The 144,179-nt window shown below is 45.3% G+C and overlaps 9 protein-coding genes, 2 non-coding genes and 1 pseudogene across 11 annotated transcripts; 7 read left to right on the top strand and 5 right to left on the bottom strand.

The window, feature by feature from the left end:
* Nucleotides 1–9,093: 9,093 nt before the first annotated feature.
* Nucleotides 9,094–9,495, top strand: LOC137332725 (histone H2B 1/2-like). The gene has a single exon (XM_067996671.1). It carries the CDS (start codon nt 9,103–9,105, stop codon nt 9,475–9,477), a length of 375 nt encoding a protein of 124 aa, XP_067852772.1. The 5' UTR covers nt 9,094–9,102; the 3' UTR covers nt 9,478–9,495.
* Nucleotides 9,496–24,918: 15,423 nt separating this feature from the next.
* Nucleotides 24,919–26,256, top strand: LOC137332735 (histone H2B 1/2-like). Its single transcript, XM_067996678.1, has one exon. The coding sequence runs from the start codon at nt 24,976–24,978 to the stop codon at nt 25,348–25,350; it is 375 nt and encodes a 124-aa protein (XP_067852779.1). The 5' UTR covers nt 24,919–24,975; the 3' UTR covers nt 25,351–26,256.
* A 5,182-nt stretch (nt 26,257–31,438) lies between these two features.
* LOC137332743 (histone H4 type VIII-like) lies at nt 31,439–31,749 on the bottom strand. The gene is given in 2 exon segments (XM_067996683.1): nt 31,439–31,722; nt 31,725–31,749. Coding segments are annotated over 2 exon segments (309 nt in total).
* Nucleotides 31,750–40,313: 8,564 nt separating this feature from the next.
* Nucleotides 40,314–41,857, bottom strand: LOC137334772 (histone H2A-like). Its single transcript, XM_067999743.1, has one exon. It carries the CDS (start codon nt 40,807–40,809, stop codon nt 40,420–40,422), a length of 390 nt encoding a protein of 129 aa, XP_067855844.1. The 5' UTR covers nt 40,810–41,857; the 3' UTR covers nt 40,314–40,419.
* Nucleotides 41,855–42,521, bottom strand: LOC137334775 (histone H2B 1/2-like). Its single transcript, XM_067999744.1, has one exon. It carries the CDS (start codon nt 42,227–42,229, stop codon nt 41,855–41,857), a length of 375 nt encoding a protein of 124 aa, XP_067855845.1. The 5' UTR covers nt 42,230–42,521.
* Nucleotides 42,522–52,289: 9,768 nt separating this feature from the next.
* Nucleotides 52,290–53,430, top strand: LOC137334791 (histone H1-like). The gene has a single exon (XM_067999768.1). It carries the CDS (start codon nt 52,322–52,324, stop codon nt 53,000–53,002), a length of 681 nt encoding a protein of 226 aa, XP_067855869.1. The 5' UTR covers nt 52,290–52,321; the 3' UTR covers nt 53,003–53,430.
* A 1,657-nt stretch (nt 53,431–55,087) lies between these two features.
* LOC137300255 (histone H3-like) lies at nt 55,088–104,414 on the top strand. The gene is made up of 6 exons (XM_067969384.1): nt 55,088–55,156; nt 55,228–55,386; nt 57,563–57,647; nt 58,193–64,016; nt 93,641–94,173; nt 104,169–104,414. The coding sequence occupies exons 1-4, from the start codon at nt 55,088–55,090 to the stop codon at nt 58,597–58,599; spliced, it is 720 nt and encodes a 239-aa protein (XP_067825485.1). The 3' UTR covers nt 58,600–64,016; nt 93,641–94,173; nt 104,169–104,414.
* On the bottom strand, nt 61,424–62,286 carry LOC137334805 (histone H2A-like; annotated as a pseudogene).
* LOC137334796 (histone H2B 1/2-like) lies at nt 61,748–63,743 on the bottom strand. Its single transcript, XM_067999781.1, has one exon. It carries the CDS (start codon nt 63,726–63,728, stop codon nt 63,282–63,284), a length of 447 nt encoding a protein of 148 aa, XP_067855882.1. The 5' UTR covers nt 63,729–63,743; the 3' UTR covers nt 61,748–63,281.
* Nucleotides 81,194–81,265, top strand: trnag-ucc (transfer RNA glycine (anticodon UCC)). Its single transcript has one exon. It is a non-coding gene; the product is annotated as a tRNA-Gly (tRNA).
* Nucleotides 104,415–104,447: 33 nt separating the features above from the next.
* Nucleotides 104,448–105,620, top strand: LOC137334785 (zinc finger protein 551-like). The gene has a single exon (XM_067999756.1). It carries the CDS (start codon nt 104,529–104,531, stop codon nt 105,453–105,455), a length of 927 nt encoding a protein of 308 aa, XP_067855857.1. The 5' UTR covers nt 104,448–104,528; the 3' UTR covers nt 105,456–105,620.
* A 28,593-nt stretch (nt 105,621–134,213) lies between these two features.
* On the top strand, nt 134,214–134,286 carry trnah-aug (transfer RNA histidin (anticodon AUG)). Its single transcript has one exon. It is a non-coding gene; the product is annotated as a tRNA-His (tRNA).
* The last annotated feature ends 9,893 nt before the right edge of the window (nt 134,287–144,179 follow it).

Below are 144,179 nucleotides of genomic sequence, written 5' to 3' on the forward strand. Positions count from 1 at the left end.
AATTTTAAATTGTGGCTCTTTTGTTTCAGTTGAGCAGTTAGTCCCATGGGAGAGAGGATTACAAACCTGACCTGTACAAAGGTCCCTGCCCCATCGGGCAGTCCCATTCATGGATCAGTGCAGGGATTGGGTTGTGTCTGGATGTCACTAAATTGTTGTAAAACTGCCCAACACACCTGGTATACAGAAGTTGAGTGCTGCAGTACTGCAGTGGAGTCAGACACTGACACTGTTTGTATCACTGGTTTTCATATGTGGTTATTTCAAAATGATTATTAACAGAGATATTAAATTGATTACTTTTGTATTTTCTACCTCATAATTTCTTGAGTTACTAGAGATAATTTTCACCCTACAGGCAAATACTTGAAGGAGCCAGAATAAATGTGATGTTTCCTCCACCCGAGGCACAAGGAACAGCGCAGCCAGCTCCTTGTCACAAACAGTAGGTACATTATCACTCACAAAGTGCAAAGACACAGACAGGTCATCAGTTCCACAGTCTCAGACAGCAGAAGTATTCAGTCCCACACTGATCCCATTTTCCACGGACACATTTTCAATCCAACAGTCAAACAGAGCAGGTGAGGCAGACACTGTTTCCATTTCACCCGAACTCAGTACCGCTGACAGGTGGATACAAAAATCCCAGTCCAAAATCACACTATCAGATTGAAAGACACTGTGTCAATCTCATAATAGGGCAACTTTAGCAACCAATTAAATACAGATTGAAATGACACATGGTACTCGATTGAAAGGTACAGAATGAACCCCAATAATGTACCCCGATATTCCAATTGAATACTGGCCCAGAATGGGCAAAACGAGTTTAATACATGCAGTATCCATCCGAAGAGCGTACCATGAGATACAAATTGAATTCAAGTCCAAAACTCATGTACAGTATCAGATTGAGAAATGCTGAAATAGAGTATAACCTGAGAAACAAATTAGATACCAATTCAAAACACACTCATAGGATGAGATTTAAAGAAACAGTATCAATTCTATTATTGCAGACTGAGATACACATTACATACCAGAAAAAAATGTCACCATTTCAGTTTGAAAGATACATTGTCATTCACAGTTGTACTCACAGAGATACAGATTTAAGAGTAGTCCAAAAAGTGCACACATTATCTTATTAAAACCTACAGCATCAAATCCTAAAGTGTATCAATATTTTCCAATTAAATAAGGTTTTTTATTATATTCATTCATGGGACGTGGGCATCGCTGGCGAGACTGGCATGTATTGCCCATCCCTAATTGCCCTTGAGAAGGTGGTGGTGAGCCGCCTTCTTGAACTGCTGCAGTCCGTGTGGTGAAGGTTCTCCCACAATGCTGTTAGGAAGGGAGTTCCAGGATTTTGAACAGCAAACACCCTGTGTGGAATGATTCCAATTGGAGCTTCTTAGAAGGGCAAACAATTTAAACATTAAGATATTGCAACTACAGTTTTGAACGCCATAATGCAATCTGGAAGAAAAATTACATACAGATACAGAATAAATCTCACAGACAGAAACAGTACCAGAGACAGACAGAAACAGCATAAATCCCACACTCACAAACAGTACCAGGTACTGACAAATACTGAGTTAATCCCTCACTCACATAAAGTACCAGGGACGGAAAAATGAGAATGAATCCCACACTCACACATAGTCAGAGACTGCATATTGGATGATTCCCACACTCTCATAAAGTACCAGAATCTGACAGGTAATTTAAGAATCAGACACAGACACCACACACACACACACAATGACTCTCACACTCACATACAATATCAGAAACTGAAAGGTACAGAATGAATCTCACACTCAGATACAGTACCAGAGACGGACAGTTATACAATGAATCCTACATTAACACACAGTACCAGAGACGGACAGATGCAGAATTAATCCCGCACTGACACAGTACCAGAGATTGACAGCTACAGAATAAATCACACTCTCACATATAGTATGACTGATTACATATAAAGAAAGAATCTCACACTCACAGACAGTGCCAGAGACTTACAGATACACAATGAATCTCATGTGGACACGATAACAGTGACTGCATATATAGATTGAGTCCCATAATCATATATAATACCAGAGACTGACAGATGCAGTATGAATCCTTCACTCATACAATGCTGGAGACTGCATATATAGAATGAATAGCACAATCACACACAGTACTGAAAAGATATAGAATGAGTCCCACACTCACACACAGTACCAACGACTGACAGGCACAGAATGAATCCCATATTCACATAGATTACCAGAGACAGACATATACGGAATGAATCACACACTCATACTGTGCCAGAGACTGAGAGATACAGAATGAATCACACACTCACACACAGTATCAGGTACTGACAGGTACAGAATCAATCCCTCACTCACACAATACCGGGGACTGACAGCTACAGAATGAATTTCACGCTCACAGACAGTATCAAAGGCTGACAGGTACAGAATGAATCTCACACACAGTATTACAGATTGAACGAACCTCGCTCACATACATTAGCAGAGACAGTCTGCACTAACATTATTCAATATTGATTGAAATCATAATATCTGAATTAGTCCGATTTTGCTGTACAAAATTGTGTAACAAGAGAGACAGAGAGGAAAATACTGAAAATTAGGGAGAGGAATTTAATACAACATGACAACCGTTGTTTGGTCTCACAAAATGTACTTCGAGCTCGTCTCCATTCCTAGTGTTTCTAGATCCCACAGTCCAATATAATGTGAACATTATTGTCTGCTGTGTCCATCTGTGATCGTTAAATTTGAATACACTGGAGTCTGGTGACATCTGTTGGCCGGAAGCGACAACTGCAACAGGGCGGAACAAATTCACGTTATCTGTCAGAGTTACAGAAACAGGACACTGAGCAATGTGAGGAAATAGTTTCTGTCTGTAAGTTCCACTCTCGTATTGTTTCACGTTTGGAGAGTGAAAAATAAAAATAATCGCTTCATAATAATGCTTGTTTTTTACTCATTCTATCTTGTAAATATTCCCATTGATATTTCACTGTACATTGAGCAGTATTTATGCCTGATTTCTAAGGACACTATTTACATTACTTCAAATAAACCAAACAAAAATACGGATAAAAACTGAGCGCAATGCTGAAAGTTTCACAGGAAATAGCCGAAAGGGAAAGGGATGAAATACAGAAAGAATTAGGAGCAGGAGTAGGATGTCCGTCTCCTCCAGCCTCCGTTCGATAAAATCATGCCTGACCTTCGACCTCAAATCCACTTTCCTGACTGATCCCCATATCCCTTCATTCGCCACAGTTCAAAAATCTATTGATCTCAGCCTTGAACATACTCAACCTCTCAGCATCCTCTGCCCACTAGGTTAGAGAATTCCAATGATTCACAACGTCTGAGTGAAGAAATTTCTCCTCATCACAGTCTTAAACGGCCGACCCCTTTCTTGAGACCATGGACCAACTATCGACTCTCCAGCCAGGGGAAACAACCTCTCGACGCCTACCCTGTCAAGCCCCGTCAGAATCATGTGTTTCAATGAGATCACCTGTCATTCTTCTGAACACCAGCGAGTATAGGCCCATTCTTGTCAATCTACGGAAGCAAAAATAAAACCCGAAAATATTGGAAACATTCAGCACATCCGGCAGCATCTGTGGAGAAGGGAAGCTCGGGTTAACGGTTCAGGTCAATGACTCTACTATACACCTGAAAGGTTAATCCTACCTCCCTCTCTCCACAGATGAAGACTGACCTTTGAGGCTTTCCAGCATTTTCTCTTTATATTTCCGATTTCCAGCATCTACAGTATTTTCCTCTTTGAAGAATAAATCAATTTCCGGAAGGGAATTGAAATTTAAAAAAGGAACTGAAAGCATTGGAGGGAAGAGCTTCAGCAAGGTAATGAATTTCATTGAATTAAAGACCGATACAGCACGGTGGAAGCCATTCGGCCCATCATGTCTGTGCTGGATCTTTGAAAGAGATATAAAATTAGATTCACTCCCCCCATAGCCCTGCAATTTATTCTCCTTCAAGTATTTATCCAATTCCCTTTTGAAAGTTATTATTAAATCTGCCTCCACCACCAATCCCGCTCATGACAACTCGCTGCGTAAAAAAGTTCTCCTCATTTCACATCTTGTTATTTTGCCAATTATCTTAAATCGATGCCCTCTCGAGAACAATTTCTCATTGTCCACTCTAAAAAAAAACCTTCCTGATTTTGAACATCCCTATTAAATCTTCCCATTACCTTCTCTGATCTAAGGGGAAACATCCCAGCTTCTCTAGTCTCTCCACCGAACTGAAGCCCCTCATCCCTGGTTCTATTCTCGTAAATCTGGAGCAAAATATTCAGGGTTATTTAACATTTCGGAAGGATAGGAAAACAAGGTAAAGGTGGTGGGGTAGCTCTGTTAATAAAGAATAAAATTGGTATAATAGTGAGAAATTATCTTGGCTCAGAAGATCAAGATGTCGAATCAATTTGGGTGGAGGTAAGAAATAGCAAGGGAAAGAAATCATTGGTGGGAGTAGTATATGGGCCCCCTAACAGTAGCTACATTGTAGGGCAAAATATTAATCAAGAAATAAGGGGGCTTGTAAAAAAGGTAATGCAATAATCATGGGCGATTTTAACTTTCACATAGATTGGACAAATCAAATTGGCAAAAATAGCACTGAGGAGTAGTTCATCGAGTGTACTAGGGACTGTTTCTTACACCAAAACGTCGGGGAACCAACCAGGGAACAGGCCATTTTGGATCTGGTAATGGGTAACGAAACAGAATTAATTAATGATCTCAAAGTAAAAAATCCCTTGGCAAGCAGTGAACATAACATGAATGAATTTCACATCAAGTTTGAGAGCGAGGATCTTGGGTCCGAAACTATTGTAGTAAACTCAAATAAGGGCAATTATAAAGGAATGAGGGCAGAATTGGCTAAAGTGGACTGGATAAACAGATTAGATGGTATGATGGTGGATAAGCAGTGGCAAACATTTAAAAAGATATTTTAAGACTGTGAGGAGGAAAGACGCCACAAAAAGGGTGAACAAACCATGGTTAACTGAGGAAGTCAAGGATGGTATCAGGTTAAAAGAAAAATCATACAACATGGCAAAGATTACTGGTAAGACCGAAGATTGGGAAAACTTTTTAAAAACCAGCAAAGGATGATTAAAGAATAATAAAGAGGGAGAAAATACATTATGAGAGTAAACTAGCAAGAAATATATAAACTGACAGTAAAAGCTTCTACAAGTATATAAAAAGGAAGAGGGTAGCTAAAATAAACATTGGTGCCTTCGAGGGCGAGACTGGGGAAATAATAATGAAAAACAAGGAAATGGCAGAGGAATTGAACAGATATTTTGTATCTGTCTTCACAGTAGAAGACACTAATAATGTACCAATAATAGTAGGAAATCAAGGGGCAAAGGGGAGGGAGGAACTAAAAATAATCACTACCAGTAAAGAAAAAGTACTAGGTACACTAATGGGTCTAAAGGATGACAAGTCTCCTGAACTTGATGGCTTGCATCTGAGGGTCTTAAAGGAAGTGGCTACAGAGACAGTGGATGCATTGGTTGTAATCTTCCAGAATTCAACAGATTCTGGAAAGGTCCCAGCGGATTGGAAAACCACAAACGTAACACCCCTATTCAAGAAGGGAGTGAGACAGAAAGCAGGTAACTATAGACCAGTTAGATTAACATCTGTCATTGGGAAAATGCTGGAATCCATTATTAAGGAAGTAGTAGCAGGACATTTGGAGACTAATAATACAATCAATGAAAGTCAACATGGTTTTATGAAGTGGGAATCGTGCTTGACAAAATTATTAGAGTGATTTGAGGAAGTAACGGGCAGGGTAGATAAAGGGGAACCAATGGTTGCAGTATATTTGGATTTCCAAAAGGCATTCGATCAGGTGCCACATAAAAGATTACTGCACAAGATAAGAGCTCGTGGTGTTTGGGGCAATATAATGGCATGGATAGAGGATTGGCTAACTAACAGAAAACAAAGAGATGTGATAAAAGGGTCATTTTCAAAATGGCAATCTGTAACTAGTGGGGTGCATGGAGGGCTCAGTGCTGGGGCCTCAACTATTTACAATATATATCAATGACTTGGATGAAGGAACAGAGTGTCTTGTGGCCAGATTTGCTGATGATGCAAAGATAGGTGTAAAAGCAAGTTGCGATGAGGACGCAAAGTGTCTGCAAATGGGCAAAAATTTGGCAGATGGAAAAATAAAAAAGCAAAATATTATTTGAATGGAGAAATACTACAAAATGCTGCGGTACAGAGCGGTCTGGATGTCCTCGAACATGAAACACAAAAAGTCAACATACAGGTGCAGCAGGTAATCCGGAAGGCAAACGGAATATTGGCCTCTATTTCTAGGGGGATTGAATATAAACGCAGGGAAGTCATGCTACAACTGTACAGGATGCTGGTGAGACCACACCTGGAGTCCTGCATACAGTTCCGGTGCCCGTTTCAAGGAAGGACATACTTGCATTGGAGGCATTTCAGGGAAGTTTCACTGGTTTGATTCCGGGTATGGAAGGGTTGTCTTCCGAGGAAAGGTTGAACGGGTTGGGTCTAAATTCATTGGAGTTTAGAAGAATGAGAGGAGATCTTATTGAAGCATACAAGATTCTGAGGGGACTCGATAGGGTAGATGCCGAGAGGATGTTACCCCTCATGGGGGAATCTAAAACTAGGGGTCAGAGTTTCAGAATAAGGGGTCGCCCGTTTAAGATGGAAATTAGGAGGAATTTCTTCTCCCATAGGGTCGAGAATCTTTGGAATACTTTACCCCAAATAGCTGTGGAGGCTGAGTCATTGAATACATTCAAGGCTGAGTTAGTCAAATTTTTGATCAGCAAGGGAATCAAATGATATGGGGAAAAGGCGGGAAAGTGGATTTGAGATAAAAATCAGATCAGCCATGATCTCATTGAATGGTGGAGCAGGCTCGAGGGGCCGATTGGCCTACCCCTGCTCCTATCTCTTATGGTCTTATGGTCTAAATCTCCTCTGCATTCTCTCTAAGGTCTTGACTTATTTCTAAAGTGTTATGCCCAGAATTGGACACAATACTCCAGCTGGGACCTAACCAGTTATTTATTTAACCAGTCCTTGCTAACTAATTCACTCTATACCTCTGTTTATAAAGCCAAGGATCCCGTCTGCTTTTTAACCACTTGTCTTGCCACTTTCAAACATTTGACTATGTAAACTCCCAGGTCTCTATGTTCCTGCATTCCCATTCTGTCCCGGATCCACTGCAGTTCAGGGCAAATAATAATTATCAGAAAAAGGAACAAAATCAGAGTTAAACTCACCATGATAGGGAAAAATAAATACATTTGGAAGTATTTTTATATAAATTATATCCCTTTTCTTTTGGAATCGAAATACCCCTGACCTTCAAATTGGGTTTTCAATCGTGATGATGTTGAAGTAAATAGATTAGGATTAAAAGCACCAAACTGCGATGGCCAGGAATCAAAGTCAGCTCTGCTAACCAATTTACCACCATCGCTCATTACAGGAGAGAAATGGAGTGTTTCTGTGGCGTTGGGGACTGAACCGCTTTAATCACACACAATAAAATCGTTCCCAAACATCAGCCTCTGAATAGACACAGCAGGCTGTTGGACTTTGTCCTTTATTTAAACGGGTCTCTGATGGGCTTTTTCTCGATTCTCGTCACATAACTGAAGTCCCTCATCCATGGTACCATTCTAGTAAATCTCCCCTACATCCTTCTTAAAGTGTGGAGCTCAGAATGGGACACAATACTGCAGCTTGGGCTTAATCGGTAATTTATAAAGATTGAGCATAACTTCCTTGCTTTTGTACTCTATGCCTCTATTTATAAAGCCAGTGATTCGGAAAGCTTTATCATATTGTCCTGTCACAATTGTATATATGTCTCCCCAAATCTCTGTTCCTGCACCATCGTTAAAATTGTGCCATTTACTTTATATTGCCTCTCCTCGTTCTATCTTCCAAATTGCATCACTTTACAATTTTCTGCATTAATATGAGGGATGGGCGAAGGCAATGATTGTGATTGGGTCATTAGGAGTGATGTCACAATGTTTCTTAACTCTAACCTCAAACAGACCATCGTTCGCAGCAAATTACCTAGCTTTCAAGAGAACAGCGTCCACGACACACACAACCCTGCCACGGTAACCTCTGCAAGACATGCCAGATCATCGACACAGATACCACCATCACACGAGAGGACACCACCCACCAGGTGCATGGTTCATACTCCTGTGACTCGGCCAACGTTGTCTACCTCATACGTTGCAGGAAAGGATGCCCCAGAGCATGGTACATTGGCGAGACCATGCAGACACTGCGACAACGGATGAACGGACACCGCACAACAATCGCCAAACAGGAGGGTTCCCTCCCAGTCGGGGAACACTTCAGCAGTCAAGGACATTCATCCACCGACTTTCGGGTAAGCGTACTCCAAGGCGGCCTTCGAGACACACGACAATGCAAAATCGTCGAGCAGAAATTGATAGCCAAGTTCCGCACCCATGAGGACGGCCTCAACCGGGATCTTGGGTTCATGTCACGCTACACGTTACCCCACCAGCGAACAAATGTTATCTGTTTTTAATATAACGGGTCAGTTGCTGTCTTTTCTATGTTTCTACCTCTCTATCTCTGTTTTTTTTTGTTTGTTGTTTTTTTTTGGTGATTTGTATATTCTGCGAGACCTGGCAGGTAACACCTGTCTGTCTGCACACTGATTGCCTTGGCAACGGGCAGTTGAAAACACTGTCTGTACTCACCAAGCATTGTTCTGTGAATTATAAATGCGATTTCATTTCGAGGATTTCATTTTCACATCGTTCACCTGAGGAAGGAGGTAGCCTCCGAAAGCTTGTGAATTTAAAATAAAATTGCTGGACTATAACTTGGTGTTGTAAAATTGTTTACACTCATTAATATGGGCCGATGACGTTAACCTATTTAATCCGAGCACGGAGCGGATTTAGGTCATTTTTCGGTCTGAAATTGAGTTGAAAATGCCTGAAGACAAGAAAGCAGCTCCCAAGAAGGGCGCCAAGAAAACCTTGAGTAAAGCACCAGCAAAGGGCGGCAAGAAGCGGAGAAGTACGAGGAAGGAGAGTTACTCCATCTACATCTACAAAGTGATGAGGCAGGTTCACCCCGACACCGGCATCTCCTCCAAGGCGATGGGCATCATGAACTCCTTTGTGAACGATATTTTCGAGCGCATCGCGGGTGAGGCTTCCCGCCTGGCCCATTATAATAAACGGGCGACCATCAGCTCCCGAGAGATCCAGACCGCTGTGCGCCTCCTACTGCCCGGTGAACTGGCCAAGCACGCCGTGTCGGAAGGGACAAAGGCGGTGACCAAGTACACCAGCTCCAAGTAAAACTCCACAATGAGCTGAAAGAAACGTAAACACAAAGGCTCTTTTAAGAGCCACCCACAGTCTCTCTGAAGTCGCTGTACCGACATCGCTGCCCAGTTTACTGTAAATATTCTGTAATTCTAGTTCTTCTGTAATTTAATTTGCAACCAGGAAGATTCCTATAATCACGGCCCGGTATAAACCTTTGGTCGCTGCACAGTTTCTTCCCAATACACTAAGTATGGGACCCCTCTTAGACCAATTCATAGTCCATCTCTTCCCTCGCATGTGCCCCTAAAGAGCCGATTTAAGGGTGGTGAATCAGACTTAAATTATTTATTTCTCTCCTTTTCTCGTTTGTTTAATTACTATTCGAGAATATCAGTATATGAACCTTATCCCTTTGTAATGTAGCAACCATAAATGGAACTTCACACCGAGGACAGAATAGTTTAAAGGCTCTGTCACTGTTCGACTTCATAAACTAGGAGTCTCGGCTCCGGTTTAGATCCCACAGCAACTCCTGTGAACAGGCATCAATCCACAATCTGTGGTTTGTTACTTTTATGTAGATTGAGCTGGAATCTGTCGCGTTCCTATTGTGAACGGGGCTTTATACCCGCCCGGTTAAAAGCGAAAGGAGAATGATGCGGAATTTAAGGGTCTCGAATTTGTGACGGGAAATGTGGAATAATAGAATATAAGGAGAGGAATTTTAAAATCTTTGTCTTAAGACGACAATATTTGCTTCTTGTGTTACAAGTATATTGGCGGGCTTTTCAAATTTCAAAAAACGATTCCGTTCTGATAATTGGGGCCGGGATTTCCGCGCTTTTCTCATTGTCGTCTGTTCATTGGTGAATAAAACCGCTCTCTGATTAGTTCAATGAAGAACCCAATGAGATTAAGAACAGATGGACCAATCACAATTGCCCCAGTGTAATCCTCCAGAAGGTATAAGAAGGGCGAGTGCGGGAAGATTTCTTCATTCTTTGTGAAAGTGTTGGTGAGATTGTGGAAATGTCTGGAAGAGGAAAAACCGGCGGTAAAGCTCGGTCCAAGGCCAAGTCTCGCTCATCCCGGGCCGGACTGCAGTTCCCTGTGGGCCGTGTTCACAGGCTCCTGCGAAAGGGGAACTATGCTGAACGTGTGGGTGCCGGAGCCCCGGTCTATCTGGCCGCTGTGCTCGAGTATCTGACGGCTGAAATCCTCGAGCTGGCCGGCAACGCGGCCCGCGACAACAAGAAGTCCCGCATCATCCCCAGACACCTGCAGCTGGCCGTCCGCAACGACGAGGAGCTCAACAAGCTGCTGGGAGGGGTGACCATCGCTCAGGGCGGGGTGCTGCCTAATATCCAGGCTGTGCTGCTGCCGAAGAAAACCAGCACTGAGCGCTCCAGGAGCAAGTAAATCGACTAAGATTTAATCTGATAATCCAAAGGCTCTTTTCAGAGCCACCCACTGTATCTATGAAAGGGCTGGTCACTGTCTGTAGAGAGTCAGAGTGATTGATTTAATAATAAAGCGACCTGTTTCAGATCTGGACATTTCACTCTCCTTGTCTTGATTTCATGCCCCCGTGACGCTGAACACAATTCCGATTCTCGAAATAACTGCCTCCCGTTAGTTAGAAACTAACAACATCTTGTTAAATACAAATAATCCATATCGGCCTGTTACAGTACTCGCTTCCGGACAGTAGATGTCGCCAACCTTGAGATTTGCAGATTGTACAGGAAATGAGGCACAAACTAATCATAATTATCATTTAAATTTGGCGGGTGGGATACAGAAATACCAGGGACGTTTGATCATCGCAACAAGAGGCACTCTTTTGTGTCCCGGCCATTATTATTTACAGTCTCATCCTCCGACAACACTTACACGGTTTTTCTTCTGTTACCCAGAGTTGTACGCCAGAAGGTGACTGATGTGTTGATTATTGTATGAGCGATTGCTGAATCAGTGAATTAAATTGTCTGTTATTGGATCTGAGTGAGGGATTTTTCTGTCCCTGTTAGTCTGTCCCTATATCAGTCATAAATGGCGCGGTGAATGTGACACTAATGTTTTACACTGCTTCTGATTCTAATGCTGAGAGAGCAAGACACACTTTGTCTTTGGGTCTATTAGTGCGAGTGGGATCGAAATTAGATCTTTCTGTATCTGTTTGCCAGTACTTCTTCTGTCCGAACGTGGCATTGGATGTGATGATGGGACTCAGTCTGCGCAGTATGAGTGGAATTCACCTCCCGCCAATCGTGGGTGTGTGTGGAAATTAAACTGCCTCCGTTTCAAATACGTTATGTTGGTTTGTCTGGAATTGACACCTTTGTTAGTCTGTCTGTGGTGAGTATAAAATTAACATTGCTACTATATCTCCCCAAAACTTCACAGATCAGCTTTACTCCCATCACCCTGGTATTATGATGAGCTATGAGATGGGCAGTTTATAAATATTAGCCCTGCCCCGGCTCACATCCACTCACTCCCCTTTGTGAATTTCCCGTTTAAGTAAATTTCTTTGAACTGCACGGCACCGCGATTTCAACAGGAGACCACAGGTCTTTCCAGCGCCGATTTGGTGGCTCTGAAAAGAGCAAATGTTGCACTTGGTGCTGAAGCCGGGTCGGGTTTAAGCGCGCTCCCCGCGGATGCGGCGGGCCAGCTGGATATCTTTGGGCATGATGGTGACCCGCTTGGCGTGGATGGCGCACAGGTTGGTGTCCTCAAACAGCCCCACCAGGTAAGTCTCGCTGGCCTCCTGCAGGGCCATGACGGCCGAGCTCTGGAAGCGCAGGTCCGTCTTGAAGTCCTGAGCGATCTCTCGCACCAGGCGCTGGAAGGGCAGTTTGCGGATGAGCAGCTCGGTGGATTTCTGGTAGCGGCGGATCTTTCTCAGAGCCACAGTGCCGGGTCTGGGGTCGCCTTTCAAAAGCTGTGTGAGGGACCGCCCGGGGACTGTGATTCGCTGCAGACCGACCCCGGCAGGTTTGAACCGAGCTCTGACAGGCAGAAGAAAACGGCGAGAATTATTGGGCCCCGATTCTCTTAGCTTAAATTAAACATTAAATTCGAAAAGCCCGCCAATTTCAGTGCATCAAATTTCAAGAAAAACGCATTTCATGTCAATAATTTAAAAAATTTTAATTTAAAAAAATTACAATCTTGATTATTCTTTTATGGTCAACTCATATTCCCGGCTGTTCTACATTCCGGTTCAACTCGGGTTCATTGTTTGAGCGGGCTGTAAACGGGTGGGAAGAAAAGCTCGGCCGCTGTTTCTGATCTCTGACGATTTTTATTGAATCTCCTCATATTAATGAAATATCTGACGTTAATACCCCCACTATTATCAGCCTGTTCCCAGGTCAGTGCCCTCTCTCGGTGAGGTGGCGGGTGGCTCTTAGAAGAGCCTTTGTTTTGTGTTTGGTTAGAATGGGTCGAGTTGTCCAGCCGCCGAATCCAGAGAGAGTGCGGCCCTGCCGTTTCAGTGTATACACCACATCCATGGCAGTGACCGTCTTGCGCTTGGCGTGTTCAGTGTAGGTGACCGCGTCCCTGATCACATTCTCCAGAAAAACCTTCAGAACCCCGCGGGTTCCTCACAGATCAGACCCGAGATCCGCTTGACACCGCCACGGCGAGCCAAGCGGCCGATGGCTGGTTTGATGATGCCATGGATGTTATCACGAAGAACTTAGTGGTGCCGCTTGGCTCCGCCTTTACCCAATCCTGTGCCTCCTTTACCTCTGCCAGACTTGAAAATTCTTCACTCAAATCGCTGCTGAATGAGAAACAAAGTGGTTCTGCAATCGTTTTTATGCAGCCCGCCCTGACCTGACTGAGAAAGACACAGGGTGAGAGAGGGAGTGGAGGAGAGAGAGTGAGATATTAAACAGAGAGGGGAGGAGAGAGAGTGAGATATTAAACAGAGAGGGGAGGAGAGAGAGTGAGATATTAAACAGAGAGGGGAGGAGAGAGAGTGAGATATTAAACAGAGAGGGGAGGAGGCAGAGTGAGATATTAAACAGAGAGGGGAGGAGAGAGAGTGAGATATTAAACAGAGAGGGGAGGAGGCAGAGTGAGATATTAAACAGAGAGGGGAGGAGAGAGGGTGAGATATTAAACAGAGAGGGGAGGAGAGAGAGTGAGATATTAAACAGAGAGGGGAGGAGAGAGAGTGAGATATTAAACAGAGAGGGGAGGAGAGAGAGTGAGATATTAAACAGAGAGGGGAGGAGGCAGAGTGAGATATTAAACAGAGAGGGGAGGAGAGAGAGTGAGATATTAAACAGAGAGGGGAGGAGGCAGAGTGAGATATTAAACAGAGAGGGGAAGAGAGAGGGTGAGATATTAAACAGAGAGGGGAGGAGAGAGAGTGAGATATTAAACAGAGAGGGGAAGAGAGAGAGTGAGATATTAAAGAGAGAGGAGGAGACAGGTTGAGATATTTAACAGAGAGGGGAGGAGAGAGTGAGATAGCAAAGAGAGAGGGGAGGAGACAGAGTTAGATATTAAACAGAGGGGGGAGGAGAGAGAGTGATATATTGAACTGAGAGGGGAGGAGAGAGAGAGTGAGATATTAAACAGAGAGGGGAGGAGAGAGAGTGAGATATTAAACAGCGAGGGGAGACAGAGTGAGATATTAAATCGAGAGGAAAGGAGAGAGAGTGAGATATTAAACAGAGAGGGGAGGAGAGAGAGTGAGATATTAAACAGAGAGGGGAGGAGAGAGAGTGAGATATTAAACAGAGAGGGGAGGAGCCAGAGTAAGATATTAAACAGAGGGGGGAGGAGAGAGAGTGAGATATTAAACAGAGAGGGGAGGAGAGAGAGTGAGATATTGAACAGGGAGGGGAGGAGAGAGAGTGAGATATTAAGCAGAGAGGGGAGGAGGCAGAGTGTGATATTAAATAGAGAGGAAAGGAAAGAGAGTGAGTTAGTAAACAGAGAGAAAAGGAGAGAGAGTGAGATATTAAACAGAGAGGAGGAGCCAAAGTGAGATATTAAATAGAGAGGAAAGGAGAAAGAGTGAGATATTAAACAGAGAAGGAAGGCGACAGAGTGAAATATTAAACAGAGAGGGGAGGAGACAGTGAGATATTAAACAGAGAGGGGAGGAGACTGAGTGAGACATTAAACAGAGAGGGGAGGAGACAGGGTGAAACAGTAAACAGAGAGGGGTGGAGAAAGAGCGAGACAGTAAACAGAGTGGGGAAGAGACAGCCAGGGTGACAGAGAGCGACCTCTGATCTTCCAGCTCCACCTCCAGCTTTCTCAATCCGCAAATTTCAAACCGTTTATCGATAATAGAACCGAAACACAGAGCTCGGTACAAACCCTTACAGACTCGGACTTCATATTCAAGGATTTCCAGAAACCCGGAGCTTTCGCGCACAGAAATTTGTTTGGTTAAGATGGAGATATAAATTATCCGCTCTGGGCTCCGCCAGTCTCTTTATGTTTCTCGCTTCTCCTAAACTGACTGACAGATAATAGTAACTTGTGTCCTATCCTTCCCATTCTCAACACCCAGAGACGGCTAGTTGCTGTATAAATTCGGCACTTACAGACAGTACAGTGTCAGGCACTAACAGGCTGTTTCTCTCCACCATTCCTTACAGGGCTGGAGACAGATAAATGCACCGTCAGTCCGGCTCATACGTACCAGAAAGGAGAGTGACCGTCTCACCAACAGCACAAAGACACAGAATCAGACTTTCACTCATCATCAGTGTATCCACATTACGCTCAGTAAGAGCATCAAACCTTCGTGTACATCACTAGAGCGAGAGAGATAAAGACAGGCGCAGGATCAGCCTTACACTTCCTTTCAGTGTGTCTGTATCACACCGAATAACAGTATCCCACCTTCTTATATTGTACGAGAGAGAGAGAAGCTGACCTGTAATATTCCGTTTTCACCCAGTGACAAATTAGGAAATATTCCATTCCAATTGCTATTCCATATTGGAGTGACAAAAGATGCACTTTCATCTCTCACTGATATTGTTTCAGACACACACGTTATTATTCCCACTCTCAGGGACAGTGTCGGGGAATGAGAAAAAAGTCACATATATAACCCTCTCTTGCACATTGTACCCTCTGCAATTTTGCACCTCAGGGCCGTTCGGCATTGCTCTCAGTGACCGAGAGTTTGACTCCGATTGAAATAAACTGGGACTGTTGGTGTCAGATATTAATCTTACACAGTCCCAGCAAATACACCGACTCCCACTTTCCTCCCACGTTTCTCCAGGATTGGTTTGAGAAATCCTTCCTCCAGTTTCGGAGTCGCACGTTACTTTATCAGTAAAGGGGCCAAGAATGAACAGAACACATTGGCTCATTTCACAGCCGCCCATTTTATCCATGAAAGACTCTTTACCATTAAAAGATACCGAGAGAAAGAGCAGGGATGGAAACATTTAGTTTAATAGTTAGAGATTGTAAAGTCAGTCTGGATTACAGCGTTCGGCACTGGTGGAATCCCATCTGTTTTACATTCTGGTGCCTGTCCCTGCTCTGTCTGTGACCCCATTCCCTCTGACCTTTCCCCCAGCCCCAGTTCCTTTGCTCAGACTCTGAAAAATTCCAACTGGGGAAAGTTCCCATCGATTTCTGTATTCTGAATTAAGCCGGATATCTGCGCGTGCGTGACTCAGTCCCGCCCCCAAAGCGGATTGTTACTGAGCAGAAGTGCGCATGCGCGCTCCCCTCCCCTAGCTTTGTCTGTGGGCGCCATTCCCTCAGAGAGCGGAAGAAGATGGTTTAAAACAGGTCAGAAAGGAGAGATCACGGTCCCCGGAGTAAGGGAGCAAAGAGCAGCCTCGTTACAGCAGCTCATCGCTTCGGGACCGTGTCCGCAGATGGGCTCAGAGATCGCCATTGAGTCCGTGGTAAGTTCAGGGGGGAGTCCTGGGGCTGTTCGTAAGAGGCGGAGTGGATCAGGAACTGGTCCCGGAACATGGAGTGAGCGGGGGAAGGGAGAGGCCATTCTCGGGCTGTGTGTGTGCAGGGTGTGTCCAGCGGAAGGGAGACAGAATGGGAAGAACCTGCCATTTAAAATCATTGCTGCTTTCTCTCGGCAATCAACAGTGAATATTCTCGGTTTATTTCCAATGTCGCTGTGTTTAGGAACATGGGAATATATGTAGATCTGTTCCGTCATTCAATTATGATGTGGAGATGCCGGTGATGGACTGGGGTTGACAATTGTAAACAATTTTACAACACCAAGTTATAGTCCAGCAATTTTATTTTAAATTCACAAGCTTTCGGAGGCTTCCTCCTTCGTCAGGTGAACGATGTGAAAATTTCACCTGACGAAGGAGGAAGCCTCCGAAAGCTTGTGAATTTAAAATAAAATTGCTGGACTATAACTTGGTGTTGTAAAATTGTTTACAATTGTCATTCAATTAGACCGTGGATGATCTGTATCTTAACTCGATCCGTCCAATAACCCTTAATACCCTTACCTAACAAAAATCTATCAATCTCAGTTTTGAAATTTTCAATTGATCTGCAGCCTCAACAGCTTTTTGGGGGCGAGAGTTCTGGAATTCCACTCCCCTTTGTGTGAAGAAGTGCTTCCTGACATCACCCCTGAAAGGCCTCGCTCTAATGTTAAGCTTATGCCCTCTTGTTTTCAATTCTCCCACCAAAGGAAATAGTTTCACTCTATCTACCCTATCAAATCCTTTAATCATTTTAAGCAACTCAATTAGGTCACCCCTTAATCTTCTATATTGAAGATAATACCAGCCTAGTGTATTCAACCTGTCCACATAACTTAACCCTTTTAGTCATGGTATCATACTGGTGAAACTGTGCTGCACACCCTCCAAGACCAATATATTCTTCCAAATATTCGGTGCCTAGAACTGAACATTTTCTCCAGATGGGGTCTAATGAGGGCTGTGTACAGCTGTAACATAACTTGCACCCATTTGTATTCCATCCCTCTTGAGATAAAGGCCGACATTCCATTAGCCATTTAAATTATTTTTTGTACCTGTCCACTAAATTTTAGTGTTTTTTATTGAGCAATAAACAGAGCCGGACAGTAAGGATGTGGGGAGTTATACAAAGAGCATCTATCGCAGGCACCAGTTGCGAAGATGTGAAGGATACATTTTAAACAGTGCCTGTTTTGTTTCAGTTGAACGGTTCATCCCATGGGAGAGGGGATTAGTCACTTGACCTGTACAAAGGTCCCTGTCCCATCGGGTAGTCCCATTCATGGATCAATGCAGGGGTTGGGTTGTGTCAGGATATCACAAAACTGCTGTAAAACCATCCAACACACCTGGTATGCAGAAGCAGAGTGCTGCAGTAATACAGTGGAGTCAGATACTGACACTGTTCGTATTGCTGGTTTTCTTTTGTAGATAGCACAGTGATTATTAACAGGGAGATTCAATTGATGGCATTTTTCATTTTCTCCCTCACCTGTTCTTGAGTTACAAGAGATATTTTTTCTTCCTACAGGCAAATACTTGAAGGAGCCAGAATAAATGTGATGGTTCCTCCACCCGTGGTACAAGGAACAGTGCAACCAGCACCTTCTCACCAACAGTAGGTACATTATCACTCACAAAGCACAGAGACACAGACGGGTTATCAGTTCCACAGTCTCAGACAGCAGGAAGAGTCAATCGCACACTGATCCCAATCCCAACAGTCAAACAGAGCAGGACAGACATAATTTCCATTTCACAACTACTCAGTACCAGTGACTGGCAGATAAATAAACCCCAGTCCAAAAACGCACCCAGTATCAGATTGAAAGGCACTGTGTCAAACTCACATTAGTTCAGCCTTAGCTACAAATTAAATACCAGATAGAACTGACACATGGTACCAATTGAAAGGTACAGAATGAATCACAATGATGTACCCCGAGATTCAAATTAAATATCAGCCAACAAATCACACACATTCTGAGTTTAAAGATGCAGTATTCATGCCAATAGTGTAACCTGAGATACGAATTCTATACCAGTTCAGGTGTTACCCATATTTGACTCACATATATGTCCAAAAACCTCATAGTGTCAGAATGAAATGTACGTTTCAACTCCTTTACTGCAGACTGGGGTACACATTAGATACCAGTCCCAAAATCTCATAGAGTATCAGACTGAAATATATAGTATCGATTTGATTAGTACAGACTGACCTACACTTTAGATACCAGTCCAAAAATCCAGAGTATCAGACTGATAGATTCATTATCAATTCTTTAGTGCAGACTGAGCTACACATTATATACCAGTTCAGAAAAATCAGTGTCAGATTGAAAGATACAGTATCAATTCCATTCGTGCAGACTGAGCTATAACTTACACACCAGTCCAAATATATCACAACAGTATCAGATTGAAAGATCCAGAATCAATCCTATTAGAGCTAACTGAGCTACACATTACATATAGTCCAAAAAGCTCATACAGTATCAGACTGAAAGATACAGTATCAATTCCATTAGTGTAGACAGAGCTACACATTACATAGATTCCAAGATTCACATACATTATCACACTGAAACATATAGTATGAATTATATTAGTGCAGACTGAACTACACATTAAAATCCAGTCCAAAAATCTCTCTCAGTGTCTGACTGAAAGTGTCAATTCCATTAGTACAGACTGAACTACACATTACATACCAGTCCAAAAATCACTTCAAACTCATGCTGAAAGATACAGTATCAATTCCATTAATGCAGACTGAACTACACATTGCATACTGGAGAACAAAATCACTGTGTCAGACTGAAAGATACAGTATCAATTTCATTAGTACTGACTGAGCTATACATTACAAACCAATCCAAATATATCACACAACACCAGATTGAAAGATAAGCTATCAATTCCACTAATACAACCTGAACTACACATTACATACCAGTCCAAGTATCTCACAATGACAGGTTGGGAGACACAGTATCATTAGTGCAGACTGAGCTACAATTTACAGACCAGTACATAAATCATATTCAGTGTCAGACTGAAAGATACAGTTTTAATTCCATTCATACAGACTGAGCTACACATTACATACCAGTTCAAAAACCTCATACGGTAACAGTCTGAAAAATAAAGTATCAATTCCTTTAGTGCAGACTGAGCGACACAATAAATACCACTGCAATGATTTCACCTAAGAGATTGAAATCTACATTATCATTCACAATATTCTTCACAGAGATTAAGATGTGATCCTACTCCAAAACTCACACACGTTGTTTGATTAAAACAAAATGAAAGTGTATCCATATTTACAAATGAAAGCTAGATGAAAGACTGATCATACATTAACATATTAAAGACACAATTTCAAGCACCATACTGTAACCTGAAATAAGAATAGAGAACAAATCCAGACTTGCACTTTGTCCCAGAGACTGACAGTGACAGAATAGGAACATAGGAACAGGAGAAGGCCATTCAGCCCCTCGGTGCCTGCTCAACCATTTGATAAGATCATGGCTGATCTGTGATCGAACTCCATACACTTGCCTTTGGCCCATATCCCTTAATACCTTTGATTGCCAAAAAGCTATCGATCTCAGATTTAAATTTAGCAATTGAGCTAGTATCAATTGCCATTTGCGGAAGAGTGTTCCAAACTTCTACAACCCTTTGTGTGTAGAAATATTTTCTAATCTCGCTCCTGAACGGTCTGGCTCTAATTTTTAGACTGTGCCCCCTACTCCTAGAATCCCCAACCAGCAGAAATAGTTTCTCTCTATCCACCCTATCCGTTCCCCTTAATATCTTATAAAGTTCGATCAGATCACCCCTTAACCTTTGAAACTCCAGAGAATACAACCCCAATTTGTGTAATCTCTCCTCGTAACTTAACCCTTGAAGTCCGGGTATCATTCTAGTAAACCTACGCTGCACTCCCTCCAAGGCCAATATGTCCTTCCGAAAGTGCGGTGCCCAGAACTGCTCACAGTACTCCAGGTGCAGTCTAACCAGGGTTTTGTATAGCTGCAGCATAACTTCTGCCCCCTTGTACTCTAGTCCTCTAGATATAAAGGCCAGCATTCCATTAGCCGTATTGATTATTTTCTGCACCTGTTCAATGATCTATGTACCTGAACCCCTAAGTCCCTTTGGATATCCACTGTTTTTAACTTTTTACCATTTAGAAAGTACCCTGTTCTATCCTTTTTTGATCCAAAGTTGATGACCTCACATTTGTCTACATTGAATTCCATTTGCCACAGTTTTGCCCATTCACCTAATCTATCAATATCGCTTTGGAATTTAATGTTTTCATCGACACTGCTTACAATGCCACCAATCTTTGTGTCATCGGCAAACTTAGATATGAGACTTTCTATGCCTTCAGCTGAGTAGTTAATAAATATTGTGAATAATTGATGCCCCAAGACTTGTCCCTGTGGGACTCCACTAGTCACATCCTGCCAATGTGAGTACCTTCCCATTATCTCTACTCTCTGTCGCCTTTCGCTCAGCCCACTTTGTAACCAAGTCTGTACTTTTCCCTCGATTCCATGGGCTTCCATCTGAGCTAACAGTCTCTTATGTGAGACCTTATCAAATGCCTTCTGGAAGTCCATATAAATAACATCCATTGACATTCCCCTGTCTACTACTTTGGTCACCTCTTCAAAAAATTCAATCAGGTTTGTCAGGCACGACCTACCTTTCACAAATCCATACTGGCTCTCTATGATTAACTGAAAATTCTTCAGGTGTTCAGTAACCCTGTCCTTAATTATAGACTCCAGCATTTTCCCCACAACAGATGATAGGCTAACTGGTCTATAATTCCCCAGTTTCCCTCTCTCTCCTTTCTTAAAAAGCGGAGTGACATGTGCAATTTTCCAATCCAGAGGGACAGTTCCTGAATCTAGAGAACTTTGAAAGATTATAGTTAGGGCATCTGCAATGTGCTCACCTACTTCCTTTAAAACCCTGGGATGGAAACCATCTGGTCCTGGGGATTTGTCACTCTTTAGTGCTATTATTTTCTTCATTACTGTTGCTTTACTTATGTTAATCTTATCGAGACCCTGTCCCCGATTCAATGTTAGACTTCTTGGGATTTCCGGCATGCTATCCACTTTTTCTACTGTAAATACTGACGCAAAGTAATCGTTCAACAAAGTCTGCCATTTCCCCGTTGTCAATGACAATATCCCCACTTTCAGTTTTTAAGGGACCAACACTGCTCTTGACCACCCTCTTTTTCCTAATGTAACAATAAAAGTTCTTCGTATTGGTTTTGATATCTCTTGCAAGTTTCTTTTCATACTCTCTTTTTGTAGCTCTTACTATCTGTTTTGTGACCCTTTATTGATCTTTGTATCTTTCCCATTCGCCATGATCTGTGCCATTTTTTTGCCTTTTTGTATGCCCTTTCCTTATGATTTATACTGTCCCTTATCTCTTTAGTTGTCCATGGCTGTTTTTTTGGCAAGTAGAGTTCTTGCCCCTCAGTGGTATAAACCAATTCTGTATCACGTTAAATGTTTCTTTAGACATTTCCCACGGATCATCGGTCGTTTTACCCATTAACAGATTTGCCCAGTTTACTGTGGACAGTCTCTGTCTCATCCCATTGAAGTCGGCCTTACCCAAGTCTAGAATCTTAGCAGTTGACTCACTTTTTTCCCTTTTAAACACTACATTGAAGTCGATCATGAATGAATCCCACACTCACAGGTCGCACCAGAGACTGAGATACAGAATTAATCTCACACTCACATACAATAGCAGAGACAGACAGATACAGAATGAATCCCACACTCACATATAGTACCAGAGACTGACAGATAGAGAATGAATCTCACACTCACATACAATAGCAGAGACAGACAGATACAGAATGAATCTCACATTCACAAACAGTACCAGAGACTGACAGATACAGAACAAATCTCACACTCACATACAGTACCAGAGACTGCCAGATACAGAACTAATCTCACACTCACATACAAAAGCAGAGTCTGACATACAGAATGAATCTCACACTCACATACTTTACCAGAGACTGACATCTACTGGCCGTAAGGCAGAACTGTAACAGAGCGGAACAAATTCATATTATCTGTCGTAGGTGCAGAAACAGGACAATGTACAATGTGAGAAAATAGTTTCTCTCGGTAACTTCTACTCTCGTATTTTGTCATATTTTTGACAGTGAAAAATTAAGACACTTGATTCATAATAAAGTTTTTGTTTTGCTCATTCGAAAGTTGTGAATTTGCCCCATTATATTTCAGTGTACATTGAGCGGTATTTCTGTGCGATTTCTTGGGACACGATTTACATTACTTCAAATAAATCGAAGTAAAACACAAATAAATCGAAGTAAAACACAAATAAATACTGAAAGGTTCACTGGCAACCGTCAAAAGTGAAAGGGATAAAATATAGAAAAAATTTAAACCGAAAATGCTGGAAACACTCAGCAGGTCCGGCAAAATCTATGGTGAAGGGAAGCTCGGGTTCAGGCCTATGACTCATCAATAGACCTGATAGGTTAATCCTACATTATTTAAATAAGGAACGGGACTGAGCAGAGGGAAAAACTTCAGAAAATCAAATAATTTCACTGAATCCAGAAAACTCTGTCCCGTATCCACTGTACAGATCAGGGCAAATAATAACACAAAGGGACAGAGTTAAATTCAACTTTATGGGGAAAAGAAATGAACTTTGAAAGATTTTTTTTTACATAAATCAGACCCATTTGTGTTTTGGAAACACAATCCCGCTGAAAAGCATCAAATTCAGTTCCAGTCTTGGAGTTTCTAAAGTAAGCGTGCTGGGATTCAAACCTGTTGGAATTAACTGCTTGGAAGGCAGCTATACTCACCAATATATACCACCTTACTTCACTAGGAGGGAGAAATAGAGTGTTCCTGTGGAGTTTGGGACTGAATTCCTCCCATTGGGTTTCTGGCACTTTAATTACAGACAATAAATAGTTGCCAAACATCAGCCCTTGAACAGACACAAGCTGGTGGAATTTCTCATTCATAGATAATAAAGGAGAGGATGACAAAAGAGAATACGAAGAGGTTAGGAAGATGTCATAAAAACAATTAGGGAAGCAAAAAGGAATTACAAAATTAAATTAGCAAGGAATATAAAAAGAAACAGTAAATTATTCTATAGATGCATAATAACAAATGGAAAATCAGAATATCTTGAGAGCCACTAAGGGATGCACAAGATAAACTTATAGGTATTGTCAGCGAAATGGCAGAAATATTGAATTATTTATTTGCCTCAGTATTTACCAGGGAGATTAACAGGGTGAATATGATATTATATCTGGATATCTTTATTGAGAGGTCAATAAAGATATCCAGATATTTAAGATAGAAATGGTAGTAAGATTCCGGCTCCAGCTGGATTCCATCCACATAAATTAAAAGAAGCCATGGAAGAGATAACAGAGGCACAATGTCATATACAGAAAAAAATCATAAGAAAAGGGACTAATGCCAGCTGGACGACAGCCAATGTGATACCTATATTTTTAAAAAGGAGATAGAACTATAGACCAGGGAACTGTAGACCAGTTAACTTAACGTCAATGGTAGGAATGATTATGGAATCTTTTACTCAATGATGCAATAGAAAAATATCCAGAAACCGAAAATATAATAAAGAATAGTCAGCACGGATTTCAGAAAGGGAAGGTTTAAAAGTTTGGCAGAAGGTTTGACAGTTTAAATTACGGTTTAACGTAACTTATCTGCATTTCAATTCTATCCCTCTCGATACGAACCCCGGTGCTGTGTTTGCTTTATTTAATGTCCTTGTTAACTTGCATTGCTACTTTTAATAATTTGTCAATCTGTAACCCTAGATCCCTCTGCTCTTCTACCCCATTTAGACTTTTATTTTCCAAAGCGTATGTGGCCTCCTTATTCCCCTTAGCAAAATGCACCACCTCACACCTTTCTATATTGAACTTCATGGCCGTTCTGCAAACTTATTAACGCTGTCTTATATTTTGTAGCAGTCTTCCTCAGTATAGACGATATCCCCTAAATTAATTAGAACAATTTAACACAGCATTGTGACTAATGTTTGTTTTAACAAAGTATACTTACAACTGGTCTCCATTTCCATTTTTTTCTAAATCGCATTCGTGCAATATAATGCGAATAATTAGTTGATGTTCTGTCCCTCTCTCATCTGCAAACTTCAATGTCCCGGGGTTTGGGGACATCAACTGGCCGGAAGCAGAACTACAACAGTTGCGAAAACCCGACAATGGGCGGTGTGAGCGTGTTTGTGATTGGTGGCAGGTACTAAATCTGATTGGTTTCTTCAGATATCCAATCAGAGCGTTGAACCAAAAAGTATTGTGACATCACTCCCATCCGACCAATCACAATCATTGTCTTCACCCATCCCTCATTAGCATGTGGCGGTGACGTCAGCCTATTTAATCTGGGCTCGGAGCGGATTTGGGACATTTCTGGGTCTGAAATTGAGTTTGAAAATGCCTGAGGACAAGAAAGCAGCTCCGAAGAAGGGCGCCAAGAAAACTTTGAGTAAAACGCCAGCAAAGGGCGGCAAGAAAAGGAGAAAGTCGAGGAAGGAGAGTTACTCCATCTACATCTACAAAGTGATGAAGCAGGTTCACCCCGACACCGGCATCTCCTCCAAGGCGATGGGCATCATGAACTCCTTTGTGAACGATATTTTCGAGCGCATCGCGGGTGAGGCTTCCCGCCTGGCCCACTACAATAAACGGGCGACCATCAGCTCCCGGGAGATCCAGACCGCCGTGCGCCTGCTGCTGCCCGGAGAACTGGCCAAACACGCCGTGTCGGAAGGGACAAAGGCGGTGACCAAGTACACCAGCTCCAAGTAAAACTCCACAATGAACTGAAAAAATCCTAAACACAAAGGCTCTTTTAAGAGCCACCCACATCCTCTCTGAAGATGCTGTACCGACACGTCTGTGTGGAATCAGATAATTGTCTTTCTGTAACTCCAGTTCTTTTGTAATTTCTCTTGAAATCTGGAAGATTCCCTTAATCACTGCCCGGTATAATCTATGTGTCGCTGTTCAATTTAGTCCCAACAACCAAACACGTGTCCCTGATCCTCTCATTCCCATTCATAATCCGCCCTTCCCCCGCACGTGTCCCTTAGAGCCGTTTTAAGGGCGGTGGCTCAGACTTCAGTCATTTCTTTCCCTTTTTCATGTTTGTTCATTATTCTGGAATATCAGTTTATTAACCGCAGCCCTTTGTAATGTAGCAAACCTGAAAGGGACTTCACACCGAGGATAGAATAGACTAAAGGTTCGGTCACTGTTCGACTTCTTACACCAGGAGTCTCGGCTCCGATTTAGATCCCGGAACAGCTCCTGTGAACAGGGATCAATCCATAATCTGGGGTTTGTTATTTTACAAAGATTGAGCTGGAATCTGTCCCGTTTCAAACTGAGGCTTTATTCCCGCCCATTTGAAAGCGAGCGGAGAATGAAGCCGAATACTAACCGGATTGTAAAAGAGTTTCGAAGATGTGACGGGAAATGTGGAATAACAGAGTAAAACGAGGGATTTTTAAATCTATGTCTTAAGGCGACATTATTTACTCAACCCGCTGTTTGTGTTACAAATATATTGGCGGGCTTTTCAAATTTCAAAAAAAATTTCAGGTCTGACAATTGGGGCCGGGATTTCCGCCCTTTCCTCATTGCCGGCTATTGATTGGTGAATAAAACCGCTCTCTGATTGGTTCAATGATGTGGAGATGCCGGTGATGGAGGGGGGTTGACAATTGTAAACAATTTTACAACACCAAGTTATAGTCCAGCAATTTTATTTTAAATTGATTGGTCAATTTAAAATAAAATTGCTGGACTATAACTTGGTGTTGTAAAATTGTTTACAATTGATTGGTTCAACGAACAGCCCAGTGAGATGAAGGACAGAAGGGCCCCGGTCTATCTGGCTGCTGTGCTCGAGTATCTGACGGCTGAAATCCTCGAGCTGGCCGCCAACGCGGCCCGGGACAACAAGAAGACCCGCATCATCCCCAGACACCTGCAGCTGGCCGTCCGCAACGACGAGGAGCTCAACAAGCTGCTGGGAGGGGTGACCGTCGCTCAGGGCGGGGTGCTGCTCCCGTAGAAAACCAGCACTGAGCGCTCCAAGAGCAAGTAAATCGACCAAAATTTAATCTGATAATCCAAAGGCTCTTTTCAGAGCCACTCATTGTATTTATGAAAGGGCTGGTTACTGTCTGAAGAGAGTAAGAAATTAATTTAATAAGGATTTGATTCCGATTTTTGAACTAACAATAACTTGTTAAATACAAATGATTCATATCGGTATTTTCCAGTTACGAACATTAGATGTCGCCAATCGTCAATAGGTTGAAATTTGCAATTTGTATAGTGAATAAGACAAAATATCATAATTGTCATTAAACTGGGCGGGTGGGAAAATCGTCTTCCTTTGATCATCGGCATCAAAGGACATTCTGTTGTATTCCAGCCATGATTATTTACAGTCTCATCCTCCGACAATACTTGCTCGGTCTGTATTATTTTACCCAGATTTTTATAACTGAAGCTGACTGGTGTGTGGATTATTAAGTCAGCGATTGCTAAATCAGTGTGAGTGAAAATTTTCAATGTGATTGAAGGATTTATTCTGTCCCTGTCAGCCTGTCCCTGTCAGTTACGAGTACCACAGTGAACATGTTTCTGATCCTAGCGCTGAGTGATAGAGCAAGACACACTTTTGCCTTTCGATATTTAGTGCGAGTTACATTGAAACAACCTTTCACTACAGCCGGAGGGGGAGAATAGTCTGAAACTTGATTTGATCCGAGTCTGGTTCTTTACATCCAACATGAGTTTTAGATCCCGTCCGATTGCTCCTGACCTTCAGTACTGGACTCAAATGTGCGGTAAAGTGTTGGAGTGCGTCTCGAACCTTCAAACTCTGACTCCAAGATTCGAGTGTTTCCAACCGAGCCAAGCTAACACCATATTGGAAATGACAATTGTATCTCTTGAATGAATTTCCCGTTTAACTAAATTTCTGGGAACTGGACGACACCACGATTTCAACCCTGGTGATCACAACTCTTTGCATTGCCGATTTGGTGGCTCTGAAAATGATCATCAGCAGACACATTTAAGGTTTTGATATATATTTTCCACCGCACCCGTTCCCGAGTTATCTCACACACAACAGGTACTTTCCCACACACACAGATCAGAGACATAGACTTGTCATCATGTGGGAGGCAGCAGGAGTAGTCAGTCCCGCGGTGATCTGAGATCCGCAATGGATTTTCAATCCCACCGTCACATGGAACAGTGGAGACAGAGGCTGTTTCCATCCATCAATCAATCCGGTACCGGTAACAAGTCGATAAAATTCTCACTGCCATTCAAAACTTTTTAAACTCTAGGGGATACAAGTTTATGCAACTTGCCCCATAATTTAACCCTTTAATTCCCGGCGTTATTCTGGTGAATCTGCTCATTTATTTTGGTAACAAACTTCAGTCTGCTGTTTGAACTGCTCACTGTCAGCACTGAATTAACAATTAGAGATGGAAGAGCGGCCCATTGCTCCCTACACCCCATCAAACTATCAAATTCATCGCTTGGCCTGAGACCACTAACTGTTAATAGAATGTCACTAACTGTCAAGACCAACCGCAACATCGTCATCAAACCAGCGGACAAAGGAGGAGCCATAGTCATACAGAACAGAACGGACTATTGCAAAGAAGCATACCGACAACTGGACAACCAGGAACACTACAGACGGTTACCCGCAGACCCGACCAAAGAACACACCCACCAGCTCAACAAACTGATCAAGACCTTCGATCCAGACCTTCAAAGCATCCTACGCACTCTCATCCCACGTACTCCCTGCGTGGGAGACTTCTACTGCCTCCCAAAGATACACAAAGCCAACACACCCGGACGTCCCATCGTATCAGGCAACGGAACCCTGTGTGAGAACCTCTCTGGATACATCGAGGGCATCCTGAAACCCATCGTACAGGGAACCCCCAGCTTCTGTCGCGACACTACAGACTTCCTACAAAAACTCAGTACCCACGGACCAGTTGAACCAGGAACACTTCTCACCACGATGGACGTCTCGGCACTATACACCAGTATCCCCCACGATGACGGCATCACTGCGACAGCATCAATACTCAACACCAACAACAGCCAATCTCCAGACGCCATCCTACAACTCATCCGTTTCATCCTGGATCACAATGTCTTCACCTTCGATAACCAGTTCTTTACCCAAACACACGGAACAGCCATGGGGACCAAATTCGCACCCCAATACGCCAACATTTTCATGCACAAGTTCGAGCAGGACTTCTTCACTGCACAGGACCTCCAACCAACACTATACACCAGATACATCGACGACATTTTCTTTCTATGGACCCACGGCAAGGAATCACTAAAGAGACTACACGATAACATCAACAAGTTCCATCCCACCATCAAGCTCACCATGGACTACTCCTCAGAATTAGTTTCTTTCTTGGACACACGAATCTCCATCAAAGACGGGCACCTCAGCACCTCACTCTACCGCAAGCCCACGGACAACCTCACGATGCTCCACTTTTCCAGCTTCCACCGTAACCACGTCAAAGAGGCCATCCCCTATGGACAGGCCCTGCGAATACACAGGGTCTGCTCAGACGAGGAGGAACGCGATGGACACCTACAGACGCTGAAAGACGTCCTAGTAAGAACGGGATATGACGCTCGACTCATCGATCGACAGTTCCGACGGGCCACAGCAAAAAATCGCATAGACCTCCTCAGGAGACTAACACGGGACGCAACCAACAGAGTACCCTTCGTCGTCCAATACTTCCCCGGAGCGGAGAAACTACGCCATGTTCTCCGCAGCCTTCAACATGTCATCAATGAGGACAAACACATCGCTATGGCCATCCCCACACCTCCACTACTCGACTTTAAACAGCCACCCAACCTCAAACAGACCATCGTTCGCAGCAAATTACCTAGCTTTCAAGAGAACAGCGTCCACGACACCACACAACCCTGCCACGGTAACCTCTGCAAGACATGCCAGATCATCGACACAGATACCAGCATCACACGAGAGGACACCACCCACCAGGTGCATGGTTCATACTCCTGTGACTCGGCCAACGTTGTCTACCTCATACGTTGCAGGAAAGGATGCCCCAGAGCATGGTACATTGGCGAGACCATGCAGACGCTGCGACAACGGATGAACGGACACCGCGCAACAATCGCCAAACAGGAGGGTTCCCTCCCAGTCGGGGAACACTTCAGCAGTCATGGACATTCATCCACCGACCTTCGGGTAAGCGTACTCCAAGGCGGCCTTCGAGACACATGAGAACGCAAAATCGTCGAGCAGAAATTGATATCCAAGTTCCGCACCCATGAGGACGGCCTCAACCGGGATCTTGGGTTCATGTCACGCTACACGTTACCCCACCAGCGAACAAATGTTATCTGTTTTTAATATAACGGGTCAGTTGCTGTCTTTTCTATGTTTCTACCTCTCTATCTCTGTTTTTTTTTGTTTGTTGTTTTTTTTTGGTGATTTGTATATTCTGTGAGACCTGGCAGGTAACACCTGTCTGTCTGCACACTGATTGCCTTGGCAACGGGCAGTTGAAAAAACTATCTGTACTCACCAAGCATTGTTCTGTGAATTATAAATGCGATTTCATTTCGAGGATTTCATTTTCACATCGTTCACCTGACGAAGGGGGAAGCCTCCGAAAGCTTGTGAATTTAAAATAAAATTGCTGGACTATAACTTGGTGTTGTAAAATTGTTTACAATTGTTAATAGAATGAAACCGGTTCTTCATGCTTTAGACCCCTCCCATTCCCCGCATTCTGGGCTACTCATGCTAAAGAGAGCGGGGAAAGGGACCCACGCGAATCTCCCGCTGTTTCACTCAATTCGTTTCCCTTTCCTTTCGAGCCCGTTCATATTTCCCTTCCTCCTCCGATTGTGACATTAGCGCCGATTTCTGGGGATCCCATCAGAAATCAGTCGCTTCTTTCTTTCCCCTTGAAGCAGCTTAGAAGGGGCTGTCCGGTAATCAGCACATTGTTACTTTTACAGATCAATTGATATTTGTCGCGTTTTAAGATTGCTGAATGGGGTTTTATTCCCGTCCCTCACAGATCATAGAATCATTGCCGTCCGATACAGATCATAGAATCAGAGAATCATTGCTGTCCGTTACAGATAAGTTTTTGATAAGTTAAAGCTCTTCCGAGAATAGCGCCACCAATTTGTAACGGAAAATGCAGAATATCACAACAAGGAAGAGATTATATCATCGTTGCCTGGAATTGAGACTTTCGATTAATTCGCTCCTTTCCTACACTGAAATTGGCGGGCCTTTTCAAGATGCAGGAAATAACCGTAGGGGAGAAACAGCATCACAAGATGGACTCTTCACAATGAACTATTCAATGGCTCCTGCCACATAAATCGCCGGACACCGTCATTCGAGCTGATTAATTATTACATTATAAGAAAACAATGAGCGAATGTGTAGGAGTTAATGTGGCTTTTCACTTTAAGCGGAGAAGATACCGTCTGGGTAAATTAACCGGAGTATTTACACTATCGGTGCAGGGAAAGATAGACGAATGAAACTCTCTCCAAAACTGGCACGGGCTCAATGGACCGAATGGTCCCCTTGTTTGCTGCAACCATTCTATGTTTCTATGAACTCTGGTGCAGCCCAATTGTTCAGTTCGGAGATTCTAATATCTCTTCCCCGCACACAGCGCAAATCTGATAAAATATCTATCCACAACCTCTCCCCGTTCCCAGGTCAGTGCTCTCTCTCTCTCTCGGGGAGGTGGCGGGTGGTTCTTAGAAGAGCTTTTATTTTGTGTTTAGTTCGAATGGGTCGAGTGGTTCAGCCGCCGAATCCATAGAGAGTGCGGACCTGCCGTTTCAGAGCGTACACCACATCCATGGCAGTGACCGTCTTGCGCTTGGCGTGTTCAGTGTAGGTGACCGCGTCCCTGATCACATTCTCCAGGAAAACCTTCAGCACCCCACCGGTTTCCTCATGGATCAGACCCGAGATCCGCTTGACACCGCCATGGCGAGCCAGGCGGCGAATGGATGGTTTGGTCATACCCTGGATGTTATCCCGAAGAACTTTATGGTGCCGCTTGGCTCCGCCTTTGCCCAATCTTTGCCTCCTTTACCTCTGCCAGACATGATGGTTTTTTTTCACAAAGCTCAATTCAATGATAAATTTTCTCCTTTCTGATGTATTTATGTAGCCATCCTGGACCTGGCTGAGAAAGGCAGAGCGTGAGATAGGCGGGGTCTGAGTGACAGATAGTGCAGAGAGAAGGGGCGGGAGAGGAGACAGAAATAAAGTGACAGTCAGAGCAGAGAGAGAGGTGGGGGAGGGGGGGGGAGGTGACAGAATCAGAGTGACATTCAGCGCAAAGAGGGGAGGGGAGAGAAGACAGAAGCAGTGCGACAGACAGAGCAGAGAGAGTGGGAGGGGAGAGGACGCAGAATCAGAGTGACAGAAAGGCGAGAGATGCGGGGGGATTGATGGAGACTGAATGAGACTGACAGTCAGAGCAGCGAGAGTGGGCGGGAGGGGATAGGAGACAGAATCAGGGTGACAGACAGAACAGGGAGAGGACGGGGGAGGGATGAGGAAAGTGAAGGAGACAGAATCAGATTGACAGACAGAGCGGGAGAGCGGCATCCGAGCTTTCACACTTTAGCAGAGAAATATTTATTTACATTTACTTAAAATGGCCAGTTACAATTCAGAGCCAATAATATTCCTGCCTAAATGCAGTCACTTCTATAACATAGGATCTAGTGCAGGCCGTATAGCCGCTCGAGGCTATTGCGCCATTCAATTACATTATGGTGATCTGCGCCTCAACTCCACTCACCCGCCTCTGATCCACATCCCTTGGTACTCGCACCCATCAAAAATCTACCCATCTCAGTCTTGAAAGCTCCAATTGACCCCCAGCCTCAACAGCCTTTTAGGGGAGAAAGAGTTCCAGATTTCCGCTACCTCTTGTGTGAAAAAGTGCTTCCTGATTTCACCCCGGAACGGACTAGCTCTAATTTTAAGGATATGCCCCCTTGTTCTGCATTTACCCAGCACAGTAAATAGTTTATCTGTATCTAACCCATAGAATACCTGAAGCAGGGAGAGCGGCCTTTGAGATTTTAGCTCCGCCTCCAGCTCCTCTAACTCCACTCTATCCCCAATCGACCCCGATTGCACCTGCGAACACATCCCCTCCCGGAAGGGGTCAGCAGTTTACAAACATCTTATGACAGCCGATTTGCAGAATCTCATGTGCTGGGGTTTGAGTTGTGAAGCTGGCTTTCTCCACCAGTGTTACCATCTCACACTGACTCGACCAGGCATCCTATTCTCTTTATTATATTACAGAGGAAGCGCGGGTGTAGCAAATGTTTATTTTAACTGATTTGTATTGAGAATGAGCCCGTGGGTAGGACATGTATTTTATTGCGGTCTCAGCTCTTTTTCGAGAGACGCGGTGAATCTGAGAAGAGCATTTGGCTCAGATGTTTACATTTGCCCTTTTTATTTACTTCTTTTGGGGGCTTTTAGCCGCTTTCTTGGACTTTGGTGTTTTCGGCTGGCGATTTCCCGTCGCTTTCCTCACGCCCGAGACCGATTTCAGATTTACAACTTTAACCCTCTTGGGACTCTTGGTCTTCTTCGAGGGATTTTTTTTGTGAAGTTTTGCCGCTTTCATCGCCTTTCTGGTGCGCGACGTCCCCTTCACTTTCTTGGCGGGAGATTTCTTGGCTGTCGGTTTCCTTGGAGATTTCCTCGCGGTCGGTTTCTTGACCGCTGCTGGTTTCTTGGCTGTTAGTTTCTGGGCCGTCTTGGCCATTTTTTCTGGGTTTCCTTCTTGGCGACTTTGAAGGAGACCGAGACTCCCGTGCCCATATTTACCAATTAAATAATGAGAAAAAAATATTTAAACATTAATATATTAAAGCCAGTGTTTTGAACGCCATAATGTAATCTGAGAAAAATTACATACAGATACAGAATGAATCTCACCACTAACATACAGTACCAGAGACAGACAGACACAGAATAAACCCCACACTGACATATAGTACCAGGGACGGAAAGATACAGAATGAATCCCTCACTCACATAATGTCAGAGACTGCATATTTGAATGATTCTCACACTCTCATAAAGTAGCAGAAACTAACAGGTAATTTAAGAATCACGCACACACACAAAATGACTCTCACACTCACATACAATACCAGGAACTGACAGGTACAGAATGAATCTCACACTCAGACACAGTGCCAGAGATGGACAGATAAATAATGAATCCCACATTAACACATAGTACTAGAGACTGACAGATACAGAATTAATCCCACACTGACACAATACCAGCTACAGAATGAATCACACTCTCACATACAGTATAACAGACTGCACATATAGAATGAACCTCACACTCACAGACAGTGCCAGACACTGGCAGATACATAATGAATCTCATGTGGACAAGATAACAGCGACTACATAGGTTGATTGAATCCCATATTCACATATAGTACCAGAGACTGACAGATACAGAATGAATCCCACACTCACACAGTACTGGAGACTGCATATATAGAATGAACAGCATCAACACACAAAGTACTGAAAAGATACAGAATGAGTCCCACACTCACACACAGTACCAGAGATTGACAAGTACAGGATGAATCTCAGTTACCTACATTGGTGCAGACTGAGTTACACATTACATACCACTCCAAAAAATCTCATATTATCAGATTGAAAGATACAGTGTCAATTCTGAGACAGACTCAGACTAAAATAAACTATTCCATTAGTACAGACTGAAGTAAACATTACATACCAATTAAAACATTTCACCATATCAGTTTGAAAGATGTATTATCATTCACAATTGTATTCAAAGAGATACAAATTTATTAGTATTCCATCACCATCCCTGGGTATGTCCTGTCCCACCGGCAGGACAGACCGACCAGAGGTGGCGGTACAGTGATATACAGTCAGGAGGGAGTGGCCCTGGGAGTACTCAACATTGACTCTGGACCCCATGAAATCTCATGGCATCAGGTCAAACATGGGCAAGGAAACCTCCTGCTGATTACCACCTACCGCCCTCCTTCAGCTGATGAATCAGTCCTCCTCCATGTTAAGCACCATTTGGAGGAAGCACTGAGGGTAGCAAGGGCACAGAATGTACTCTGGGTGGGGGACTTCAATATCCATCACCAAGAGTGGCTCGGTAGCACCACTACTGACCGAGGTGGCCGAGTCCTGAAGGATATAGCTGCGAGACTGGGCCTGCGGCAAGTGCTGGAGAACCAACAAGTGGGAAAAACTTACTTGACCTCGTCCTCACCAACCTACCTGTCGCAGATGAATCTGTCCATGACAGTATTGGTAGGAGTGACCATCGCACAGTCCTTGTGGAGATGAAGTCCCGTCTTCACACTGAGGACACCATCCAACGTGTTGTGTGGCACTATCACTGTGCTAAATGGGATAGATTCAGAACAGATCCAGCAGCTCAAAACTTGGCAACCATGAGGCGCTGTGGGCCATCAGCAGCAGCAGAATTGTGTTCCAGCAAAATCTGTAACCTCATGGCCCGGCATATTCCTCACTCTACCATTACCAACAAGCCAGGGGTTCAAACCTGGTTCAATGAGGAGTGTAGAAGAGCATGCCAGCAGCAGCACCAGGCGTACCTAAAAATGAAGTACCAATCTAGTGAAGCTACAACTCAGGACTACCTGAATGCTAAACAGCGGAAGCAACATGCTATAGACAGAGCTAAGCGATTGCACAACCAACAGATCAGATCAAAGCTCTGCAGTCCTTCAACATCCAGTCGTGAATTGTGGTGGACAATTAAACAACTAACGGGAAGAGGAGGCTCTGTAAGCATCCCCATCCTCAATGATGATAGAGTCCAGCACGTGAGTGAATAAGACAAGGTTGAAGCGTTTGCAACCATCTTCAGCCAGAAGTGCAGAGAGGATGATCCATCTCGGCCTCCTCCCGATATCACCACCATCACAGAAGCCAGTCTTCAGCCAATTCGATTCACTCCACGTGTACGTGCTCTTCAAAATGACGTATGGGGAGGGAATCTGCAATTGGATCCAACTGCTCTACACAAACATCAATAGCGCCGTTTCAATCAACGGATGGGAATCAGAAAGCTTTCAGATCAAATCTGGAGTCAGGCAGGGCTGTCCTCTCTCCTCCGTCTTGTTCGTGTGTTGCATCAAGCCCTTTGCCGAGTCCATCAGGAGGGATGCGGGCGTAGGAGGAGTGACGATCCCAGGCAGCGGAGGCACTCAGGTCAAGGCCTCCCTGTACATGGACGAAGTCACCATCTTTTGCTCGGATCAGCTGTCGGTCCGCAAATTGATGAGCATCTGTGACCTGTTCGAACTGGCCTTGTGGGCCAGGGTAAATCGCACCAAGATCGAGGCCACGTTCTTTGGGAACTGGACCGACCGATCCTTTGTCCCCTTCACCGTCAGGTCGGATTACCTGAAGGTGCTGGCGATCTGGTTCGGGGGTCCCGGTGCGTGCCCCAAAAACTGGAAGGAGCGTATTGCCAATGTGAAGCAGAAACTGGGACTGTGGGATCGACGATCCCTCTCGATCATGGGCAAGAACCTGGTCATCAGGTGCGAGGTGCTCTCGGTGTTGCTGTATGTGGCGCAGGTCTGGCCCATACCTCGCTCCTGTGCCTTCCCTCCCCAAACCCCATTTTGGAGAGCACGTCCATCATATACGTGTGGGATATTTTGTCAAAGGCCTTCTCCTGGTCCAGGCTGATCAGGCAGGTATTCACCCCCCCCCCCCCCCCCACTCCCTGCCCTGTACTTAGGTGATCGTATCCCTGAGCAGCGCCAGGCTATCAGAGATCTTCCTGCCGGGTACAGCGCAGGTCTGATCGGGGTGAATCACCACCTCCAGGGCTGACTTGACCCGATTGGCGATGACCTTGGACAGAATTTTGTAGTCCATGTTAAGTAGTGAGATGGGTCGCCAATTTCTTCCCTCTCCCCCTTCCGTTTGTAGATGAGGGTGATGATGCCTTTCCTCATGGAGTCTGACATGCTGCCTGCCAGAAGCATACCCCCGTACACTTCCAGCAGTTCTGGGCCTATCCAGTCCCACAGAGCCGAGTACAACTCCATCGGTAAGCCGTCGCTTCCGGGAGTCTTACTCTTCTCGAAGGAACGGGCGGCCTTTGTCAGTTTGTCCAGAGTTAGCGTGTGATCCAGACTCTCCCGCTTGCTGTCGTCTAGAACCTCCATGATAGACGACAAGAAGGACTGGGAGGCCGCGCTGCCTGTGGGCTTCGCGTTGTACAGTCCGGCATAAAAGGATTTGCAGGTCCTCAGTATGTCGGGCTGCGAGGACGTGACCGAGCCGTCCTCTTCCTTCAGGCTGCTGATCACAGAGCTCTCTCTGTGCACCTTTTGGAAGAAGAAGCGCGAGCAAGTCTCGTCCTGCTCCACGGAGCGGACTCTGGACCGGAAAATGATCTAGGAGGCCTCGGAGGCAAAGAACGAGGCTTGCTGGTCCTTCACCTCTCTGAGCTCCTCCCCGACATCGATCCCCATCGACTGCAGCACGAGAAGATTCTGCATGCTTTTCTGGAGTCGGGATGTTTCCCTCTGCCTCTCTCTCCCCTTCTGAACACCTTTGAGGATGAAGAACCTCTTGATGTTCGCCTTGGTGGCTTCCCACCAGTGCACTGGGGAATCAAAGAGGGGCTTTACGGTTCTCCAACCTTTGTAATCCCTCTTCAGTTCCTCAATCTTTCGCGGGGTCAACAGTTTCACGTTCAGCTTCCATGTCCCCCTGCCCACTCTCTGATCGTCCTGTAGGTGACAGTCAGCCAGGAGGAGGCAGCGGTCAGAGAAGAACACTGGAGTGACCTTGGTGGATCTGACCTTGAGCTTTGGGGACACAAACAGGAAGTCTATCCTGGAATGGACGGACCCGTCTGGTCTGGACCAGGTGTATTGACGCGCTGCTCCATCTGCAGGGTTGCTGAAGATGTCGCACAGTTTGGCATCTTTCACCGCTTCCATTAGGAGTTTGGACGTTGTGTCCAGTTTGTTGTTGGCGCTCATTGCTCATTGCCAGCGGTCTCTAGTTCTTAGAGATCGCTGGCAATGAGCATCTCACGAGCCCTGGCTAAGCCGCAGTGGCCTTCCACACCTCCACGCTGAAGCGACTGTGGGAGGCGAGGGTGGGTGGGGAGCATCTTGTAGGAGCCCTAGAGTAGCAGAGAGATCTCTTAACAAGGCAGTATGGGTTGACACATGGGTGATGATGTTGGTTCATTGTATTTGTATAATTATTAAAATGTTAAACCGTTAGCAATTTTAACTTTATATTGCTCGCTGGATTTATTTTAACTAATAAAGAAACAGAAAGATTTGCATTTCTATCGCGCCTTTCCGATCTCAGTTCATCCCAAAGCACTTTACAGCCAATGAAGTGCATTCGCTGTTGTAATGTAGGAAACACGGCAGCCAATTTGCACACAGCAAGCTCCTACAAACAACAAGGAGATCATGCTTTAGTGGTGTTGGTTCAGGGATAAATATTAGCCCAGGACACCAGGTAGAACTCCCCTGCTCCTTCTCAAAATAGTGTCATTGGATCTTTTATATCCACCTGAGTGGGGCTTCAGGTAAATATCTCGTCCGAAAGATGGCACCTCCGATAGTGCAGCATTCCCACAGTACTGCACTGGAAGTGTCAGCCTAGATTATAGGCTGAAGTCTCTGAAATGGGGCATTGAACCGACCTTCCGACTCAGAGGCGAGAATGCTATCCACTGAGCCACGGCTGAAATGTACCTTAGTGTTGGTCAGTGTTTGGAAGTACTTTATTGGAGGGTTGCAGGAACAGTAGAGACACGGTTCAGGACTGTTAATGGATGGGAGGTGTAAGATTCTTCAGCTCAGGGTGCGAAAGGCCAATGGTCTTAATTTTCTCAGGAATTTTATTTGTCATTTAAAAATTGAAGCACTGAATTACTAACCAGAAATGGGAATGCGACTCATTGTGGCTCAGAAAGCTTTTTCTAACCAACCCTGTACCGAGAGGAAACATTTAGAGCCGATATAAAAACCGTACTGGTGAATAATGATTAAATCAAGTTAAACCCCGACTGTAGGAGAAGGGGAAACGGGAACAAACTAGTTAAAGAGAACTGGTGAACTTTGATATGAAGGGGATCGTTCCCTTTATCGGATTAATGCGGACATTACCTTTAACAGTTGGTTTGTTGTCTGGCGGGCTTTTTGAAATTGCTCTGATCCCGGCTGAACCGATCTTGGCTGAACCGATCCTATAAACACCGAGGGCAGCAGAGGGAGTCGGTGCTACCGGAGAGAATGGGGAACTCATTTCTGACCCAGGAACAGGTCCAGGAATAAAAAACACATGGGATTCCACCGGTGTCTGACGCTGTAATCCAGACTGACTTTACAATCTATAACTAGTAAACCAGAAGTTGCCTTCCTTGCTGTTTCTCTCAGTATCTTTTGATCGTAAATGGCCTTTGACAGATAAAGTGGGCGGCTGTAAAATGAGCCTGTGGGTTCTATTCATTAATGGCACCTTTACTGATAAAATGAAGATGTGACTCCGAAATGGAGAAGGGATTTCTCAAACCAATCCTGGAGAAACATGGGAAAGTGGGAGTCGGTGTATTTGCTGGGACAGTGTAGGATTAATATCAGACAGCAACAGTCCCAGATTAATTTAATCAGAATGAAACACTCAATCACAGATTAAGATCAAACGGTTTTTAGCTGCAAGACCGTAGAGTTTGATGGAAGCTGGCTGTTCTATCATTGATTCCTGAAATAATGACAGTGCGATTAACTAACTCCAGTCATTTGAATCCAGCACTGAGGGTGAGCCGCAATTAGTTGGGATTTAAAACCCATGCTGGATATAAAGCGGAATCGGATCAAATGAAGTTTCAGTTTATTGTCCCTCTCCAGCTGTACTGACAGAGGCTGTTTCACTGTAACTCGCAATAACAGATCCAAAAGCTGATGATTAAAACTTGTATTCTATGAGACATAAAAGCCCGAGAACTCCTTTTAAAGTGTGTCTTGCTCTATCACTCAGCGCTAGAATGAGAAGCAGCGGAAAACATTAGTGTCACATTCACTTCGGTACTAGTAACTGACACAGGAACTGACAGCGACAGATTAAATCCCTCACACATACAATAACAGAAAAAATTCACTCACACTGATTCAGCAAACGCTGACACAATAATCAACACATCAATCAGCTTCTGTTATACAAATCTGAGTTACAGAAGACAGACCGAGTGTTATCCGATGATGGGACTGCTAATAACACTTACAACAATGGCCAGAACACAACAGAAAGCATCTTGTAGACGATGATCAAACGTCCCTGGTATTTCTGTCTCCCACCCGCCCAGTTTACTCACAATTATGATTATTTAGGCCTCATTTCCTACACAACCTACAAATTTCAACCAATTGGAGACTGGCGACATCTACTGCCCGGAAGCGAGTGCCGTAACAGACCGACATGGATCAGTAATATTTAACAAGATATTTATTGTTCGCTTCTAACAGACGGAAAGCAGTTAGTTCCAGAATCGGAATAAGGTTTTCAGCGTCACAGGAGCATGAAATCGAGACAAGGAGCGAAAATATCAGGATCTGAAACAGGTCGTTTTATTGTTAAATTCCAGCCCTTTCATACATACAGTGGGTGGCTCTGAAAAGAGCCTTTGTTTATCCGATTAAATCTCGGTCGATTTACTTGCTCTTGGAGCGCTCAGTGCTGGTTTTTTTCGGCAGCAGCACGGCCTGGATATTAGGCAGCACCCCGCCCTGAGCGATGGTCACCCCTCCCAGCAGCTTGTTGAGCTCCTCGTCGTTGCGGACGGCCAGCTGCAGGTGTCTGGGGATGATGCGGGTCTTCTTGTTGTCGCGGGCCGCGTTGCCGGCCAACTCGAGGATTTCAGCCGTCAGATACTCGAGCACAGCGGCCAGATAGACCGGGGCTCCGGCACCCACACGTTCAGCGTAGTTCCCCTTTCGCAGGAGTCTGTGAACACGGCCCACAGGGAACTGTAGTCCGGCCCGGGATGAGCGAGACTTGGCCTTGGCGCGAGCTTTACCGCCGGTTTTTCCTCTTCCAGACATTTCCAAAATCTCACAAACACTTTCACAAAGAATGAAGAAATCCTCCCGCACTCGCCCTTCTTATACCTTCTGGAGGATTACACTGGGGCAATTGTGATTGGTCCATATGTTCTTAATCTCATTGGGCTGGTCGTTAAACCAATCAGAGAATGGTTTTATTCACCAATCAATAGTCGGGAATGAGAAAAGGACAGAAATCCCGGCCCCAATTATCAGACCTGAAACGGTTTTTGAAATTTGAAAAGGCCGCTAATATATTTGTAACACAAAAAGCGGGTTTAGTAAATAATGTCGCCTTAAGACATAGATTTAAAAATCTCTCTCCTTTTACTCTGTTATTCCACATTTCCCGTCACATCTTCGGGACTCTTTTACAATCCGGTTCAGATTCGGCATCATTCTCCGTTCGCTTTCAAACGTGCGGACATGAAACCCCATTCACAGCATTTTGTAACGGGACAGATTCCAGCTCAATCTTTGTTAAAGTAACAACCGCAGATTGTGGATTGATCCCTGTCCACAGGAGCTGCTCCGGGATCTAAACCGGAGCCGAGATTCCTGGTTTATGAAGTCGAACAGTGACAGAGCTTTTAGACTATTCTATTCTCGGTATCAAGTCCCTTTCAGGGTTGCTACAATACAAAGTTCTGCGGTTAATAAGCTGATTTTCTCCACAATGAACAAACATATGAAAAGGGGAAAAGAAATGTTTGAAGTCTAATCCACCAGCCCCAATACGGCTCTGAAGGGGGCAAGTGCGGGGGAAGGGGTGGATTATGAACGGGAAAGAAAGGGTCAGAGACAAGTTTCTTGTTATTGGGACTAACTTCAACAGCGACACAAAGATTATATCGTGCAGTGATTAAGAGAATCTTCCAGATTTCAAGAGAAATTACAAAAACACGAGTGTTATAGAAAGACAGTTAGTATCAAAATACCTAAAGTGATCCCATAGCGAGATGTCGATACAGCGTCTTCAGAGAGACTGTGGGTGGCTCTTAAAAGAGCCTTTGTGTTTAGGTTGTTTTCAGTTCATTGTGGAGTTTTACTTGGAGCTGGTGTACTTGGTCACCGCCTTTGTCCCTTCCGACACGGCGTGCTTGGCCAGTTCTCCGGGCAGCAGCAGGCGCACGGCGGTCTGGATCTCTCGGGAGCTGATGGTGTGGCGTTTATTATAATGCGCCAGGCGGGAAGCCTCACCCGCGATGCGCTCGAAAATATCGTTCACAAAGGAGTTCATGATGCTCATCGCCTTGGAGGAGATGCCGGTGTCGGGATGAACCTGCTTCATCACTTTGTAGATGTAGATGGAGTAACTCTCCTTCCTCGTCTTTCTCCGCTTCTTGCCGCCCTTTGCTGGCGTTTTACTCAAGGTTTTCTTGGCGCCCTTCTTCGGAGCTGCTTTCTTGTCCTCAGGCATTTTCACACTCAATTTCAGACCCAGAAATGACCCAAATCCGCTCCGAGCCCAGATTAAATAGGCTGACGTCACCGCCACATGCTAATGAGGGATGGGTGAAGACAAAAAATGTGATTGGGTCAGTAGCAGTGATGTCACCATACTTTTTTTCTTTCATTTTCTGATTGGTTTTTTCAGATATCCAATCAGATTTAGTACCTTCCACCAATCACTAACACTCTCACACTGCCCATTGTCCGGTTACAGCGATTTGTTCCGAACTGTTGCAGTTCTGCTTCCGGCCAGTAGATGTCCCCAAACCCCGGGACAGTGAAGTTTGCAGATGAGAGAGGGACAGAACATCAACTAATTATTCACATTATATTGCACGAGTGCGATTTGGAAAAAAATGCCATCCACAGGTCCAGGTTGGTCGTGGCCCGTGGGGGTGGTCGCTCGGACTGTCTGCCTCTCTTCCATGGAATTCTCCGTGCCCGGGTGGCCCTGGAAATGGAGCACGCGGTGTCTACCAGAACGCTTGAGGCTTTCCGCGACCGGTGGGCACCGCAGGGGCTGGAGTGCATCCTGGACAAGGATAATAAAATTATAATTTGACACTTGGTTTTGGTTTTCTTTGGTTGCAAATAAACACACCCTAACCCCCCTTCTTATAAAAGGGGGGCCTAAAAACACAAAAAAGAGGAAAAAATGGGAATGGAGACCAATTGTAAGTACATTTTGTTAGACCAAACATTAGTTGGAATGCTGTGTTAAATTCTTGTTATTGGTTTAGGGTGTATAGTCAATACCGAAGAAGACTGCGACAAAATAAGCTTGCAGAACGGCCGTGTAAATGTCCATTGAATTTTAATATAGAAAGGTGTGAGCTGTTGCATTTTGGTAGGGGAGTAAGGAGACCACATTCTGCTTGGGAAATAAGAGTCTAAATGGGGTACAGGAGCAATATAAATCGTGTCCTGAAAAATCAGAGAGAAATACTGCGCAATGTTCAGTGAAATATAATGGGCCGAATTAACAACTATCGAATGAGTAAAACAAACACTTTATTATGACTCAATTGTCTTAATTTTTCACTATCAAAATGTGCAAAAATGCGAGATTTCCAGTTACAGACAGAAACGTTCCTCACATTGCACATTGTCCTGTTTCTGTAACCACGACAGATACTCAGAATTTGTTCCGCTCTTTTACAGTTCTCGCTTACATCCATTAGAGGTCAGTCTCTGGTACCGTATATGAGAGTGTGGTTCATTCTGTATCTTGTCTGTCTCAGGTACTGTGTGAGTGTGGGATTCATTCTGAATCTGACATTCTCTGCTACTTTATCTCAGTGTGGGATTCATTCCGTTATTCAGTCTCTGAGACAATATGCAAGTCTGTATTGATTCTGCATTTTTATTTCAGTTTACAGTATTGTATTTGAAACTGTATCTTTAATATTTAATGTATATACAGTTTTTCTTCGAGTAATTAATTTGTAAATATTGACACACTTTTCGATTTTCTTTAATTAAACAGCGTGGGTGAGTTTTGGAGTAGTATTACATCTTAATCTCCGAACTCTATTGTGATAGAATGATAATGTACCTTTCATTCTGTTCATGGTGAAATTATTTGACTGTTATGTAATGTGTAGCTCAATCTGCAATAATGGAATTAATTCTGTATATCAGACTGATATTGTATGAGATTTTTGGACTGGTATATAATATGCAGCTCCGCCTGCACTAATGGAATTGATACTCTATCAGTCTGATACTGTATGAATTTTTGGACTGGAATGTGATGTGTAGCTTAGTCTGCAATAAAAAAAATGATACTGAATCTTTCAACCTGATACACTATGAGATTTTTGGACTAGTGTATAACATGTAGTTCAGTCTGTGCTAATGGAATTGATATTGTATCTTTACATCTGATATGGTATGAGATTGTTGGACTGCTATGTAATGTGTGACTCCATCTGCACTAACGAAATTGATACTGTATCTTTCAATCTAATATTGTATGAGATTTTTGGACTGTATGTAATGTGTATCTCAGTCTGTGCTAATAGAATTGATACTGTGTCTTCCAGTCTGATCATTTATGAGGTTTTTGGACTAGTATATAATGTGTAGCTCAGTCTGTACCAAAGGAATTGATACTATATATTTCAGTGTAATACTGTATAAATATTTAGGAGTGTATATATGTAGCTCAGTCTGCATGAATGGAATTGATACTGCATCTTTCAATCTGACTCTATGAGACTTTTGGACTGATATGTAATGTGTAACTCAGTCTGCAGTGACATGACTGTGAGATTCATTCTGTATCTGTCAGTTTCTGGTACTGTATGTGAGGGTAGGAGTTATTCTGTATCTGTCAGTCTCTGGTGCTGCATGTGAGTGTGAGATTCACTTTGTATCTGTCAGTCTTTGGTACTGTGTGTGAGTGTGAGATTCACTTTGTATCTGTCAGTCTCTGGTACTGTGTGTGAGTGTGGGATTCATTCTGTATCTGTCAGTCTCTGGTACTGTGTGTGAGAGTGAGATTCATTCTGTGTCTGTCAGTCTCTGGTACTGTCTGTGAGTGTGAGATTCATTTTGTATCTGTCACTCTCTGGTACTGTGTGTCAATTTTGTATTCATTCTGTATCTGTCGATCTGGAACTGTGTGTGTGTTTGAGATTCATTATATATCTGTCAGTCTCTGGTACTATGTGTGATTGTGGGATTCATTCTGTGTCTTGTCAGTAGTGTGTCTGAGTTTGCAATTCATTCTTTATATGCAGTCTCTGATACTGTGTGAGTGGGGGGTTTATTCTGTGTCTGTCAGTCTCTAGCACTGTGTATGGGTGTTGAATTAATTCTATATATGCAGTTTCTCATAGTCTATGTTAATGTGGGATTCATTCAATATCTCTCAGTCTCTGGTACTCTGTGAGTGTGGTATTCATACTTTACCTGTCCTCTCTGGAACTTAATGAGAGTGTGGGATTAACTCAGTATCCGTCAGTCCTTCGTACTGTATGTCAGTGTGGGATTCATTCTTTATTTGCCATCTCTGGTACCAGACGTGAGTGCGTGATTCACTCTGTGTCTGTCAATCTCTAGCACTGTATGTGAGCTTGGGATTCCTTCGACATCTGTCACTGTCTGGTACGTATGTGAGTGTGGGATTCATTCAGTGTCTGTGTGTCCCCGGTACTGTATCTGAGTGAGATTCATTCTGTATCTGCATGTAATTATTCCCTCAGATTACATTATGGCCTTCAATACTGTAGTTTTAATATCTTAACGTTTATGTAGTTTTTCTCAATGTTAATTGGTAAATATTGATACACTTCAGGATTTGATTCTGTAGGTTTTAATCAGCTACTATTAAATCTGTATCTCTGTGAGTACTATTGTGAATGACAATATATCTATCAAACTGATATGGTGACATTTTTGACTAGGTATATAATGTGTAGCTCAGTCTGTACTAATGGAATTGGTACTGTATCTTTCAATCTAATACTGTATGAGACTTTTTTCTGGTGTGTAATGTGTTCCTCAGTCTGCAATAATAGAATTGATATTGTATCTTTAAATCTCATACTATGAGTGTGTTCTGAACTGGTATCTAATTTGTTTCACAGGTTTACTCTCTATCAGCATTTCTCAATCTGAGACTGTACGTGAGTTTTGGACGTGTATGCAATTTGTATCTCATGGTACACTATTCAGATGGATACTGCATGTATTAAATTCACATGTGTGTGAGTTCTGGACTAGTATTCAATTGGAATCTCGGGGTATATTATTGGAATTCATTCTGTACCTTTCAATCGAGTACCATGTGTGATTTCTATCTGGTATTTAATTGGTAGCTAAAGTTGCCCTATTATGAGATTGACACAGTGTATTTCAATCTGATAGTGTGATTTTGGACTGGGATTTTTGTATCTACCTGTCAGCGGTACTGAGTTCGGGTGAAATGGAAACAGTGTCTGCCTCACCTGCTCTGTTTGACTGTTGGATTGAAAATGTGTCTCCGGAACTTGGGATCAGTGTGGGATTGAATACATCTGCAGTCTGAGACTGTGGAACTGATGACCTGTCTGTGTCTCTGTGCTCTGTGTGTGTGATAATGTACCTACTGTGTGTGAGAAGGGGCTGGCTGCACTGTTCCTTGTGCTTCAGGTGGAGGAAACCTCACAACTATTCTTGGTCTTTCAAGTATTTGCCTGTCGGAAGAAAAAGTATCTCTTGTACCTCAAGAAAAGATGAGGTAGAAAATACAAAAGTGTTCATTTTAATATCTCTGTTAATGATAATTTTGAATATCCACATATGAAAACCAGTGATACAAACAGTGTCAGTGTCTGACTTCACTGCAGTACTGCAGCACTTAGCTTCTGTATACCAGGTGTGTTGGGCTGTTTTACAACAATTTAGTGACATCCAGACTCAACCCAATCCCTGCACTGATCCATAAATGGGACTACCCGCTAGGACAGGGACCTTTGTACAGGTCAGGCTTCTAATCCCCTCTCCCATGGGACTAACTGTTCAACCAAACCAAACAGCCACTGTTTAAAATGTGTCCTTCACATTTCTCACCTGATGCCTGCAATCGATGCTCTTTGTATAACTCCCCACATCCTTACTGTCCGGCTCGGTTTCCACTCTTCACTGTCCAATAACAACAAACAGGGTCAGACTGGAACTAAACCAAGAAAATTTATTCCTAGTTTGGGGAGAGAAAGCAGCAATGATTTTCAATAGCAGGTTCTTCCCATTCTGTCTCCCTTACCCTGAACACACCCTGTACACACCCTGTACACACACAGCCCGAGAATGGTCTCTTCCTTCCCCCGCTCACTCCATGTTCCGGGAACAGTTCCTGATCTACTCCGCCTCTTGCAAACAGCCCGTGGACGTCCCCTGAACTAGAATAATAGAATCGTAGAAAGGTTACAGCATGGAAGGAGGCTATTTGGCCCATCGAGTCTGCACTGGCTCTATGCAAGAGCAATCCAGTTAGTCCCACTCCGCCGCCCTATCCCAATAGCCCTCCATTTCTTTTCCTTTCAAATAATTATCCAGTTCCCTTTTGAAGGCCATGATTGAATCTGCCTCCACCACTCCCTCGGGCAGTGCATTCCAGATCCAAACCACTGACCACGTAAAAAAGTTTTTGCTCATGTCACCTTTAGTTCTATTGCCAATCACCTTAAATCTGTGTCCTCTGTTCTTGACCCTTCTGCCAGTGGGAACAGTTTATCTCTTTCTACTTTGTCTGGACCCTTCATGATTTTGAATACCTCTATCAAATTTCCTCTCACCCTTCTCTGTTCCAAGGAGAGCATCCCCAGCTTCTGCAGTTTATCCACATAACTAAAGCCCCTCATCCCTGGGATCATTCTAGTAAATCTCTTCTGCATCCTCTCTAAGGCCTTCATATCTTTCCTAAAGTGCGCTGCCCAGAACTGGGAACAATACTCCAGTTGTGGCCGAACCAGTTTATCGTGACTTCGATACTTTTGTACTCTATGCCTCTATTTATAAAGCCCAGGATCACATATGCTATTTTAACCACTTTCTCAACCTGCCCTGTCACCTTCAATGATTTGTGTACATATAACCCCAGATCTCCCTGTTCCTCTACCCTTTTTAGGTGTGTCCTCTAGTTTATATTGCCTCTCCTCATTCTTCCTATCAAAATGTTTCTTTTTGCATTTTTCTGCGTTAAATTGCATCTGCCACGTGTCTGCCCATTCCACCAGCCTGTCTATATCCTCTTGAAGTCTATCACTATCCTCCTCACTGTTCATTACCCTTCCAAATTTCGTATCATCTGCAAATTTTGAAATTGTGTCCTGTACACCCAAGTACAAGTCATTAATATATATCAAGAAAAGCAGTGGTCCCAGCACCGACCCTTGGGGAACACCACTGTACACCTCCCTCCAGTCTGAAAAGCAACTGTTCACCACTACTCTTTGTTTCCTGTCACTTAGCCAATTCTGTACCCCCTTTATTCCAAGGGCCACAATCTTAATGATAAGCCTACCATGCAGCATTTTATCAATCATCTTTTGGAAGTTCATATACACCAGATTAACTGCATTGCCATCATCTATCCTCTCTGTAACCTCACCAAAAAATGCTATCAGTTTAGTTGAACACGATTTGCCTTTAACAAATCCGTGCTGGCATTCCGCAATCAATCCACACTCCTCCAAGTGACTGTTAATTCTGTCCCCGATTATCGTTTCTAAAAGTTTCCCCACCACTGAAGTTAAAATGTGTGGCCTTTAGTTGCTGGGTTTATCCTTACATCCTTTTTTGAACAGGAGTGTAAAATTTACAATTCAACAGCCGTTTGGCACCACCCTCGTATCTACGGATGTTTGGAAGATTATGGCCAGTACCTCCACAATTTCCACCCTTACATCCCTCAGCAACCTAGGATGCATCCCATCCAGACCGGGCGATTTATCTACTTTAAGTACAGCTAGCCTTTCTAGTACCTCTTCTTTATCAATTTTTAGCCCATCCAGTACCTCAACTATATCTTCCTTTACTGACACTCTGGCAGCATATTCTTCCTTGGTAAAGACAAATGCAAAGTCCTCATTTAGTACCTCAGTCATCCCCTCTGTCTCCCTGAGTAGATCTCCTTTTTTGTACCTAAGTAGACCCACCCTTCCTCTTACGACCCGTTTACTGTTTGCATGTCTGTAGAAGACTTTTGGATTCCCTTATACGTTGGGCCCCAGTCTATTCTCATACTCTCTCTTTACCCCTGTTATTTCCTTTTTCACTTCCCCTCTGAACTTTCTATATTCTGCCTGGTTCTCACTTGTGTTATGAACCTGACATCTGTCATATGCCCCTTTTCTTCAGTTTCATGTTACTATCTCTTTTGTCATCCAGGGAGCTCTGGCTTTAGTTGCCCTACCGTTCTGCCTCATGGGAATGTGCCGAGACTATAGCAGAACCATCTTCTCTTTAAAGCTTGCTCACTGTTAAATTACAATTTTGCCTGTCAACCTTTGATTCCAATTTACCCGGGGCAGATCTGTTCTCATCACATTGAAATTGCCCCTTCTCCAATTGAGTATTTTCACTTTAGAGTGGTCTGTGTCCTTTTCCATTGCTATTCTAAACCTTACAATACTATGATCGCTGCTCCCTAAATGCACCCCCGCTGATAATCGTTCCATTTGGCCTGGAATAACTTACCCCGAAATCAATGCCGATCTCTGCGTCCAGCTACAAACAAGGTCCCCAAGCGACGAGCTGCTGTAACGCGGCTGCTGTTTGCTCCCTTACCCCGGGGGCCGTGATCTCTCCATTCCCGACTGTTTGAAAACATCTTCTTCCGCTCACTGAGGGAATGACGTCCACAGGCAGAGCTGGGGGAGGGGGAGCGCGCATGCGCACTAACAATCAGCGCTGTGGGCGGGGCTAATTCACGCACGCGCAGTTATCTGGTTTAATTCAGAATACAGAAATCAATTGAAACTTTCCCCATATGGAATTTTTCAGATTCTGAGCAAAGGAACTGGGGCTGGGGGAAAGGTCAGAGGGAATGGGGTCCACAGGAAGAGCAGGAACAGGCACCAGAATGGAAAACAGATGGGATTCCACCAGTGCCGAACGCTGTAATCCAGACTGATTTTACAATCTCTAACTATTAAACTAGATGTTTCCATCCCTGCTGTTTCTCTCGGTATCTTTTAATGGTAAAGAGTCTTTCATGGATAAAATGGGCGTCTGTGAAATGAGCCAATGGGTTCTGTTCATTCCTGGCCCCTTTACTGATAAAGTAACGTGTGAGTCCGAAATTGGAGGGGGGATTTCTCAAACCAATCCTGGAGAAAGGTGGGAGGAAAGTGGAAGTCGGTGTATTTGCTGGGACAGCAACAGTCCCAGTTTATTTCAATCGGAGTGAAACTCTCGGTCACTGAGAGTAATGCCGAACGGCCCTGCGGTGCAAGATTGCAGAGGGTACAATGTGCAAGAGAGGGTTATATATGTGACTTTTTTCTCATTCCACGACACTGTCCCTGAGAGTGGGAATAATAACGTGTGTGTCTGAACCAATATCAGTGAGAGATGAAAGTGCATCTTTTGTCACTCCAATGTGGAATAGCAATTGGAATGGAATATTTCCAAATTTTTCACTGGGTGAAAACAAGACATTACATGTCAGTTTCTCTCTCTCTCTCTTGTACTGTATTTGAAGGTGGGATACTGTGATTGGGCGTGATAAAAACACACTGATAGTAAGTGTAAGCCCGATACTGCGCATGTCTGTATCTCTCTCTGCTACTGTACACAAAGGTGTGATACTGTTACTGAGCTTAATATGGACACACTGATAGAAAGTGAAAGACTGATTCTGTGTCTGTGTGCTGTTGGTGAGACGGTCACTTTCCTTTATAGGGCCTTGGTGAGACCACATCTGGAGTATTGTGTGCAGTTTTGGTCTCCTTATCTGAGGAAGGATGTCCTTGCCATGGAGGGAGTGCAACGAAAATTTACCAGACTGATTCCTGGGATGGCAGGACTGATGTATGAGGAGAGATTGGGTCGACTAGGTCTATATTCACTAGAGTTTAGAAGAATGAGAGGTGATCTCATCGAAACATATAAAATTCTAACAGGTCTAGACAGACTAGATGCAGGGAGGATGTTCCCCATGGCTGGGGAGTCCAGAACCAGGGGTCACAGTCTCAGGATACGGGGTATGTCATTTAGAACCGAGATGAGGAGAAATTTCTTCACTCAGAGGGTGGTGAACCTGTGGAATTCTCTACCACAGAAGGCAGTGGAGGTCAATTCATTAGATATATTCAAGAAGGAGATAGATATATTTCTTAATGCTAAAGGGATCAAGGGATATGGGGAAAAAGTGGGAACAGGGTACTGAGTTAGACGATCAGCCATGATCATTTTAAATGGCGGAGTAGGCCCGAAGGGCCGAATGGCCTACTCTTGCTCCTATTTTCTATGTTTCTATGGATGTTTCTTTCTAGTACGTATGAGCCGGACTGAGGGTGGATTTATCTGTCTCCAGTCCTGTACTAAAAGGTGGAGAGGAACAGCCTGTTACTGCCTGACAGTATACAGGCTGTGAGTGTTGAATTTATTCAGTAACTAGCCATCTCTGGGTGTTGAGAATGGGATGGATCAGACACCAGTTACTATTATCTGTCAGTCAGTTTAGGAGGAGAGAGAAACAGAGAGACTGGAGGAGCCCAGAGCGGATAATTTGTACTTTCATCTTAACCAAATATATTTCTGTGCGCGAACAATATAATAATTTAATACCAGATATGGATTATCACAGCCACAGCTGTGATTGGCTCCTGTCCCTGAATCTGAGAACCAGACACTGTGAGGAGCGCCGGCCTCAGAGTGTTTAACAGTTACTGAGCTGGGAAACTACAACTAACCCCCGAGAATCCGCAGCACAGGCCGAGCGGGGAGGAAAGCCTGTCCCGGGAATTGTCAATCTGGCGAACAGTTTGTCCCGTGAATGTGCAGATGTGAATATTGTGTAAGAGAGAGTGTGTTAAAGGGGCGGGCGGGTTAGATTAATGTCACTGTGTTTGTGTGTCCGGTCTCATCGCCGGATTTCCGAGTCCCCTTTGTGATTTTTTTTTAAAAATCCCCGCCAAACGATCGCCCTGCTGTCCTGCCGAGTCTTGAATTGAATATTTAACGTAAAGTTTTCGTTCATTTCTAGATTTCAGCAGAAAAGCAGAGATCATGTCAGCGATCGGGTGAGAGAGCGCGATCAGTGCAGCAATGAAACGGGTTTAAATCGAAACTGGTGCTTTAAATTCCAGTGAAAGTTTTTCGACAGCAAACATTCCGATGTTAGAGATAGGAAGGGGCTAGTCTGGGAATCTGGAGTACCTGATTTTAATTGGAATCGGGGAGTTTAAGAGGAGAGAGAAACACAGAGAGGCTGCAGGAGCCGAGAGCTGACAGCAGGTTGTCTCCGCCCCGTCCGCTCTGTGCCTTTAAGTTGCTCTGTGCCGCCGCCTCTTGTTTCATTTCTGACCCAGCTCAGACTGTCAGAGAGATTTTCTACAGAGTCCTGAACATGACGGATACCGCAGCCGCCGAAACGGCACCTCCTGCCACCGCCGCCGCTCAAACCAATGCTCCCAAGAAGAAGAAGACGGTTCCCCGACGCAAGACAGCCGGTCCCAGGTTGGGCGAACAGATCCTCAAGATTGTGGCGGATTGTAAAGATCGCAAGGGGATGTCGCTGGCCGCGATAAAGAAGGTTCTGGCCACCAACGGCCTGGATGTGGAGAAGCACCGGTGGCAGATCAAATTAAATATTAAAAGACAGCTGGAAAAGGGTTCCCTGGTCCAGATTAAGGGCACGGGTGCCTCGGGCTCCTTCAAAGTCGCTAAGAAGGAAGCCCAGACAAAAGTGGTAAAGATGGTGAAGAAACCAACAGCCAAGAAATCTCCCGTCAAGAAACCAGCGGCTAAGAAATCAGCCGCCAAGAAACCAGCAGCCAAAAAATCACCCGCCAAGAAATCAACCGCCAAGAAATCAGCGGCCAAAAAGCCAGCGGCCAAAAAATCACCAGCCAAGAAATCGACCACCAAGAATGCGGCGAAATCGATAGTTCTTAGGAAAAAAGCGGCGGCTAAAAAGGCCAAGACCCCCAACTCAGCCAAAGTCGTAAAAGCGAAGGTAGAAAAACCGAAGTCCAAGCCCAATTCGAAATCAGCAAAGCCTAAGAAAGCTGCGGCCAAAAAGAAGTGAACGATCAATTGCAACTTGTAAACACCTGAACCCAACGGCTCTTCTCAGAGCCACCCACATCTCTCAGAAAAGAGCTGATCCCGCAATCAGATGATTCCTGTCCCGGGGCCGAGCTAAAATTTCAGGTAGAAAGCATTTAAAATAAACCCAGGATACCCGGTGACTCGCTGACATTCGCCACCCGCACCTGAACCCCCACTGTCTGATATAAAATAGAGAGAATGGGATGTCAGGGCCGGGCCTTACTCTAACTGGGGTGTGTTCGGCTACAGTCCCTGTTCATTTTTTTTTCACTGTTTCAGGGCGAGAGTGTCTGTGAGACGGTAAAACTGGCGGAGATCCGCCGCCATCACAATTCAAACCCCAACACACGAGATTCTCCAAATCTGCTGGAATAAGGCGTTTGGGATATTAAAGAGAGGGGAGGAGACAGGCTGAGATATTAAACAGAGAGGGGGGGATGTGGGGAGATAGAATATGGTCTGGGAATTAAATGAAAGGAGGCGGGTCCACTTATGCTAGAAGGGATTGTATTTACTTAATGTTAAATGTAACGGGGCTTATTTAAAACTCCGGGTCACGAGAAATCATTGAATATGAAACCCGAGTCTGCAAGGGTTTGTGCGGAGTGCTGTGTTTCGCTTCTATTATCGATAACCAGTTTGAAATTGGCGAGTGGAGAGAACTGGAGTTGGAGCTGGAAGATCAGAGGCCGCTCTCCGCTCAGTATGTCAATCTGGCGGTCTCCTCCCCTCTCTGATCAAAATCTCAATCTGTCCCCTCCCCTCCCTGTTTAATATCTCAGGCTCTCTCCTCCCCTCTCTGTTTAATATCTCACTCTCGCTCCTCCCCTCTCTGTTTAATATCTCACGCTCTCTCCTCCCCTCTCTGTTTAATATCTCACTCTCTCTCCTCCCCTCTCTGTTTAATATCTCACTCTCTCTCTTCCCCTCTCTGTTTAATATCTCACTCTCTCTCCTCCCCTCTCTGTTCAATATCTCACTCTCTCTCTTCCCCTCTCTGTTTAATATCTCACTCTCTCTCCTCCCCTTTCTGTTTAATATCTCATTCTCTCTCCTCCCCTCTCTGATCAAAATCTCAATCTGTCTCCTTCCCTCTCTGTTTAATATCTCACTCTGTCCCCTCCCCTCTCTGTTTAATATCTCACTCTCTCTCCTCCCCTCTCTGTTTAATATCTCACTCTGTCCCCTCCCCTCTCTGACCAAAATCTCAATCTGTCTCCTCCCCTCTCCGTTTAATATCTCACTCTGTCTCCTCCCCTCTCTGTTTAATATCTCACTCTGTCCCCTCCCTTCTCTGTTTAATATCTCACTCTCTCTCCTCCCCTCTCTGTTTAATATCTCACTCTTTCCCCTCCCCTCTCTGTTTAATATCTCACTCTGTCCCCTCACCTCTCTGTTTAATATATCACTCTCTCTCCTCCCCTCTCTGTTTAATATCTCACTCTCTCTCCTCCCCTATCTGTTTAATATCTCACTCTGTCCCCTCCCCTCTCTGATCAAAATCTCAATCAGTCCCCTCCCCACTCTGTTTAATATCTCACTCTGTCCCCCCCTCTCTGTTTAATATCTCACTCTGTCCCCTCCCCTCTCTGTTTAATATCTCACTCTGTCCCCTCCCCTCTCTGTTTAATATCTCACTCTCCCTCCTCCCCTCTCTGTTTAATATCTCACTCTGTCCCCTCCCCTCTCTGTTTAATATCTGATTCTGTCTCCTCCCCTCTCTGTTTAATATCTCACTCTGTCCCCTCCCTTCTCTGTTTAATATCTCACTCTCTCTCCCCCTCTGTTTAATATCTCACTCTCTCTCCTCCCCCTCTGTTTAATATCTCACTCTGTTTCCTCCCCTTTCTGTTTAATGTGTCACTCTGTCTCCTCCCCTCTCTGTTTAATATGTCACCCTGTCTTCTCCCCTTTCGGTTTAATATCTCACTCTTTCTCCTTCCCTCTCTATTTAATATCTCACTCTCTCTCCTTCCCTCTCTATTTAAAATGTCGCTCTGTTTCGTCCACTCCCTCTCTCACCCTGTGCCTTTCGCAGTCTGGTCGGGTGGGCTACCTAAAAATGGAACCAGAACGAGTTTGTTTCTCATTCAGCATCGATTTGAGTGATAAGTTAACATGTCTGGCAGAGGTAAAGGAGGCAAATGACTGGGTCAAGGCGGAGCCAAGCAGCACCGTTAAGTTCTTCGTGATAACATCCAGGGCATCACCAAACCAGCCATTCGCCACCTGGCTCGTCTTGGCGGTGTCAAGCGGATCTCGGGTCTGATCTATGAGGAAACCCATGGGGTGCTGAAGATTTTCCTGGAGAATGTGATCAGGGACGCGGTCACCGACACTGAACACGCCAAGCGCAAGACGGTCACTGCCATGGATGTGGTGTACGCTCTGAAACGGCAGGGCCGCACTCTCTATGGATTCGGTGGCTGAACAACTCGACCCTTTCTGACCAAACACAAAACAAAAACGAAGAGTCACCCACCGCCTCACCGAAAGAGCAGTGACCTGGAAACGGGAAGATATTGGTGCGGGTATTAGTTTCGGCTGTTACGTTAATGTGGGGAGATTCCATCAAAACTCGTCAGAGATCAGAAACAGCGGTCGGGGTAAAATTCCCGCCTGTTTACAGACCGATCAGAGAATGATCTGGAATTTGAGATGTCGTATACCGAATAATTGAGATAATACGGAGAGATTTTTAAATTGCTGGCGGGAAATTAGATTTTTTTGAAATTTGATGCTCTGAAATTGACGGGCTTTTTGGAATTGATGTTTAGTTTCAGCTCGGCCAATGTGGGCCCAATACTTCCCGCCCGTCAGAGTTCGGTTCAAAGTTGTGACGTGGAGATGCCGGTGATGGACTGGGGTTGACAAATGTCAGGAATCTTACAACACCAGGTTATAGTCCAACAGTTTTATTTGAAAATCACAAGCTTTCGGAGGCTTTCTCCTTCGTCAGGTGAGTGTCGCTCACCTGACGAAGGAGAAAGCTCCGAAAGCTTCCTTCCAACGGTTCAAAGTTGACTGCGGTCAATGGCGGTCTCTCCCTGACTGGTGTCGATCTGCAGCCAATCACAGCCCCGGGCGGTCCGTCACAGATCCATTAAAAGGCGACCCCAGAGCGGCCCCCTATTAACAGTATTAACATTGTAACAGAATCCCAGATTGTGTTGAGATCAGTTCCCTCCCTGTACACGGACGACGTCACCGCCTTCTGCTCCGATCAGCAGTCTGCAACCATTTCGAGCTGACCTTGGGGGCCAGGTGAACCACAGTAAGAGTGAGGCCATATTCTTTGGCAGGTGGGAGACCTGAACCTTTGTCTCCTTCACCATCAGGTCCGACTACCTGAAGGTGCTGGGAATCTGGTTCAAGGGGACCTGGGCCTGCACAGTGAACTGGAAGGAGTGGATTACCAAGGCCAATTAGAAGCTTGGTACGTGGGTGGGGCGATCCCTCTCCACAACTGGCAGGAACCTGGTGATTAGGTGTGAGGTGCTTGTGGTGTTGCTCTACATGGCCCAGGTCTGGCCCAATCCCCACAACTCCACAGTCACAGTCACCCGAGCTATCCTCCACTTTATCTGGAGGTCCAAGGTAGAACGTGTCCACTGGACCACTATGTACAAGCCCCCAGACAAAGAGGAAGCTGCTCTGATCCTGATGCCACCTTTGTGTATGGCTGCCTAAGGGTATGTGTAGAGCCCCCAGTACGCAAACACCAAGTGTCACTATGTGCTGAGTTTCTACCTGTCCAACACACTGAGAAGGCTGAGTCTGGCCACGTTGGCCAAGCAGATGCAGGACGTCCCGAACAATCAATAGTTATGCACCATACACTGTAAATACAATTCATGGCACCCTAGGGTTCCACATTGCATTACATTCGTTACCGGTTACAAATACAGTACATTATGTTCCGCTCATTTCTCATTTTACTGGATAAATGTAAAATGAGGGAGTTTTTCCTTGATTCCAGCCCCTTGTAGACAGCCGAACTGTCCCACCCCCCACCTGTCCCAGGTGGAGAAGTTCCTGACAATAAACCTCTTCGACCGCAAGGCCATCAGACAGTGGTTGACAAAAAACGCCCTCAGAGTCCTGCAAGGAACTGAGAGGGTGGATTCAATTGGTTCCTTCCCCAACCAGGTGGTTGAGGCCATTTGGCAGAACATCTAATCCTGGAATTGGGCAACAGGCACCAGGATGTAGCCTGGATGGTGGTGAGAAGGGCCCTCCCAGTGCGGTCCTTCCAACACGCATGGAATCTCACCGCCACCGTGAGCTGCCCTCGAGACTGTGGCGAGGAGGAGACCATCGTCCACCGCCTGATGGGCTGTCCCTTTGCACAGAGGGTGTGGAGAGAGATGTGTTGGTATCTGTCCAGGTTCATCCCCAACATTCGGTAACACAGGACACTGTGCTCTATGGACTGTCCCCCAGGACGCACACCGAGACAGATATCACCTGTGGCTGGAAGACCATCAACTTGGTGAAGGAGGCCCTTTGGTCCACACAAAACCTGCTGGTCTTCCAGCTGAAGGAGCTGTCCATGACCGAGTGTTGCCGACTGGCACACTCCAAGATCCAGGAGTACATGATGCAGGAGGTATTGAAGCGAGGTGCGGCCTACGCAAAGGCTTTATCGGGAAAGGCTGCCATTTAGAACCTTCTCGCAATTGTATACCAAGAGGCTGAAATCAGGGAAAAACTCCCTCATTTTACATTTATCCAGTAAAATGATGAATGAGCGTAACAAAATGTACTGTATCTGTAACTGGTAACGACTGTAATGCAATGAGGAACCCGAGGGTGCCATGAATTGTATTTACAGTGTATGGTGCATAACTATTGATTGTACTGGGACCGTTGTTTTTTTTTTATTCGTTCACGGGATGTGGGCGTCGCTGGCGAGGCCGGCATTTATTGCCCATCCCTAATTGCCCTTGAGAAGGTGGTGGTGAGCCGCCTTCTTGAACCGCTGCAGTCCGTGTGGTGACGGTTCTCCCACAGTGCTGTTAGGAAGGGAGTTCCAGGATTTTGACCTGTACTGTATTTACCATTGCAAATTGTTTAATCTGTAACGTATTGTTTGAAGCGTGACTTGAATTGCATTGTATGTACCTTTACAAATTTTATGAAGAATGTTTATTTTGAAATTTAAAAGAAAAGTCTGAAAATGGCCTGGACCAAATCGACCGGAGGAAAGCTCCGCATAAGCAGTTGGCTGCCAAAGCGGCCCAGAAGAGCGCTCCAGCCACGGGCGGAGTGAAGAAGCCTCATCGCTACAGACCCGGCACTGTGGCCCTGAGGGAGATCCGCCGCTACCAGAAATCCACCGAGCTGCTCATCCGCAAACTGCCCTTCCAGCGCCTGGTGCGACAGATCGCTCAGGACTTCAAGACGGACCTGCGCTTCCAGAGCTCGGCCATTATGGCCCTGCAGGAGGCCAGCGAGGCTTACCTGGTGGGGCTGTTTGAGGACACCAACCTGTGCGCCATCCACGCCAAGCGGGTCACCATCATGCCCAAAGATATCCAGCTGGCCCGCCGCATCCGCGGGGAGCGCGCCTAAACCCGACCCGGCTTCAGCACCAAGTGCAACAAAGGCTCTTTTCAGAGCCACCAAATCAGCACAGTGATCGCCGGGGTTGAAATCGTGGTGCCGTGCAATTCACAGAAATTTATTAAACGGGAAATTCATGAAGGGAGGGAGCGGATGTCAGGCGGGCAGGGCTACTCTCTATAAACTGTCCCATCTTATGTTTTTTAATCGTTCATGGGATGTGGGCGTCGCTAGCAAGGCCGGCATTTATTGCCCATCCCTAATTGCCCTCGAGAAGGTGGTGGTGAGCCGCCTTCTTGAACCGCTGCAGTCCGTGTGCTGACGGTTCTCCCACAGTGCTGTTAGGAAGGGAGTTCCAGGATTTTGACCAAGCAATGATGAAGGAATGGTGATATATTTCCAAGTCAGGATGGTGTGTGACTTGGAGAGGGACGTGCAGGTGGTGTTGTTCCCAAGTGCCTGCTGCCCTTGTCCTTCGAAATGGTAGAGGTCGCAGGTTTGGGAGGTGCGTCGAAGAAGCCTTGTCGAGTTGCTGCAGTGCATCCTGTGGATGGTACACACTGCAGCCACGGTGCACCGGTGGTGAAGGGAGTGAATGTTTTGGGTGGTGGATGGAGAGCCAATCAAGCGGGCTGCTTTGTCCTGGATGTTGTCGAGCATCTTGAGTGTTGTTGGAGCTGCACTCATATAGGCAAGTGGAGAGTATTCCATCACACTCCTGACTTGTGCCTTGTAGATGGTGGAAAGGCTTTGGGGAGTCAGGAGGTGAGTCACTCGCCGCAGAATACCCAGCCTCTGACCTGCTCTTGTAGCCACATTATTTATGTGGCTGGTCCAGTTAAGTTTCTGGTCAATGATGACCCCCAGGATGCTGATTGTGGGGGAAATCGGCGATGGTAATGCTTTCCAATGTCAAGGGGAGGTGGTTAGACTCTCTCTTGTTGCAGATGGTCATTGCCTGGCACTTATCTGGCGCAAATGTTACTTGCCACTTATCAGCCCAACCCTGGATGTTGTCCAGGTCTTGCTGCATGTGGGCACGGACTGCTTCATTATCCGAGGGGTTGCGAATGGAACTGAACACTGTGCAATCATCAACGAACATCCCCATTTCTGACCTTATGATGGAGGGAAGGTCATTGATGAAGCAGCTGAAGATGGTTGGGCCTAGGACACTGCCCTGAGGAACTCCTGCAGCAATGTCCTGGAGCTGAGATGATTGGCCTCCAACAACCACTACCATCTTCCTTTGTGCTCGGTATGACTCCAGCCACTGTTGAGTTTTCCCCCTGATTCCCATTGATTTCAATTTTACTCGGGCTCCTTGGTGCTGCACTCGGTCAAATGCTGCCTTGATGTCAAGGGCAGTCACTCCCACCTCACCTCTGGAATTTAGCACTTTTGTCCATGTTCGGACCAAGGCTGTAATGAGGTCTGGAGCCGAGTGGTCCTGGTGGAACCCAAACTGAGCATCGGTGAGCAGGTTATTGGTGCGTAAGTGCCGCTTGATAGCACTGTCGACGACACCTTCCATCACTTTGTTGATGATTGAGAGTAGACTGATGGGGCGATAATTGGCCGGATTGGATTTGTCCTGCTTTTTGTGGACTCACCTGGGCAATTTTTCACATTGTCGGGTAGATGCCAGAGTTGTAGCTGTACTGTAACAGTTTGGCTAGAGGTGCAGCTAGTTCTGGAGTACAAGCCTTCAGCACTACAGCCGGGATGTTATCGGGGCCCATTGCCTTTGCTGCATCCAGTGCACTCAGCCGTTTCTTGATGTCACGTGGAATTAATTGAATTGGCAGAATACTGGCTTCTGTGATGGTGGGAATCTCGGGAGGAGGCCGATTATATGGCCCATTGTAACACCAGAGAGAGTTCGGAGTACAGCTGATCTGTGAAGTTTCGGGCAGGTACAGAAGCAGTGCTAATTTTACACAGACTTCAGACACAGACAGACAAGGGTGTCAATTCCAGACAAACCAACATCAGGTATTTGAAATGGAGACAGCTTAATTTCCACACATCACACCCAGGATTGGAGAGAGGTGAATTCCACTCATACAGTGCAGACTGAGTCCCACATTTGGACAAAGTTCTGGCAAAAAGGTACCTAAAGATCTGATTTCGATTCTACTCTTTCACATGAGATACCTACAGCCCCAGTATCAATCTAACTCGGTTATATTGGCAGGGAGAGGCTCGTGCACTCATGGGAAGTACAAGAGATGTAAGTTCTCAATTCTAAAAGTGTCAGCTGGGCTCGGTTGGAAATACTTTAATCTCTAAAGAACCAGACTCGGGTGAAATGAAGTTTCAGTCTCTTATCCCTCTCCAGCTGTAGTGACAGGCTGTTTCAATGTAACTCGCACTAACAGATCCAAAGTGTTTTCTCTCAGCGCTAGAATCAGAAGCAGTGTAAAACTTAGTGTCACATTCACTGCGGTACTCGACACTGATACTGGAACAGACTGACAGGGACAGAATAAATCCCTCACTCACATCCAATAACAGACACATTTCATTCACTGATACAACAATGAACACATCAGACACCTGCTGGCGTACAAATCTATGTAACAGAAGAAATACCGTCTAAGTGTCGTCGAAGGATGAGACTGTAAATAACACTTACAATAATGGCCGGAACACAACAGAATGATTCTTGTTGCGATGATCAAACGTCCCTGGTATTTCTGTATCCCACCCGCCAGATTAACGACGTGGTTATTTTGGGTCTCATTTCTTGTACAATCTACAAATTTCAATGATGTGGAGATGCCGGTGATGGACTGGGGTTGACAAATGTAAGGAATCTTACAACGCCAGGTTATAGTCCAACAGTTTTATTTGAAAATCACAAGCTTTCGGAGGCTTTCTCCTTCCTCAGGTGAGTGTCGAGATTCATTGAAAAGTACAGCATATATAGTCAGAGAACAATGCCTGGTGATTACAGATAATCTTTCCAACTGCCCCTTATCAAGGCCATCAAATTGTACAAATTTCAACCTAATGGAGGTTGGCGACATCTACTGTCCGGAAGAGAGTAGAGCAACAGATCATTTGGATATTGTTCGTTTCTCACTAACGGGAGACAGTTAGTTCTAGAATCGGAATCAAGTGTTCAGCATCAAAGGGACATGAAATCGAGACATGGAGCGTAAAATGTCCAGATCTGAAGCAGATCGTTTTATTATTAAATTAATCTCTCTCACTCTCTACAGACAGTAACCAGCCCTTTCACAGATACAGTGAGTGGCTCTGAAAAGAACCTTTGGATTATCAGATTAAACCTTGGTCGATTTACTTGCTCTTGGAGCTCACATTGCTGGTTTTCTTCGGCAGCAGCACGGCCTGGATATTAGGCAGCACCCCGCCCTGAGCGATGGTCACCCCTCCCAGCAGCTTGTTGAGCTCCTCGTCGTTGCGGACGGCCAGCTGCAGGTGTCTGGGGATGATGCGGGACTTCTTGTTGTCGCGGGCCGCGTTGCCGGTCAGCTCGAGGATTTCAGCCGTCAGATACTCGAGCACAGCAGCCAGATAGACCGGGGCTCCGGCACCCACACGTTCAGCATAGTTCCCCCTTCACATGAGCCTGTGAACACGGCCCACAGGGAACTGCAGTCCGGCCCGGGATGAGCGAGACTTGACCTTGGCCCGAGCTTTACCGCCGGATTTTCCTCTTCCAGACATTTCCACAGTCTCACAAACACTTTCACAAAGAATGAAGAAATCTTCCCGCACTCGCCCTTATACCTTGTGGAGGATTACAGTGGGGCAATTGTGATTGGCCCATCCGTTCTTAATCTCATTGAATTAATCAGAGAGCGGTTTTATTCACTAATGAACAGACAATGAGAAAAGCGCGGAAATACCGGCCTCAATTATCAGAACTGAAACGTTTATTGAAATTTGAAAAGCCCACCAATATATTTGTAACACAAGAAGCGGATTAAGTAAATAATATCGCCTTAAGCCAAAGATTTTAAAATCCCTCTCCTTATATTGTTATTCCACATTTCCAGTCACAAATTCGAGACTCTGAAATGCGGCATCATTGTCCGTTCGCTTTTAATCGGGCGGGAACAAAGCCCCATTTTGTAACGGGACAGATTACAGCTCAATTTTTGTAAACGTAACAAACCACAGATGGTGGATTGATCCCTGTTCACAGGAGCTGCTCTGGGATCTAAACCGGAGCAGCGACTCCTGGTTTATGAAATCGAAGTAACCGAGCCTTTAAACGATACTGTTCTCGGTATGAAGTCCCATTCAGGGTTGCTACATTACAAAAAGATGCAGTTCATAAACTGACATTCCAGAATAGTCAATAAACAAACGTGAAATGGAGAAAGTGGGGAGTGATATCTGATCTACCATCAATAAAACAGCTCTGAATAGGCACGCTCGGGGGAAGAGGCGGAATATGAACGGGAAAGAAAGGATCAGAGAAACGTTTTTGGTTATTGCGAACAAATTGAACAACTCAGATAAACCTGGCGGTAATTATGAGAATCTTCCAGATTTCAAGAGAAATCACAAAATAAGTAGTTCCAAAAAAAGTTAGGATCAAATTATCAACAGTAAAATAATTCCAGAGGCTGTCAGTACAGCGTCTTCAGAGAGACTGTGGGTGGCTCTTAAAAGAGCCTTTGTGTTCAGGTTTTTTTTCAGCTCATTGTGGAGTTTTACTTGGAGCTGGTGTACTTGGTCACCGCCTTTGTCCCTTCCGACACGGCGTGCTTGGCCAGTTCTCCGGGCAGCAGCAAACGAACAGCGGTCTGGATCTCCCGGGAGCTGATGGTCGCCCGTTTGTTGTAGTGGGCCAGGCGCGAAGCCTCACCCGCGATGCGCTCGAAAATATCGTTCACAAAGGAGTTCATGATGCCCATCGCCTTGGAGGAGATGCCGGTGTCGGGGTGAACCTGCTTCATCACTTTGTAGATGTAGATGGAGTAACTCTCCTTCCTCGACCTTCTCCGTTTCTTACCACCCTTTGCTGGCGTTTTACTCAAGGTTTTCTTGGCGCCCTTCTTCGGAGCTGCTTTCTTGTCCTCAGGCATTTTCAAACTGAAATCCAGACCCAGAAATGACCCAAATCCTCTCCGAGCCCGGATTAAATAGGCTGACGTCATCGGCACATGCTAATGAGGGATGGGAGAAGGCAGTGATTGTGATTGGGTCAATAGGAGTGATGTCACAACATTTTTTAACTCTAACTCTCTGATTGGTTCCTTTACCTATCCAATCAGATTTAGTAACTGCCACCAATCACAAGCCCCCTCACTTCAATCCGGAAGATCATTTCCCAAAGCTTCTCTCCAGCCTCAGTTTATATTTGTAAGGAATCTTACAACACCAGGTTATAGTCCAACAGTTTTATTTGAAAATCACAAGCTTTTGGAGCTTTCCTCCTTCGTCAGGTGAGTGAGTGAAGGGTTCTAAGATCCCATAGCATAGAGACGATCACAGCAATCAAAGGTGTCGTTGGTGTTCAGACAGGTTAGCCACGGAAAACATTACATCCCAGTATACTGAATACACAATGGGTCAGATTACAAAGCGAGAGAGAGAAAGAGACCCAAAAGGCAGAGAGAGAGAGAATGTCCAGTTGTATTAAAAACAGATAACTTTTTTTTCCGCTGGTGGGGTTATGTGTAGCGTGACATGAACCCAAGATCCCGGTTGAGGCCTTCGTCATGGGTGCGGAACTTGGCTATCAATTTCTGCTCAACGATTTTGCGTTGTCTTGTGTCTCGAAGGCCGCCTTGGAGAACGCTTACCCGGAGATCGGTGGCTGAATGCCCTTGACTGCTAAAGTGTTCCTCGACTGGGAGGGAACCCTCCTGTCTGGCGATTGTTGTGCGGTGTCCGTTCATCCGTTGTCCCAGTGTCTGCATGGTCTCGCCAATGTACCATGCTCCAGGGCATCCTTTCCTGCAATGTATGAGGTAGACAATGTTGGCCAAGTCACAGGAGTATGAACCATGTACCTGGTGGGTGGTGTCCTCTCGTTTACCAGATCTTTGGCTTTATAAATAGAGGCATAGAGTACAAAAGCAAGGAAGTTATGCTCAATCTTTATAAATTACCAATTAAGCCCAAGCTGGAGTATTGTGTCCCATTCCGGGCTCCACACTTTAAGAAGGATGTCAAGGCCTTGGAGAGGGTGTAGGGGAGATTTATTAGAATGGTACCAGGGATGAGGGACTTCAGTTATATGACGAGACTAGAGAAAAAGCCATCAGAGAGCAGTTTAAATAAAGGACAAAGTCCAACAGCCTGCTGTGTCTGTTCAGAGGCTGATGTTTGGGAACGATTTTATTGTGTGTGATTAAAGCGGTTCAGTCCCCAACTCCACAGAAACACTCCATTTCTCTCCTGTAATGAGCGATGTTGGTAAATTGGTGAGCATAGCTGACTTTGATTCCTGGCCAACACAGTTCGATGCTTTTAATCCTAATCTATTTACTTCAAAATCCCCAAGATTGAAAGCCGAATTCGATGGTCAGGGGTGTTTTGATTCCAAAACAAAAAAGGGGTATCATTTATATAAAAATATTTTGAAATGTAATTTATTTTCCCCATAATGAGGTGAGTTTAACTCTGATTTTGTTTCTTTTTGATGATCATTATTATTTACCGTGAACTGCACAGTTTATCTGGGACAGAATTAGTACAATTTTAATGGGAATGCAGGAACAGAGAGACCTGGGGATTTACATAGTCAAATGTTTGAAGGTGCCAAGGCAAGTGGATCAGGCTGTTAAAAAACAGATGGATTCTTGGCTTTATAAACAGAGGTATAGAGTAAATTAGTAAGAACGTTATGCTAAACCTTTACAAATGACTGGTTAGGTCCCAGCTGGAGTATTGTGTCCAATTCTGGGCTCCACACTTTAGAATAAAGGTCAAGGCCTTAGAGAGGGTGCAGAGGAGATTTACTAGAATGGAACCAGGGGTCAGAACTTCAGTTAGGTGAAGAGACTGGAGAAGCTGAGGTGGTTCTCCTTAGAACAGAGAAGGTTATGAGAAGAGTTAATAGAAGTGTTTAGAATCAGGAAGGGTTTTGTTGGACTAAATGAGGAGAAACTGTTTCCAGAGGCAAAAGGTTCGGTAACCAGAGGACACAGATTTAAGATAATTGGAAAAAAGAACTAGAGGTGAGACGAGGAGAAATATTTTACGCAGCGAGTTGTTATGATCTGGAATGGTGGTGGAAGCAGATTCAATAAAAACTTTCAAAAGGGAATTGGATAAATACCTGAAGAGGAATAAAGCAGGATTATGGGGGAAGAGCAGAGTAGTGGGACTAATTGGACAGCTCTTTCAAAGAGCGGATACAGACATGATGGGCCTCTGTGCTGTATCAGTCTTTGATTCAGTGAAACCCATTGACTTTCTGAAGCGTTTCCCACCAATGATTCCAGTTCCTTATTTAAATTTAAATTCCCTTCCGAGAATTGATTTATTCTTCAAAAAGGAAAATACTGTATATGCTGGAAATCGGAAATATAAACAGAAAATGCTGGAAAGCCTCAAAAGGTCCGGCCGCATCTGTGGAGAGAGGGAGGTAGGATTAACCTTTCCGGTGTATAGAAGGGTCATTGACCTGAACCGTTTACCCGAGCTTCCCTTCTCCACAGATGCTGCCAGACCTGCTGAGTCTTTCCAGCATTTTCGGGGTTTTTTTTGCTTTATTCTTTCTGTATTCCAACTCTTTCCCTTTCGGCTGTTTCCTGTGAAACTTTCAGCTATGTACTCAGTTTTTATCCGTATTTTTGTTTGGTTGATTTGAAGTAATGTAAATAGTGTCCTGAGAAATCAGGCATAAATACTGCTCAATGTACAGTGAAATATCAGGGGGAATATTTAAAATATCGAATGTGTAAAAAAAAAGTTATTATGAACCGATTATTTTTATTTTCAGCTCAAATGTGAAACAATACGAGAGTGGAACTTACAGACAGAAACTATTTCCTCACATTGCTCAGTGTTCTGTTTCTGTAACCCTGACAGATAGTGAATTTGTTCCGTTCTCCGGTATATTGAAATTTACCGATCACAGACGGACACGGCAGACAATAATGTTCACATTATATTGGACTGTGGGATCTAGAAAGACGAGGAATGGAGACGAGCTCTAAGTACATTTTGTGAGACCAAACAACAGTTGTCATATTCTATTAAATTCCTCTCACTAATTTACAGTATTTTCCTCTGTCCTTCTTGTTACACAATTTTGCAGAACAAAATCGGACTAATTCAGATATTATGATTTCAATCAATATTGAATAATGTTAGTACAGACTGTCTCTGTTACTGAGATTCGGTCAGTTTGTATCTGTCTGGTATTGTGTGTGAGTTTGGGATTCATTCTGCATCTGTCAATCTCTGGTACTGTGTGTGAGTGTGGGATTCATTCTGTATCTTTCAGTCTCCGGTACTGTGTGTGAGTGTGGGATCCATTCTGTATCTGTCAGTCTCTGGTATTGTGTGTGAGTGTGGGCTTCATTCTGTATCTGTCAGTCTCTGGTATTGTGTGTCAATGTGGGATTCATTCTGTATCCGTCAGTCTCTGGTATTGAGTGAGTGTGGGATTAATTCTGTGTCTCTTCGTCTCTAGTTCTGTGTGTGTGAGGGATTCCTTCTATATCCGTCAGCCTCTGGTACTGTATGTATGTAACAGAACGTCTGTATCTGTCAGACTGAGGTACTGAGTGTGAGAGAGGAATTGATTCTGTATCTCTCACTCCCTGATACTGTGTGTGAGTGTGGGATTCATTCTGTATCAGTCAGTCTCTGATACTGTATGTGACTGAGGGTTTGATTCTGTACCTTTCAGTCTCTGGTACTGTGCTTGTGTGATTCATTCTGTATCAGTCAGTTTCTGGTACTGTGTGTGAATGTGTGATTTATTCTGCATCGGTCAGTTTCTGGTACTCTATGTGAGTGATATAAATTCTGCATTTTCAGTCTGTGGTAATGTGTGTGAGTGTTTCATAATTTCTGTATCTTAATCTCTGTTACTGTAGGTGAGTGTGGAATTAATTCTGTGCCTGTCTGTCTCTGGTACTGTATGTGAGTGTTGAATTCATACTCTGACTGTCTGTCTCTGGTTTTGTATCTGAGTGTGAGATTCATTCTGTGTCTGTATGTAATTTTTCTCTCAGGTTACATTTTGGCATTGGAATTGTAGCTTTAATATCTTAATGTATAAACAGGTTTTTGCTCAGTATTTAATTGATAAGTATGGATACACTTTAGGATTTGATGCGGTAGGTTTTCATCAGATAACTTGCGCTCTTTTTTAACGACTATTAAATCTGTATCTCCGTGAACTCAATTGTAAATGATTGTACATTTTTCAAACTGATATGGTGACATTTTTGAAATGGGATATAATGTATAGTTTAGCCCAGACTAATGGAATTGATACTGCAACTTTCAGTCTGATACACTATGGGATTTTTGGACTGGTATATAAAGTATAACTCTGCCTGTACTAATGTAGGTGACTGCATATTCATTCTATGTTATACACCCTGTATCTGTCAGTCTCTGGTACTGTATATGAGTGTGTGATTCAATCTGTATCTGTCAGTCTCTGGTACTGTGTGTAAGGGTGGGATTCATTCTGTATCACTCAGTCTCTGGCATGGTATCTGAATGTGGGATTCATTCTGTATCTGTCAGTCCCTCCTTCTGTATGTGAGTGTGATATTCATTCTGTACCTGTCAGTCTCTGGAACTGTAACTGAGTGTGAGATTCATTGTGTTTCTGACCATCTCTGGTACGGTACGTAAGTGTGGGATTCATTCTGTGCCTTTCTGTCTCTGGTACTGTGTGTGAGTGTGAGATTCATTCTGTATCTTTATATAATTTGCATCTCCGTTTACACTATGGCGTTCAAAACTGTAGCATTAATATCTGAATGTATTAACTGCTTTTTGCACAGTATTTAATCGGTAGTTATGGATATACCTTAAAATATGATGCTTTTGGTTTTAATCAGGTAATGTGTGCACTTTTTGGACTACTGTTAAATCTCTATCTCTGTGAAAATAATTGTGAATTACACTGTAACTTTCAACCTGATATGATGACTTTTTTGGATTGGTATGTAATGTGTAGCTCAGTCTGCACTAATTTAATTGAAACTGTATCTTTCAGTCTGACACTGAAATTTTGGACTGATATGTAATGCACAATTCAGTCTGAACTAATGTAGGTGATTGTGAGATTCATTCTGTATCTGTCAGTCTCTGGTACTGTTTGTGAGTGTGTGATTCATTCTGTATCTGTCAGTCTCTGGTACTGTTTGTGAATGTGTGATTCATTCTGTATCTGTCAGTCTCTGGTGCAGTTTGTGAGTGTGATTCACTCTGTATCTGTCAGTCTCTGGTACTGTTTGTGAATGTGTGATTCATTCTGTATCTGTCAGTCTCGGGTACAGTGTGTGAGTGTGGGATTAATTCTGTGTCTCTCTGTCTCTGATACTGCAATTGAGTGAGGGATTGATTCTGTATCTGTCAGTCTCTGGTACTGTGTGTGAGTGATATCAATTCTGTATTTGTCAGTCTGCAGTAATGTGTGTGAGTGTTTCATACTTTCTGTATCTTAGTCTCTGGTACTGTGTGTGAGTGTGGAATTCATTCTGTAATGGTCTGTCTCTGGTACTGTGTGTGAGTGTGGAATTCATTCTGTAACGGTCTGTCTCTGGTACTGTGTGTGAGTGTGGAATTCATACTGCGACTGTCTGTCTCTGGTACTGTATCTGAGTGTGAGATTCTTTCTGTGTCTGAATGTAATTTTTCTCTCAGGTTTCATTATGGTATTGGAATTGTAGCTTTAATATCTTAATTTAATTGATAAATATGGATACACTTTAGGATTTGATGCTGTGGGTTTTCATTGGATAACATGTGCTCTTTTTTTAATGACTATTAAATCTGTATCTCCGTTGAACACAATTGTGAATGATTGTACATTTTTCAAACTGATATGGTGACATTTTTGAAATGGTATATAATGTATAGTTCAGCCCAGACTAATGGAATTGATACTGCATCTCTGAGTCTGATACTCTATGGGATTTTTGGGCTGGTATATAAAGTATAACTCTGCCTGTACTAATGTAGGTGACTGCATATTCATTCTATGTGATACATTCTGCATCTGTCAATCTCTGGTACTGTATATGAGTGTGTGATTGATTCTCTATATTTCAGTCTCTGATACTGTATGTGAGTGTGAGATTCATTCTGTATCTATCAGTCTCTGGTACTGTGTGTGAGTGAGGGATTCTTTCTGTGTCTCTCTGTCTCTGGTACTGTGTGTGAGTGTGGGATTCATTCTGTATCTTTATGTAATTTGTATCTCCGTTTACATTATGGCGTTCAAAACTGTAGCATTAATACCTTAATGTATTAATTGTTTTTTGCACAGCATTTAATTGGTAGATATTGATATAGCTTAAAATTTGATGATGAAGATTTTAATCAGGTAATATGTGTGCTTTTTGGACTATTGTTAAATCTCTTATCTCTGTGAAAATAATTGTGAATTACACTTTAACTTTCAAACTGATATGGTGACATTATTGGTGAGTTATTTAATGTGTAGCTCAGTCTGCACTAATTGAACTGATACTGTACCTTTCAGTCTGACACTGTGATATTTTTGGATAGATATGTAATGCACAATTCAGTCTGCACTAATGTTGGTGAGTGTGGGATTGATTCTGTATCTCCCAGTTCCTGCTACTGTGTGTAAGTGTGGGATTCATTCTTTATCGGTCAGTCTCTGGTACTGTATGTGACTGAGGGTTTGATTCTGTACCTGTCAGTCTCTGGTACTGTGCTTGTGTGATTTATTCTGTATCAGTCAGTTTCTCATACTGTGCTTGAGTGAGGGATTCATTCTGTGTCTCTCCGTCTCTGGCACTGGTAAGTGATTGAGGGAGTCATTCTGTATATGTCAGTTTCTGGTACTGTATGTGCCTGAGGGATTGATTCTGTATCAGTCAGTCTCTGGTACTGTGTGTGAGTGTGTGATTTATTCTGATCGGTCAGTTTCTGGTACTCTATGTGTGTGATATAAATTCCGTATTTGTCAGTCTGTGGTAATGTGCGAGAGTGTTTCATACTTTCTGTATCATAGTCTCTGGTAATGCATCTGAGTGTGGAATTAATTCTGTATCTGCCAGTCTCTGGTAGTGTATATGAGTGTCTGATTCATTCCATATCTGTCTGTCTCTGGTACTGAATGTGAGTGTCGCATTCATTCTGTGTCTGTATGTAATTTTTCTCTCAGGTTACATTATACTATTGGAATTGTAGCTTTAATATCTTAATGCATAAATAGGTTTTTGCTCAGTATTTAATTGGTAAATATGGATACACTTTAGGATTTGTTGCTGTAGGTTTTCATCAGATAACTTGCGCTCTTTTTTAACGACTATTAAATCTGTACCTCCGTGAACTCAATTGTGAATGATTGTGCATTTTTCAAACTGATATGGTGACATTTTTGAAATGGTATATAATGTACAGTTCAGCCCAGGCTAATGGAATTGATACTGCATCTTTCATTCTGATACTCTATTGGATTTTTGGACTGGTATATAAAGTATAACTCAGCCTGTACTAATGTAGTTGCCTGCAGATTCATTCTATATGATAGACCCTGTATCTGTCAGACTCTGGTACTGTGTGTGAGTGTGGGATTCATTCTGTATCTGTCAGTCTCTGGTACTGAGTGAGTGTGGGATTCATTCTGTATCTGTCAGTCTCTGGTGTTGTCGGTGAGTGAGGGATTCATTCTATATCTGTCTGACTCTGGCATTTTACGTGTGTAATAGAACGTCTGTGTCTCTCAATCTGAGGTAGTGTGTGTGAGTGAGGGATTGATTCTGTATCTGTCAGTCTCTGATATTGTACATGAATGTGGGATTCATTCTTTACTTGTGAGTCACTGGAATTGTGTGAATGTGGGATTCATTCTGAATCTGTCAGTCACTGATACACTGTGTGAGTGCGAGATTTAATCTGTACCTGTCTGTCTCTGGAACTGTATCTGAGTATGAGATTCATTGCATGACTGACTGTCTCTGGTACTGTGTGTGAGTGTGGGATTCATTCTGTGTTCTTTTGTCTCTGGTACTGTATGTGAGTGCGAGATTCATTCTGTATCTTTATGTAATTTGTATCTCCATTTACATTATGGCGTTCAATACTGTAGCATTAGTACCTTAATGTATTAATTGTTTTTCGCACAGCATTTAATTGGTAGATATGGATATAGCTTAAAATTTGATCCTGAAGGTTTTAATCAGGTAATGTGTGTGCTTTTTGGACTATTGTTAAATCTCTTATCTCTGTGAAAATAATTGTGAATTACACTGTAACTTTCAACCTGATATGGTGACTTTTTTGGAATGTTATTTGATGTGTAGCTCAGACTGCACTAATTTAATTGATACTGTATCTTTCAGACTGACACTGTGAAATATTGGACTCATATGTAATGCACAATTCAGTCTGCACTAATGTAGGTGTCTGTGAGATTCATTCTGTATCTGTCAGTCTCTGGTAGCGTATATGAGTGTCTGATTCATTCCATATGTGTCAGTCTCTGGTACTGTATGTGAGTGTAGAATTCATTCTGTGACTGTCTGTTTCTGGTACTGTATCTGAGTGTGAGATTCATTCTGTGTCTGTATGTAATTATTCTCTGAGATCACATTATGGTGTTCAAAACTGTAGATTTAATAACATGATGTTTACTTAGTTTTTCTCATTATTTAATTAGTAAATATCGATGCACTTTAGGATTTGATGTAGGTTTTAATCAGATAATGTGTGCGCTTTTTGGACTACTCATAAATCTGTATCGCTGTGAATAAAATTTTGAATAATAATGTATCTGTCAAACTGATATCGTGACCTTTTGAATTGGTATGTAATGTGTATCTCAGTCTGCAATAATAGAATTGATACTGTATCTTTAAATCTCATACTGTGAGTGTGTTCTGAACGGGTATCTAATTTGTTTCACAGGTTTACTATCTTTCAGCATTTCTCAATCTGATATTGTACATGAGTTGTGGACGTGTATGCAATTTGTATCTCATGGTACGCTATTCAGATGGATACTGCATGTGTTAAACTCGTATGTGCGAATTCTGGACTAGTATTCAATTGGAATCTCAGGGTACATTATTTGGATTCATTCTGTACCTTTCAATCGAGTACCATGTGTGATTTCTATCTGGCATTTAATTGGTAGCTAAGGTTGCCTTATTATGAAATTGACAGAGTGTCTTTCAATCTGATACTGGGATTTTGGACTGGGATTTTTGTATCCACCTGTCAGCGGTACTGAGTTCGGGTGAAATGGAAACAGTGTCTGCCTCACCCGCTCTGTTTGACTGTTGGATTGAAAATGTGTCTCTGGAGCTTGGGATCAGTGTGAGACTGAATACTTCTGCAGTCTGAGACTGTGGAACTGATGACCTGTCTGTGTCTCTGTGCTCTGTGTGTGTGTAATAAATTACCTACTGTGTGTGAGAAGGGGCTGGCTGCACTGTTCCTTGTGCTTCGGGTGGAGGAAACCTCACAACTATTCTTGGTCTTTCAAGTATTTGCCTGTCGGAAGAAAAAGCATCTCTTGTAACTGAAGAACCGGTGAGGTAGAAAATACAAAAGTGTTCATTTTAATATCTCTGTTAATGATAATTTTGAATATCCAGAAATGAAAACCAGTGATACAAACAGTGTCAGTGTCTGACTCCACTGCAGTACTGCATCACTCAGCTTCTGTATACCAGGTGTGTTGGGCAGTTTTACAACAATTTAGTGACATCCAGACTCAATCCAGCCCCTGCACTGATCCACGAATGGGACTACCCGCGAGGACAGGGACCTTTGTACAGGTCAGGCTTCTAATCCCCTCTCCCATCGGACTAACCGTTCAACCGAAACCAAAGAGGAGCTGTTTAAAATGTGTCCTTCACACTTCTCACCTGATGCCTGCAATAGATGCATTTTGTATAACTCCCCACATCCTTAATGTCCGGCTGTATTTCCACAGTTCACTGTCCAATAACAACAGAGTGAGACTGGAACTGAACCAGGAGCATTCACTGCTGGCCCTGGGGAGAGAAAGCAGCCATGATTTTAAATAGCAGGTACTTCCCATTCTGTCTCCCTTCCCCTGAACACACCCTGTACACACAGACCTAGACTGGCCTCTCCCTTCCCCCGCTCACTCCATGTTGCGGGACCAGTTCCTGATCCACTCCGCCTCTTACAAACAGCCCCCGGACTCAATGCCGATCTCTGAGCCCATCTGCGGACACGGTCCCGAAGCGATGAGCTGCTGTAACGAGGCTGCTCTTTGCTCCCTTCCCCCGGGGGCCGTGATCTCTCCATTCCCGGCTGTTTTAAACCATTTCTTCCGCTCACTGAGGGAATTGAGCCCAAGGGCAGAGCTGGGGGAGGGGAACGCGCATGCGCACTTCTGCTCAGTAACAATCAGCGCTGTGGGCTGAACTGAATCACGCATGCGCAGATATCTGCTTTAATTCAGAATAAAATCGATGGAAACTTTCCCATATGATTTTTTTTCAGAGTCTGAGCAAAGGAACTGAGACTGGGGGAAAGGTCAGAGGAATGGGGTCCACAGGCAGAGCAGGAACAGGCACCAGAATGTAAAACAGATGGGATTCCACCAGTGCCTAACGCTGGAATCCAGACTGACTTTACAATCTCTAACTATTAAACTAGATGTTTCCATCCCTGCTGTTTCTCTCGGTATCTTTTAATGGTAAAGAGCCTTTCATGGATAAAGTGGACGGCTGTGAAATGAGCCAATGGGTTCTGTTCATTCTTGGCACCTTTAGTGATAAAACTGAAGCGTGAGGAAGAAACTGGAGGAAGGATTTCTCAAACCAATCCTGGAGAAACGTGGGAGGAAAGTGGGAGTCGGTGCGTTTGTTGGGACCGTGCAGGATTAATATCTGACAGCCACAGTCCCAGATTAATTTAATCAGAGCGTAACTCTCGATCACTGTGTGTAATACCGAACGGTCCTGAGCTGCAAAACTGCAGTTATTACAACAGGCAAGAGAGCGTTAAATATGGCCTATTGTTTTTATCACACTGTGCGCTGTCCCTGAGTACGGGATTAGTAATGTGCCTGTCTCTGGTACAATATTAGTGAGACATGAGATTGCATTTTCTGTCTCTCCAACCGATCTTTCTGTATAAAACGGAACTTCACGAAATTGGATTTATGAAAGGGAAATCATGTTTGACAAAACTACTGGAATTTTTTGAGGATGTATCTGGTAGAATAGATAAGGGAGAACCAGTGGATGTGGTTTGATTTGGATTTTCAGAAGGCCTTTGATAAAGTCCCACATGAGAGGTTAGTGTGCAAAATTAAAGCACATGGAATTGGGGGTAATGAATGGATGAAAATTGGTTAACAGACAAGAAACAGTGAGTAGGAATAAATGGGTCTTTTTCAGGGTGGCTGGCAGTGACTAGTGGGGTACCACAGGGATCAGTGCTTGGGCCCCAGCTATTCACAATATATATCAATGATTTGGATGAGGGAACTAAATGTAATATTTCCAAGTTTGCTGACGACACAATATTAGGTGGAATTGTGAGCTGTGAGGAGGATGCAAAGAGGCTTCAAGGCGATTTAGACAAGTTGAGTGAGTGGGCAAATACATGGCAGATGCAGTATAATGTGGATAAATGTGAAGTTATCCACTTCGGAAGGAAAAAAAAACAGAAAAGCAGAGTATTATTTAAATGGTGATATATTGGGAAATGTTGATGTACAAAGGGAACTGGGTGTCCTTGTACACCAGACACCGAAAGCAAACATGCAGCTGCAGCAAGCAGTTAGGAAGGCAAATGGTATATTGGCCTTCATTGCAAGAGGATTTGAGTACAGGAGCAAGGATGTCTTACTGCAGTTATACAGGGCCTTGGTGAGACCACACCTGGAGTATTGTGTGCAGTTTTGGTCTCCTTATCTGAGAAAGGATATACTTGCCATAGAGGGAGTGCAGCGAAGGTTCACCAGACTGATTCCTGGGACTGTCATATGAGGAGAGATTGAGTCGACTCGGCCTGTATTCACTCGAGTTTAGAAGAATGAGAGGGGATCTCATTGAAACATACTAAATTCTGACAGGGCTAGACAGACTGGATACAGGGAGGATATTTCCCCTGGATGGGGGGTCCAGAACAAGGGGTCACAGTCCCAGGATACGGGGTAGGACATTTAGGACTGAGATGAGGAGAAATTTCTTCACTCAGAGGGTGGTGAACCTGTGAAATCCTCTACCACAGAGGCTGTGGAGGCCAAGTTACTGAATATATTTAAGAAGGAGATAGATAGATTTCTAGACACAAAAGGCATGAAGGTGTATGGGGAGAGAGCAGGATTATGATATTGAGATAGAGGACCAGCCATGATCGTATTAAATGGTGGAGCAGGCTCGAATGGCCGAATGGCCTACTCCTGCTCCTATTTTCTATGTTTCTATGTTTACAGGTCAGTCTAGAACTGTGTCTCTCCGCTCTCTCCATCTATCTCTCTCGTGCTGTTTATGAAGGTGGGATACTGTTACTGAACGTGATATGAACACACTGATAGGTAGCATAACACTGATACTCTCCCTCTACTGCTGGACATAAGGGTGTGATACTGTCTGAAATAAAACAGAGAGAATGTGATGTCCGGGCCGGGCCTCACTGCAACTGTGGATGTGTTCGGCTCCAGTCCCAGTTCATGGTCATTTTCTTATCACAGATTCAGGGTGACAGTCTCTGAGAGACGGTAACACTGGCGGGTTGACTTATTATAGAAGGGACTATATTTAGGCAGGAATATTACTGAATGTTAATTGTAAGGAGGCTTGTTTAAATGCTCCGGGTTTCCGGGAATCCTTGAATATGAAGCCCGAGTCTGTCAGGGTTTGTGCGGAGCGCTGTGATTCGCTTCTATTATCGATAAACGGTTTGAAATTGGCGAGTGGAGAGAACTGGAGGTGGAGCTGGAAGATCAGAGGCCGCTCTCTGCTCTGTCTGTCACTCTGTCTTCTTCCCTCCCACTTTCTCTGTTTAATCTCCCATAACACAATTTAATAGTTAACTAGATGAAAGGTGAGCAATATTTCTGATCTCCTGGACATCAGGCAATTCACTGTTAGAGTTACATTTCAGTGATTCCCCAGTGTGTTTGATGCTTTATGTAAATAATCCAACAAAATAGAACAGAAACGGAGCGAAGCACTGAATTCCACAGACGTATAAAGGTTAGTCGAGCAGTTTTTTAGATGCATTCCGAGCCCAGCATAGCAAGTAGTGTCAATAAATACAAGAAATCTGGTGATGTGTGGACTCGGGTCCATAAATCACCGTTTAAAGTATTGGTCTGAGGTCGCTGCCTGACTCCAGTCCCATTAATACCATCTCGTCTACAACGAGCCAAAGGCAGCTCAAAGCAACACTGGTAGCTTGATATCAACGTCTCCCTTCAGACAGTAACCAGCCCTTTCACAGATACAGTGGGTGGCTCAGAAAAGAGCCTTTACATCGAGTTACATCAAAACTACAGCAGAGAAACACCCCATGTGGGCCAACGGATCAATGGCGGCATTTATGCTCCACACGATCCTCCTCTCTCCCGACTTCATCTCACCCTTTCAGCATATCCGTCTATTCCTTTCTCCCTCACATCCTTATCTAGCTTCCACTTAAGTGTCTCTATGCTATTTGCCTCATCTAATCCTTGTGGCAGTGCATTCCACATTCTTACCATTCTTTGGATAAAGAAGTTTCTCCTGATTTCTCTATTGGATTCATTAGCGACTATTTTATATTTGTTACCTGTAGTTTTCGACTCCCCACAAGTGGAAACATTTTCTCTTCATCTACCCTATCAAAGCCCAATCATTATCTTAGGTCACCCCCAGCCTTCTCTTTTCTAGAGAAAAGAGCCCCAGCCTTTTCAGCCTTTCCTGATAAAAAATATTCTACCATTTCTGGTATCATCCTTGTGAATCTTTTTTGCACCTTCTCCAATGCCTTTACGTCCTTTCTATAATATGGAGACCAGAACTGTGCACAATACTCCGAGTGAGGTCTAACCAAGGTTCTATACAAGTTTAACATAACTTCTTTGCTTTTCAATTCTATCCGTCTAGAAATGAACCCCAGTGTTTGATTTGCCTTTTTATGGCCTTATTAACCTGCTTCGCTACTTTTAGTAATTCGTCTACCTGTACCCCGAGATCCCTTTGCTCCTCTATCCAATTTAGACTCTTATTATCCAAGCAGTATGTTATCTCCTTATTCTTCATTCTGAAAGTTTATTAATATCCTCTTGCATTTTGACGCATTCTTCCTTTGTATGAATGATACCCCCCAATTTGGTGTCCTCCGCAAATTTTGAAATTGTACTTCTGATTCCCGGTTCCAAATCGTTAATGTAAATTGTGGACAGCAATGTTCCCAGCACCGATCCCTGTGAAACACCACTCTCACTTTTTGCCAGTCTGAGTAGCTACCTTTAACCCCTCGTCACGGTTATCTATTTTGTAGCCAACTTGCTATCCATTCTGTCACCTGTCCTATGACTCCACATGCTCTGAACTTAGCCCTGAGCCTAAAATTCGGCATCTTATCGAAGGCCTTCTGAAAATCCAAATATATTACATCTACTACATTAACCTTGTCTAATCTTTCTGCTACTTCTTCAAAGATTACAATAAGGTCGGTCCTGTCCTTGTCCTGTTATTGGATTAGATCTTGGTCGCTTTACTTGCTCTTGTTGCTCCCACCGCTTTTCTTCGGTAGCAGCACGGCCGGGATATTAGGCAGCACCCCGCCCTGAGCGATGGTCACCCCTCCCAGCAGTTTGTTGAACTCCTCAGCGTTGCGGACGGCCAGCTGCAGGTGTCGGGTGATGATGCGGGTCTTCTTGTTGTCGCGGGCCGAGTTGCCGGCCAGTTCGAGGATTTCAGCCGTCAGATACTCGAGCACAGCACCCAGATAGACCGGGGCTCCGGCACCCACACGTTCAGCATAGTTCCCCCTTTCGCAGGAGCCTGTGAACACGGCCCACAGGGAACTGCAGTCCGGCCCGGGATGAGCGAGACTTGGCCTTGGACTGAGCTTTACCGCCGGTTTTTCCTCTTCCAGACATTTCCACAATCTCACAAACACTTTCACAAAGAATGAAGAAATCTTCCCGCACTCGCCCTTCCTATACCTTCTGGAGGATTACACTGGGGCAATTATGATTGGTCGCTCTCAGATTGTTTACACTGCCCCCTCACACTCACTGATATCTTTCAACTGCTGTAATATTGTCCTTTAGTAATATTGCGACTCCTCCTCCTTCCTGTTTCCCTTCCCTTTCAAATGATCTTATAGACTTGAATATTAAGCTGCAGTTTGTTCCCAGCTGGTGGTCCGGTCTCCCTAATGATTTAATGTAATGATTTAACTTTACTTAATGGCTGATTTGAGATGCGGCAAAATGTACTTACAGCTGGTCAAGTATTACAGGTATGGACTATCTCTCCAAGTATTGCAGATATAGACTATCTCTCCAAGTATAGCAGGTATGGACTATCTCTCCAGGCATTGTAGTTCTGAACTACCTCTCCAAGTATTGTAGTTCTGAACTATCTCTCCAAGTATTGTAGTTCTGGACTACCTCTCCAAGTATTGTAGTTCTGGACTATCTCTCCAAGTATTGTAGTTCTGAACTATCTCTCCAAGTATTGTAGTTCTGGACTACCTCTCCAAGTATTGTAGTTCTGGACTATCTCTCCAAGTATTGTAGTTCTGGACTACCTCTCCAAGTATTGTAGTTCTGAACTATCTCTCCAAGTATTGTAGTTCTGGACTACCTCTCCAGGCATTGTAGTTCTGAACTACCTCTCCAAGTATTGTAGTTCTGAACTATCTCCCCAAGTATTGTAGTTCTGGACTACCTCTCCAAGTATTGTAGTTCTGGACTATCTCTCCAAGTATTGTAGTTCTGAACTATCTCTCCAAGTATTGTAGTTCTGGACTACCTCTCCAAGTATTGTAGTTCTGGACTATCTCTCCAAGTATTGTAGTTCTGGACTACCTCTCCAAGTATTGTAGTTCTGAACTATCTCTCCAAGTATTGTAGTTCTGGACTACCTCTCCAAGTATTGTAGTTCTGGACTATCTCTCCAAGTATTGTAGTTCTGGACTACCTCTCCAAGTATTGTAGTTCTGGACTATCTCTCCAAGTATTGTAGTTCTGGACTATCTCTCCAAGTATTGTAGTTCTGGACTACCTCTCCAAGTATTGTAGTTCTGAACTATCTCTCCAAGTATTGTAGTTCTGGACTATCTCTCCAAGTATTGTAGTTCTGGACTACCTCTCCAAGTATTGTAGTTCTGAACTACCTCTCCAAGTATTACAGGTATGGACTATCTCTCCAAGTATTGTAGTTCTGGACTATCTCTCCAAGTATTGTAGTTCTGGACTACCTCTCCAAGTATTGTAGTTCTGAACTATCTCTCCAAGTATTGTAGTTCTGGACTATCTCTCCAAGTATTGTAGTTCTGAACTACCTCTCCAAGTATTGTAGTTCTGAACTACCTCTCCAAGTATTACAGGTATGGACTATCTCTCCAAGTATTGTAGTTCTGGACTATCTCTCCAAGTATTGTAGTTCTGAACTACCTCTCCAAGTATTACAGGTATGGACTATCTCTCCAAGTATTGTAGTTCTGGACTATCTCTCCAAGTATTGTAGTTCTGGACTATCTCTCCAAGTATTGTAGTTCTGGACTACCTCTCCAAGTATTGTAGTTCTGAACTATCTCTCCAAGTATTGTAGTTCTGGACTATCTCTCCAAGTATTGTCGTTCTGAACTACCTCTCCAAGTATTGTAGTTCTGAACTACCTCTCCAAGTATTACAGGTATGGACTATCTCTCCAAGTATTGTAGTTCTGAACTATCTCTCCAAGTATTGTAGTTCTGGACTATCTCTCCAAGTATTGTAGTTCTGGACTATCTCTCCAAGTATTGTAGTTCTGGACTACCTCTCCAAGTATTGTAGTTCTGGACTATCTCTCCAAGTATTGTAGTTCTGGACTATCTCTCCAAGTATTGTAGTTCTGGACTATCTCTCCAAGTATTGTAGTTCTGGACTATCTCTCCAAGTATTGTAGTTCTGGACTACCTCTCCAAGTATTGTAGTTCTGGACTACCTCTCCAAGTATTGTAGTTCTGGACTATCTCTTCAGTCCGATAAAAGGTGAAGAATTACAGGTTGTTGGGTAATTTCCATTGATCGGGGGTTGGCGACATCTACTGGGCGGAAATGGGAATTGCAACAGAGCAAGAAAGGATCCGTGAGAAACCAGTTTAAATGAAGGACAAAATCCAATAGTCTGCAGTGTCCCTTCTGGGTTTGAGGTTTGGGAACTATTTTATTGTCTGTGAATAAAGTCACAGACAGACAAAGCGAGCGGGTCAGTCCCCAACTCCACAGAAACACTTTGTGTTTCTTTATTTGTCAGCGATGGTGGTATAGTGGTGAGCATAGCTGCCTTCCAAGCAGTTGACCCGGGTTCGATTCCCGGCCATCGCAATTCAATCCTTTTAATCCACTTCCTCCAAAAGCTCAAAGTTTGGATCGAATTTGATGCAGTCCAGATGGATATTGTTTCCTAAATATAAACGGGTATATGTTTTGGCATCTCTTTTCCCTATAGAACTAATAGAGGAAAAACATATTGGAAAGAGTGAGCTACCAAGAGCTACCAGTGAGAGTGAAAAAGGCAAATTACATGTTAGCCTTTATTGCAAGGGGGTTGGAGAATAAGAGTGAGGAGGTCTTGCTGCAATTATATAGGGCTCTGGTGAAACCAAACCTGGAGTATTGTGTACAGTTTTGGTCTCCTTACCTAAGAAAGGATACACTTCCCTTAGAGTGGGTGAAATGAAGGTTCACTAGATTGATTCCTGGGATGAAAGAGTTGTACTACGAGGATATATAGTGTAAATTGGCCTATATTCGCTGGAGTTTAGAAGAATGAGAGGTGATCACATTGAAACGTATAACATTGTTCGAGGAGTCGACAGGGTAAATGCTGAGAGCCCATTTCCCTTGGCTGGAGAGTCTAGAACTAGAGCGCATAGTCTCAAGATAATGGGTCGGCCATTTCGGACCGAGATGAGGAAAAAATTCTTCACTCAGAGGTTTGTGAATCTTTGGAATTCTCTACCCAGAGGACTGTGGATATGCTCAGGCATTGATTATATTAAAGACTGGGATCGATGGATTTTTGAACATTAAGGGAATCAAGGGAAATAGGGATGGGGCTGGAAAGTGGAGTTGAGGTAGAAGATCAGCCATGATCTTATCGAATGGCAGAGCAGGCTCAAGTTGCCCATGGCCTACTCCTGCTCCTATTTCTTATGTTCTTATGTCTTGGTGATGGAGCAGAATGGGGGAATGAAGCTTATCACCGGGTCAAATAGGAGTATATCAGAGAACATTACTTTGCATCCACTATCAATGAGTTTTAATGTGATCCTCACTCTGGTCCTCCATCACCGCTTTACTAAAATTGCAACCTTCCATCTTGACTAGGTTCCCAAATGTGGTTTTAAATCTTCTTTCCCTTTCCTGCATTACAAGAGTGACTACATTTCAAAAAATACCTCATTGGATGTAAAGCGTTTTGGAACATCCTGAGGTCATGAAAGGCGCTCCAAATGCAAGACATCAGTATCGTTTTTTATCAAATCTACTGAGCCCATCCACGCGGTGGAGGGGGAGTTGCTATTTAAAAAACAGAGTGCTGGGTTATCCACCCACAGTGTGAATCAATGATCACAGTGCTGTGTCACCAATCGCTGTGTGGAGCAATGATCACAGTGCTGGATCATCAATCACTTGTGAATCAATGATCACAGTGCTGGGTTACGCAATTAATGTTTGAATCAATGATCACAGTGCTGGGTCATCAATCACTTTGTGAATCAATGATCACAGTGCTGGGTCATCAATCACTTTGTGAATCAATGATCACAGTGCTGGGCCATCAATCACATTGTGAATCAATGATCACAGTGCTGGGTTATGCAATTAATGTTTGAATCAATGATCACAGTGCTGGGCCACCGACACACTTTGTGAATCAATGATCACAAAGCTGGGTCATCCACCTAACGTGTGAAACAATGACAAGAGTACAGGGTCAGCTACCCACTGTGTGAATGAATGATCACAGTGCTGAGTTACCCTCCCACTGTGTGAATCAAAGATCACATAGAAACATAGAAAATAGGAGCAGAAGTAGGCCATTCGGCCCTTCAAGCCTGCTACGCCATTCATTGTGATCATGGCTGATCCTCTTTCTCAATACCATATTCCCGCTCTCTCCCCATACCCCTTCATGCCTTTTGTATCTAGAAATTTATCTAGCTCCTTCTTAAATATATTCAGTGACTTGGCCTCCACAGCCGTCTTTGGTAGAAAATTCCTAAGGTTCACCACCCTGTGAGTGAGAAATTTCCAGGGGGTCGTGAATCTTGGGAATTCTTTACCCCAAAAAGCCGTGGAGGCTGAGTAATTGAATACATTCAAGGCTGAGTTAGACCAATTTTTGATCAGCAAGGGAGTCAAAGGATATGGGGAATGGGCAGGAAAGTGGAGTTGAGGTAAAAATCAGATCAGCCATGATCTCATTGAATGGCAGAGCAGGCTCGAGGGGCCGAATGGCCTACTCCTGCTCCTATCTCTTATGGTCTTATGGTCTCCTCACAACTCGCAATCCCACCTAGTTTTGTGTCATCCAGCAAACTTGGAAATATTACATTTGGTTCCCTCATCCAAATCATTGATATGTATTGTGAATAGCTGGAGCCCAAGCACTGATCACTTCGGTACCCCACTAATCACTGCCTGCCACCCCGAAAAAGACCCATTTATTCCTACTCTCTGTTTCCTGTCTGTTAACCAGTTTTCAATTCATGCCAGTATATTACCACCAATCCCATGTGCTTTAATTTTGGACACTAACCTCTTATGTGGGACTTTAGCAAAGGCCTTCTGAAAATCACAGTGCTTGGTCACCTACCCACTGTTTAATCAATGGTCACAGTGTTTGCATCACTCACACGATGTGTGAATTAATGATCAGAGTGCTGAGCCACCCACACACTGTGTGAATCAATGATCACAGTGCTGGATCATCCACACACTGTGTGAATCAATGATCACAGTGCTGGGTCACAAACCTACTGTATGAATCAATGATCACAGTGCTGGGTCACAAACCTACTGTATGAATCAATGATCACAGTGCCGGGTCATCCACCCGCGGTGTGAATGAATGATCACAGTGCTGGGTCACCCATCCAGTGCATGAATCAATGATCACAGTGCTGGATCACACACCCACAGTGTGAATCAATCATCTCAGTGCTGGTTCACAAACCCACTGTATGAATCAATGTTCACAGTGCTGGGTCACCGACCCTCTGTGTCAATGAATGATCACAGTGCTGGGTCACACACCCACTGTGTGAATCAATGATCAAGTTCTGGGTCACCAACGCAATGTTTGAATCAATGATCACGGCGCTGGGTCACCCATCCACTGTGCGAATCACTGATCACAGTACTGGGTCACCTAATATTGGATATGGTTGGGGGAGATGGCTTTTCATAGGAATGCAGCAAGATCCAAGACCGTGACACTAGGAGTGACTCAGCTGCACAGGCGGAGAGGAGAAAGAATGGGCGAGCAAAAGTGATAGGGGATTCCATCATAAGGGGAACAGATAGGCGTTTCTGCGGCCACAGACGTGGTTCCAGGATGGTATGTTCCCTCCCTGGTGCTAGGGTCAAGGATGTCACGGAGCGGCTGCAGGACATTTTGAAGGTGGAGGGTGAACAGCCAGAGGTTGTGGTCAACGACATCGGTAAAAAAGGTATGAAGTCCTGCAATCAGAATATAGGACGTTAGGAAATAAATTAAAAAGCAGGACCTCTAAAGTCGTAATCTCAGGATTACTTCCAGTGCCATGTGCTAGTGAGGGCAGAAATAGGAGAATAGACCAGATGAATGCGTGGCTTGAGAGATGGTGTAGGAGGGAGGGGTTTGAATTTCTGAGGCATTGGGACTGATTCTGGCAAAGGAGGGACCTGTACAAGCTGGACGGGTTGCACCCAAGCAGAACCGGGACCAATATCCTCGCGGGGGCATTTGCTAGTCCTGTTGGGGTGGGTTTAAAATAGTATGGCAGGGGGGTGGGAACCAAAGGGCAGGTACAGATAGGACAAATTCAGACCAGGAAACGGGAAGTAGAAAAGCAGTTAGTGAGGTAGTTAGCGATTCAGAAAGGCAAAAGAAGCAAAGACTAAATAGTGTTCAGCACAGGAATTTGTCGGGGTTAAAGGGTATATACTTCAATGCAAGGAGTATTACAAACAAAGCAGATGAGCTAAGGGCACAGATAGACACATGGCAGCTTGATATCATTGCTATAATGGAAATCTGGCTTAAAGAGGAGGATAATTGGCAGTTCAATATCCTTGGATATAGAGTTTTCAGGCAGGATAGAATGGGTGATAAAAAAAGGAGGAGGAGTAGCATTATTGGTTAAAGAATCAATTACAGTTGTGAGAAGGGATGATATGCTAAATGGATCATCAATCGAGGCCATATGGGTTGAGCTAAGAAGTAAAAAAGGGGCAGGCTCACTACTAGGAGTGTACTTTAGACCCCCGAATAGCGAAAGGGAGATAGAAGAACAAATATGAAGGCAAATTTCTGAGTGCAAAAATAAGAGGGCAATAATAGTAGGGGACTTCAACTACCCGAACATCAACTGGGATTCAAACAGTGTGAGGGGCACAGAGGGTGCAAAATTCTTGATCGGTGTCCAGGAGAACATTTTTAGCCAGTACGTGACAAGCCCAACATGAGGGGATGTAATTCTAGATTTAGTCCTGGGAAATGAAGATGGGCAAGTGGGTGAAGTGACAGTGGGTGACCATATTGGGGATAGTGACCACAATTCAGTTAGTTTTAGCGTTATTATGGAAAAGGACAGAGTTAAATCAGGAGTAAACGTTTTAAATTGGGGGAAAGCAAATTTTACAAAACTACGAGGTGATTTGGCAGAAGTGGACTGGACACAACTACTTGAGAAATCAGTGGCAAACCAGTGGGAAGTACTGAAAAGTGAAATTCTACGGGTACAATGCAGACCCGTCCCCTCAAAGAAAAAGGGTGGAGCTGCCAAATTTAGAGCCCCCTGGTTGTCTAGAAGTATACGGGGCAAGATAAAGCAGAAAAAGAAAGCTTATGACTGTCACAGAAAACTAAATACTGCAGAAAGCCGAGAGGAGTATAGAAAGTACAGGGATGAAGTAAAAAAGGAAATAAGGAATGCAAAGAGGGGGCATGAAAAAATATCAGCTAGGAAGGTTAAATAAAACCCAAAAATGTTTTATCAGTACATTACGAACAAGAGAATAGCGAATGAAAAGGTGGGACCTATCAGGAATGATAAGGGTAACTTGTGTGTAGAAGCAGAGGATGTGGATAGGGTTTTAAATGAATATTTTGTCTCCGTTTTCACAAAGGAAAGGGATGATCCAGATGTAGTAGTTAAAGAGGAGGGGTGTGAAATATTGGATAAGGTAAACATAACGAGAGAGGAAGTACTAGAGGGACTGGAATCCTTGAAAATTGATAAGTCACCAGGGCCGGATGGATTGTTTCCTGGGCTATTGAAGGAAGCCAGGGAGGAAATAGCAGTTGCTTTGAGGATAATTTTCCAATCCTCACTAGATACAGGGGAGGTACCGGAGGACTGGAAGACTGCAAACATAGTACCATTGCTTAAAAAGGGTACGAGGGAAAGGCTTACCTCGGTGGTGGGCAAACTATTCGAATCAATACTGAGAGATAGGATAAACTGTCACTTGGAAAGGCATGGTTTAATCAGGGATAGTCAGCATGGATTTGTTCAGGGAAGGTCATGTCTTACAAATCTGATTGAATTCTTTGAGGAAGTGACAAGGAGGATTGATGAGGGTAGTGCGGTGGATGTTGTCTACATGGATTTTAGTAAGGCATTTGACAAGGTCCCACATGGCAGACTGGTCAGAAAGGTAAAAGCCCATGGGATACAGGGAAATCTGGCGAATTGGATCCAAAATTGGCTCAGTAACAGGAAACAAAGGGTAAAATTCGATGGATGTCTTTGCGAATGGGAATCCGTTTCCAGTGGCATGCCACAGGGCTGAGTGTTGAGTCCACTGCTGTTTGTGGTATATATTAATGATATGGACTTGAATGTAGGGGGCACGATTGGCAAATTTGCAGGGAACACAACAATTGCCCATGTAGTTGTTAGTGAAGAGGATAGCTGTAGACTCCAAGAAGATATCAATGGGTTGGTGAAGTGGGCAGAAAAGTGGAAAATGGAGTTCAACCCGGAGAAGGTACTAGCTCAATTGCTAAATTTAAATTTGAGATGGATAGCTTTTTGGCAACCAAAGGTGTTAAGGGATATGGGCTAAAGACAGGTATATGGAGTTAAATCACAGATCAGCCATCATCTTATCAAATGGCAGAACAAGCAAGAGGGACTGAATGGCCTACTCCTGTTCCTGTGTTCCTATGTTCCTAAGTGCGAGGTAATGCACTTGTGGAGGGCAAATAGTAAAAGGGAATACGCAGTAAATGGGTATATATTGAGAGGGGTAGAGGAAGTGAGAGACCTTGGAGTGCATGTGCACACGTCCCTGAAGGTGGCAGTACAGGTAGATAAGGTTGTGAAGAAGGCATACGGAATGCTCTCCGTTATTAGCGAGGTATAAAATACAAAAGCAGGGATGTAAAGATGGAACTGTATAAAACGCTGGTAAGGCCACAGCTGGACTATTGTTCTGGTCACCACATTACAGGAAGGACGTAATTGCTCTGGAGAGAGTGCAGAGAAGAATTACAAGAATGTTGCCACGGCTTGAAAATTGCAGCTACGAGGAGAGATTGGATAGGCTGGGGGTGTTTTCCTTCGAGCAGAGGAGGTTGTGGGGTGACTTGATTGAGGCAGACAAAATGATGAGGGGCCCAGATAAAGTGGACAGGAAGTATCTGTTTCCCCTAGCAGAGAGTTCAAGAACTAGAGGACATAGATTTAAGCTGATTGACAGAAGGATAAGAGGGGACATGAGGAAAAACCTTATTACCCAGAGGGTATTGGGTGTATGGAATTCACTGCCCGAATTGGTGGTAGAGGCAGGGACCCTCAACTTTTAAAAAATGCACCTGGACCTGCACCTAAAGTGCTGTAAGCTGCAGGGCTACGGATCGGGTGCTGGAAGGTGGGATTAGAATGAGCAGCTCATGTTCTTCGAGCAGGCGTGAATACGATGGGCTGAATGGCCCACTTCTGTGCTGTATCTTTTCTATGCTTCTAACCACTGTGTGAATCAATGATCACTATGCTTGGCCACCCATCTACTGTGTGAATCATTGATCACAGTGGTCGGTCACTCAATTAATTTGTGAATCAATGATCACAGTGCTGGGTCACTCACCCAGTGTGTGAATCAATGAACACAGTAATCGGTCACTCAATTAATGTGTGAATCAATGATCACAGTGCTGGGTCACCCACCCACTGTGTGAATCAATGATTACAGTGCTGGGTGTCCACCCACTGTGTGAATCAATGATCGCAGCACTGGGCCATCCACCCACGGTTTGAAATAATGATCACAGTGCTGGGTCACACAATCACTGTGCGAATGAGTGATCACATTGCTGGGTCACCCACCCACTCTGTGAACCAATGATCACAGTACTTTTTTTGTTATTCGTTCATGGGATGAGGGGATCGCTGGCAAGGCCAGCCTTTATTGCCCATCCCTAATTGTCCATGAGAAGGGGGTGGTGAGGCACCTTCATGAACCGCTGTAGTCCGTGTGGTGAACGTTCTCCCACAGTGCTGTTAGGTAGGAAGTTCCAGGATTTTGACCCAGCGATGATGAAGGAACGGCGATATATAATATATCGCCGTTCCTTCATCATCGCTGGTATGTGACTTGGAGGGGAACGTGCAGGTGGTGTTGTTCCCATGCGCCTGCTGCCCTTGTCATTCTAGGTGGTAGAGGTCGCGGGTTTGGGAGGTGCTGTCGAAGAAGCCTTGGCAAGTTGCTGCAGTGCGTCCTGTGGATGGTACACACTGCAGCCACGGTGCGCCGGTGGTGAAGGGAGTGAATGTTCAGGGTGGTGGATGGGGTGCCAATCAAGCTGGCTGCTTTGTCCTGGATGGTGTCGAGCTTCTTGAGTGTTGTTGGAGCTGCACTCATCCAAGCAAGTGGACAGTATTCCATCACACTCCTGACTTGTGCCTTGTAGATGGTGGAAAGACTTTGGCGAGTCAGGAGGTGAGTCACTCGCCGCAGAATACCCAGCCTCTGACCTGCTCTTGTAGCCACAGTACTTATGTGGCTGGTCCAGTTAAGTTTCTGGTCAATCGTGACCACCAGGATGTTGATGGTGGGGGATTCGGCGATGGTAATGCCGTTCAATGTCAAGGGGAGGTGGTTAGACTCTCTCTTGTTGGAGATGGTCATTGCCTGGCACTTGTCTGGCGCGAAGGTTACTTGCCACTTATCAGCCCAAGCCTGGATGTTGTCCTGGTCTTGCTGCATGCGGGCATGGTCTGCTTCATTATCTGAGGGGTTGCGAATGGAACTGAACACTGTGCAATCATCAGCAAACATTCCAATTTCTGACCTTATGATGGAGGGAAGGTCATTGATGAAGCAGCTGAAGATGGTTAGGCCGAGGACACTGCCCTGAGGAACTCCTGCAGCAATGTCCTGGGGCTGAGATGATTGACCTCCAACAACCACTACCATCTTCCTTTGTGCTAGGTATGACTGCAGAGTTTTCCCCCTGTTTCCAATTGACTTCAATTCTACTAGGGTTCCTTGCTGCCACTCTCCGTCAATTGATGTCAAGGGCAGTCACTCTCCCCTCACCTCTGGAATTCAGCTCTTTTGTCCATGTTTGGACCAAGGCAGTAATGAGTTCTGAAGCCGAGTGGTCCTGGCGGAACCAAACTGAGCATCGGTGAGCAGGTTATTGGTGAGTAAGTGCTGCTTGATGAGCACTGTCGACGACACCTTGCATCACTTTGCTGATGGTTGAGGGGAGACTGATGGGGCGTTAATTGGCCGGATTGGATTTGTCCTGCTTTTTGCGAACAGGACATATCTGGGCAATTTTCCACATTGTCGGGTAGATGCCAGGGTTGTAGCTGTACTGGAACAGTTTGGCTAGAGGCACGGCTAGTTCTGGAGCACGAGTCTTCAGCACTGCAGCCGGGATGTTGTCGGGGCCCATAGCCTTTGCTGTATCCAGTGCACTCCGCCGTTTCTTGATATCACATGGAGTGAATCGAATTGGCCGAAGACTGGCTTCTCTGATGGTGGGGATATCGGGCGGAGGCCGAGATGGATCATCCACTCGGCACTTCTGGCTGAAGATGGTTGCAAACGCTTCCATCTTGCCTTTTGCACTCACGTGCTGGACTCCACCATCATTGAGGATGGGAATGTTTACAGAGCCTCCTCCTCCTCCCATTCGTTGTTTAATTATCCACCACCATTCATGACTGGATGTGGCAGGACTGCAGAGCTTTGATCTGATCCATTAGTTGTGGAATCGCTTAGCTCTGTCTATAGCATCTGGCTTCCGCTGTTTAGCATGCATGTTGTCCTGTGTTGCAGCTTCACCAGGTTGGCACTCATTTTTAGGTACGCCTGGTGCTGCTTCTGGCATGCTCTTCTGCACTCCTCATTGAACCAGGGTTGATCCCCTGGCTTGTTGGTAATGGTAGAGTGAGGAATATGCTGGGCCATGAGGTTTCAGATTGTGCTGGAATACAATTCTGCTGCTGCTGATGGCCCACAGCGCCTCATGGATGCTCAGTTTTGAGCTGCTAGATCTGTTCTGAATCTATCCCATTTAGCACGGTGATAGTGCCACAAAACACGTTGGATGGTGTCCTCAGTGCGAAGACGGGACTTTTTCTCCACGAGGACTGTGCGGTGTTCACTCTTATCAATACTGCCATTGATAGATGCATTTGCGAATCCCCCACCATCAACATCCTGGTGGTCACCATTGACCAGAAACTTAACTGGACCAGCCACATAAGTACTGTGGCTACAAGAGCAGGTCAGAGGCTGGGTATTCTGTGGCGACAGGTAGATTGGTGAGGACGAGGTCAAGTAGGTTCATCCCTCGTGTTGGTTCACTCTCCACCTGCCGCAAGCTAGTCTGGCAGCTATGTCCTTCAGAACTCAGCCAGCTCGGTCAGTAGTGGTTCTACTGAGCCACTCTTGGTGATGGACATTGAAGTACCCCACCCAGAGTACATTCTGTACCCATTCTACCTTCAGTGCTTCCTCCAAATGGTGTTCAACATGGAGGAGGACTGATTCATCAGCTAAGGGAGGGCGGTAGGTGGTAATCAGCAAGAGGTTTACTTGTCCATGTTTGACCTGGTTCCATGAGATTTCATGGGGTCCAGAGTCAATGTTGAGGACTCCCAGGGCCACTCCCTCCTGACTGTATATCACTGTACCGCCACCTCTGGTGGGTCTGTCCTGCCGGTGGGACAGGTCCTACCCAGGGATGGTGATGGAAGAGTTTGGGACATTGTCTGAAAGGTATGATTCTGTGAGTATGGCTATGTCAGGCTGTTGCTTGACTAGTCTGTGGGACATCTCTCCCAATTTTGGCACAAGTCCCCAGATGTTAGTGAGGAGGACTTTGCAGGGTCGACTGGGCTTGGTTTGCCTTTGTCGTGTCCGGTGCCTAGTGGTCCGATGCCCGGTGGTCCATCCAGTTTTATTCTTAGTGTGACTTTCTATCGTGAGATTGTACATCTGAGTGGCTTGCCAGGCCATTTCAGAGGGCGATTAAGAATCCACCACATTGCTGTGGGTCTGGAGTCACATATAGGCCAGACCGGGTAAGTACTGTATCATCCACCCACTCTGTTAATCAATGATCACAGTGCTGGGTCACCCTCTCACTGTGTGAATCAATGATCACAGTGCTGGGTCACACATTCACTGTGTGAATCAATGATCACAGTGCTGGGTCATCACCCACTGTGTGAATCAATGATCACAGTGCTGGGTCACACACTCACTGTGTGAATCAATGATCATAGTGCTGGGTCACACACTCACTGTGTGAATCAATGATCACAGTGCTGGGTCACTCACCCACTTTGTGAATTAATGATCACAGTGCTGGGTCACTCACCCACTGTGTGAATCAAGAAGCCTTGACGGGGTAGATGCTGAGAGGCTGTTTTCCCTGTCTGGAAAGACCAGAACTCGTGGTCAGTGTCAGGATAAGGGGTCAGCCATTTGGGACTGAGATGAGGAGGAAGTTCTTGAGTCAGTGTGTTTTGAATCTTTAGCATTCTCTACCCCGGAGGGCAGTGGATGATGTGTGGTTGAGTATAGTGAAGGCTGAGATCGATGGATATTTGATTCTCGGGGAATCAAGGGATAAATGGAACATTCCTTGTTCCAGTCCTACTCAGTTCCCCTCCTTCACCTCTTTTGCCATTACTTTGATGACTCTATTGGTGCTGCTTCCTACTCTCGTCCCGAACTGGAAAATGTCATCAACTTTGCTTTCAATTTCGATCCTTCCCTTGCCTTCACATGGTCCATCTCCGACTCTTCCCTTCCCTTCCTCGACTTCTCTATCTCCATCTCTGAGGATAGGCTGTCAACCAATATATATTATAAGCCCACCGACTCCCACAGCTACCTTGATTACACTTCCTCCCACCCCGCTTCCTGTAAGGACTCTATTTCAATCTCCCAGTTTCTCTATTTCTGTCGCATCTGTTCTGACGATTCCACCTTCCACACCAGTGCTTCCGATATGTCTTCCTTTTTCCTCAACCGAGGATTCCCCTCCACAGTAGTTGACAGGCCCCTCGACCGTGTCCGTCCTATTTCCCGCACTTCTGCCCTCACCCCTTCTGTTCCCTCCCAGAACTATGATAGGGTCCCCCTTGTCCTCACCTTGCACCCCACCAGCCTCCACATTCAACGTATCATCCTCCACCATTTCCACCACCTCCACCACCAAACACATCTTCCACTCCCCTCCCCTTTCACCGTTCCGAAGGGACCGCTCCCTCAGCGATACCCTGGCCCACTCTTCCATCACCCCCAGCATCTGCTCTCCCTGCCACTTCACCTCCTTCTTTCCCACCGTCCAGGGTCCCAAACACTCCTTCCAGGTGAAACAGTGATTTATTTGTATTTCGTTCAATTTATTATACTGTATTCGCTGCTCACAATGCAGCCTCCTCTACATTGGGGAGACCAAACGCAGATTGAGCGATTGTTTTGCTGAACACCTCAACTCTCTCTGCAAGCGTGACCCTGACCTGCAGGTCACTTGCCATTTGAATTCCCCATCCCACTCCCACTCATACTCTGACCTCGGCCTCTTACACTGTTCCAATGGAGCTCAATGTAAGCTCGAGGAACAGCACCTCATCTTTCATTTAGGCACTTTACAACCTTCCAGGCTCAACCTTGATTTCAATAACTTCAGATCATAACCACTACTCCCATTTTTTCAGACAGCAGGAGCTGGTAATTGTTCTGCTGTTGCCATTTACAGCTCCTCCAGACCCATCTCTTGTTTCTTTACTTGTCCCATTACCACCTTCCTTTCCTCGCACCATCATCCCTTTTTTCATTTAATCACTCCTGCCCTCCGCCCGATCACAGATCTTCCCTTCTTTTCCTTCCTCCCCCCACCCCACCCCCTCCTTCCCTGGCCCCGTACTTGCTGAAAAACTGTCTAATCTGCAACAACTTCGAGTTCTAATGAAGGGACATTGACCTGAAACATTAACTCTGTTTCTTTCTCCACAGATGCTGCCTGACTTGCTGAGTATTTCCACCATTTTCTATGATTAACCGGCCACTCATCTCACTGTTGTTTGTGGGATTTTGCTGTGCATAAACTGGCTGCCCGTAACAAGAGGGACTGCACTTCAAAAGGAATTGTCTTATCGTAAGAGACATTGAAAAGGCTCGACACAATGTGTGTTCAACACAAAACTGATTTATTTGACATTTATCCAGAATATTAACCCCTAAAACTGGGCTGGAGTTTATTAAGATCAGCAGAAACAAACCCCAAATGTCAGAATGAACATGGTTCAGTCCTGGATGTGATTAACAGCAGCAATAACAGTGGAACCCAACCCAAGCAGTCACACGTGAACTCGCTGGTGACTCAGCAGGTGTTCTGATTGAGTGACTCCCTTCCCACACACGGAGCAGGTGAACGTTCTCTCCCCAGTGTGACTGCACTGGTTTCTCAGGAGTTGGGATGACTGCCTGAATCCAGTCCCACAGCGAAAGCACCTGAACGGTCTCTCGACGGTCTGAACGCGTTAATGGTAGGTCAGTTCTCCGGAGCTTCTTAGCAATTCTTACAATCTGGGCACTTAAAATGCACTCTCGTCAGTGTAAACTCGCTGGTGCTTCAGCAGGGCAGATGACCGAGTGACCCCCTTCCCACAAACGGAGCAGGCCAACGGCCTCTCCCTAGTTTGACTGTGTTGACGAGTTTCCAGCTCAGACGGGTAATTGAATCCTTTCCCACAGTCCCCCCATTGACACGGTTTCTCCTCGGTGTGAATGCGCTTGTGTCTTGATCGGCCTGATGAATGTCTGAAGCCTCGACCACACACAGGACATGTGTACAGTTTCTCCCCGCTATGATTGGTGTTTTTTGTTTCCCTATTCAAAGGCCGAAGATCTTTAGGTCCTGATGAATCGATTGACTCTGTCAGATCTTGATGTGATGTTTGGTTTGAGTTTCCTGTCTCCAAATCCTCCCCGTCTAAAACCTGTAAAATGAATTTGAAACAAGAATAATGAAGTGAGAGAGAACAAGAAAACAAAGGCAGGTTGTGAAATTGAGCTTAATGAATCTGGTAATTTCACAATTGTCCTAGAGGGAAGGGAACCTGCTACTTGGTCTGGGCCTACGCATGAATCTGGCCTTTATGAGAGGAGGGGAAGAGAGGGGGCTGGGGAAGAAAGGAGGAAGGGGAAGAGAGGGGGTAAGAGAAAAGGGATCTATATATCTGCAACTCGACAAGGCTCCATTGAGAGAACCCACAACCTGCACCACCTAGAACAAGGGCACTCGGTGCATCATCTCCAAGTGCCCCTTCAAGTCACACACCATTCCTTCATCGTCGCTGGGTCAAAATCCTAGAACTTTTTGTATTGTGGGAGTATGTTCACCACATGGACTGCAGCGGTGCAAGAAGGCCAACCACCACCTTCTCAAGGCGCAAACAGGGATTGGCAATATATACTGGACTTGACAGTGACGCCCATATCCCAAGAATGAATTATTAAATCTGTGTATGTAAAATGCATTAAAAGTCTCTACAGAAATACTTGTTCCTATACTCTTCTACATTGCACGGTCAGTGTCTGATTTGCAAACCAGCTCTGAATTCCTCAATCTGTATTTCTGAACAGGATTTTGTGCGCGACGCGGGCAATGCAACACAACACTGATCAAAAACCAAGGGACTAATGGCTGCGGCAGGCCCCACAATCCACCGCGCCAGAGAAACCCCTCTATCTTTTCAAGGCGCTGATTCCCCGATCAGACTGCGCATGCTTCCCCAGGCCCGCCCTGCATTCTGGGAGCGCCTCGGTCCAGACGTTTGCCGGGAGCGGGACGCGGTGGAAACGGAAGAAGAAACCGGGAATAAAGCGGCGGGTAGGACGGGGGAGGTGCTGGGTTACGGATTTAATGGAGCACCGGGCCCGCCCCCCGGCTCTGATTGAGGGCCTGGGCCTGACTCTGTTGCTGAGACTCCGTTCGGCCCCGCTCACTGTCCGGGACCCGCTCAGTGCTGCGCTCCTTCTCATGTCGATAGACCGTATTCTCCCGCGCGGGGCATTCTGGGTAAGCTCATCCGCCATTGCAAATCCCACTTGCGGATATTTCTGTGATGGGGTTTGGAAGGGCAATCGAAAGCAAAATACTGCGGATGCTGGAACTGTGAATTAAAAACAGAAAATGCTGGAAATACTCAGCGAGGCAGGCAGCATCTGTGGAGAAAGAAACAGTTAACGTTTCAGGTCAGAATTAAGGTTTCGTCAGAACTGGAATAAGTTAAAGATTTAAGATTTTAAGCAAGTAGAGAGCCAGGCAAAGCGGGGTGCGGAGGAAAGAACAAAAGGGGAGGTCTGTGATCGGGTGGAGGGCCGGAGTGATTAAATGACAAAAGGGATGATGATGCAAGGTAAAGGGAGATTTCTTTTGTCAAGAAAGTAGTTTAACATTTATCAGTATTTTGTTTTGCTGAAGTTCCTATTATTAGTTTCCGACACTTCAGTGCCAAGTGGATCAGGTCTTTAAAGGTCAATCGTTTCCCTTGTTCCATGTCGCCTCCGAGAACTCTGCGTTCCTCCAAATCTAGACTCTTGTGCACCTCCACTTTCTTTGCTCCATCATTGGCGGCTATGCCCTCAGTAGCCTAGGCCCTGAGCTCTTTGAGCTTTTGGTCACCTATCCTGATGTTCCCTTCTTTGGCTCGGTGTCAATTATTGTCTCATTACGCTCTTGTGAAGCACCTTGGAATGTTTTACTACGTTAATGGTGCTATGAAAATACAAGTTGATGTTGGTGTGCTACCGTTGGCCTCAGTTTTGCCAGACAGAATCAGCCAGGGACGGTGGCTGTGCTGCATCCCATGCTTGAAATGCTGGCAGTTTGTTGTATGGGCTCACAAGTGCAGAATTACCACTTGGCAGGGTACTGGAGGGAAACAGTGACTGGGACCGAACCCCACCATCATGCAGCACCTTCAGGAGAGAAAGGGAGAAAAATTTGAGCCTGTGATCTGGATTTCAAACATTGAGGACATGTCAAGGAGGGAGCGTGTGTGGGACGGGAGATTTACAGTTTAAGAGGGGCAAGGGAGGAAATAATATTCCAGAGAAAGTAGGACTGTCTGTTCTGAATTTTTATCCTGTACTTAGTGATGACTTTTGTAAATTAAGAGGACAAATTGCATAGATGAGGCTTGTATTCTCTTGAATATACAAGATTAATGGGTGATCTAATTGAGGTGTTTAAGATGATTAAAGGACTTAAAAGGGAGGAACTATATCCTCTGGTGGGAGAAGTCTAGAACTGGAATCATAGAAAGATTACAGCACGGAAGGAAGCCATTTGGCCCATCGAGTCTGTGCTGGCTCTATGCAAGAGCAGTCCAGTTAGTCCCTCTCCCCCACCCTTTCCCTGTAGCCCTGCAAATATTTTCCTTTCAAGTACTTATCCAGTTCCCTTTTGAAGGCCATGATTGAATCTGCCTCCATTACCCCCTCAGGTAGTGCACTCCAGATCCTAACCTCTCACTATGTAAAAAAGTTTTTCCTCATGTCACCTTTGGTTCTTAATCACCTTAAATCTGTGTCCTCTGGTTTTTGACCCTTCCGCCAATGGGAACATTTTCTCTCTATCTACTCTGTCTAGACCCTTCATGATTTTGAACACCTCTATCAAATCTCCTTGCAACCATCTCTGTTCCAAGGAGAACAACCCCCAGCTTCTCCAATCTATCCACGTAACTAAAGCCCCTCATTCCTGGAATCATTCTAGTAAATCTCTTCTGCACCCTCTCTAAAGCCTAGACATCTTTCCTAAAGTGTGCTGCCCAGAACTGGACACAATACTCCAGTTGTGGCCAAACCAGTGTTTTATAAAGATTCATCATGACTTCCATACTTTTGTACTCTGTGCCTCTATTTATAAAGCCCAGGATCCCGTATGCTTTTTTAGCCACTTTCTCAACCTGCCCTGCCACCTTTAACGATTTGTGCACATATACCCCCAGATCTCTCTGTTCCTATACCCCTTTTAGAGTTGTGCCCTTTAGTTTATATTGCCTCTTCTCGTTATTCCTGCTGAAATGAATCATTTCTCATTTTTCTACGTTAAATTTCATCTGCCATGTGTCTGCCCATGCTACCAGCCTGTCTATATCCTCTTGAGATCTATCACTATTCTCGACACTGTTTACTACCCTTCCAAGTTTTGTGTCATCTGCCCTGTACACCCAAGTCCAAGTTATTAATATATATCAAGAAAAGCAGTAGTCCCAGCACCGACCCCTGGGGAACACCACTGTACATCTCCCTCCAGTCCGAAAAACAGCCGTTCACCACGATTCTCTGTTTCCTGTCACTTAGCCAATTCTGTATTTATGTTGCTACTGCCCCACTTGTTCCATGGGCCAATCTTGATGATAAGCCTACCATGTGGCACTTTATCAAACACCTTTTGAAAGTCCATGTACACCACATGAGCTGCATTGCCCTCATCTACCCTCTCTGTTACTGCGTCAAAAAACTCTATCAGGTTAGTTAAACATGATTTGCCTTTAACAAATCCGTGCTGGCTTTCCCTAATCAATCTACACTCATCCAAAGTGACTGTTAATTCTGTCCCAGATTATCGTTTCTAGAAGTTTCCCCACCACTTAGGTTAAACTGACTGGCCTATAGTTTCTGGGTTTATCCTTACACCCTTTTTTGAACAAGGATGGAACATTTTCAATTCTCCAGTCCTCTGGCTCCAACCCCGTATCTACGGACGTTTGGAAGATTATGGCCAGTACCTCCGCAATTTTTATCCTTGCTTCCCTCAGCAACCTAGGATGCATCCCACTGGACCAGGTGACTTATCTCCTTTAAGTTCAGCTAGCCTTTCAAGTACCTCTTCTTTACCAATTTTTAGCCCATCCAGTATATCATCTATATTTTCCTTTACTGAGACTGGCAGCATCTTCTTCCTTGGTAAAGACAGATGCAAAGTACTCATTTATTACCTCGGCCAGCCCCTCTGCTTCCATGAGTAGATCTCCTTTATGGTCCCTAATCGGCCCCACCCCTCCTCTTACTACCTGTTTACTGTTAACATGTCTGTAGAAGTCTTTTGGATTCTCTTTTATGTTGGCCGCCAGTCTATTCTCATACTCTCTCTTTGCCCCTCTTATTTCCTTTTTCACTTTCCCTCTGAACTTTCTATATTCTGCCTGGTTATCAACCTGACAGCAGTCATACGCCCCTTTTTTCCGTTTCATCTTACTCACTTTCTCTTTTGTCATCCAGGGAGCTCTAGCTTTAGTTGCCCTACCTTTCTGCCTTGTGGGAATGTGCTTAGACTGTACCCGAACCATCTCCTCTTTAAAGGCCGCCCACTGTTCAATTACAGTTTTGCCTGCCAATCTTTGATTCCAATTTACCCAGGCCAGATCTGTTCTCATCCCATTGAAATTGGCCCTCTTCCAATGGAGTATTTTTACTTTAGAGTGGTCCCTGTCCTTTTCCTCTAATTTCAAGATGATTTTCCCATGCACGAATCGTGGTAAGCAAGATTGGTGAGCTGAAGGCGCAAATAGCCATATGGGAATACGATGTCGTGGTGATAACAGAGGCCGTTCAAGGGTGATGTCAGGAAGCACTTCTTCACACAAAGGGGAGTGGAAATCTGGATCTCTCTCCCCCAAAAAAGCTGTTAAAGCTGGGGGTCAACTGAAAATTTCAAAACTGAGATCGATAGATTTTTGTTAGGCAAGGGTATCAAGGGTTATGGTACCAAGGCGGGTAGATGGAGTTAAGATACAGATCAGCCATGGTCTAATTGAATGACGGAACAGGCTCGTGGGGCTGAATGGCCTCCTCCTGTTCCTATGTTCCTAAATTGTAAACAATTTTACAACACCAAGTTATAGTCCAACAAATTTATTTTAAATTCCACAAGCTTTCGGAGGCTTCCTCCTTCCTCAGGTGAACGGTGTGGAAATGAAATTTTCGAATCCTTCGCATTTGAAAATCACAGAACAATGCCTGGTGATTACTGCCCGTTGCCAAGGCAATCACAGTGAGCAGACAGAAAGGTGTCACCTCAAAGGCCACCGAATATACAAACCCCCAAAAAAAAAGAGAGAGAGAGAAGGAAGACAGTCAATGACCCGTTATATTAAAAACAGATAACATTTGTTCGCTGGTGGGGTTACGTGTAGTGTGACATGAACCCAAGATCCCGGTTGAGGCCATCCTCATGGGTGCGGAACTTGGCTATCAATTTCTGCTCGACGATTTTGCGTTGTCGTGTGTCTCGAAGGCCGCCTTGGAGTACGCTTACCCGAAGGTCGGTGGCTGAATGTCCATGACTGCTGAAGTGTTCCCCGACAGGGAGAGAATGAATGGGAGGACCCTAGGCAAGACAGAGGGTCAGAGGGATCTTGGTGTGCAAGTTCACAGATCCCTGAAGGCGGCGGAACAGGTAGATAAGGTGGTAAAGAAGGCATATGGGATACTTGCCTTTATTAGCCGAGGCATAGAATATAAGAGCAAGGAGGTTATGATGGAGCTGTATAAAACACTGGTTAGGCCACAGCTGGAGTACTGTGTGCAGTTCTGGTCGCCACACCACAGGAAGGATGTGATCGCTTTGGAGAGGGTGCAGAGGAGATTCACCAGGATGTTACCAGGGCTGGAGCGCTTCAGCTATGAAGAGAGACTGGGAAGATTGGGTTTGTTTTCCTTGGAGCAGAGGAGGCTGAGGGGGGACATGATTGAGGTGTACAAAATTATGAGGGGCACAGATAGGATGGATACTAAGGAGCTTTTTCCCTTCGTTGAGGGTTCTATAACAAGGGGACATAGATTCAAGGTAAAAGGCGGGAGGTTTAGAGGGGATTTGATGAGTCGAGCATCATATCCCGAGTAAGAACGGGATATGATGCTCGACTCATCGATCGACAGTTCCGACGGGCCACAGCGAAAAATCGCGTGGACCTCCTCAGAAGACTAACACGGGACGCAACCAACAGAGTACCCTTCGTCGTCCAGTACTTCCCCGGAGCAGAGAAACTACGCCAAGTTCTCCGCAGCCTTCAACATGTCATCAATGAGGACGAACACCTCGCTATGGCCATCCCCACACCTCCACTACTCGCCTTTAAACAGCCACCCAACCTCAAACAAACCATCGTTCGCAGCAAATTACCTAGCTTTCAAGAGAACAGCGTCCACGACACCACACAACCCTGCCACGGTAACCTCTGCAAGACATGCCAGATCATCGACACTGATACCACCATCACACGAGAGGACACCACCCACCAGGTGCACGGTTCATACTCCTGTGACTCGGCCAACGTTGTCTACCTCATACGTTGCAGGAAAGGATGCCCCAGAGCATGGTACATTGGCGAGACCATGCAGACGCTGCGACAACGGATGAACGGACACCGCGCAACAATCGCCAAACAGGAGGGTTCTCTCCCTGTCGGGGAACACTTCAGCAGTCATGGACATTCAGCCACCGACCTTCGGGTAAGCATACTCCAAGGCGGCCTTCGAGACACACGACAACGCAAAATCGTCGAGCAGAAATTGATAGCCAAGTTCCGCACCCATGAGGATGGCCTCAACCGGGATCTTGGGTTCATGTCACACTACACGTAACCCCACCAGCGAACAAATGTTATCTGTTTTTAATATAACGGGTCATTGACTGTCTTCCTTCTCTCTCTTTTTTTTGGGGGTTTGTATATTCGGTGGCCTTTTAGGTGACACCTTTCTGTCTGCTCACTGTGATTGCCTTGGCAACGGGCAGTTATCACCAGGCATTGTTCTGTGATTTTCAAATGCGAAGGATTCGAAAATTTCATTTCCACACCGTTCACCTGAGGAAGGAGGAAGCCTCCGAAAGCTTGTGGAATTTAAAATAAATTTGTTGGACTATAACTTGGTGTTGTAAAATTGTTTACAATTGTCAACCCCAGTCCATCACCGGCATTTCCACATCATATGTTCCTAAATGCAGCCATCCGCAATAAGTGAAAGGATATCTGGAGGGGGTTGCAGAGAGAGGTGGTGACGGGTCAGGCAGAGTCTATAAATGAAGGAGAATTGGTGACAGGTCAGGGAGCTTACATCACCAAAAGTGGGAGTTATCACAGATGGACAGATTACAGGCAGCTGTAGGGAGGGACATAGTGTCGAAAAGAGGGGGAGAGCATATACACCCAGTCAGAGTCAGCACCTTCAGGGGAGGAGAGAGAGGGAAACCAGTGAATGTAGAACTGAACCCAGTCAGAGTCAGCACCTTCAGGGGAGGAGAGAGAGGGAAACCAGTGAATGTAGAACTGAAACCAGTCAGAGTCAGCACCTTCAGGGGAGGAGAGAGAGGGGAACCAGTGAATGTAGAACTGAAACCAGTCAGAGTCAGCATCTTCAGGGGAGGAGAGATAGGGGAACCAGTGAGTGTAGAACGGAACCCAGTCAGAGTCAGCATTTTCAGGGGAGGAGAGGGAGGGGAACCAGTGAGTGTAGAACTGAACGCAGTCAGAGTCAGCATAAGACCATAAGAGATAGGAGCAGGAGTAGGCCATTTTGCCCCTCGATCCTCCTCCACCATTCTATGAGATCATGGCTGATCTGATTTTTATCTCAACTCCAATTTCCTGCCTTTTCCCCATATCCTTTGACTCCCTTGCTGATTAAAAATTGGTCTAACTCAGTCTTGAATGTATTCAATGACTCAGCCTCCACAGCTTTTTGGGATAAAGAGTTCCAAGATTCACGACCCTCTGGGAGAAGAAATTCCTCCTCATTTCATTCTTAAACGGGTGACCCCTTATTCTGAGACTATGCCCCCTAGTTTTAGATTCCCCCATGAGGGGTAACATCCTCTCAGCATCCACCCTATCGAGTCCCCTCAGAATCTTGTATGTTTCAATAAGATCTCATCTCATTCTTCTAAACTCCAATGAGTATAGACCCAACCTGTTCAATCTTTCCTCATAAGACAACCCTTCCATACCCGGAATCAACCGAGTGAACCTTCTCTGAACTGCCTTCAATGCAAGTATGTCCTTCCTTAAATAAGGGCACCAGAACTGTATGCAGTACTCCAGGTGTGCTCTCACCAGCACCCTGTACAGTTGTAGCATGACTTCCCTGCTTTTATACTCCATCCCCCTAGAAATAAAGGCCAATATTCCGTTTGCCTTCCGGATTACCTGCTGCACCTTTTGTGATTCATGTACGAGGACACCCAGATCCCTCTGTACCGCAGCATTTTGTAGTATTTCTCCATTCAAATAATATTTTGCTTTTTCATTTTTCCTCCCAAAGTGGATGACTTCACATTTTCCCACATTATATTCCATCTGCCAAATTTTTGCCCATTCGCTTAACCTGTCAATATCCCTTTGCAGACACATTGTGTCCTCATCGCAACTTGCTTTTCCATCTATCTTTGTATCATCAGCAAACTTGGCCACAAGACACTCTGTTCCTTCATCCAAGTCATTGATATATATTGTAAATAGTTGAGGCCCCAGCACTGAGCCCTGCGGCACCCCACTAGTTACAGATTGCCATTTTGAAAATGACCCTTTTTCCCGACTCGTTGTTTTCTGTTAGTTCACTAATCCTCTATCCATTCCAGTATATTACCCCCAACACCATGACTCTTATCTTGTGCAGTAATCTTGTGTGGCACCTTATCGAATGCCTTTTGGAAATCCAAATATACTGCATCCATTGGTTCCCCTTTATCCACCCTGCCCGTCACTTCCTCAAATAACTCTAATGAATTTGTCAGACATGATTTCCCCTTCATAAAACCATGTTGACTCTCCTTGATTGTATTATGATTCTCCAAATGTCCTGCTACTACTTCTTTAATAATGGAGTCTAGTATTTTCCCAATGACAGATGTTAGGCTAACTGGTCTATAGTTTCTGTCTCACTCCCTTCTTGAATAGGGGTATTACGTTTGCGGTTTTCCAATCCGCTGGGACCTTTCCAGAATCTAGTGAATTCTGGAAGATTACAACCAATGCATCCACTATCTCTGTAGCCACTTCCTTTAAGACCCTCGGATGCAAGCCATCAGGTTGAGGGGACTTGTCAGCCTTTAGACCCATTAGTTTACCTCGTACTTTTTCTCTCATGATAGTGATTGTTTTAAGTTCCTCCCTCCCTTTTGCCCCTTGATTTTCTACTATTATTGGTATATTATTAGTGTCTTCTACTGTGAAGACAGATACAAAATATCTGTTCAATTCCTTCAGGGGAGGAGAGACAGGGGAACAAGTGAGTGTAGAACTGAATCCAACCAGAATTGGGACCTTCAACAAAGACAGAAAACTTAAAGAAAAAATGTTGGAGATGGTGCGATGGATTTGGATTTCAGCAGAGGGAGGAAGGAGAGTGTGTGGGTCGGGGATTTACAGTCTGGGGGAATGAACGGGATGAGTGTTCCATAGAAACTAGAATTGGCTGTTCTGAATTTCTATCCTGTACTCACAATGACGACTTTTGTAAACTCCTTTTACAGGGTATTAGAAGGGGACGATTTGCAGACGGGAAACTCAAACCAAACATCACGTCAAGATCTGACAGTCACTCGATTCGCCAGCACCTGAATATCATCGGCCTTTGAATGTGGAAGGAGAAATGTTTGTCTGTTCTGTCTGTGGAATAAGATTTCAAACATCAGTGTGACTGGAAAAGCACCGAGACACCCCCCCGAGTGAGAGTGTTCCAGTGCACTGACTGTGGAAAGAGCTTTAACCAGTTACACTGCCTGAAAAAACATCGCACCATTCACAGTGGGGAGAAACCGTACACGTGTTCTGTGTGTGGACGAGGCTTCAACCAATCGTCCAACCTGGAGAGACACAAGGACACCCCCACCATGGAGAAACCGTGGAAATGTGGGGTCTGCGGGAAGGGATTTAATTACCCGTCCAGGCTGGAAATTCATCAAAGCAGTCACACTGGGGAGAGACCGTTCACCTGCTCCGTGTGTGGGAAGGGATTCACTGAGTCATCCAGCCTACTGAAACACCAGCGTATTCACACTGGGGAGAGACCGTTCACCTGCTCTGTGTGTGGGAAGGGATTCACTCAGTCATCCAGCCTACTGAAACACCAGCGAGTTCACACTGGGGAGAGGCCGTTCCCCTGCTCCGTGTGTGGGAAGAGATTCACTCGTTCATCCAACCTTGTGACACATCAACTTGTTCACACTGATAAGAGACTTTTTAAATGTTCTGACTGCGAGAAGAGCTTTAAAAGAAAAAAGGATCTACTGGCACACCAACGCACTCACACTGGGGAGAGGCCGTTCACCTGCACCGAGTGTGGGATGAGATTCACTCAGTTATCCCACCTGCTGACACACCAACGAGTTCACACTGGGGAGAGGCCGTTCACCTGTTCCGTGTGTGGGAAGGGATTCATTCAGTCATCCCATCTCATTGAACACCAACTTGTTCACACTGATAAGAGACTTTTTCAATGTTCTGACTGTGAGAAGAGCTTTAAAAGAACGTGGGATCTGCTGAAACACCAACGTATTCACGCTCAGGAGCGACCGTTCACCTGCACTGAGTGTGGGAAGGGATTCACTCAGTCATCCCACCTGCTGACACACCAGCGAGTTCACACTGGGGAGAGGCCGTTCACCTGCTCCGTGTGTGGGAAGGGATTCACTCAGTCATCCAGCCTCGTGACACACCAGCGAGTTCACACTGGGCAGAGGCCGTTCACCTGCACTGAGTGTGGGAAGGGATTTACTCGATCATCCCACCTGCTGAGTCACCAGCGAGTTCACATGTGACTGCAGGGGTTGGATTGTGCTGTAATTGCTGCTGTTAAATCACATCCAGGACTGAACCATGTTCATTCTGACAGTTGGGGTTTGTTTCTGATGTTAATGACCCCTTTAACTGCGCTGGAGTTTAGTATTCTGTATAAGTGACAAATAAATCAGCTTTCTTTTAAACACAGTGTCTGGTCCTTCATATCTCGATAAGACAAGCTGATTGAGGCCTTATTATGAAGTGAGTCGAATCCACCTTTGAACTGAGTTCCTCCACCTTTTAAAAAGATGAATCTACAAGATGACCAAGCTTGTAAGGACAGAAAATTCTATTATATCACAGGGTCCACTTCAATCAGCGTGAGCAGATTCCCACTACCCTTGTGTGAAAAAGAGCTTCCTGATTTCACTCCTACTCGCCCTAGCTCTAATTTTAAGGTTATGCCCTCTTGTTCTGGATTCCCCCACCAGAGAAAATAGTTTCTATTTCTACCCTATCGAATCCCTTCATCATTTTAAACCCCTGGATCAGTTCACCCCTCAACCTTTGAAACTCAAGGGTTGCAAACCAAGTTTCTGTAACCTGTCCTCATAATTGAACCCTTCAAGCCCCAGTATCATTCTGGTGAATCTGCACTGTCCCCCCTCCGAGGCCAATATCTCCTTGTTGAGGATCAGTACCCCAGAGGGGCTCTGACCGAGGCTCTGTAGAACTGAAGCATCACTTCCTCCCCTTTGTATTCCAGCCCTCGAGATAAAAGGCCCACATTCTATTAGTCTGTGATTACTTTTTGTATCTGTGCACTGGCTTTTGGTGATTTGTGTACATGGACACCCAAATCCCTTTGCTCCTCCACACGTCCCAGTCTCTTGAAGAAAATACTCCAATGTTTCCTTCTTACATCCAAAGTGAATGATCTCACACTTCCCCACTGAACTCCATCTGCCACCGTTTGCCCAGTCACTTAAACTGTTCCTTTGTAACGTCCTGCTCCCATCTACACAACTTACTGTGCCTCCTAACTTAGTGTCACCTGGAACTTAGATCTACAACTCTCTATTCCTTCTTCCAAGTTATTGATAAATATGGTGAAAAGCTGAGGCCCAAGTACAGATCCCTGGGGACACCACTTGTCGCATCCCTCCAATCAAAGAACTTTCCCTTTATCCCCACTCTCTTCTCCGACCTCCTAACAATTCCAACCCAAGTCACAAGGTCACTTTCAATTTTGTGCACTTTTACTTATTCTATTAAGCTCTTGTGCTGAACCTTATCAAATGCCTTCTGGAAGTCCATATGCACAACAGCCCTAGACACTCCCCTGTCCACCTTGTTAGTGACCGCAAAAAATTCAACTAGATTAGTCAGACATGACCTACCCTTCACAAATCCACGTTGACTCTCTTTGATCAGCTCAGACTTGTTCAAGTGCTCAAAAATTTTATCTCTGATGACAGATTCCAGTAACTTCCCTACAACAGATGTTAAACTTACAAGTCTGTATTGTCCTGGTTTCTCCCCCCCTCCTTTCTTAAATTACGGAGGGACATTATCAATTTTCATATCCAAAGGCACAATTCTTGAGTCTAGAGAGCTTTGGGAAATTATGACTATTATATCTGCAATTCCCCTCCTGTTTCCTTTAATACCCTGGAGTAGAAACCATTAGGTCCTGGAGATTTCATTCTTTGTTTGCGGTTATTTATTTATCTATTTCCAGAGCTAACGGACTCCCCTTTAATATTAAACATTGATTATTAGATAGGTTTAATTTATATTCTTTTAGTTACCATTTATTGCTCACTTTAGTATAATTCATCTGTTTCTTTCTCTTATTGATGTCAGTTTTTATTTATTTCACTGTTATCACTTCTTTCATACAAACCTCATATTCCCCAGTCTCGGTTCCCTTGGTTAACTCGAGGTTTACTGAAGACATCACATGACAATCTGTTGTGGACATTGCACATTACGCATTTTCTGGGCTGGGATCCCCCTCCATCAGCTGCCCCTCATCGTGTAAACAATTCCCATCCCCTGATCCCGACTGCATTATCCACCTACTATACCCATCTTGGTAACTGTCTTCTCCAGAGAAGAGGGGAAGGGGAAAGAGTAAGGAGACAACAAGAGGGCTTTCATCCTGTGACATGTGTCTGTCACTGCACCATTTTAAAGTTGGGTCTCCCTTAAACGGACACCAAGGGGGTGATTTTAAACACCAAGAACGGGTGGGCTGGGGGCGGGTGGGAGTTGAAAACAGTTGTTTTTTGGGTCGCGTCCGCAACCCGACTTTATTTCCGGGTTTAACGTCGGCGCGTAAAAGTACCGGCTTCACATTGGGGGTGCAACGTCCGAAAAATTTGCGGTTGCAACCCAAAAAAAACAACTATTTTCAACTCCCACCCGCCCCGATCTTGGGGTTTAAAATCACCCCCCCCAAGTGTTTCCATGGAAAGTTTGTGTATCTCCGAGCCCCAGACAGCTTCCTTCAGACATCATTCAAAGTAAAGGTGATGTGTGAAGGGGAAGCTCTGATTAAAACACTGATTCTGGGCCTGGTCTGCAGGGCACATCTGTGATGTCACAATACTCAGGCACAGCGTCATGGGAGCGTCACCGCTTTATGACATCACTGATACTGCAGGACCTAGCAACCAACCTAGGAACCAACCTCCCGGAACACTGCTTATTATGGCCTGTGTTTAGCTCGGGGCTTTTCCAGACAGTGAAAGAGGAGCTGGGTTCAATGTGTGTGCGGAGATCACTTTATACCCGGTACATCACCACATTGTTCAACTAGGTTTCAATTAAGGAGAGATAAACTAGGAAATTATAGGCCTATCAGTCTAATGTCAATTGTGGGGAAGTTCCTAGACTCTGTTACCCGGGACAGAATGACTCAGCATCTGGATAAATATGAGCTGATCAGAGAGAGCCAGCATGGATTTGTAAAGGGTAAGGCATGTCTAACGAACCTAGTTGAATTTTTTGAGGAGGTAACTAACGTGGTAGATAAAGGGGTGTCTGTGGATGGACTTCCAAAAGGCATTTGATAAGGTTCCACATAAGAGACTGTTAACAAAAATGAGAGCATGTGGAATTGGAGGCAACCAATTGGCTTGGATAGGGAATTGGTTAGAAGGTAGGAGACAGAGAGTAGCGATAATGGCGGCCCATTACTGGGTGGCGGGACATCAGTCATTGGGCTCGCCCCCAACTCCAGTTTGGAATGACCCACTGACGGTCAATTCCAAATCTCTCCCAGCAGGAGGGGGAACAAAGAGCTCTTCAAAATAATTTTGCTTGTCCAGGACTCCAGGAGACCAAATGAAATCAGTCTCCTTTAACTTTTCAAATTATAAATTGTATATTCATGCTCGATTAGGAGGGGTTGGTGTGAGCACGGTGCTATTGTGCTCTGAGTCTTACCCCTAGTAACTTCCCCACAACTGACGTTAGGCCTATAATTTCCTAGTTTATCTCTCCTTAATTGAAAACTGGTTGAACAATGTGGACACAAATTGGCAGAATGTGACTCGTGGTGTCTCCCTGGAATCTGTACTGGGGCCACAGCTTTTCACTATATTTACAAATTACTTGGATGAAGGAATAAAGAGCTGTACTTATAAAATTGCTGACAACACTAAGTTAGGTGGCACAGTGAATATTATAGATGGGTGCAGAAAGTTGCAAAGGGACATCGATAGAAAAGGTGAGTGGGCAAAACTGGCAGATGGAGTTCAATGTAGAAAAGTGTGAGGTCACCCACTTTGGACCTAAGAAAGATAAATCAGAGTATTTCCTAAATGGCGAGAAGCAAAGAACTGTGGATGAGCAGAGAGATTTAGAGATCCAAGTACATAAACCATTAAAAGCAAATGGACAGGTACAAAAAATAATTAAAAAGGCAAATAGAATATTTGCAGGGGCAGTCTGTAAACACCATGTATTGTTCTGTGATGTATAAATGCGTAGGCTTCAAGGAGCTCCTGAACATTTACCTGAGGAAGGAGGAAACCTCCGAAAGCTTGTAGATTTCAAATAAAAATCGTTGGACTATAACTTGGTGTTGTAAAATTGTTTACAAATAGAATATTGGCCTTTATCTCAAGAGATCCAGAATACAAATGGGTGGACGTTATGTTACAGCTGTACAGAGCTCTGGTTACAGCCCATCCGGAGACACTGCATTCAGTTCTGGGCACCGCACCTCAGGAAAGATATATTGGCTTAGAGGAGGAGCAGAGCAGATTCACCAGAATGCTACCGGGGCTAAAAGGGTTAAATTATGAGGAGAGGTTGCATAGACTGGGCTTGTCTATGCAACCTGAATATAGAAGATGAAGGGTTGATCTCATTCGGAGATTAAGATGATTAAAGGATTTGATAGGATAGGATAGATAGAGAGAAACTATTGCCTCAGGTGGGGGAGTCCAGAACAAAGGGGGTAGAACATTATAATTAGAGCTAGGCTGCTTGGGGCGATGTCAGGAAGCACTTCTTCACACAAAGGGGAGTGGAAATCAGGAACTCTCTCCTCAAAAAAGCTGTTGAGGCTGGGGGTCAATTGATAATTTTGAAACTGAGAGCGATAGATTTATGTTAGGCAGGGGTATTAAAGGTTATAGAACCAAGGTGGGGAAATGGAGTTAAGATACAGATCAGCCATGATCTAATTCAGTGTTTTTCAAACTAGGGTGGCGGGACATCAATCACTGGCTCGCTCCCAACTCCGGTTTGGAATGACCCACTGACGGTCAATTCCAAATCTCTCCCAGCAGGAAGGGGAACAAAGAGCTCTTCAAAATAATTTTGCTTGTCCAGGACTCCAGGAGACCAAATGAAATCATTAGGAGGGGTTGGTGTGAGCACGGTGCTATTGTGCTCTCTGAGTCCTACCCCCTCCCCCTCCCCCTCTCCCAGGGTGCCGGCTCGATCAGATGTCGCAGGTGAAGCAGCGTGAGGGCCTGCGCTTCCCCCCCGTGGTTGAGACCCCAGCCCACCACGATCACGCTACCTCTTTGAGTAAAGGATGTGTCGGTGTGTGTTTGGTGGCATACTGCAGCATGTTGGTAATTTGCTTCGAATTGTGTGTATACATACCTTATTTGTGTTATGGTATTTATTTTATAAAGACATGATATGTTCCAGGCAGTTTTGTAGTCTGAACTTGTGATTGTGTGCCATTGATTGGTTGAATGTTGCCCTTGTATACTGTATTTAAAATGTTTTTCAAGAGATGTCAATGTCTAATTTTAATTATTACTTGAAGTGATGTGAAGGGGTTAAAGCGAGCAAGGATTGTCCTTTATTGGGATTTGATGAAAACACGAGTCAGAAGATATTATTGTTTTGGGTCCCTGGGGGAAGTGTCTTTTTTCCACTGGGTCACAAGAAAAAAAGTTTGAAAAAGACAGGGGTAGAGAATACATGGGCTGTGGGAGGAGATTAAATGGTTGGGTAGTGTGTACATGGGCTGTGGGGGGAGATTAAATGGTTGGGTAGTGTGTACATGGGCTGTGGGAGGAGATTAAATGGGTGGGTAGTGTGTACATGGGCTGTGGGAGGAGATTAAATGGGTGGGTAGTGTGTACATGGGCTGTGGGGGGAGATTAAATGGGAGGGTAGAGTGTACATGGGCTGTGGGAGGAGATTAAATGGTTGGGAAGAGTGTACATGGGCTGTGGGAGGAGATTAAATGGGTGGGCAGAGTGTACATGGGCTGTGGGAGGAGATAAAATGGGTGGGTAGTGTGTACATGGGCTGTGGGAGGAGATTAAATGGGTGGGTAGTGTGTACATGGGCTGTGGGAGGAGATTAAATGGGTGGGCAGAGTGTACATGGGCTGTGGGAGGAGATAAAATGGGTGGGTAGTGTGTACATGGGCTGTGGGAGGAGATTAAATGGGTGGGTAGAGTCCATGATAGGGGAGAGTGTACATGGGCTGTGGAAGTAGTTTGACTAGGGAGAGATGGAGGCGGCGGGAGCGGACCTAGAGGACCACCGGAGGCGGAAGACGGAAGCAAATAAAGGCCCAGGCTCTCAGGCCTGGGCCTTTATTTGCTTCATTGGGAGCGGCGGAGACAGACCGGTATAACCTGCAGAGAGGGTCGGTGGGACTCACTGGGAGTGGCGGAGGCAGACCGGTGTAACCTGTAGAGAGGGTCGGTGGGACTCACTGGGAGTGGCGGAGGCAGACCGGTGTAACCTGTAGAGAGGGTCGGTGGGACTCACTGGGAGTGGCGGAGGCAGACCGGTGTAACCTGTAGAGAGGGTCGGTAGGACTCACTGGGAGCGGCGGAGGCAGACCGGTGTAACCTGTAGAGAGGGTCGGTAGGACTCACTGGGAGTGGCGGAGGCAGACCGGTGTAACCTGTAGAGAGGGTCGGTAGGACTCACTGGGAGCGGCGGAGGCAGACCGGTGTAACCTGTAGAGAGGGTCGGTAGGACTCACTGGGAGTGGCGGAGGCAGACCGGTGTAACCTGTAGAGAGGGTCGGTGGGACTCACTGGGAGCAGCGGAGGCAGACCGGTGTAACCTGTAGAGAGGGTCGGTAGGACTCACTGGGAGCGGCGGAGGCAGAGCGGTGTAACCTGTAGAGAGGGTCGGTGGGACTCACTGGGAGTGGCGGAGGCAGACCGGTGTAACCTGTAGAGAGGGTCGGTGGGACTCACTGGGAGCGGCGGAGGCAGACCGGTGTAACCTGTAGAGAGGGTCGGTGGGACTCACTGGGAGTGGCAGAGGCAGACCGGTGTAACCTGTAGAGAGGGTCGGTGGGACTCACTGGGAGTGGCGGAGGCAGACCGGTGTAACTTGTAGAGAGAGTCGGTGGGACTCACTGGGAGCGGCGGAGGCAGACCGGTGTAACTTGTAGAGAGAGTCGGTGGGACTCACTGGGAGCGGCGGAGGCAGACCGGTGTAACCTGTAGAGAGGGTCGGTAGGACTCACTGGGAGTGGCGGAGGCAGACCGGTGTAACTTGTAGAGAGAGTCGGTGGGACTCACTGGGAGCGGCGGAGGCAGACCGGTGTAACCTGTAGAGAGGGTCGGTAGGACTCACTGGGAGTGGCGGAGGCAGACCGGTGTAACTTGTAGAGAGAGTCGGTGGGACTCACTGGGAGCGGCGGAGGCAGACCGGTGTAACTTGTAGAGAGAGTCGGTGGGACTCACTGGGAGTGGCGGAGGCAGACCGGTGTAACCTGTAGAAAGGGTCGGTGGGACTCACTGGGAGCGGCGGAGGCAGACCGGTGTAACCTGTAGAGAGGGTCGGTGGGACTCACTGGGAGCGGCGGAGGCAGAGCAGTGTAACCTGTAGAGAGGGTCGGTGGGACTCACTGGGAGTCGCGGAGGAAGACCGGTGGAGGCAGACCGGTGTAACCTGTAGAGAGGGTCGGTGGGACTCACTGGGAGTGGCGGAGGAAGACCGGTGGAGGCAGACCGGTGTAACCTGTAGAGAGGGTCGGTGGGACTCACTGGGAGCGGCGGAGGCAGACCGGTGTAACCTGTAGAGAGGGTCGGTGGGACTCACTGGGAGCGGCGGAGGCAGACCGGTGTAACCTGTACAGAGGGTCGGTAGGACTCATTGGGAGTGGCGGAGGCAGACCGGTGTAACTTGTAGAGAGAGTCAGTGGGACTCACTGGGAGCGGCGGAGGCAGACCGGTGTAACTTGTAGAGAGAGTCAGTGGGACTCACTGGGAGCGGCGGAGGCAGACCGGTGTAACTTGTAGAGAGAGTCAGTGGGACTCACTGGGAGCGGCGGAGGCAGACCAGTGTAACTTGTAGAGAGAGTCAGTGGGACTCACTGGGAGCGGCGGAGGCAGACCGGTGTAACCTGTAGAGAGGGTCGGTGGGACTCACTGGGAGCAGCGGAGGCAGACCGGTGTAACTTGTAGAGAGGGTCGGTGGGACTCACTGGGAGCGGCGGAGGCAGACCGGTGTAACCTGTAGAGAGGGTCGATGGGACTCACTGGGAGCGGCAGAGGCAGACCGGTGTAACTTGTAGAGAGAGTCGGTGGGACTCACTGGGAGCGGCAGAGGCAGACCGGTGTAACTTGTAGAGAGAGTCAGTGGGACTCACTGGGAGTGGCAGAGGCAGACCGGTGTAACTTGTAGAGAGAGTCAGTGGGACTCACTGGGAGTGGCGGAGGCAGACCGGTGTAACCTGTAGAGAGGGTCGGTGGGACTCACTGGGAGTGGCGGAGGCAGACCGGTGTAACCTGTAGAGAGGGTCGGTAGGACTCACTGGGAGCGGCGGAGGCAGACCGGTGTAACCTGTAGAGAGGGTCGGTAGGACTCACTGGGAGCGGCGGAGGCAGACCGGTGTAACCTGTAGAGAGGGTCGGTAGGACTCACTGGGAGCGGCGGAGGCAGACCGGTGTAACCTGTAGAGAGGGTCGGTGGGACTCACTGGGAGCGGCGGAGGCAGACCGGTGTAACCTGTAGAGAGGGTCGGTAGGACTCACTGGGAGCGGCGGAGGCAGACCGGTGTAACCTGTAGAGAGGGTCGGTGGGACTCACTGGGAGCGGCGGAGGCAGACCGGTGTAACCTGTAGAGAGGGTCGGTGGGACTCACTGGGAGCAGCGGAGGCAGACCGGTGTAACCTGTAGAGAGGGTCGGTGGGACTCACTGGGAGCAGCGGAGGCAGACCGGTGTAACCTGTAGAGAGGGTCGGTAGGACTCACTGGGAGCGGCGGAGGCAGACCGGTGTAACCTGTAGAGAGGGTCGGTAGGACTCACTGGGAGCAGCGGAGGCAGACCGGTGTAACCTGTAGAGAGGGTCGGTAGGACTCACTGGGAGCGGCGGAGGCAGACCGGTGTAACCTGTAGAGAGGGTCGGTGGGACTCACTGGGAGCGGCGGAGGCAGACCGGTGTAACCTGTAGAGAGGGTCGGTAGGACTCACTGGGAGCAGCGGAGGCAGACCGGTGTAACCTGTAGAGAGGGTCGGTAGGACTCACTGGGAGCAGCGGAGGCAGACCGGTGTAACTGGTAGAGAGGGTCGGTGGGACTCACTGGGAGCAGCGGAGGCAGACCGGTGTAACTGGTAGAGAGAGTCGGTAGGAATCGTGAAAAAAAACATGGAGTAACATCACAGGACAGCAGGTAGGTGATTGGTTGCTAAGGGTTACAGCTTCATTTTTCCCTCTGAGTTAGGGAAGTGGGTGTAATTAAATTAAAACCTGGGAGTTTAAAATTGTTGTTTGTTTATTAAATTTAATAACTTGAACTAATTTATTAACTAGACTAATAAAACAAAATAAGCAGGGAAAAGAGCTGATTGGCTGGTAGCTGGTGAACGTTTCTTTTTCTGTTTTTTTTAAGGTTTAATTGTTTACTAACCTTAACAAAAAATCAATCTAATAAATCGAGGCATGGCAGGCCAGCTCATGCCCGTCGAATGCATGGCCTATGTTATGTGGGAACTCGAGGATGCTTCCCGTGTCCTGGACAACCACATGTGCAGGAAGTGCCGTCAGCTGGAGAAGCTCGAGCTCCAGATTTTGGAGCTTGAGCAACAGCTGGTGTCACTGCAGTGTATCCGCGAGGCTTACAGCTATATGGATGGCACGGTTCAGGAGGTGGTCACCCTGCAGCTTAAGAGAGTGCAAGCAGAGAGGGACTGGACAAGGAGGAGCAGGCAGGTAGTGCAGGAGTCCCCCGAGTGCATCTCACTCTCTAACCAGTATTCAGTTCTGAATACTGGTGAGGGAGAGGGTTCCTCTGCGGAGCGCAGCCAGAGACAAGATCATAGCACCATGGGTGGCTCAGCTGTAGGGGGTGGGGGGAGGAGAAAGGTCAGGAGAGCGATAGTGATAGGGGATTCTATAGTTAAGGGAACAGACAGGCGTTTCTGTGGCCATAGACGATTTTCCAGGATGGTATGTTGCCTCCCTGGTGCCAAGGTCAAGGAGGTCACTGAGCGACAGCAGAACATTCTGTGGGGGGGGATGAACAGCCAGAGGACATGGCCCATATTAGTACCAACGACATAGGTAGGAAGAGGGATGAGGTCCTGCAGGCAGATTTTAAGGAGTTAGGAAAGAGATTAAGAAGCTGGACCTTAAAGATAGTAATCTCCGGATAACTCCCGGTGCCACGCGCTAGTGAGTATAGAAATAGGAGGATCGAGCAGATGGTGCAGGAGGGAGGGCTTTAGATTCCTGGGGCATTGGGACCAGTTCTGGGGAAGGTGGGACCTGTACAGGCCAGACGGGTTGCACCTCAACGGACCTGGGTCCAATGTCCTCGCGGGGAGGTTTGCCAGTGCTGTGGGGTGGAGGGGGGGTTTAAACTAATTTGGCAGGGGGATGGTCACCAGGATGTAGCAATGGAAAGGAGAAACAAGGGGCACAAAGGATTGGGGGAGAAAAATAGCACTAAAGAAAGTAATAATACAGTATTATTTGGGATCAGACAAAGAGAGAGTACAAGGAAGTCTAAGATTGATTTACAGTGCATGTGTGTAAACACACAAAGCTTGTTAGATAAGGTTGGAGAGCTGCAGGCGCAATTATCCACATGGGAATACAATGTCATGGCAATAATGGAGACCTGGCTCAAAAAAGGGCAGGATTAGGTGCTGAATATTCCTGGATATAAGGTGTTCAGGAAAGATAGGGAAGGAAAGAAAGGAGAGGGGGATGGGTGGCAGTATTGATTATGGAGTATATTGCAGTACTGGAGAGAAAAGATGTCCTGGAGGGATCAAGGACAGAATCTATTTGGTTACATTTAAGAAACAATAGGGGTGCCATTACACTACTGGGTGTATTCTATAGGCCACCAACTGGTGGGAAGGATATAGAGGAGCAAATTTGCAGGGAAATTACAGAAAGGTGCAAAAGCTATAGAGTGGTGATAACCGGGAACTTCAACTACACTAATATAGACTGGGATAACAATAATAATATAAGGGACAAAGAGGGGGGAGGAATTTTTTTAATGTGTTCAGGATAACTTTCTTAACCAGTACGATTCCGGCCCAACGGCGAAGGAGGCATTGCTGGATTTAGTTCCAGGGAATGAGGTGAGCCAAGTGGAGCAAGTGTCAGTGGGGGAGCATTTAGGGAGCAGCGATCATAGTATCATAAGATTTAGAATAGCCACGGAAAAGGACTCCGACCAATCCAAAGTAAAAATATTCAATTGGAGGAGGGCCAATTTCAATGGGATGAGAACAGATCTGGCCCGGGTACATTGGAATCAAAGATTGGCAGGTAAACTGTAATTGAACAGTGGGCGGCCTTTAAGGAGGAGATGGTTCGGGTACAGTCTAGGTACATTACCACGAGGCAGAAAGGTAGGGCAACTAAAGCCAGAGCTCCCTGGATGACAAAAGAGATAGTGAGTAAGATGAAACGGAAAAAAGGGACATATGACAGATGTCAGGTTGATGACACAAGTGAGAACCAGGCAGAATATAGAAAGTTCAGAGGAGAAGTGAGAAAGGAAATAAGAGGGGCAAAGAGAGAATGTGAGAATAGACTGGTGGGCAACATAAATGGGAATAGAAAAGTCTTCTACAGGCATGTTAACAGTAGACGGGTAGTAAGAGGAGGGATGGGGCCAATTAGGGGCCATAAAGGAGATCTACTCATGGAGGCAGAGTGGGTGGCTGAGGTACTAAATGGGTACTTTGCTTCTATCTTTACCAAGGAAGAAGATGCTGCCACAATCTCAGTAAAGGAAGATATATTTGAGATACTGGATGGGCTAAAAATTGATAAAGAAGAAGTACTTGAAAATTGATAAAGAAAAGGTACTTAAAGTAGATAAGTCACCCAGTCCAGATGGGATGCATCCTAGGTTGCTGAGGGAAGTAAGGATGGAAATTGCGGAGGTACTGGCCATAATCTTCCAAACATTCATAGATACCGGGGATGTGTGAGAACTGGAGAATGGCAAAAGTTACACCCTTGTTCATAAAGGGTGTATGGATAAACCCAGCAACTATAGGCCAGTCAGTTTAACCTCAGTGGTGGGGAAACTTTTAGAAACAATAATCCGGGACAAAATTAACAGTCACTTGGACAATGGTGGATTGGTTAAGGAAAGTGAGCACAGTAGATGAGGGCAATGCAGTTGATATGGTGTATATGGACTTTCAAAAGGCGTTTGATAAAGTGCCGCACGGTAGGCTTATCATCAAGATTGCGGCCCATGGAATAAAGGGGGCAGTAGCAACATGGATACAGAATTGGCAAAGTGACAGGAAACAGAGAGTAGTTGTTTTTCAGACTGGAGGGAGGTGTACAGTGGTGTTCCCCAGGGGTCGGTGCTGGGACCACTGCTTTTCTTAATGTATATTAATGACTTGGATTTGGGTGTACAGGGCACCATTTCAAAATTTGCTGATGACACAAAACTTGGAAGGGTAGTAAACAGTGAGGAGGATAGTGATAGACTTCAAGAGGATATAGACAGGCTGGTGACATGGGCAGACACATGGCAGATGAAATTTAATGCAGAAAAATGCGAAGTGATACATTTCGGCAGGAAGAACGAGGTGAGGCAATATAAACAAGAGGGCACAACTCTAAAAGGGGTACAGGAACAGAGAGATCTGGGGGTATATGTGCACAAATCGTTAAAGGTGGCAAGGCAGGTTGAGAAAGTTGTTAAAAAAGCATAAGGGATCCTGGGCTTTATAAATAGAGGCACAGAGTACAAAAGTATGGAAGTCATGATGAACCTTTATAAAACACTGGTTCGGCCACAACTGGAGTATTGCGTCCAGTTCTGGGCATCGCACTTCAGGAAAGATGTGAAGGCCTCAGAAAGGATGCAGAAGAAATTTACTGGAATGATTCCAGGGATGAGGGACTTTAGTTACGTGGGTACACTGGAGAAGCTGGGGGTTGTTCTCCTTGGAACAGAGACAGTTACGAGGAGATTTGATGGAGGTATTCAAAATCATGAAGGGTCTAGACAGAGTAGATAGAGAGAAACTGTTCCCATTGGCGAAAGGGTCAAGAACCAGAGGGCACAGATTTAAGGCGATTGGCAAAAGAACCAAAGGTGACATGAGGAAAAACTTTTTTACACAGCGAGTGGCTAGGATCAGGAATGCACTGCCTAAGGGGATGATTGAAGCAGATTCAATCATGGCCTTCAAAAGGGAACTGGATAAGTACTTGAAAGGAAAAAATTTGCAGGGCTATGGGGAAAGGGTGGGGGAGTGGGGCTAGCTGGATTGCTGTTGCATAGAGCCGGCGTGGACTCGATGGGCCGAATGGCCTCCTTCTGTGCTGTAACCTTTCTATGATTCTAGGTGGTATAGAGTCCATGATAAGGTTTAGTGTACATGGGCTGTATGAGGAGATTAAGTGGGTGGGTGGAGTCCAGAATAGGGGAGAGTGTACATGGGCTGTGGGAGGAGATTAAATGGATGGGTACAGTCCATGATAGGGGAGAATATGCATGGGCTGTGGGAGGAGATTAAGTGGGTGGGTGGAGTCCAGAATAGGGGAGAGTGTACATGGGCTGTGGGAGGAGATTAAATGGGTGGGTAGAGTTTGTGATAGGGGAGAGTGAACATGGGCTGTGGGAGGATATTAAATGAGTGGGTAGAGACATGATAGGGGATAGTATGCATGAACTGTGGGAGGAATTTAAGTAGGTGGATGGAGTCCCTGATAGGGGAAAGTGTACCTGGGCTGTGGGAGAAGTTTAAATGTGGGGAGAGTTTGTGATAGGGGAGAGTGAACATGGGCTGTGGAAGGTGATTTACGTCAAGTTACATCGAAACTACAGCACATAAACAGGCCATTCGGCCCAACTGGTCTATGCTGGCGTTTATGCTCCACATGAGCCTCCTCCCTCCCTACTTCATCTCACCCTATCAGGATACCCTTCTATTCATTTCTCCCTCATGTGCTTATCGAGCTTCCCCTTAAACGCCTCAATGTTATTTGTCACAACTACTCCTTGTGGTCGTGCGTTCCACATTCGCACCACTCATTCAGTAAAGTCGTTTCTCCTGCATTCCCTATTGGATTTATTAATGACTTTTATATTTATGACCTCTAGTTTCGGACTCCCCCACAAGTGGAAACCATGTCTGCACACCTACCCCATCAAACTCTATCATTATCTTAAAGACCTCTATCAGATCAGCCTCAATCTTCACTTTTCCAGAGAAAAGAGCCCCAGCCTGTTCAGTCTTTCCAGATAAGGCTATCGTCTCAGTTCTGGTATCATCCTTGTGAATCTTTTTTGCACACTCTCCAAAGCCTCTATATCCTTTTTATAATATGGAGACCAGAACTGTGCACAATACTCCAAGTGTGATTAAATGGGTAGGTAGCATCCATAAGACTGTAGAGTGTACATGGGCTGTGGGAGAGGTTTAAGTGTGGGCAGAGTTCATGATCAGGTCCCAGCACTGACTGTGTGTATAACAGGACTGACTGTCCCAGCACTGACTGTTCATAGAGTGTACACATGTGGGAGGAGATAAATGGGTGGGATAGAATCCATGATAGGGTGGAGGAGGTTAAATTAGTCAGAGGAGGTTACAGAGATAGGGAGTGGGTGAGAACCATGGAGGGATTTGAACACGAGGATGAGGATTTTAAAATCGAAGCATTGCTGGACCGGGAGCCAATGTAGTAACACACAAAGAGAAACTTACGGTTCACTGCCTGGCAGACAGGTGGAGAAGACATTGATGTCCACGGGGCAACTGTCAGGGTCACAGCAGCAATCGAGTTCACAAACTCCACCAGTCAGGTCACAGGTACAAATGGGAACGACTAGAACAAGACACGCAGAGAGAGATCTTACAACAGAGCACGGATGGTCTCAAAGACCACCTCCCTCCCTTGTCTGAATCCATGATCGCCGTCTTCTCCATCTCCCAAAATTAATCTGCAGACTTACCCTCCCACTGCTTTCTACTCACCAAATTACAGCTTCCAGATATCCAGCGCAAACCATTTAATAAAAAATATTAATTATCGAGAGAGAATAGAGAAGGGATAACACTCTTTGGAGCAGAGAAGGTTCAGGGGAGATTTCCCAGAATTGTACCAGGGATGAGGGACTTCAGTTAATGGTGAGACTGGAGAAGCTGGGATTGTTCCCCTTAGAGCAGAGAAGGTTCAGGGGAGATTTACCAGAATGGTACCAGGATCATAGAATCATAGAATCATAGAAGTTACAACATGGAAACAGGCCCTTCGGCCCAACATGTCCATGTCGCCCAGTTTATACCACTAAGCTAGTCCCAATTGCCTGCACTTGGCCCATATCCCTCGATACCCATCTTCCCCATGTAACTGTCCAAATGCTTTTTAAAAGACAAAATTGTACCCGCCTCTACTACTGCCTCTGGCAGCTCGTTCCAGACACTCACCACCCTTTGAGTGAAAAAATTGCCCCTCTGGATCCTTTTGTATCTGTCCCCTCTCACCTTAAATCTGTGCCCCCTCGTTATAGACTCCCCTACCTTTGGGAAAAGATTTTGACTATCGACCTTATCTATGCCCCTCATTATTTTATAGACTTCTATAAGATCACCCCTTAACCTCCTACTCTCCAGGGAATAAAGTCCCAGTCTGTCTAACCTCTCCCTGTAAGTCAAACCATCAAGTCCCGGTAGCATCCTAGTAAATCTTTTCTGCACTCTTTCTAGTTTAATAATATCCTTTCTATAATAGGGTGACCAGAACTGTACACAGTACTCCAAGTGTGGCCTCACCAATGCCCTGTACAACTTCAACAAGACATCCCAACTCCTGCATTCAATGTTCTGACCAATGAAACCAAGCATGCTGAATGCCTTCTTCACCACCCTATCCACCTGTGACTCCACTTTCAAGGAGCTATGAATCTGTACTCCTAGATCTCTTTGTTAAGATCGAGGGACTTCAGTTAAGTGGTGAGACTGGAGAAGCTGGGGTTGTTCCCCCTTAGGGCAGAGACGGTTAAGGGGAGATTTAATAGAGGTGTTCAAAATTCTGAGGGGTTTTGATGGAGTCGATGGGGAGAAACTGTTTCCAGTTGCGGGAGGGTCGGTAACTAGAGGACACAGATTGAAGGTAATTGGGAAGAGAGCCAGAGGGAGATGAGGTGAATGATTTTAGGCAGCGAGTTGTTCTGATCTGGAATTCACTGCCTGAAAGGACAGTGGGAGCAGATTCAATAATAACTTTCAAAAGGGAATCGGATCAATCTACGAAGGGGGGAAATTTGTGGGACTGTGGGGAAAGAGCAGGGGAGTCCGACTAATCGGATCGCTCTTTCACAGGGCCAGGACCGGGGGCGATGGGCCGAGCGGCCTCTTTCACAGGGTCGGGATGGGGGTCGATGGGCCGAACGGCCTCTTTCACAGGGTCGGGATGGGGGGCGATGGGCCGAGCGGCCTCTTTCACAGGGCCAGAATGGGGGGCGATGGGCCGAGCGGCCTCTTTCACAGGGCCAGAATGGGGGGCGATGGGCCGAGCGGCCTCTTTCACAGGGCCAGAATGGGGGGCGATGGGCCGAGCGGCCTCTTTCACAGGGTCCGCAGGGGGCCCCGAGTAATTCTCCCCTCTCAGGCCCTCCTCGCCCCCGCCGGACCGAGGCCGCCATCATCATGCTCCCGGCACCAGCCCGTTGCTAAGGGAACGCAGCACAGTGACCGCGCGACGTCCCTCGGGCAGAAGCGGCACGTACGCGTCGTGACGTCACGCGCAAAGGCGAGTGATGCCGCCGCGAGTCACGTGATGGAAGGTGTCAGCCCGGGAGGGGGGAGGAGGAGGTGAAAGCTGTCAATCAAAGGACCTGTAGTCAGCACTCATTGCGCACAGAGTTTGTAGAATTTGTTCATAAATGCAAAATCTGCAAGTATGAAATTAAAATAGAAATGTGCAAAACAAAGGGAAAAAACTGTAAATGCAATAATCTGAATTTAAAACAGAAATGTCCAAACTCACATAAGGCTGATGACCTGGGTCCTCCTGCCATTATCAGTCTTCTCTACTTGGGTCATAGGTTAAGCAGAATGCTTGAATGGGACTTATTTAACGCGTAGGGTGCTGGATGTATGGAATGGACTAGCAAGGGAGGCAGTGGGGCCTTATTTTATCAGCAAATTCCAGAGAGCTGGCTCAGTACCTGATAGTGGGACTTTGGGATATGACAGCCTAGAAATGGGGATATTTAAAATTATTTTTGGTACATGTGCACTAACTTTTAGTGATTGGTGTACCCGGACAAGATAACCCTTTTGGTCCTCTACAGTCCCTAGTTTCTCGCATAAAATTATATAGAATATACAGCTCATAAACAGGCAGTTCGGCCCAACAGGTCCATGCTGGTGTTTATGCTCCACACTAGCCTCTTCCCTTTTTCATCTAACCTTTCAGCATATCCTTCTATTCCCATCTCCTTTATGTGTTTATCTAGCTGCCCCTTAAATGCATCTATGCTAGTCGCCTCAACTACTCCTTGTGGTAGCAAGTTCCACATTCTAACCACTCTGTGGGTAAAGAAGTCTCTCCTGAATTCCCTATTGGATTTATTACAATTATGACACCTAGTTCTGGTCTCCACCACAAGTGGAAACATCTTCTCTATGTCTATCATCTCAAACTTTTATATAATCTTAAAGACCTCTATCAGGCCTCCTCTCAGTCTTCTCTTTTCTCAGAAAAGAGCCCCAGCCTGCTCAATCTTTCCTGATAGTTACAATCTCTCAGTTCTGGTATCATCCTAATAAATCTTTTTTGCACCTTCTACAGTGCCTCTACATCCTTTTTATAATATGGAGACCAGATCTGTTCACAGTACTCCAAGTGTGGTCTAACCAAGGTTCGATACAAGTTTAATATTACTTCTCTGCTTTTCAATTCTATCCTTCCAGAAATGAACCCCAGTGCTTTGTTTGCTTTTTATTGCCTTATTAACCTGTGTCATTCCTTTTAGTGATTTCTGTATCTGCACCCCAGGTCCCTCTGCTCCTTTACCCTATTTAGACTCTTATTTTTCAAGGAGTATGTGACCTCTTTATTCTTCCTACCAAAATGTATCACCTCACACTTATGTATATTGAAATTAATTTGACAATTACACACCCATTTTGCAAGTGTATCAATGTCTTCCTGCATTTTGTCGCAGTCCTCCTCAGTATTAACTATACCCCCCAATTGGGTGTCTTCTATTAAGAAAATACCCCTATTTCTCACCTGGTGCCTGCAATAGATGCTCTTTGTATAACTCCCCACATCCTTACTGTTCAGCTCTGTTTCCTCTGTACACTGTCCAATAACAACAAACAGGGTGAGACTGGAACTGAACCAGGAACATTCACTACTGGTTTGGTGACAGAAAGCAGCAATGATTTTAAATAGCAGTTTCTTCCCATTCTGTCTCCCTTCCCCCGGACTCACCCTGTACACACGATACCCGAGTAAACAGCTTCTCTCGATCTACCCTATCAAATCCTCCAGCAGGCCTTAAATCAAATTTACAGAAAGAAATCGGAGAATTATACAACATAAATGGATTTCCTTACCCTTTCTAACAACAACAAAAACAATAGGTATTTATCTAGCACCTTTAATGTAGTAAAATGTCCCAAGATGGAGGACCATAATCAAACAATATTTGCCACATGAGATATTAGGACAAGTGACCAAAAGCTTGATTAAAGAGGTGGGTTTTAAGAAACGTCTTAAAGGTGGAGAGAGAGGTGGAAAGGTTTAGAATCTTATAATCAAAGAATGATACAGCACAGAAGAAGGCCATTCAGCCCATCGTGCCTGTGCCAGCTCTTTGAAAGAGCTATCCAATTAGACCCAGCAAATTCCCCATAGCTCTGAAAACTTTTCCCTTCAAGCATCTATCCAATTTCCTTTTGAAAGTTAACATTGAATCTGCTTCCACCACCCTTTCAGGCAGTGAACTCCAGATCATAACAACTCACTGTGTGAAAAAAATCTCTCCTTGTTTCGCCTCTGGGTCTTTTGCCAATTATCTTAAATCTGTTTCCTTTGGTTACCCACCTCTCTGCCACTGGAAACAATTTCTCCTTATTTACTCTATTAAAACTCAGAGATTTTGAACACCTCTATTAAATCTCCCCTTAACCTTCTCTGCTCCAAGGAGAACAACCCCAGCTTCTCCAGTCTCTCCACCTAACTGAAGTCCCTCATCCCTGGTATCATTTTCGTAAATCTTCTCTGCACCCTCTCTAAGGTTTTGACATCCTTCCTAAAGTGTGGTGCCCGAAATTGGCCACAATACTCCAGCTGGGGCCTAACCAGTGTTTTATAGAGGTCTGGCATAACTTCCTTGCCATCTATGCCCTTGTTTATAAAGCCAAGGATCTCGTAGGCTTTATAATCAGCATTCTCAACTTGTCCTGCCACCTTTAAAGATTTGTGTATGTGCACCCACAGGTCTCTCTGATCCTGCACCCCCTTTCAAATTGTACCATTTAGTTGATATTTAGGGAGGGAATTCCAGCGCTTAGGGCCGAGGCAGCTGAAGGCACATCCGCCAATGGTGGGGCGATAAAAACCGTGGATGCGCAAGAGGCCAGAATCAAAGTAGCACAGAGATCTTGGGAGGGTTGTAGGAGGTCACAGAGCTAGGGAGGCGACGAGGGCCATGGAGGGATCTGAACACGAGAATGAGAATTGTAGGGCTGGAGCAGGATACAGAGATAGGGAGGGGGTGAGGATCATGGAGGATTTGAACAGGAGGATGTGACACTGGGCTCTCTCAGTCCCGGTTCTCTCGCACAAAAATAGCCGCTCTGTTTCGTTTATTATTCCGCCCAGTACAATCGCCTCTTCTGTTCAGGTGACACCCAGAGCATCTCCTGGCCTGGGGCAACCTCCCAGGAGTCTTTTAGAGAGTGCGGGACTGAGATGTGCTGATCGCAGACTCGGTACTGAGAAACGGTACACGGGAGGAGTCTTGCAAGCCTCCTCCTTCATCATAAGCGATCCGCGGCCGGGTGCCCCAGAGGGCGGATCTGCTCATGGAAACAGCGCCCGGATACGCGCCCTCTCCCCAAGGGCTCCCGAGAATCAACCAGCGATTGGAGCCGGTTGATGGACCATCAACCGGTCAGGCCGATTCTGGACGGAGGTGGCTCAGCCCCAGCTGCCAATGAGGAAGTAGCTGTCTTGCCGAGCGGGGCATCACCCGGTTGAAGTGCAGGGTCTGACGGCTCATCGAACCGAGAGTATGAGAGCTACCACTTTAGTCTCAGCACATCATCTATATGTAATTGATTTACGTAATTGGACTTTTCATTACCAAACGGTTTTCACTAATGTAAGAATTTAGAAATGACACCAACATTGGTACAACGGTTCTTTATTTTAAACACAAGCGATATCTAATACATTTCACTATTTAAGTAGTAATTCACAGAGAAGTAGAACAATATTAACCCGTTCCTCCCCTGGGTAAAAGCGTATAGTCCAGGCAGTCTTCATAGTTCGCCGTCTGGTCACTCTACCATTTGTTACTGCACAGTGTCCCTCCTTTATACAACTTTAGTCACGTACACCATTTTCATCTTAGTAAACAACCCTGACTGATTTACTATAGCGTGATAGGAGTTGTTGTTCGCCAGACCCCCAGAAATGATATAGTTCTTCACAGAACTCCAGAAGGCCAGCTTGTTTAACATTAAACATATAGTTAACCATCGAGCTGTCTCGCCATTGTTCCGCTCCTATCACTATCTTAGGCCCATAGTTTCATCACAAGGCTGACTTGTTTCATCACAAGGCTGACTTGGTCAGAACATTGAATACAGGAGTTGGGATGTCCTGTTGAAGTTGTACAAGACCACACTTGGAATACTGTGCACAGTTCTGGTCACCCTATTATAGAAAGGATATTATTAAACTAGAAAGAGTGCAGAAAAGATTTACTAGGATGCTACCAGGACTTGATGGTTTGACTTATAGGGAGAGGTTGGATAGACTGAGACTTTTTTCCCTGGAGAGTAGGAGGTTTTGGGGTGATCTTATAGAAGTCTATAAAATAATTAGGGGCATGGATAAGGTAGATAGTCAAAATCTTTTCCCAAAGGTAGGGGAGTCTATAACGAGGGGGCATAGATTTAAGGTGAGAGGGGAGAGATACAAAAAGGTCCAGAGGGGCAATTTTTTCACTCAAAGGGTGGTGAGTGTCTGGAACGAGCTGCCAGAGGCAGTAGTGGAGGCGGGTACAATTTTGTCTTTTAAAAAGCATTTGGACAGTTACATGGGTAAGATGGGTATAGAGGGATATGGGCCAAGTGCAGGCAATTGGGACTAGCTTAGTGGTATAAACTGGGCGACATGGACATGTTGGGCCAAAGGGCCTTTTTCCATGTTGTAAACTTCTATGATTCTCTGATTCTCTGAATGTGGTAACAAGGTCCAGCAAACAGTCACAAGTTAGTACATTTACATTTCAGCAGAATAAGCAGCAGAGTCAGTTAGATTGTGCACTCGGTACATTACGCACCAGTTTTAACTTACTTAGACATTAAGCACATCAGACACCCTAACTACCCTCTACCCTCATTAATCCCCTTTACACAGGGACCATCATACACCCTGGCTACCCTCTACCCTCATTAATCCCCTTTACACAGTAACCATCATACACCCTGGCTACCCTCTACTCTCATTAATCCCCTTAACACATTGACCACCATACACCCTCATTACCCTCATTAATCCCCTTGACACATTGACCACCATACACCCTCATTACCCTCATTAATCCCCTTTACACAGTGACCACGAGCTGCATCACCCAACAACCCACCCACCCTTTGTATGTAGCGCCATCCGACTCCTCCGTCAACTGGTCCTGTCCCATTTTGAGCCGAATCGGCACTCATAGCAAGAGGCAGTGACTTATTCCAAAGGTCAGTGACGCTATTGGACAATAACGTCCTGACACCTGATCATTTTCAGTGCTCACGTAACTAACATGCATGTCCCCTCGTTCTCCCTAAACTGTTGAATTCAAATAATCTATCCAGATGGACACGTTCTAGTCCCTTCATTATTTTAAATACTTCAACCAGTTCACCCCGAGGTAAACACTAAAAAGACAAAGGTCTCTGAGTGGATCAATGTAACAAAGGGGTATGAAACTAGGTATTTATCTTGAAGTCCTTCTCTGAACCTTTCCCATGGCTTTTAGATTTCCCATCTTTAAGGGGCCCAGAACTGGACACAGAATTCAAGATGAGGATCTAACCTAGGACTTGTACAGGAACACTATGGTGCTTTTTGTTTCATATTGGACGGTCCCAGGTATATATCCGAATATTCTATTTGCTTTCACTACGGCCTCTCGGCGCTGATCGCGAGTCTTTCGCGACTCCTGCACTATAACACCTCGGCCTCCTTCCCGCTGAACAGACTTTACTTCAGAGCGCAGCACGTTATACACCTGCTTGGTGTTAGCTGTAACAACTCACATAAAACTACGTTTAGCTACATTAATAATAATAACAATAGCGTGTTGTATTATAATTTGAACTGAACGCATAACTTTAAAATTGGGGCTGAATTGCGTCATCATGTCCTTGTCATATTAAATACCACCTCCACCATCAAGACTACACTTGGCTGATTGCCTGTAAGTAGGAAAGTAAGTTGTGAAGAGGACATAAGGAGTCTGCAAAGGGATATAGATCGGTTAAGTGAGTGGGCAAAAATTTGGCAGATGGAGTATAATGTGGGAAAATGTGAACTTGTCCACTTTGGCAGGAGGAATAGAAAAGCAGTATTTTATTTAAATGGAGAGAGATTGCAGAACTCTGAGGTACAGAGGGATCTGGGTGTCCTAGTACATGAATCACACAAAGTTAGTATGCAGGTACAGCAAGTGATTAGGAAGGCAAATGGAATGTTGTCATTTATTGCAAAGGGGATGGAATATAAAAGTAGGGATGTTTTGCTACAGTTGTACTGGGCATTGGTGAGACCACATCTAGAATACTGTGTGCAGCTTTGGTCTCCTTTTTAAAGAAAGGACATAATTGCTTTGGAGGCGGTTCAGAGAAGGTTCACTCGACTGATTCCTGGGATGAGGGGGTTATCTTATGAGGAAAGGTTGGACAAGTTGGGCCTGTATACACTGAATTTAGAAGAATGAGAGGTGATCTTATTGAAACATATAAGATCCTGAGGGGACTAGAAGGGGTAGATGCTGAGAGGATGTTTCCCCTTGTGGGAAACTAGAACTCGGGGCCACAGTTTAAAAATAAGAGTTCTCCAATTTAAGATGGAGATGAGATTTTTTTCTCTCTCAGAGGATCGTAAGTCTGTGGAACTCCCTTTCCCAGAAAGTGGTGGAGGCAGGGTCATTGAATATTTTTAAGGCTGAGTTAGATAGTTTCCTGATTAACAAGGGAATCAAAGGTTATAGTAGGTAGACGGGGATGTAGGGTTGAGGTCACAATCAGATCAGCCATGATCGTATCAAATGGCAGAACAGGCTCGAGGGGTCGAATGGCCTACTCCTGCTCTTAATTCGTATGTTCGTATGTATGTATTAATATTTGAACATTATATCGGCAGATACTTCCTGTACACGCTGTAATGGCACCTTCTCGTCAGTGATGTCACTGCGGCCCCTCAGTTTCTCCTCGACCAAATCCTCAGTCTGTGCAGCAGAGGAATTTCTAATCTCCAATCAACTTTACATCTCTCCTTCCTAATTTGCTGTAAGTTTTAACATTTTTTTAACCATAACTAATAATATAAATTCAATGTGTTATATAAAAATTAAGACAAATATATAATGGAGATTGAATGACCTCTGTATGCGCTGGTCCAAGTATCCCTCACTCTCTAAACCTCACCCATCCTTTGATCTGAGGACGACACTTGGTATCTAGTCCCCGTGTGTAATATCACATGAGATGGACCAGTAACACTTTGACTGTATATTATCCCTTGGGATACATGTGGTAAGTCAGTACTTGTCTCTGCTGTCTTCGGTTTGCAATTTTACTTCCATTTGCTCTGTTCTTTTTTCCACTTCACTCTTTCTCTTCCTTTCTGCTTTATTTTCCTTGTCTTTTCATTCTTGCTCCTTTCCCTGTCATGTTTTCTTTCCTCTTCTCCCTTCAGGTGGGAGTTGATGGGTGGTATGACGTGATCTGACGGTGAAAGGAACCAGGAACGGCTGCAGGCTGCATCCGGAGTCGGGTTATGGAGAAAGTGTAAAGATCTGTCAATCTCTTTCAACCCCCTTCTCTGCCCCTTCAGCTGCAGACTGCCCCCTCTCCTTCCTGTGGCATTTTCGCTGCCTTCACTATTCCTTCGAATTTCTAACCCAATCATTGTATTGTGTGTCAATTTGCTTCACCGTCACTCACAATACCTTTATTATCCCCATCACTGTACACTTCTCTCCTGGGGCGGGTCGTACCCTCGCTCTTGATTTGTTTCTTTCTCCCCTCCCTTCCGCGCACCCCATCGTATCTGTTGCCTCTAAGAGGCTTCGTCTGCCTTCAGTTTTCAACTTACAGTTTTACTGAGAAATAAGTGCAATTAGAATGAGGAAAGAAACCTTCAGCCGGCCTACCTGCCATTGTTTCTCTCCCTCTGTCTCTGTATCTCTTTCCTTCTCTGTCTCATAGATGTTAACTGGTGAGATAATTAGATGGTTTCATTGTTTTTTCTTTTGAGATTAATTAATTAGCAAGAAAACAGTCGCTCTGACTTGTTCTATCTCTGATCTTCTATCCAATCATTGTCTCTCTCACCCCTCTCCCTGCCCATATTTTTTTCTCTCCCTTTCTCTTTGTGTTTAAGAAAGTTTCTCCAGTTTATACAAATAGAACAGAACCGACATTAAGTGGGGAATCAGAACATCGTTATTTCAGCTGGCTTCATTCTTTTGTAATTCTTCATAATGTGAAGAAAGCCTCTCAGACTAATTCCATCTCTCGCTTCCTATATCTCTGATCATTTTCTTTCTTAGACCTACTCTACCCTGCCGTAGCTTTTATTTCTTATTCTCCCCTCCCCCACCCACTTTTCTTTCTCTCGCGTGGCCTTTCTCACTCTCAAATACATAGAAAAGAAAACAGAAGCGACAATGGTGTGTAATCAGAAGACTTTTACTTTATTTCACTCATACACAATCGCACACATACAGTGACAAACACATGGGCATATAGACACACAGCATTTGTGTATAAAAATACGCAATATATTTTATCTAAATAAAGTTTTCGAAATCCTCCAGCTTTTAAAATAATTTTGAAAAAACAACTGAATAGAAATTGTGCGAATTCAGCAAAAATATTCCCTAATGCAGCTTAAGGTGATTGTATCCTGGAAATGAGGTACATTGCACCTGCTCAGACTGCACAATCCAAATGGAGCTCATAGCTTCGGGCAACAGTCTCAAGTAAAAGTCCAGGCTTTTGGGAGAAGCCAAGACCTGCCAGGGAAATCTTTTATGTCGGCCTTAAAAAAGCAGAAAAGACAATCAAATATGTACATTTATTGATGTTACTCTGAAGTATCAAAATTATTTTGATTTTATTTTGTTTAGCTTCTTTCGACACTATACAATTGGTGGATGAAATTAAATGCAGCAATCATTTTGACAGAATTGTTGTAACCTGGAGTACAGGTTACACAATGCCGTGCCTGTTTGCTGGAGGATTAACTTTAATATATTGATGAGTAAACTTTATTTAACCGAGTTATGTTTTATTGCCTGGGGATATTTACATTCATGAGAGGTCAATATAAATTCCTGGAGTGGATTTAATGAACCCACAGGATGAGAACAGTAAATGATGCTGCATCGCTTTTTACTTTACTTTAACTGTCTGGAGACGCAATTGACCCGAGTCTCCTCCTTTCCCCTTCCGCTTCTTTCTCCCACTTGTCAATCTGTTGCTGAATCCGTTCCACCCTCGGCGTGGACCGGTCTGTTCATCACCCGGTCAGGGGGAACTGCAGGTGCGATGCAATTCGGATCTTCTCAGTTCTGATGAGGGGGCATTACAGGGCTTCAATAATAACATTACGATCCATTCTTTTGAGATATATGGAGTCAGCCGTGGCTCTCTCACCTCTGTGTCAGAAGGTCATGGGTTTATGTCCCACTCCGGAGACTTGAGCCCATAGTCTGGGCTGGCACTCCCAGTTCAGTACTGAGAGAGTACTATACTGTCGGAGGTGCCATCTGCCTTCTCGGGTAAAATATCCCAGGATATTATTCGAAGAAGAGATGGAGTGTCCAGTCAACAACTAAAACAGTTGACCTTTTCATTTATTGAATTGCTTCTTGTGAGAGCTGTGTGTGTAAAGCTTGTAAAAGGCGCTTGTAAAAGGCGCTCTATAAATGCAAATATTTCTTTCATATTGTGTAAGGGGTCATTTCACTGAGATAATCTATTGCACCCCTCTATCCATGATTCCTCTCTTGGTTTGTATTTTTTGCATATGTGAATATATATATATATATATATATACCTACCTATCCCCTTCCTATGTTCCCGATTGGATAAATACGTCTGTGCCTCTAATTTTTAGTCCACGGCAGAAATTATGAACTTTATTTTTTCTTCCACTGATGTTGCCTGACCAGCTGTGTGTTTCCACTTGGCCCACCTCATTCCTCAGTACCAGTTCCAGCAATGTCTTCTTCCTCATTGGGTCAGAAACGTAATGATTAAGAAAGTCTGCTCAACGCACTTCAAAAGTTTATCCCCCTCTTTGCCCTTTATATTTTTATTATCTCAGTCTATATTAGGATTGCTGCAATCCCCTGTTATCACTACTCTATGGCTTTTGATCCTCTCTGTAATTTCCCCCCAAATTTGCTCCTCTATAACCTTCCCACCAGTTGGTGACCTATAGAATACACCCAGTAGTGTAATGGCACATCTATTGTTTCTTAAATGTTTAAATGTAACCAAATAGATCCTGTCTTTGCCCCCTCCAGGACCTCCTCTCTCTCCAGTACTGCAATATTCTGCATCATCAATACTGCCACCCATCCCCCTCCTTTCTTTCCTTCCCTATCTTTCCTGAACACCTTGTATCCAGAAATATTTAGTACCCAATCCTGCCCTTTTTCGAGCCAGGACTCCATTATCGCCATAACATCATATTCCCATGTGGCTAATTGCACCTGCAGCTCACCAACCTTATTTATCATGCTTTGTGCGTTTACACACAAGCATCGGAAACCAATCTTAGACTCACCTAATGATCCCACCTAATACTGTGTTATGTGTATTAGTTTCTCTCCCAATCCTCTGTGCAATTGTTTCTACTTTTCAATGCTATATTCCGGTGCCCACCCCCCCGCCCCCCGCCCCTGCCAAATTAGTTTAAACTCCCCCCACACCCCCAACAGCACTAGCGACCTCCCCACGAGCACACTGGTCCCAATTCTATTGAGGTGCTACCTGTCCGACCTGTACAGGTCCCACCTCCCAGAGAACTGGTCCCAATGCCCATGGAAAGTTAAGCCCTCCCTCCTGCTCCATCTCTCCAGCCATGCATTAGTCTGCTCTATTCACATATTTCTATACACACTAGTATGTGGCATCGGGAGTAATCCGGAGATTTGAGTTCCTGCTTATTTATCTCTTTCCTAACTCCTTAAGATCTGCCTGCAGGACCTCATCCCTTTTACTACCTATGTAGTTGGCACCGATATGGATTACGGATCAGAAGATTGTACTTTCAACTCCTACCTGGCTCGAAGGTTTTTGCAAACTCCACATTAAGTTATGACTGTAGATACCTGACAAACTGTCCTACTGGGTCGTACTGTTTGGCTGCTTGCCTTGTAGGCAGTGCATCAGTCTCATAATCTATAAGTTCCGAATTCAATTCTCAGAGAGGGCATCAGGGCTTACAAAGCTTTTTTTTCCATTTCTCATATCATCTTTCTGTCTTTGCTGGATACACAATCGAGATCTTTTTCTTCCTACATCACACCAGAAGATTTGCTGCCCGTTGACCTTTCTGTAATCAAGCACCTGGTGAAGCTTAGGAACTACAGCAATGGACTTACTGGTAATACTCTTGTTCCTGTACAACTGCCCCAAGGCAAACGGCGAGTGGAGAACACAAGGATCGAATCCGACTACCATCTCACGATACTAAGCCAGCACGATACTGGTTGAGCAAATTCCCTGTTTGTTGATTGTAAATTGCCCTTCACAGTTCCCGCTTCACACTCGCTTCCAAGCTGACAATAATCATGAATGATGCTGAGAAGAGTCCGACCCCGCAGAAGGAAGACGAGCTCACCCGAAAGCCACAGCCGCCCGAGTTTGAGGGAGCAGTGAGAGCCCTGTCTGGCTGATCCAAGAATTTATTGCCTGAAATTGAGTGCGACTTGAAGTGTTGCTGCTCAAAGGCACTCCCTGCTGGTGAGCAGAGACAACTGCTCGAGCAAAACAGCCGTGCTGGGGCAGACACAGAAATCTTTAAGGCTTGAGAAAGGAAAGGAGGTGCTCTGTGTCTTAACAGCAACATGTTAAGCTGTCTGTAAAGTTAAGAGAGTGAGTGTGAACTAATTGCTGATCATATCCAAAGGCTCACAACGCTCGCTCCTTCAAACACAGAATTAAACCAGTCACCAACACACAAATTTACTTTGTTTTAGTTATTAGAGTCCTCAAGTTTTACCAGCCGAGCTATTAAAAACAAGCAGCAAAAATCTTCGGTGATTATTCACAATCTCAGACTCGTGGATTCCCGTGCGGATGACTGGATACCTGCTTATACCGCAGAGCTGTGGGAGTGTGAGCTGATACGTAAGTTCCAGAGCCTGGGCCAGTGGCGCAATGGATAACACGTCTGACTATGGATCAGAAGATTGTAGGTTCGACTCCTACCTGGCTCGAAATTTTTTGCGAACTTTTCATTACATTATGACTTTCAATACCTTGCAAACTCTCCGACTTGATGGTGCTACCTGCATGGTAAGTTCCTTCTTAGCGCAGTATCAAAATCTGAAGGTCTTGAATTCAATTCTCAGACAGAACATCAGGGCTGGTGGAACAAATTCCCCGTTTCACTGTTTGGCGTTTGCAAATTGCCCTTCACAGTTCCAGCTTCAAAGTCGCCTCCAAACTGACCCACGACCACCAGATAAATCTTGCTTTGGCTTGGCCCACTATCTGAATATATTATGTTCAGTGCCCCAATCGGCGGTATCGAGCATCAGCAAGTGAGCAACAACAGAATGGGAAGCCACAGTAATCATGAATGATGCTGAGAAGAGCCCGAGTTTGTGGACGGCAGACCAGGTCACCGGAAAGGAACAACCGCCCCGAGCTTCAAGGAGCAGGCGAGAGCAGGGGTCTGAGTGAGTGAGTGAGTGAGAGAAGACTTCTTTTGCCTGAACGTGAGAGCTGAGTGTTTTGAACTTGTGCTGCTCAAAGGCACTCCCTGCTGGTGAGCAGAGGCAAAAAAGCCGTGCTCGGGCAGACACAGGAAGCTTTCAGGTTTGTGTCTTATTGGCAACACATTAAGCTGTAAGCCGCTGTGAAGCTCAGAGAGCAGCCTTGAGCTAATTGCTGCTGAATCCAAAAGCACTCTCGCTCCTTTGCGCCAGCAACCTAGAGGTGACTTTATTCAATATTTTCTATTACAGTCCTCTTCTATCCAGCTGAGGTGTCGAAGAGAAGCAACAAAGGCTGGCAATTGTTCACCGTGCGCCTTTTGACACTCCCAGTCTCGTGGAGTCACTTGGGGATGACAGTGACTGACTCGGTACCCGCTCATTACTGCAGCACTGTGGGAGTGGGAGCTGCGATTTGTTTGTCACAGTTTGGGCCGAGGGCACAATGGATAACGTGTCTGATTACAGTTCAGCTGATTGTAGGTTCGACTCATACCTGGATTAACGGATTGTGCCTTTTTAAAAAAAATTCAAAATACACTTTATTTCATAAAATGTAAGAATACACAGAGTTCAAAGTAAATATCACAATTCCAAAGCAATAGAATACAATACAGATGGTGCACAATACGATTCCAATATTACAATTTAGACACAGCATCTTTCTTATTATACCTAGTGAACAATTCAAAGATGGGATTGCCTTACACTGTGGCCTTTCCCCATGGAGCCTATGCATTCCTCACTTTGTTACATCCCACAACATTATTCCTGGATCTTGGAGCATGCCGGCAGCAAAACTCGGTCGTGAACAATTTCTTCAACTGGAAGACCGGCAGGTTTCGGACGGACCAATGGGCCTCCTTCACCAAGTCTTCTAGCAGCAGTTGATATCTGTCTCGTTGTGCGTCCCGGGAAACAGCCTGTAGAGCACAGATCCTGTGTTTCCAAGCTGTTGGGGATGAACTGGGATAGATACCACCACATCTCTCTCCACACCTTCAGTGCAAAGGGGCTGTCCACCAGGAGATGGACGATAGTCTCGTCCCCGCAACAGTCTTGAGGATAGCCCGCGGTGGTGCTGAGATTCTGTGCATGTTGGAAGGACCGCACTGGGAGGGTCCTTCTCACCATCATCCAGGCGGTGTCTGTTGCTTAGTTCCAGCGATGCGACGTTCTGCCAAATGGTTTCGACCGTCCAGTTGGGGAACTGCCTGATCGGATCCACCATCTCCTTTTCCTGCTGGACCCCCAGAACATTCTGTGCTGACAATTGTCTGACGGCCTTGTGCTCGATGGGGCTCTTCTTGAGGAACTTCTCCACCCGGGACAGGTGGTGGGAGACGGACCAGCTGGACGGGACTTCCATGGCTGCTTGGCCAGCGCGCCCAGACACAATCTTTTAAGTGTGGTGAACAGGAAGAATCTCAGCACGTAGTGACACCTACTGTTTGCATACTGGGGCTCTACACACATCCTGAGGCAGCCACACACAAGGGTGGCCATCAGGATCAGGACGGCATTGGAGATGCTCTTCCCATTATTGTCTGGAGGCTTGTGCATGGTGACCCTGTGGACACGTTCTACCTTGTGCCTCAAGACAAAGTGGAAGAAAGCTTGGGTGACTGTGATGGCGAAGCGCTGGGAAATGGGCCAGACCCTGGCCATGTAGAGCAACACCGTGAGTACCTCACACTTTATCACCACGTTCCTGTCGGTTATGGAGACGAAGCGCCCCCTCCCCCACATACCAAACTTCTGTGTAGCCTTGGCGACCCACTCCTCCCAGTTCTTGGTCCAGGCCTGGTGCCCCCCGAATCAGGTCCCAGCACCTTCAGGTAGTCGAACCTGATAGTTAAGGAGACAAAGGATCGAGTCTCCGTTCTGCCAAAGATCATGGCCTCTCTCTTATTGCGGTCCACCGTGGCCCCCGAGGCCAGCTCGAACTGGTCACAGATGCCCATCAGAATGTGGACCGACCGCTGATTGGAGCAAAAGATGGTGACGTCGTCCGTCGTCCTTGCACAGGGAGTCCTTAAACTGAGAGCCTCCGCTGCCTGGGATCGTCACCGCCCCGGTACCTGCGTCCTTCCTAATGGATGCAGCAACCGGCTCAATACAACATACGAACCAGACCAGAGAGAGAGGACAGCCTGGCCTGACTCCAGATCTGATCAGAAAGTTCTCCGACTCCCACCCGTTGACTAGGACTGCACTATGAATGTCCACGTAGAGCAGTCAGATCCAATCATGGATTCATTCCCCAATCCCATTTTGAAGAGCACGTCCATCATACAAGTGTGGGATATTCTGTCAAAGGCCTTCTCCTGGTCCAGGCTGATGAGGCAGGTGTTCACCCTCTGTCCTGCACATAGACGATCGTATCACTGAGTAAATCAAGGCTATCAGAGATCTTGCTGCCGGGAAGAGTACAGGTCTGATCAGGGTGGATCACCCACTCCAGAGCAGACTTAAGCCTGTTGGCGATGAACTTGGACAGAACTTGTAGTCGACAATTAGCAAGGAAATGGTTTGCCAATTTTTGATTTCTTCCCTCTCCCCCTTCCACTTGTCGATGAGGTGATGATCCCTTTCCTCATGGACTCTGACATGCTGCTTGCCTGATGCATACCCCGGTAAACTTCCAATTGGTCTGGGCATATCCAGACCCACAGAGCCGAGTAGAACTCAAACGGTAAACCATCGCTTCAGGGAATTCTACTCTTCTCGAAGGACCGGACGGCCTTTGTCAGCTCGTCCAAAGTCAGCAGCCAATCCACGCTTTCCCGCTCGCTGTCCTTTAAGGCCTCATTGATAGAGGACAGGAAGGACTGGGAGGCCGTGCTGTCTGTGGGCGTTGCGTCAAACAGCCCAGCATAAAAGGACTTGCTGATCCTCAGTATATTGGCCTGTGATGACGTCACCGAGCCATCCTCCTCCTTCAGACCGCTGTGATCAATGTATCACAATTTAACTCGATGTAACTCGATGCATTCTAGCGTATCAAGTCATTGTAACCTTCATGCAGCCCAAGAGTTTGCCACACTCTTTCATCAAGATGAAGCCCCTTTAACTGGACGAGTCACACCATGAGATCACAGGGCAATCTTCACCCTCACACTGCACACCACAGTGAGTTCACAAGAGGTTTGTGAACTGGGTCAATTTGAGGCAGGAGGCTGGACAACCAGTTTAATTGAAGGAAAGGGAACTGCACTGACTGGGACTAACTGGCTGATCCATCTCAGAGTGAATGTGGTCGGGTAGAAGATCTGAACAGGTTTACTTTGTGAAGGGAGCGTGAACAATGGAAATATCACTCCCCAGCTGATATTCGGAAGCTTGTTGCTGTAGATGGTTTGTTTGTACCTGTAGTTGCAGCTTGTATCATTCCCTGTGGAAGGCAGAGTGAGGAACAGTAAAATCCACTGTAGTGACTGTCAGATAGAAAGGCTCCAGTCCTGGAAACTGAAACCAGTCTGTGTAAATTGTGTAGGTTTTCCTGGTCAGTGCACGTTAGTTGTTCTGATCAGGATAATTTAAACAGTGGAGGGAGTCAGCCCGAACCGACCATTTAAACAGAGGGAGTCAGCCCGAACTGACCATTCAAACAGAGGGATTCAGCCTGAACCGACCATTTGAACAGAGGGAGTCAGCCCGAACCGTCCATTTAAACTGAGGGAGTCAGCCCGAACTGACCATTTAAACATTTGAGAGCCTCCCAGTGTAAACCACTGATTGGTGTTGAGCAGTGTCTCACTCAGAGTGCAGTATTGCAATGGAATGAATGGGACTAAATCAGGGGAGAAGCTGAGAGCGAGAGAGAGAGAACCTCTGAATAATCAGTTACTCCAAGTGTCCACCAGCACTGAGAGCTCAGGGTTAAGGCCGGAAAAACGAAGGAGGAAGGTGAAGAAATTCTTCACACCGAGGGTTATTAGAACAAGTGGCTATCGACACAGAAACTGTAGAATCATTTAAATAGGAATTGGATATTTAAAAATGAAGAATGTAAAAGGACACGGGGAAGTGTAAGGATTAGATGGCATCAGTTGAAGAGCTTGCACTGGGCACAGGTGGACAATCAAAAGTGTCCCCTTCTGTGCTGTAATTGAACAGCAGTAGATGGGGAATGGGCTGGAATGGTCAGCGGGCTACAGTCATTATTTGGTCTAGCGGGCAAATCAAGCGGATTCTATCGTGTGATCATTTAAACAGATCCAGTAACACTGAGCGCACCGCAGGGTCGAGTGATTCATTTGTTGTCACTGAGAGATCTCCTGTGACTTTACCCACAGGTAGGCCGAGACCTGGAGTGCGGTTACTTATATTTACAGGACCCCCAAGTGGAAACTTAGGGCTCGATGCTGCTAATCGGCATTAATTCCACTGGAGCTGCATTGACTGAGCTTGGGACTTACCCCACCGCCCCTGACACAGGCCCAGGTGGTAACTTTCAGAAGGGAATTGGATATACACTTGTAAAGGAGATATTTCCAGGGCTATGGGTAAGGAGCGGGGGAGTGGGACTAATTGGAGAACTCTTTCAAAGAGCCAGCGTAGGCAAGATGGGCCGAATGGCCTCCTTCTGTGATGTATGATTCTCTGATTCTAGGTGGGATTTCCTTGCTTTGTTAATTTAAACGTGTGAGGTGGACAGGGTATTGGAGAAATGAAGGCTTGAGATGGCAGAAGCACAGATCAGATCAGGGTCCCAGCAGGAGTGAATCCAGGACTGTACTTTGTAACTGATGCAGGAAAACAGACTGGGAACGGAAATCACAATTCCACAGTTACGCAATCCCAGCCTGGCCACACGGCAGCTTCAACCGATTTTACCGATCTACAAAACTCAAAATTAATTTTCCTCTTTGGAAAACTGATTTCAGGTGTTGTAAATAGGACTCACCGAGCCAGCAGAGTGGGAGAGAATTGAAGTCTTGGAGATGGAGAGAAAATATTGTGAGAGGAAGAGTAGGAGATAGAGTAAATACAGAGAAAGGGGAGAGAGGCAGGCGCAGAGAATATGAAGAGAGTTCAGAGAGGGAGCTGGGAAAACCTTCACAAGACAGAGAGACTCACACAGAGGCCGCTGTTGCAGTAATAGGCACGGGACCAATTCCTTCCATTCTTTTGAGCTTTAGGTAATGTTTGAAATACAGAAAATATTGTATTCTGGGGTGGAAGATAGCGGCTGTTTTACACAGAAAATAGAAATATTGCACCTGGAATACGTTGTTCTGGAAACGTATCTGTTTATTTCTTCGTTGACCCTTGGTCCAAACATGGACAAAAGAGCTGAATTCCAGAGGTGAGGTGAACGTGACTGCACTTAACTTCAAGGCGACATTTGACCGAGTGTGGCACCAAGGAGCCCGAGAAAAATTGAAGTCAATGGGAATCAGGGGGAAATCTCTCCATTGGCTGGAGTCATACCTAGCATCAAGGAAGATGGTAGTGGTTGTTGGAGGCCATTCATCTCCGTCCCAGGATATTGCTGCAGGTGTTCCTCAGGGCAGTGTCCTCGGCCCAACCATCCTCAGCTGCTTAATCAATGACCTTCCTAACAACACTGTGGGAGAACCTTCACCACACGGACAGCAGCGGTTCAAGAAGGCGGCTCACCTCCAGCTTCTCAAGGGCAATTAGTGATGGGCAATAAATGCCGGCCTCGCCAGCGACGCCCACATCCAATGGACGAATAAAAAAAAAAATCAGGTTTGATTATTCTATATCTACAAGGTCAGTACAGGAACTTCACGATATTCCATTCTTTTGAATGGGGAGCCAAACGACGAGATGCCGTTTTCGCGGAGATTACAGAGGAGCGTCGTATCTGGTTAACCAACTTCCAGATTTCCATATTTAACTGTGCCGGAAGTTACTGTCCGATTTGCACATGATTAACGGCAAAGCCTCACCGTTATTCTCACAGTAAAATCCGGCCCGACAACTTTTAATTTGTTTTTTAATTGATGGCCAACAACCAATCCCCAAAGAACCATCTAAACGCTCAGCCAATGAATGGAGGTGGAGATAAACTCACTCACCATTCTGGTGCTTTTCTTTCCCATGTCATTCACCCAGTTTTAGCAAAATTTAACGATCATCCGCTTCCCCACCCCACCCTCCCCACCTCCCCTCCGCGTCACCACCACCACCTTTGTGGACTTTGTGCATCTCCCAGGATAAACTGATTAAAGTAGATTCAAAAAATAAATGAGCGGATTCAAATAAGACCAGAATTTACAATACAGCGGATGTCAGAGTGTGAAAATAATCACAAAATTAAACGTTAGGAGCTGGTTCATTGATTCTGATGATTGAAGCAAAGAAAGTGCCCGGTGGGAACATTCACCTCTTCCTCGATTGGTTGTTTCTCATTTACAGGCCCATCCCCCAATCTCATCCAGCCCTCAGTGCTCGGACTCTTTCAACTGGCGCAAAGCAGCCAAGAGGAGATTTCATTGAGATTTTTAGATTATGTCGGGTTTTGATCAAGTGAATCGGAAATACCATTTCCTCTGTTTGAGGAGTCATTGAAGGGCCAACAATTTAAAATGATCACTGAATGAGGAGAGAGGTTGGGAGAAATTTCTATCGAGTTGTTTAGAGCCTGGAATGCTTTGCAACAGGGAGTGGTTGAGGCAAAGACAATTGCCTCTTTTAAGGGAAAGTTGGATCAATATTTGAAGCAGAGGAAGACACTTATTGGCCAGATTGCAGGGCTCACAGAGGCTGCCTATAGTGGGACGGAGTTTGGACACAAAGATCGCTGGGTCTGTCGTCCATTTTAGCTCTGCCTTGAATTATTCTGACATCCATTTCTATTGCTAAATTTAAAATCCCCAGCACCCCAGACTAGACCCACAAGTTCAGACACCATGTCTCAACATCGCCATTAAGCACCAACCCTGCTCCAACTCCAGGCTCAGTTCGGCACTGCTCGAGATTAACTAAACTGACGCTGGTTAGGGCCCAGTTCATATAGTCCCTCCGACCAATGTCAGCTAGGGTTCAGCACAGCTCAGGATTAACTCCACTGACTGTTGTTAGTGGCCAGTCCACAGAGTCTTCTCTGGCCAGTGTCAGCTAGAGTTCAGCACAGTTCGGGATATTTTTTTATTCGTTCATGGGATGTGGGCGTCGCTGGCAAAGCCAGCATTTATTGCCCATCCTTAATTGCCCTTGAGAAGGTAACGGTAAGCCGCCTTCTTGAACAGCTGCAGTCCGTGTGGTGAGGGTTCTCCCACAGTGCTGTTAGGTAGGAAGTTCCAAGATTTTGACCCAGCGATGATGAAGGAACGGTCATATATTTCCAAGTTGGGATGGTGTGTGACTTGGAGGGGAACGTGCAGGTGGTGTTGTTCCCATGTACCTGCTGCTCTTGTCCTTTTAGTTGGTAGAGGTCGTGGGTTTGAGAGATGCTGTCGAAGAAGCCTTGGCGAGTTGCTGCAGTGCATCCTGTGGATGGTACACAGCCTCTGACCTGCTGTTTTAGCCACAGTATTTATATGGTTGTTCCAGTTAAGCTTCTGATCAATGGTGATTCCCAGGATGTTGATGGTGGGGGATTCGGCGATAGTAATGCCGTTGAATGTCAAGGGGAGGACTCTCTCTTGTTGGAGATTCTCGTTGCCTGACATTTGTCTGGTGCAAATGTTACTTGCAACTTATCAGCCTAATCCTGGATGTTGTCCAGGTCTTGATGCATGCGGCAATGGACTGCTTCATTATCTGAGGGGTTGCGAATGGAACTGAGCACTGTGCCCTTGCTACACACAGTGCTTCGTCGAAATGGTGCTCAAAATGGAGGAGGATTGATTCATCAGCTGAGAGACGCCGATAGGTGGTAATAAGCAGGAGGTTTCCTTGCACATGTTTGATCTGATCCCATGAGAGTTCATTGGGCCTGGAGTCAATGTTGTTGCCTCCAAGAGCCACTCCCTCCTGACTGTATATCACTGCACCGCCACCTCTGAACGGTCTGTCCTGCCGGTGGTGACAGGACATACCCAGGGATGGTGATGGAAGATTCTGGGACGTTGGCAGAAAGGTATGATTCTGTGAGTATGGCTATGTCAGGCTGTTGCTTGACTAGTCTGTGGGACAGCTCTCCCAATTTTGGCATACGTCCCAGATGTGAGTTAGGAAGACTTTGCAGGGTCGACTGGGCTTGTTTTGTCTTTACCGTGTTGGGTGCCTAATGGTCCGATGCAGGGTGGTCCATCCGGCTTTATTCTTATTGTGACCTTCTATAGCGAGATTGCACAGCTGAGTGGCTTGCTAGGCCATTTAGGAGGATGATTAAGAATCAACCATGTTGCTGTGGGTCTGGGTTCACATATAGGCCACTGCACTGACACTAGTTAGGACCCAGTCCATGCAATCATCTCCGACCGATGACAACTAGAGTTTTGCACTGCTCGCTATTAACTACACTGATACTGGAGTGGGCCTCGTCCATACCGTCATCTCTGACTGAAGTCGGCTGGAGCTCCACCTTGGGTCTGAACAGGAAAGTCTCAAGCGTTGATGCTCTGGTTGTTGCATCGATGGTGGAGCGTGGGATGGGATAATTAAGGCCTCTCGCCACCCAATTCCTGCCATCCCAGTCTACACTATTGGTTGAAGCCTTGGTGCTAACTTCTACCGAGGCCTACCGGGATAAAAAGAAAGAGCCTTCTCTGGCACCAACCGGCTCTGAGATGTCCATGCCCACTGGTGCCAGAGTCAGCCTGGTTCCCCCAATCGCTGCCAGCTACTGTTGGTGAGTCCTTCACCAGAGGCATCCGTCTTGCCCTCTGGTTAAACCACCCCTTCCCCGTGACATTGGTCACGAGTTAGTGCGAACCAATTTGGGGGCACCAACCTCGGAGACTCGACCCACTCAGGATCACCTCTGCTGGGAGTGAGTTCCACCTTGGTGAGGGCAGTGGCAGGTCTCTGTTCGCATTTTATAGATCTGTGTCTCCTCCCCCTCCACCCCACCACTGTGGAGACACCTTCAGCTGCTCCCTTCAACGAAAGTTTCCAAAGGCTCTCACTCCCAGGGAGGGGACGTGGGCCTCAGAGGCAGGGCTCAAGTCTCGAGGGCTTAAATCGATCGGTGCTTGTATTCATGAGCTCGGAGCAAATAAAGCCACCCGTACTCCTATTCCCAGGGCTCCCTATCAAACTTCCCTGTCGGTTCAGCGCGAGGAAGCTGTCCAGAGGCTTCCCACCATCTGAAGCCCAGTTAGGAGCCTGAGTCGGACCACGACCTCCAGTGGCTGAGGTTTATTCATGGATTCAACAGTAGGGTGACCTAGTGTCTGAAACTGTCCATTCCAGAAGTCCGTGCACCTGGTTGTTCAGTCTTTACTTGGAGTCTTGCAAAGGTCTCAGGCACT

Source organism: Heptranchias perlo, chromosome 2 (assembly GCF_035084215.1).
Source record: "Heptranchias perlo isolate sHepPer1 chromosome 2, sHepPer1.hap1, whole genome shotgun sequence".
Classification (NCBI taxonomy): Eukaryota; Metazoa; Chordata; class Chondrichthyes; order Hexanchiformes; family Hexanchidae; genus Heptranchias; species Heptranchias perlo.

Excerpts from the sequence above, each read along its gene's own strand:
- LOC137332725 (XM_067996671.1), top strand. The coding sequence starts at position 9,103 with ATGCCTGAAGACAAGAAAGCAGCTCCCAAGAAGGGCGCCAAGAAAACC.
- LOC137332735 (XM_067996678.1), top strand. The coding sequence starts at position 24,976 with ATGCCTGAGGACAAGAAAGCAGCTCCGAAGAAGGGCGCCAAGAAAACT.
- LOC137334772 (XM_067999743.1), bottom strand. The coding sequence starts at position 40,809 with ATGTCTGGAAGAGGAAAAACCGGCGGTAAAGCTCGCGCCAAGGCCAAG.
- LOC137334775 (XM_067999744.1), bottom strand. The coding sequence starts at position 42,229 with ATGCCTGAGGACAAGAAAGCAGCTCCGAAGAAGGGCGCCAAGAAAACC.
- LOC137334791 (XM_067999768.1), top strand. The coding sequence starts at position 52,322 with ATGACGGATACCGCAGCCGCCGAAACGGCACCTCCTGCCACCGCCGCC.
- LOC137300255 (XM_067969384.1), top strand. The coding sequence starts at position 55,088 with ATGGAACCAGAACGAGTTTGTTTCTCATTCAGCATCGATTTGAGTGAT. Across the intron at positions 55,157-55,227 it reads AGTTAACATGTCTGGCAGAG|GGCATCACCAAACCAGCCAT; the intron begins GTAAAGGAGGCA and ends GATAACATCCAG. Across the intron at positions 57,648-58,192 it reads GCAGGAGGTATTGAAGCGAG|AAAAGTCTGAAAATGGCCTG; the intron begins GTGCGGCCTACG and ends GAAATTTAAAAG.
- LOC137334796 (XM_067999781.1), bottom strand. The coding sequence starts at position 63,728 with ATGACGTCAGCCTATTTAATCCGGGCTCGGAGAGGATTTGGGTCATTT.
- LOC137334785 (XM_067999756.1), top strand. The coding sequence starts at position 104,529 with ATGGAGAAACCGTGGAAATGTGGGGTCTGCGGGAAGGGATTTAATTAC.